The 101,342-nt window shown below is 44.0% G+C and overlaps 1 protein-coding gene across 1 annotated transcript; it reads right to left on the bottom strand.

Annotated features, from left to right (window-relative positions):
- Nucleotides 1-40,615: 40,615 nt before the first annotated feature.
- Nucleotides 40,616-98,681, bottom strand: LOC149451610 (acetylcholine receptor subunit alpha-1-B). Its single transcript, XM_089690475.1, has 9 exons — nucleotides 98,526-98,681; nucleotides 87,103-87,260; nucleotides 86,973-87,017; nucleotides 82,978-83,087; nucleotides 64,922-65,117; nucleotides 61,085-61,322; nucleotides 56,810-57,033; nucleotides 50,513-50,752; nucleotides 40,616-47,885 (listed from the first exon to the last, which is right to left on the bottom strand). Exons 1-9 carry the CDS (start codon nucleotides 98,566-98,568, stop codon nucleotides 47,754-47,756), a joined length of 1,386 nt encoding a protein of 461 aa, XP_089546601.1. The 5' UTR covers nucleotides 98,569-98,681; the 3' UTR covers nucleotides 40,616-47,753.
- Nucleotides 98,682-101,342: the final 2,661 nt, after the last annotated feature.

Genomic DNA, 101,342 nt, shown 5'->3' with positions numbered 1-101,342 from the left:
ATCCCAGTAAGCTGTTATCCCAGTGCAGCCCAGTCATCCCAGTGCAGCCCAGTCATTGCAGTGTAGTAGCCTAGTCATCCCAGTAAGCTGTTATCCCAGTGCAGCCCAGTCATCCCAGTGCATCCCAGTCATTGCAGTGCAGCCCTGTAAGCCGCCATCCCAGTGCAGCCCAGTCATCCCAGTGCAGCCAACTACAATCTAGTCATCACAGTCAGCCCAGTGATCCCAGTGCAGCCCAGTGATCCCAGTGCAGCCCAGTCACCCCAGTGATCCCAGCCAGCCCAGTGATCCCAGTGCAGCCCAGCCAGCCCATTGATCCCAGTCAGCCCAGCCAGCCCCAGCTCCATGTCCAGTAAAGGGTGAACTGTCACTCTGCATCCACTGCCGGCAATACAAACCGAACGGCTGACAAATCTCCGCCCGATGCAGATCAGTCATGAAGATGTATCTATGGATCAAACATTCCAGCCGGGAGGTGCAGAGGGAGCCCGTGGGGGAGTGCGGCGAATACCCGCACTAGCAGCGGAGCCGATCCCGGCTACTCAGACACTATGGTCCCCGCAGCTGACATGGCAGTGCGGGGGATGGAGCGGTGACAGCCGGGCTCTGCGATCAGCACATAGCCACACCCATCCAGCACAGCACACCAGGGGCCCCTGGGGGCCACAGACTGCCTGCTTTGTTGTCACTTACTGGCACTGCGGACGGTGCTGAGGACTTCTTCCAGACCGGCTCTCGGATTGTCCCGGCAGCGATGGCTTGTTTTCCAGACTGAGAACTCGGAGTTCAGCAGAAAAAAAAACCCGACTTCCCCTCAGTCCGGAAACATCGAAGTGATGCAACAGTTCCCACATGTGGCGGCTGCTGATCCAACTGCTCTGTACAGGGACCGGTCCTATATGGAGGGATACTGCACTGTACAGGGACCGGTCCCATATGGAGGGATCCTGCTCTGTACAGGGACCGGTCCCATATGGAGGGATCCTGCTCTGTACAGGTGACCGGTCCCATATGGAGGGATCCTGCTCTGTACAGGGGACCGGTCCCATATGGAGGGATCCTGCCCTGTACAGGGGACCGGTCCCATATGGAGGGATACTGCTCTGTACAGGGACTGGTCCCATATGGAGGGATCCTGCTCTGTACAGGGACCGGTCCCATATGGAGGGATCCTGCTCTGTACAGGGGACCGGTCCCATATGGAGGGATCCTGCTCTGTACAGGGGACCGGTTCCATATGGAGGGATCCTGCTCTGTACAGGGACCGGTCCCATATGGTGGGATCCTGCTCTGTTCAGGGACCGGTCCCATATGGAGGGATCCTGCTCTGTACAGGGACCGGTCCCATATGGAGGGATCCTGCTCTGTACAGGGACCGGTCCCATATGGAGGGATCCTGCTCTGTACAGGGACCGGTCCCATATGGAGGGATACTGCTTTGTACAGGGGACCTGTACAGGAGGGAGGGATACTGTATGGAGTGTGGCAGGCGCAGCACCCTTTGGTGCCTAGTGCGATGTGGCATTAGAAAAATTATGCAAATGCTGTTTCTTTGTTTGATTGGACTGACTTTACTCTGTAATTCCTCCAATGCCGCTCTATGGATGCAGTAGGTTTAAAGAGCACACGGAATACTTTAGTTAACTTCTTTAATAACTTCAATCTTCTTCATATAACACTGCTTAAAATGGCTTGTTTCTTTCATATTACAATGGTTTGATTCGATAGCTTATCTCGATAGGTTCAATAGATTCAATAAATTTGTTCTGTATATTTCGATAGATTGATAAATTCACTTGGATTTATAAATTCGTTATATTCGATAAATTCGTAAGTTCGTAAATTTGTAAGTTCGATAAGTTCGTAAGTTCGATAAGTTCGATAAGTTTGATAAATTCAATAAGTTCGGTGGAACTACAAGTAAACACACACAATAGTTTTAACATACAGATCTACCTGCACTGCTAAACAACAGAGGAACACACAAGTGCATTAAATACCTATTTGGCCTGCTCTGCTTCCATAAAGCGTTTCTGATTGGAACTCTGTCTGTTTCCTCCTCTGTCTGGTGAGCAAGTGTCTCTAGAAAATCCTAGCAGGGAGTTTTACACAGGCACAAATGTGAAACTGGCTGGGATTGGTTAAGGCTCTGTACAGTGTGAGGCTGTCTGTGATTGGTTCAGCTCTATACTAACTCTTAAAGGCATATTTTCTTTTTCTGCTTCTGCTAACACAATGAATATATAAATGTCATATAACAATCAAAGACATAAATTACAGCAATGATTTTGCTTTTGGCTTTAACATATGTACATATACACTGTACTGAGGTTATTGGCAGGTTTGGTATACACATATATGTGAACCATATTAGCAACCTAGGACTGGTCTTAGCTGGCCAGCTACACTCCCACCAAAATTACCTATAATTCTATGTTCTCAGTAATAGGATTCGAACATGAATTTGAGGAATTTTCCATCAGTTTCTCAACTCTCAAGTGTCTTTGTTACTCTCAAGCAGAACAACTAACTTTTGTATTGGACGTTCCAACTTGAGTGGAGTTGTGAGACGTTTTCCCTTTTTGTCGAGTTTTGAGTCTCCCATTTGTAACAAAACTCTTCTTACTAGTCCTTCTTTCTCCTTTCGAGCTTCTAGGACTTTGGCCAATTTCCATTGACTTCTAGGTAAGTCGTCTTCCTTTACTAACACTATGTCATCAACATGAACATTTCTTCTAGGCGTTTGCCATTTACTTCTTAGTATGAGATGAGCTAAGTACTCCTTGCTCCATCTATTCCAAAACTGCTCTGATAGATATTGAACTCTTCGCCATCTTTTCCTTGCGTATAAATCCTCTTTGGTGAAGTTGCTAGGAGGTGGCTGTATGTAATCAGACTTAAGGTGAAGTAGATGGTTGGGCATTAGAGGTTCCAAACTTGTTGGGTCGTTGATGTTGTTGACTGTAAGTGGACGACTGTTAACAATAGACATTACTTCATAGAATAGTGTCCTAAGTGAAGCATCATCTAATCTTCCGGTGTTCTTTTTCAAAACTGAACTTAGTACGTTTCTTACAGTTCTGATTTGCCTCTCCCAGACTCCGCCTGTATGGCTTGCATGTGGAGCATTCATGTGAAAATCACACTGTTTCTCTAACAAGTACTCAGTAACTTTTTCTTTATCAATCTCTTTTAGAGCCTTATTCAATTCATTCTTTGCTCCAACAAAATTAGATCCTTGGTCAGATCTAAGTTCTCTGACAGTACCTCTAATGGCTATGAAACATCTTAAGGCGTTGATAAAGGCGTCGGTTGACATATCTTCCAACATTTCCAGGTGAATTGCTCTGGAGCTTAGACACGAAAATATCAGTCCATATCTCTTGTACTCTTTGCGGTTTTGTTTGGTGATAAATGGGCCGAAGCAATCCATTCCGCTATAAAGAAATGGTGGTGATGGGTTTACACGATCAGCTGGTAGATCAGCCATTCTTTGTTCTTCTGTAGGTCTACGTGCCTTTCTACATATTACACATTTGCTTATGTACTTCGCTATAACTTTGCTTCCTTTCACTATCCAGTAACCACCTTCTCTCAAACAGCTTTGAGTAAAGCTTCTTCCTTGATGCAAGGATTTGTTGTGGTAGTGATTGATAATCAATCTTGTGAAGGTAGAATTTTTGGGTAGAATTGCTGGATGCTTAACTCTGTTAGGTAGCGACGCATTTTCCAGCCTCCCTCCCACCTTCAGTATACCATCCTGCAGAATAAGATTAAGCTTGTACAATGGGTGGTTGTTTGGAAGTCTCTTAGGTTCTTGACTAAGTCTCTTCAATTCTTCACTGTAGAACCTTTGATGAATGAGTCTTATAACCGTTTCTTCAGCTTTCACTCTTTCCTCTACATTCAAAGATTCTTTCCTTTTTATTCCTTTTGCTAAGCGTTGAATTCGAGCTACTATGTTTATGACTGTATTTCACTTTGAACATCTGGCTAGTCGTTCAAGTATGTCATCTTGACACTTGGCAGCAGTGCTCAATGTTTGAACTACCTTTACTTCTGGATCACCCATAGACAGTTCTGTATAACCTTCACTGGGTATGATTTCCCTTTCCCAAAGGAACTCTGGACCGGTGAACCAATTTGAATTCTTCAATTCTGTTACACTTAGGCCTCTTGACGCATGATCTGCCGGGTTTTGCTTTGTGTCAACATAGTGCCAATGTTCTGGATTCATTGCTTTTCGAATTTTTTGAACTCTGTTAGCGACAAAGGTGTGGAATCTTCGAGCTTCATTGTTTATGTAACCTAGGACAACTTGTGAATCTGTCCAAAAATGCTCTTCATCTATTTTCAGTTCCAATTCTTCTCTCAGAAACTGACTTACTGATGCTGAAACGACGGCTGCCGTTAGTTCGAGTCTTGGTATTGTCTGAATATTGTTGGGTGCTACTCTGGCCTTTCCCATAACTAGGGCACAGTGTATCTTTTCTTCTCCTATTACTCTAATGTAGGAGCACTGACCATAACCATGACTACAGGCATCTGAAAAGTGATGAAGTTCTATTTTCTTGTACTTTCCGAAATCAGGAGGTACAAAACATCTGGGTATCCGAATTTCTTTCAAATTTTGCAAGTCTCTTATCCAACTCTCCCACCTTGGCCTCAAGCCTGCAGGTATGGGTTCGTCCCATCCCAACTTCTGTCTGCATAATTCTTGCAGTATTTCTTTTGCTCTGAGAATTACTGGTGCCAAGAATCCCAATGGATCATATATTGAGGCTACTGTGGAAAGAATGATACGTCTAGTTGGAACTTTCTCTTCCATGGATATTTCAAAGAAAAAATTGTCGTTTTCTACATTCCATCCCAATCCGAGTACATTCTGAACTGGAAGAGGATCATAATTAAGATTCACATTCTTTATTGTTGATGCACGTTCGGAGTCACTGATGGATTCTAGTACCTCTCTGTTGTTTGAGATGAATTTGTGAAGACGCAGGTTTCCCTTTGCGCATAACTCTTGGCTCTCTCTCACCAATTGAATTGCCGATTCTGAGGATTCTAGGCTTATAAGACCATCATCTACATAAAAGTTTTTCTTCAAAAAATTTGCTGCTGATGGACAATCCTTTTCATTCTGATTGGCCAGATACTTCATACCATAATTAGCACAACCTGGGGATGATGCTGCTCCAAACAAGTGTACTTTCATCCTGTATTCTGCTGGCTCTGTATCTGTATCTCCGTCTTCCCACCATAGGAACCTCAGGAAGTCTCTATCTTCTTCCTTCACATGAAATTGGTGGAACATCTTTTCAATGTCGCACATGACTGCTATGGGATACTTTCTGAATTTACAGAGTACCCCAGGTACAGTGTTTGTAAGATCTGGTCCCTTTAGTAGATGATCGTTCAATGCAACATCATTGTACCTTGCTGAGCAATCAAAAACTACTCTGATCTTATCCGGTTTCTTTGGGTGATAGACACCTTGATGTGGGATGTACCACACTTCTCCATTTTTAGGCTGACCATCAACTTTCTCTGCATACCCTTCTTTGAGGATTTCTTTCATGAAATTCAAATAATCGTCTTTCAGTTTGGGATCTCTTCCCATCCTTTTCTTTAAGCTTTTCAATCTTGTCAGGGCAAGATCTCTGTTATTTGGCAGATGAGGTCGTTCTCTAAAAGGTAGGGGCATTTCAAGATGACCTTGTTGATATTGCTGAATATTATCTTCTAGAACTTGTACAAACTTTATGTCCTCTTGGGATATATTTTTTTCATTAGAACTTACGTCTGAAAAGTCGGATTCTAGGATTTTGAGTACTTTCGCTGGACTTACAGTTGGTAACTCTTGGACAGATATTCTATGACAAAATCCTGTCAACTGTCCTGAATCTGCAATCTGTCGTTTTCCTCGAACAACACCCCATCCTAGATCAGTTTGGACTGCGTAGGGTTCACCCTTTCCTCCTGCGATTATCTTTCGTGGCACCAAGGCCTCAGGACAGTCGTAGCCTATCAACAGTCCAACACCAAATTCCTTCAGCGGGGACATTTCATGAGATATGACAGATAGGTGTTCCCATTTGTTGGCTGTTTCACAGGTAGGTATGCGATCTCGATCCAGAGGTATGTCGTCTTTTGTATAAGCTGGAGGTAGATCTAATATGCAGTTTGAGTGGAGTCCTCTAACTCTCAGTCCTTTGACTCTTTGACTGTTCACCAATGTGTCTCTTCCCGTCATTGTGGTGAGTTTGAGTTTCACTGGTTCTGTAGCCACTTGTAATTTCTTGCAGATTTCTTGATCAATGAAGGTGACGTCACTCTGGGCATCCAGTAGCGCATACGCGTATACCTTCTTGTTCTTCCTTTTAGGATTTGAAATACACACTGGTACAACCATTGACGTGCCATTGATTTCTCTTTCTCTCACTCTGCAAGAGAATACTGTTGCTTTACTTTCTTCCTCAGTGTCCTTGGGCATTAAGGATTTCTCTTTCTTTGGACGTTCTTCATGTAGTGGTGTAGGATGACGTCCTTTACAAACGCTGCAAGTGGCCTTTTTCTTACATTCTTTAGTAATATGGCCTTTTCTTAAACATCCAAAACACAGCTGATTATCAAACACAAACTTCTTCTTTTCGTCTGGACACCTTTCCTTCAATCGTTGGCACTTATGTATGGAGTGATTCTCTTCACAGAACATACACTTGAAGGTAGTCTGAAGACTTGTCGGTACAAACTCTATACTGATCCCAGTAATGACGTTGAACTTGCTCTCATGGGCATCTGAACCTTTATTAGCTGTGTTGGTTGCAAAGCTAGTTGCTCTTGAGCGTCTTATCTCTCTTGTAGGCCTTTCTTCTAAGGGTTTTAAGACATAAGATGCTGTTACTGGATTACACGCTATTCGTGCTTCCTTATTGACAAATTCAGAGAACTCTTTGAAACTTGGGAAGTTTTTGCCTTGATCTAACTGTTTAGTCACATAGCGATTCCATCCAGAGGCCACTTGTTCTGGTAGCTTGGCTAGCATCCTCTGGTTTTCTAGATAGTCGTTCAATACTTCTAGTCCTTGAACATGTGGGATAGCGTTGCTGCATGCTTGCAGGAAGTCGCCATACTCTTGGAGCTTGAAGTGTTCTTTAGGACCTATTTTAGGCCAGTTTATCAACTTCTCTCTGAAAGCTCTTTGTACTAAGAAGGGATGACCATATCTTGCATTTAATTTTTCCCAAGCTTGCTTGTAGGCTTCTTCATCTTTGCTATAGAAGTTACCTTCAAGAACCCTTTTTGCTTCTCCGCCAGTATACCGCTGGAGGTAGAATAACTTGTCCACTGGACGGGAGCAATGATGTTCAATGATCATTTCAAAACTTGCCTTCCATTCTATAAACTTCAGTACGTCTCCGGAGAATATAGTAGGTTCCAGAACAGGAAGTCTAGTGAGAAATATTCTCTGAGGTTTCGCCGGGTCAACAGTTGTAACATCCTCGTGACCACTGCCATGACATAAGGGAGTTGAATTATCTGGTTCTCTTTTTCCACTTTGTTCTGAATCAGGTGAGTCTCTCTTCATTTCTCTCTGAGCAGGGATGGAAGGACTATGACTTATTTCTTCACTAGATGCTGGAGATTTCCTTCCATTTTCCTGGGCGTATGAAAGAACGTAGGAGTCAGCTTCTCCAGTTAGTACTGATTTGGATCTATGACTACCCTGATTCGTATCCTCTTCGTGCACTCTGAGTCTGGCTTCTATAATCTTAATTTCCTTCTGCCTTTCCAGACTTTTAATTTCAGCTTCCATTTTATGGTGCTGAGCCTCCATTTCAGCCTCCATTTTATGGCGCTGAGCCTCCATTTTATGGTGCTGAGCTTCCATTTCGGCTTCCATTTTATGGCGCTGAGCCTCCATTTTATGGTGCTGAGCTTCCATTTCCTGGCGCTGAGCCTCAATGGCAGATTCCATCTCAACTTCTGCTTTTTTGGCAGCAAGTTGTTCAGCTAATTCCTTTCTTTTGGCTGACGTACTTGAGAAGTCTGTTATGTGGCTGGCGCTTCTGCTAGTGATGGAAGTCAGACTTGAGATTGTGGTTCCTCCTAAGGACCTAGCATAGTCTTTCATGAAGAGCTCATTCATTCCCTTTCGTGCCTTGACTTCATCATAGTTTTCTGCAGATGATAGTTCTCTCATAAGCTTCACTAAATCCCTAGTGACTGCGGTACATGTATCCATGTTTCTTACAATATCCTGGGAGGATGTCAAGAACGACCGCAAGTTGACATATGCTGTCATAAGCTCTGACTCAGAATCTTCTACTGTCTCTATTATTTCACTCAAATTCTCCTTTATGCTGTCTTGTTTTAGCTTTCTGCGAATGTCTTTGATGTATGCTTTCCACCTCTCATATATTCGGGCAAACTTTTTTCCTTTCAGTACTGCTTCTTGCTCCAAATTTACTAGCACCTTTTGGGTCGGTTTTCTGTCCCGTGATGAACGTCTTAGTTCACCTGTTTCAGCTATATTTGTTTGGGGCGAGACTACCGTTTCATTGCACCTTTCAGATTCAGACAGGTTCTCTTGATCTTCACCTTCTACCATATCTTTCATTGCATCCGCTAACAGTGGGGTGGCAATGCTAGGCTCAGCCATTTCTGAATACTATAACAATTAATATGAAAATAAGGACCTGTCACTTTAAATGCAATACTAACAAATGCAAGAATAAATGACTTTCACTTTACATGTAATAGCACCAAAACACAGGCAATAAATTACTTTCACTTTAAATACTTCAGAGTCATATACTATAACTCTCTCTTTTATTAAAAGTCTGTATTCTCTTGAGCACAAAAATGTCTCTTGCAGAAACCTATGTGCATAAGTGAGTAATAAAGGAAAGCTCTGACCTTAATTGAAGAACAGGATACCGTGATCTGAAGGTTGCAGAAACAAATGTCAGTCTCAAAGGAGACTTTTCTTTTCTTGATGCGGTGACTTGCGATGCTCTGCGGTGACTTTGCGATGTTCTGTGATGACTTGCGCTGCTCTGTGGTGACTTTGCGATGCTCTGCGTGAACTCTCTGGATGCAACACGTGGTCTCTTGATGGATAGCGGTGCGGGCACTCTAGCTGTGGACTCTGGCCCCACCCCCATGCATCTCTTTCTCTCTCTAGGGGTGCAGGAGGTTTGGCACTCTTTCTCTGACTGTCTTGCCTTTGCCGTAATACCACTTTAAGAGTCGGTTGAAGTCTGACTAATGCGCACGTGCTATGGCCTGTACTGTTGTTCCGCTGAGGTGTCTCCGCGTGGTGGTATATGCTGGCGCTCTATTTCTCTAGTGTACTCTTTACTGTGCAAGTTGAGGAGCGCTGTTGCTTGACCTCTGAGGGTAATAGTTCCACTGTGGCAGGCGCAGCACCCTTTGGTGCCTAGTGCGATGTGGCATTAGAAAAATTATGCAAATGCTGTTTCTTTGTTTGATTGGACTGACTTTACTCTGTAATTCCTCCAATGCCGCTCTATGGATGCAGTAGGTTTAAAGAGCACACGGAATACTTTAGTTAACTTTTTTAATAACTTCAATCTTCTTCATATAACACTGCTTACAATGGCTTGTTTCTTCCATATTACAATGGTTTGATTCGATAGCTTATCTCGATAGGTTCAATAGATTCAATAAATTTGTTCTGTATATTTCGATAGATTGATAAATTCACTTGGATTTATAAATTCGTTATATTCGATAAGTTCGTAAGTTCGTAAATTTGTAAGTTCGATAAGTTCGTAAGTTCGATAAGTTTGATAAATTCAATAAGTTCGGTGGAACTACAAGTAAACACACACAACAGTTTTAACATACAGATCTACCTGCACTGCTAAACAACAGAGGAACACACAAGTGCATTAAATACCTATTTGGCCTGCTCTGCTTCCATAAAGCGTTTCTGATTGGAACTCTGTCTGTTTCCTCCTCTGTCTGGTGAGCATGTGTCTCTAGAAAATCCTAGCAGGGAGTTTTACACAGGCACAAATGTGAAACTGGCTGGGATTGGTTAAGGCTCTGTACAGTGTGAGGCTGTCTGTGATTGGTTCAGCTCTATACTAACTCTTAAAGGCATATTTTCTTTTTCTGCTTCTGCTAACACAATGAATATATAAATGTCATATAACAATCAAAGACATAAATTACAGCAATGATTTTGCTTTTGGCTTTAACATATGTACATATACACTGTACTGAGGGTATTGGCAGGTTTGGTATACACATATATGTGAACCATATTAGCAACCTAGGACTGGTCTTAGCTGGCCAGCTACATGGAGGGATACTGCTCTGTACAGGGGACGGTCCCATATGGAGGGATACTGCTCTGTACAAGGACCGGTCCTATATGGAGGGATCCTGCTCTGTACAGGGACCGGTCTCATATGGAGGGATCCTACTCTGTACAGGGGACCGGTCCCATATGGAGGGATACTGCTCTGTACAGGGACCGGTCTCATATGGAGGGATCCTACTCTGTACAGGGGACCGGTCCCATATGGAGGGATACTGCTCTGTACAGGGGACCGGTCCCATATGGAGGGATACTGCTATGTACAGGGGACCGGTCCCATATGGAGGGATACTGCTATGTACAGGGGACTGGTCCCATATGGAGGGATCCTGCTCTGTACAGGGGAGCGGTCCCATATGGAGGGATACTGTTCTGTACAGGTGACCAGTCCCATATGGAGGGATCCTGATCTGTACGGGGGACCGGTCCCATATGGAGGGATCCTGCTCTGTACAGGGGACCGATCCCATATGGAGGGATCCTGCTCTGTACAGGGGAGCGGTCCTATATGGAGGCATACTGTTCTGTACAGGTGACCGGTCCCATATGGAGGGATCCTGCTCTGTACAGGGGACCGGTCCCAAATGGAGGGATCCTGCTCTGTACAGGGGACCGGTCCCATATGGAGGGATCCTGCTCTGTACAGGGGGCCGGTCCCATATGGAGGGATCCTGCTCTGTACAGGGGATCTGTGCAGGAGGGAGGGATACTGTATGGAAGACAAAAATAAAAATGCAATTGGCGCAAGAGAATTTGTAGTGGATATAACGTTCACTCAGTAAATCTTAAACAAAATAATCCAGTAAACAGAAATTAAGATATATTTACTGTATGGAGGGATGCTGCTCTGTACAGGGGACTGGTCCCATATGGAGGGATACTGCTCTGTACAGGGGACCGGTCCCATATGGAGGGATCCTGCTCTGTACAGAGGACCGGTCCCATATGGAGGGATCCTGCTCTGTACAGGGGACCGGTCTCATATGGAGGGATATTGCTTTTGTACAGGGGACTGGTCCCATATGGAGGGATCCTGCTCTGTACAGGGGACTGGTCCCATATGGAGGGATCCTGCTCTGTACAGGGGACCGGTCTCATATGGAGAGATATTGCTTTTGTACAGCGGACCGGTCCCATATGGAGGGATCCTGCTCTGTACAGGGGACTGGTCCCATATGGAGGGATCCTGCTCTGTACAGGGGACTGGTCCCATATGGAGGGATCCTGCTCTGTACAGGTGACCGGTCCCATATGGAGGGATCCTGCTCTGTACAGGGGACCGGTCCCATATGGAGGGATACTGCTCTGTACAGGGGACTGGTCTAATATGGAGGAATACTGCTTTGTACAGGGGACCGGTCTAATATAGAGGGATACTGCTCTGTACAGGGGACCGGTCCCATATGGAGGGATCCTGCTATTTACAGGGGACCTGTCCCATATGGAGGGATCCTGCTCTGTACAGGGGACCGGTCCCATATGGAGGGATCCTTCTCTGTACAGGGGACCTGTACAGGAGGGAGGGATACTGTATGGAGGGATGCTGCTCTGTACAGGGGACCGGTCCCATATGGAGGGATACTGCGCTGTACAGGGGACCGGTCCCATATGGGGGGATACTGCTCTGTACAGGGGACCGGTCTCATATGGAGGGATCCTGCTTTTGTACAGGGGATTGGTCCCATATGGAGGGATCCTGCTCTGTACAGGGGACTGGTCCCATATGGAGGGATCCTGCTCTGTACAGGGGACTGGTCCCATATGGAGGGATCCTGCTCTGTACAGGTGACCGGTCCCATATGGAGGGATCCTGCTCTGTACAGGGGACTGGTCTAATATGGGGGAATACTGCTTTGTACAGGGGACCGGTCTAATATAGAGGGATACTGCTCTGTACAGGGGACCGGTCCCATATGGAGGGATACTACTATGTACAGGGTACCAGTCTTATATAGAGGAATACTGCTCTTTACAGGGGACCGATCTGATATAGAGGAATACTGCTCTGTACTGGGGACCAATCTTATATAGAGGAATACTGCTCTACACAATGTACCAGTTTTATATAGAGGAATACTGCTCTGTACAATGTTATATATTTATACAGAAGAATACTGCCCCTGCTCTGTGCAATGTATTATATTTATACAGGAGAATACTGCCCCTTCTCTGTACAATGTATTATATTTATACAGGAGAATACTGCCCCTGCTTTGTGCAATGTATTATATTTATACAGAAGAATACTGCCCCTTCTCTGTACAATGTATTATATTTATACAGGAGAATACTGCCCCTGCTCTGTGCAATGTATTATATTTATACAGAAGAATAGTGCCCCTACTCTGTGCAATGTATTATATTTATACAGAAGAATACTGCCTCTTCTCTGTGCAATGTATTATATTTATACAGAAGAATAGTGCCCCTACTCTGTGCAATGTATTATATTTATACAGAAGAATACTGCCTCTTCTCTGTGCAATGTATTATATTTATACAGAAGAATAGTGCCTCTGCTCTGTGCAATGTATTATATTTATACAGAAGAATACTGCCCCTACTCTGTGCAATGTATTATATTTATGCAGAAGAATACTGCCTCTGCTCTGTGAAATGTATTATATTTATACAGAAGAATACTGCCTCTGCTCTGTGAAATGTATTATATTTATACAGAAGAATACTGCCTCTGCTCTGTGCAATGTATTATATTAATACAGAAGAATACTGCCCCTTCTCTGTGCAATGTATTATATTTATACAGAAGAATAGTGCCTCTGCTCTGTGCAATGTATTATATTTATACAGAAGAATAGTGCCTCTGCTCTGTACAATGTATTATATTTATACAGAAGAATACTGCCTCTGCTCTGTGAAATGTATTATTATATTTATACAAAATACTGCCTCTGTTCTATACAATGTATTACATTTATACAGAAGAAAATTGCTACTGCGCTGTACAGTGTATGATTATTATTATTATTATTATTATTATTATTAATAAACACTGCCAGGAGAACTCAGATGGGCCTGATAAGCAGGAGGGAATACACACGTGGACATGTGTACAGTCTGTTTCCTAATAGCTAAAGGATTTGTTTTATAATTATAACTCTTGAAGCGCAGGCGCAGTCACATTGCAAGGGAAAAGTTTCAAGTTTCCAGGAGTAGGGCTTTAAGTTGATCATACACACACAGATTTTTTTGTTCAGCTGAAACATCTAACAGATTCCTCAGTCCTTGCTAAATGGCTATTGCATTCTGACAACGGGTGCTGCCAGCTATCAAAACACCTGAACATTGCCTGCATTTGACACATGCACCATTTGGCTGACAATTTTCAACCGGGTTCCTTCAATTTTTTCAGATGAGGCGTTTCAGTTGGGACAGTTGGGACAAGGCCGACAAAGCCACCCACATGGTGAATTTTGGTTGGTTCATCAGAAATTGGCCAAACTTTGCTCTGTGTATGACCAGCTTTGGGACACCCTTTGGTTGATGTCAGACAGGTAATTCTACCGCTAGAGACAAATCGCCAGTGGTAGGTTTTCAAAAAGCTGCCTGTCTGGCACTATGTAATGTTCCTCGGTAACCAGATACAGTAAGATGTGTTCCTGCTGACCCACTACTGAATATCAACGGCTAGTGATGGGAGCCAGCTGCCTCAGCTAAAGATGGATATATTCTATAGGGACAAACAGTCTCTTAGCGATCCTGTCACTGGCAATTTCAACAGACCACTAGTGGCAGAGTCGCCTGTCTAACATCAGCCTTTCTCAACCTTTTTGAAATGGAGGAACTCTGGAAAAAACTTCCAGGTTTGGGCGGAACACCTGCTAATAATTATTATATTTACAGCTTAGGGTGCATTGGAGTGAACAATAAAATGAGATATAAGAATGAATAAAAGAATAAGGAATATCTCAATAGCTCAATATAACAAACTTGTTTTCAGTAATAATATTGAAATGATAAATACTTAAATTAGTAATGTTCAGAAAAGAATCAAAGACAGCGAGAATTGTGTTTCCTCGCAATGATGGACCCTGGAAAAATGCCCCCCTCACCCTGGTGACTGTGATAGTGAAGAGTCCCCTTACATTGGTAGTCAGTGGAGTGCACCTTTATATTGGTGGGCATTGAAGAACCCCACTTATAATGGTAGTCAATAAAATGCCCCCTTAGATTGGTGATCAGTTAAGAGCCTTCTTGCATTGGTGGTCAGCGAAGGGCCCCCTTACATTGTCAGTGAAGTGCCCCCTTACATTGGTGGTCAGTGAAGTGCCCCCTTACATTGGGGGTCAGTAAAATTCCCCCTTACATTGGGGGTCAGTAAAGTTCCCTCTTACATTGATGGTCAGTAAAATGCCCCCTTATATTGGTGATCAGTAACGATCCCCCTTACATTGGTGGTCAGTGAAGTGCCCCCTTAAATTGATGGTCAGTGAAGTGGCCCCTTACATTGGTTGCCAGTGAAGTGCCCCTTACATTGGTTTTCAGTGAAGTGTCCCCTTACATTGGTGGTCAGTGAAGTGCCCCCTTACATTGAGGGTCAGTAAAGTGCCCCCTTACATTGATTGTCAGTAAAATGCCCCCTTATATTGGTGATCAGTGAAGATCTCCCTTACATTGGTGGTCAGTGAAGTGCCCCCTTAAATTGATGGTCAGTAAAGTACCCCTTTACATTCGTTGCCAGTGAAGTGCCCCCTACATTGGTGGTAAGTGAAGTGTCCCCTTACATTCGTGGTCAGTAAAGTGCCCCCTGACATTCATGGTCAGTGAAGAGCCCCATTACATTGGTGGTCAGTAAAGTGCCCCCTTAAATTCATGGTCAGTGAAGTGCCCCCTTACCTTGGTGGTCAGTAAAGTGTCCCCTTACATTCATGGTCAGTGAAGAACTCCATTACATTGGTGGTCAGTGGAGTGCCCCCTTATATTGGTGGTCAGTGAAGTGCTCCTTATGTTAGCGGTCAGTGAAGTGCTACTTATATTGATGGGCAGTGAAGTTCCCCCTACATTGGTAGTCAGTGTAGTGCCCTCTTGTATAAGTCATAATATTGGAGGTAAGGAAGGACCATGTTACATTCATGGTCATTGGCAAACAAGGCACTCTTATACTGGTGTGCGTTGAGAGCAGGCACCCCTTGAATTGGTGGTCATGTTACAGAGTTGTTGTGCATTGCTTTAGGACAGTCCATTCATAATGAATAGGCTGCCAATGTACTGCAACACACATGACCCTATTTAGGGCACATAGCGCACAAGAATGCACATTTTCTTTAGCACATCAAATGCACAGATTTATTTATTTATTACAGGTACTTATATAGCACCATCAATTTACACAGCATTTTACATATATAAAATATATATGGTACATTCACATAAATCCCTAACCCTCAAGGGGTGTACAATCTAAGGTCCCTAACTCACATTCATACATACACATACTAGGGCCAATTTAGACAGGATCCAATTAACCTACCAGCGAGTCTTTGAAGTGTTGGAGGAAACCGGAGTACCCGGAGGAAACCCACGCAGGCACAGGGAAAACATGCAAACTCCAGGTAAGCGGTGTCGTAACTGAGGTTAAACCCAATGACCCTAGTGCTGCCAGGCAGAAATGCAAACCATTTAGTCATTATGCTGTCAGATGTGAACCATCTGTGCATTACAGTTTAATGCATTGATAAAAACGCAGCAGGTCTGTTAAAACCTTTAGCTGTGGTGCATGGCAGCCTATTCAAAATGTGTGTTCTTAAGGTTATGCCCAAGTCTTAATGAGCCCTTAAAGCCTGCTTCTAGGTTCTGTGCTCCCCACCAGAAGACCTCTCCTCCCCTTGAGCAGTTACTACCCCCCCCTCACCAGAGGACCTCCTCCTCCCCTTGAGCAGTTACTAACCCCCCCACCAGAGGACCTCCTCCTCCCCTTGAGCAGTTACTAACCCCCCCCCCCCCTCACCAGAGGACCTCCTCCTCCCCTTGCGCAGTTACTAACCCCCCCTCTCACCAGAGGACCTCCTCCTCCCCTTGAGCAGTTACTAACCCCCCCCTCTCACCAGAGGACCTCCTCCTCCCCTTGAGCAGTTACTAACCCCCCCCCCCCCCCCAGCCTTCCCAGAGGTAAGAGGAAGAAGAGGCTAATAACCTCCTATCCTCCGCATTACTCTTGCAATTGCTTGTCTGTGGAAAGTGCTTTGAGTCAAGACAAGCTGATGTTATGAACCAGCCATCTCCTTCCTAGCTGTTGTCAGATCGGCTGTGGCAGGTGGTTAAGGGGGCAGGTCAGATCTCATAACTAGACTTAGAAAGCACTTAGCATGGGATAAAGTACTACAAGTCAAAAACTACAAGACAAAACCCTAAGAAAAAAAAGAATGACAGGCCATCTTTAAAGTAAGTATTACAATTTATTCATCAACTGCTAGGCTAAACAATCATTGACCCTTTGCAGTAGGAGGTGGGGAAGGGGGTGCAAACTGCAAGAGCATTTCTTATCCCAGAATTCAGCTTAAATGAAATATTTACTCTTTTATTAAAATAAAAAAGTGTCTGACATAAATGACAGTAATATTTCCCAAATGCAACTGTGGTAAAATGAAAAATGTTACAACAAAAGCTACACCACATGTTATTGGATCCAAAGTCTGCTACCATTCTAGCCTGCGGTATGCTCTGAAATGTAAGAACTAAAGTTCTAATTAATATTCTGGTACTAAGAGCAATGACTATAACCAACCACAGATCAGTCCTTATTCTTCAGTAAACAGCCAAGCTTGTTTGGTTGCTTGCTGTGTGATACAAAACTATTATATCCACTTCGGCTCCAGAAGATTTTACCCCCTTCATGACAAGGGCATTTTTTTTCTACTGCACTGTGCTACTTTAACTGGCAATTGCGCAGTCATGCAACAATGTACCCACATTTGTTGCACACAAATAGAGCTTTCTTTTTGTGGTATTTGAACACCAATGGGTGTTTTATTTTTTATTATATAAAGGAAATAAAAAACCAAATATTTAAGAAAATATAAATATTTTCTATTTTCTGAAATAAAAAATATCCGATAAAAAAAAATCAAACAATCAAATTTCTTTATAAATGTAGGCCAAAATTCTGCTACATGTCTTTGGTAGAAAAAATACCCAATAAGTGCATATTAATTGGTTTGTGCGAAAGGCATAGCATCTACAAAAAATTCTATATATATATATATATATATACACTAGAATTTTTTTTTATACTAGTAATGGCAGTGACAAGTGACTTCTAGTGGGAGTATGATAGTGCGGCAGGCAATCTGACACTAACTCACGCTGAGTGGAAACTGTCTAAATCAGTGTTTTTCAACCTTTTTTGTGCAAAGGCACACTTTTTTCATGAAAAAAATCACGAGGCACACCACCATTAGAAAATGTTAAAAAAATTTACCTCTGTGCCTATATTGACTATATATAAAGTAATTCTCTTGAATAGGAATCAAACACAAAGAAATTATTTTATAATTACTTTATTATGAAATAATAAAGTATTTTATAATTGGACCCGGGGGCCGGACCAAGAGTAGATGAATGATGTGTATGTGTCATCCATAGTAAGTATAGTAATATTCCCCCATAGTAAGCATAGTAATTAATCCCCCATATAGTAATTCATCCCCCATAGTAATTAATCCCCCATATAGTAATTCATCCCCCATAGTAATTCATCCTCCATATAGTAATTCATCCCCCATAGTAATTCATCCCCCATAGTAATTAATCCCCCATATAGTAATTCATCCCCCATAGTAATTCATCCCCCATAGTAATTAATCCCCCATATAGTAATTCATCCCCCATAGTAATTAATCCCCCATATAGTAATTCATCCCCCATATAGTAATTCATCCCCCATAGTAATTCATCCCCCATATAGTAATTCATCCCCCATAGTGTAATTCATCCCCCATAGTGTAATTCATCCCCCATAGTAATTCATCCCCCATAGTAATTCATCCCCCATATAGTAATTCATCCCCCATATAGTAATTCATCCTCCATATAGTAATTCATCCCCCATAGTAATTCATCCCCCATATAGTAATTCATCCCCCATAGCAATTCATCCCCCGTATAGTATTTCATCCCTCGTATAGTATTTCATCCCCCGTATAGTATTTCATCCCCCGTATAGTATTTCATCCCCCATATAGTATTTCATCCCCCATATAGTATTTCATCCCTCATATAGTATTTCATCCCCCATATAGTAATTCATCCCTCATATAGTATTTCATCCCTCATATAGTATTTCATCCCCCCATATAGTATTTCATCCCTCATATAGTATTTCATCCCCCCATATAGTATTTCATCCCTCATATAGTATTTCATCCCTCATATAGTAATTCATCCCTCATATAGTATTTCATCCCCCCATATAGTAATTCATCCCTCATATAGTATTTCATCCCCCCATATAGTATTTCATCCCCCCATATAGTATTTCATCCCTCATATAGTAATTCATCCCTCATATAGTATTTCATCCCCCCATATAGTATTTCATCCCCCCATATAGTATTTCATCCCCCCATATAGTATTTCATCCCTCATATAGTAATTCATCCCTCATATAGTATTTCATCCCTCATATAGTATTTCATCCCTCATATAGTATTTCATCCCCCATATAGTATTTCATCCCCCCATATAGTATTTCATCCCCTCATATAGTATTTCATCCCTCATATAGTATTTCATCCCCCCATATAGTATTTCATCCCTCATACAGTAATTCATCCCTCATATAGTAATTCATCCCCCATATAGTATTTCATCCCTCATATAGTATTTCATCCCCCCATATAGTATTTCATCCCTCATATAGTAATTCATCCCCCCATATAGTATTTCATCCCCCCATATAGTATTTCATCCCCCCATATAGTATTTCATCCCTCATATAGTAATTCATCCCTGATATAGTAATTCATCCCCCATATAGTATTTCATCCCCCCATATAGTATTTCATCCCTCATAAAGTAATTCATCCCTCATATAGTATTTCATCCCCCACAGTACTATTCCCCCCCCCCCCTTCTAGTAAGCCAAGTCCCCCGTGTCAATTCACTTACCTTTTGCGTTCCTCTCGCTGTCTTCCCGCGCCGTTCGGGTCTTCAGGGCGGACTGTGAGAGGAGCCTAGCTCCCCTCCCCTCACGTTCGGCACGCTGCCCCGCCTACACACATCCTGACAGCCACATCCGCAAGCCGGATTAAAAGGTCCGCGCGGACTTTTGGGGCTGCCAACCGAGAGGAGGCAGGGGAGCGGCCGACCGAGAGGAGGGAGGGGAGCAGGCGCCCGGCACACAGAAGAGCCGCATTAGACTGGGTAAAGAGCCGCATGTGGCTCGCGAGCCGCGGCTTGCCGACCACTGAATCATTAGATTCTAATGATTGGTCTATTTGTGAGCCGAAGCCACATGTTACAGATGAAATTGGAATTTTTCCCACGGCACACCAGACAATATCTCACGGCACACTAGTGTGCCGCGGCACAGTGGTTGAAAAACGCTGGTCTAAATGACACTGACATCTCCAGTGACACTATTACAGTGATCAGTAATAATACTATACACTGTCACTGTACTAATGACACTGACTGGGCAGGAGTTAACATTCAGGGGTATCAAAAGGTAAACTATGTGCCTAACGTGTGGAATATATGCTGCTTTTACTACTAGACATGACTGTTTCTCTCCTTTGCAGGAAGAAATAAAACAGCCTCATCTCTGCTTTCTGTTCAGAGTTGTCAGCAAACACAGGGCTCTGAACTGTCATTCGCTAAGATGATCAGCAGGTCCCAGCCATAAATCATTGGCTGGGAATTGCCGATCGGTTTATGCTGTAGCGAATGACAGCACAGAAGGGGTGGCAGGTGAACGCCCCCTACCTGGAAATGCAAAGTCGTAGAATAGGAAGGGGGGAGAAAGGAAGTTTACAAAAGCAGAAATTTAGCTTAAAGTGTTACTAAACCCAGGACCCTGCATTCACTATATCTGGCCTCCCACAGTACACAGAACATGGAAATGCAATTATATTAGTAAATATAAACTAGTAAACCTTTTCTCATCAGCAGTTAGAGCAGTCTTGTGGCTTCTATCAGTGTACAGCTGAGCATATGTTAAAGCTGTAGGAGAAGTTTTCTTTCTGCTCTAGGGGGAAACAAAACCCCTGACCTCTGTCTGGGTAGTGCTGATTGGCCCTGTGCTGATAACATCCACTCTCCCAAGAAAAAAAAAACCTCTCTAGAAATACAGTACACACTAAACTGAGCATGTGTAGAAGGGCTATGAGTTCAGTCTGTCTTATCAGCGTGGACATTTGAACAAGAGGAGGGGCAGAGAAGTCAGGATCAAACAGCCTTTTTACACAATGCGGAGGATTAACCCCGTATGTTCCACAGTGAGTACAACAAGCATGCTTTACTGAATATACAGACTGATTTTACTGCTGTGGGTTTAGTAACACTTTAAATGCTATTTTAAATGTTTTCTGTGTTTACTGCACATTAGTGTGCAGCATTTGTATTTCTGAGGAATAGACAAAATTCAGACAACAACACGAGGATTCTATTCTAACGATTACTATGGTCAGAGATGGTGTTATGGAGTGTGCAGAAGTACTCATGTTATTAAGGCCCACCTTTTGCATTTACTTTCTCAATCAACAAAGTCTCCATGTCTGCACGTACAAATATTTCCCTGGGTCTGTAAGCAGAGGCTATAACTGAACAACATAAAGATAACAGGAAACCAAAGTGCACAGAAAAAAGGAAATGGTTTACAGCTACTGTGAGAAATAAAAATAGAAAAGTGATATTAGCATGAGCCATTTCACCAACACACAGCCATTGACACGTATCAACAGCCAGGATCATGTAATATTCAGAGTGAGGAGCTGCTGAATACACTAATTCCATTCATATTACACATGAAACACACGCACCTGATTCAGGTAATCCTTACTTATAATTTGCTGCTTTGGCTGCTACAGATTCTAAGCCCTGGTTCACACTGGTTCACATTTGCAGCGTTTTCAGTGCGAATTACGCATCGCATCAAAATCGCACCCCATTCATGCGAACCTCTGTGGGTGTGTATGTTAACAACACCCCGAAATCGGTCCGCAAAACGTGGCGATGTATAGAATCGAATCGCATTGGTGTGAATACCTATGCGATCCGATTCTAATGTGGACCAAAAATGTGTCCTGCACATTTTTGGTGCGGGTGCGGTGCGAATAGAGCCATACAAAATGCATGGCTCCAATCGCACCGCATACAAATCGCATGTGATTTGCAAAGGAATGCGGTAAGGTTCCTGTGCGAATCACATGGGATTTACCGCACTGCACTGATGTGAACGCAGGATAAAATAATTATGGACAATCTGCAGATAAACAAAATGGCGGTACTTAAGACTCAGCTCTGAGTTGGCACAAAGGGAGATGCCAGTGCTCTAAGTTGGGCATGTGTACTGGGAAGCTGTCAATAATGTGACAGATTATCCACAGACTTAATGTAATAAGAGGATGGGCGCTGCTCAGACCAGTCCCGGGAATCCGGTGTATATTAGATGACCTCAGCCGCTGCTCCGGCAACGTCCTCTTAGAGGGCATGACCAGAGTGGCGGCTGAGACCATCTCATATACACTGGACTCCCAGGACTGGTCTTAGAAGTGTCCATCCTCTTATTACATTAAGTTTCTGGAATAACTTGTGGATGCTGCTCCCACTTCCTCTTCCTTTTTTTGCTTCCTGCACCATGCGTTTTTCTACAGCTTCTTCCACAGGGTTAATGGTTACTAGGATGCAAGCAGCCACTGGCTTCCTAGCAATCGATTCCCTGGCCCCATGCAGCTGCCAGCTGGTAGACTTTTTTTCTTTACTTTCAGCTGTCGGTAGGGTTGCCACCTCATCCCTTTAAAATCAAACACATATTAATTACTCAGGTTCTGTGGCTGATTAAGGTGGTCATTAAATTCACTTAGTGCCTTATCTGCATTAAATTTGCCACAGTACCAGTGTAATTAATATGTGTTCGGTTTTAAAGGGATGAGGTGGCAACCCTAGCTATCAGATGGGGAATCTCTCAATCGGCAGCTGAATCCACATTCAGCTGCTGATTGGGAGATTCCAGCTGAAAGTAAACAAAGAAAAAAATCTACCAGCTGGCAGCTGCATGGGGCCAGGGAATTGGTTGCTAGGAAGCCGATAGATGCTTGCATCCTAGCAACCATTAATCCTGTGGGGGAAGTTGCAAAAAAGCGCACTGCGCTTGTGATGACTGCTGATGCCCGCCTTTCTTTTCCTGATTGGTCAGCAATGTGAGGAGGCGTGGCCAGCTGAGGGGTGACCAGCCCGCCTTTGCCTCATCAGTTGCAGGGAGCATATGTGAGGCTGAGGAAGATGCAGCAGGAGCCGTGTTTGTGGGAACCTGACAACGAGAGGACTCAGGCCTGCAGACACTGAGGAGGAGTCAGGACACAGCAGCAGAGAGGGGACTCAGGCCTGCAGAACCTCAGGAGGAATCAGTACACAGCAGCATAGAGGGTTCTCAGGCCTGCAGAATCTCAGGAGGAGTCAGGACACAGCAGCAGAGAGGGGACTCAGGCCTGCAGACACTCAGGAGGAGTCAGGACACAGCAGCAGAGAGGGGACTCAGGCCTGCAGACACTCAGGAGGAGTCAGGACACAGCAGCAGAGAGGGGACTCAGACCTGCAGAACCTCAAGAGGAGTCAGGACACAGCAGCAGAGCGGGGACTCAGGCTTGCAGAACCTCAGGAGGAATCAGGACACAGCAGCAGAGAGGGGACTCAGGCCTGCAGACACTCAGGAGGAGTCAGGACACAGCAGCAGAGAGGGGACTCAGACCTGCAGAACCTCAAGAGGAGTCAGGACACAGCAGCAGAGCGGGGACTCAGGCTTGCAGAACCTCAGGAGGAATCAGGACACAGCAGCAGAGAGGGGACTCAGGCCTGCAGAACCTCAGGAGGAGTCAGGACACAGCAGCAGAGAGGGTACTCAAGCCTGCAGACACTGAGGAGGAGTCAGGACACAGCAGCAGAGAGGGGACTCAGGCCTGCAGAACCTCAGGAGGAGTCAGGACACAGCAGCAGAGAGGGGACTCAGGTCTGCAGAACCTCAAGAGGAGTCAGGACACAGCAGCAGAGAGGGTACTCAGGCCTGCAGACACTGAGGAGGAGTCAGGACACAGCAGCAGAGAGGGGACTCAGGCCTGCAGAACCTCAGGAGGAGTCAGGACACAGCAGCAGAGAGGGGACTCAGGCCTGCAGACACTCAGGAGGAGTCAGGACACAGCAGCAGAGAGGGGACTCAGGCCTGCAGAACCTCAGGAGGAGTCAGGACACAGCAGCAGAGAGGGGACTCAGGCCTGCAGAACCTCAGGAGGAGTCAGGACACAGCAGCAGAGAGGGGACTCAGACCTGCAGACACTCAGGAGGAGTCAGGACACAGCAGCAGAGAGGGGACTCAGACCTGCAGAACCTCAAGAGGAGTCAGGACACAGCAGCAGAGCGGGGACTCAGGCCTGCAGACACTCAGGAGGAGTCAGGACACAGCAGCAGAGAGGGGACTCAGACCTGCAGACACTCAGGAGGAGTCAGGACACAGCAGCAGAGAGGGGACTCAGACCTGCAGAACCTCAAGAGGAGTCAGGACACAGCAGCAGAGCGGGGACTCAGGCTTGCAGAACCTCAGGAGGAATCAGGACACAGCAGCAGAGAGGGGACTCAGGCCTGCAGAACCTCAGGAGGAGTCAGGACACAGCAGCAGAGAGGGTACTCAAGCCTGCAGACACTGAGGAGGAGTCAGGACACAGCAGCAGAGAGGGGACTCAGGCCTGCAGAACCTCAGGAGGAGTCAGGACACAGCAGCAGAGAGGGGACTCAGGCCTGCAGAACCTCAAGAGGAGTCAGGACACAGCAGCAGAGAGGGTACTCAGGCCTGCAGACACTGAGGAGGAGTCAGGACACAGCAGCAGAGAGGGGACTCAGGCCTGCAGAACCTCAGGAGGAGTCAGGACACAGCAGCAGAGAGGGGACTCAGGCCTGCAGACACTCAGGAGGAGTCAGGACACAGCAGCAGAGAGGGGACTCAGGCCTGCAGAACCTCAGGAGGAGTCAGGACACAGCAGCAGAGAGGGGACTCAGGCCTGCAGAACCTCAGGAGGAGTCAGGACACAGCAGCAGAGAGGGGACTCAGGCCTGCAGAACCTCAGGAGGAGTCAGGACACAGCAGCATTATTATTATTATTATTAGACAGTATTTATAAAGCGCCAATAGTTCGCTCAGCGCTGTACATTACAAAGGGGGACAGAACATGTGACAGAACAATACCAATACAATGCAAAACATGAGGGGATCGAGGGCCCTGCTCTTTCGAGCTTACAATCTAGGAGGGAGGGGATGGTGGTACAGGAGGAAATAGCTGTGGGGGATGGAGTGGTAGGAAGAGTGGAGGAGGTCGGTCAAGTTAGCAGGGGGTGGGGTAGGCTTCCCTGAAGAGATGGGTTTTCAGGGTGCACCTAAAGGAGAGGAGAGTAGGTGATAGTCTGATGGGTTGGGGCAGGGAGTTCCAGAGGATGGGTGACACCCTGGAGAAGTCCTGGAGGCGGGCATGGGAGGAGGAGACCAGGGAACTAGAGAGAAGGAGGTCTTGTGAGGAGCGGAGTGTGCGTGCTGGGCGGTACTTGGATATTAGGTCAGTGATGTAGTTCGGGGCAGTATGGTGGACAGCTTTGTACGTCAGTGTTAGGATTTTGAATTTGATCCGTTGCGCAATCGGAAGCCAGTGGAGGGATTGGCAGAGGGGGGTGGCGGAAACGGAGCGGTTGGAAAGGTGGATGAGTCTGGCAGCCGTATTCAGGATGGACTGAAGCGGGGATACCCAGCAGCGAGGCAGGCCAGTGAGGAGGGAGTTGCAGTAGTCGAGTCGTGGTATGATGAGGGAGTGGATGAGCTGTTTAGTGGTTTCTCGGGTTAGGAACGTGCGGATTTTGGCGATGTTGCGGAGGTGGAGTCTGCACAAGTTTGTTAAAAATTGGACTTGGGGCTGGAAGGATAGGTTGGAGTCCAGAATGACACCAAGTACTCTGGCCTGCGGGGCGGGTTTGATGGTGGCGTTGTTGGATGTGATGGAGAAGTCAATGGGGGGTACTCAGGTCTGCAGAACCTCAGGAGGAGTCAGGACACACAGGTCAGCAGAGGATCATTTGACAGAGGTGGTGCAGCACCTGCCAGGGCAGCTAGCCTGAGCAGACGAGTCGGACAGCCACCCGACCACCAGCGTGGACTAAAGTAAGTTAATTTGCAGAGCTGTTAAAAATTATTGGGGGAGTGTGCTGAGAGCTGTCTGTGCTGAGCTTGTAGCCAGGATGGATCAGGAATGTTGTGGAAGGGGAGAGGGAAGTGCCACTTATCACAACAACATTGTTTACAGCACAGCCCTGTCTGCTGGGGGTAGTGCTGGGGACCACTGGGGGCTAAAAATGTCCGCTTTCATACAGGGTGTGGGGTGAGTGTGTGTATGTGGTGTGTGTGTGGGGTGGGGGTGTTTGTGTGGGTTGTTTGTGTGTGGTGTGAGTGTGGGGGGATGTGTGTGTGTGGTGTGAGTGTGGGGGGATGTGTGTGTGTGGAGTGTGTTTATGGTGTGTGTGGGGTGGGCGTGTGTATGGCGTGTGTGTTATGTATGTGTGGGGTGCATGTGTAGGGTGGGTGTGTTTGTGTGTGGGGTGGGGTGTGTGTGTGGGGGGGGGTATGCAGGATTGTGTGTGTGTGTGTGTGTGTGTGGGGGGGGGGGGGTCCAGTATGGTGGAGCATCTGTAATATTTATGGTGGAGCATCTATGATATTTATGGTGGAGCATCTATGATATTTATGGTGGAGCATGCTGTAATATTTATGGTGGAGCATGGTGTGATTTGTATGGTGGAGCATCTGTGATATTTATGGTGGAGCACGCTGTAATATTTATGGTGGAGCATACTGTGATATTTATGGTGGAGCATGCTGTGATATTTATGGTGGAGCATGCTGTGATTTGTATGGTGTAGCATCTATGATATTTATGGTGGAGCATGCTGTGATATTTATGGTGGAGCATGCTGTGATTTGTATGGTGTAGCATCTATGATATTTATGGTGGAGCATGCTGTAATATTTATGGTGGAGCATGCTGTAATATTTATGGTGGAGCACGCTGTAATATTTATGGTGGAGCACGCTGTAATATTTATGGTGGAGCATGCTGTAATATTTATGGTGGAGCATACTGTGATATTTATGGTGGAGCATACTGTGATATTTATGGTGGAGCACGCTGTAATATTTATGGTGGAGCATGCTGTAATATTTATGGTGGAGCATGCTGTAATATTTATGGTGGAGCATACTGTGATATTTATGGTGGAGCACGCTGTAATATTTATGGTGGAGCATGCTGTGATTTGTATGGTGGAGCATACTGTGATATTTATGGTGGAGCACGCTGTAATATTTATGGTGGAGCATGCTGTGATTTGTATGGTGGAGCATCTGTGATATTTATGGTGGAGCATCTGTAATATTTATGTTGGAGCATGCTGTGATATTTATGGTGGAGCACGCTGTAATATTTATGGTGGAGCATGCTGTAATATTTATGGTGGAGCATGCTGTAATATTTATGGTGGAGCATACTGTGATATTTATGGTGGAGCACGCTGTAATATTTATGGTGGAGCATGCTGTGATTTGTATGGTGGAGCATACTGTGATATTTATGGTGGAGCACGCTGTAATATTTATGGTGGAGCATGCTGTGATTTGTATGGTGGAGCATCTGTGATATTTATGGTGGAGCATCTGTAATATTTATGTTGGAGCATGCTGTGATTTGTATGGTGGAGCACGCTGTAATATTTATGGTGGAGCACGCTGTAATATTTATGGTGGAGCATGGTGTGATTTGTATGGTGGAGCATCTGTGATATTTATGGTGGAGCACGCTGTAATATTTATGGTGGATCATGCTGTGATTTGTATGGTGGAGCACGCTGTAATATTTATGGTGGAGCATGCTGTAATATTTATGGTGGAGCATGGTGTGATTTGTATGGTGGAGCATCTGTGATATTTATGGTGGAGCATCTGTAATATTTATGGAGCATACTGTACTCTCACCATCCCTTGTGCCATGTCTGCAGTCTCTGACCATCTCCTGTACTACTCCTGCAGTCTCTGACCCTCCCCTATACTAATAACAGTAACCTCTAGCAACCAATCACTGAGTGTGGACCAGTTCTTTATGTGTATATTAATAAAGTTTTTTTTTTTTTAGATAAGTCTATGTGTGTGTTTATTTGCTTTTTGGGCTGTTGGATTGGAGAGCAAAATTGTATGGGGGAGCCCAAGAAAAGCTCAGACTCTATTTAACTACACCCCCTTTAAGCCACACCCAACATTTAGATTAATTTAAGCCACACCCACTTTTTTGAGCGCCACACACCACCATATTTTTACCTGAAAGCTAAACCCACAATTGATGCCCCACCCCTAATTTACATATCACTCCGCCTACACTGAATTTCTGGACATACAATAAAAAAAGTGTCCCTAAATTTTTTTGGAAATGTTGGCAACTATGCTAGCAATGGCAGGGCCCATTAACAGTAATGAATACTGGTAATTCAATGAAGTTAAACAGATAGGCTGTGATACTGCTCAAAGCAAGATCTCCTGATATTGACGTGTAAAGGTGTCTGCATGCAGTGTCTCTAGAGCAGTGATGGCGAACCCGTGGCACGCGTGCCACAGCCGGCACGCCGAGCCTTATCTGTGGGCACGCCAGGAGAATCCAGCGGCGCGCTGTCTTCCCGGCTGTAGTGTGCGTGACAGCCGGGTCCCAAGTGCGCATGCACAAGAAGCAGTGCTCTTTGTGAATGGTAAGGCGGTACCTGGGACACATGACAGATCCCAGAAGCCGCCGGACCAATCACAAAGCGCAGCGCTTCTCGCGCATGCGCACTGGGCATCCGGCTGTCCGACCACACTACAGAAGCCGGGAAGACAACGCGCGGCTGGATAAAGGAACAGGTAAGATAAAAAAAAAAACTCTGCGGAAGTAAGAGCGGGTACCTGTCAAATTCAGGTACCCGCTCCCCCTCCCTCCCCAAAGGTCAGCAGTCATCCCTGTGCTGTCCGCAGTCTCTGGTCATCCCTGTGCTGTCCGCAGTCTCTGGTCATCCCTGTGCTGTCCGCAGTCTCTGGTCATCCCTGTGCTGTCCGCAGTCTCTGGTCATCCCTGTGCTGTCCGCAGTCTCTGGTCATCCCTGTGCTGTCCGCAGTCTCTGGTCATCCCTGTGCTGTCCGCAGTCTCTGGTCATCCCTGTGCTGTCCGCAGTCTCTGGTCATCTCCTGTGCTGTCCGCAGTCTCTGGTCATCTCCTGTGCTGTCCGCAGTCTCTGGTCATCTCCTGTGCTGTCCGCAGTCTCTGGTCATCTCCTGTGCTGTCCGCAGTCTTTGGTCATCTCCTGTACTGTGTCCGCAGTCTCTGGTCATCTCCTGTACTGTGTCCGCAGTCTCTGGTCATCCCTGCACTGTGTCCGCAGTCTCTGGTCATCTCCTGTGCTGTCCGCAGTCTCTGGTCATCCCTGTACTGTGTCCGCAGTCTCTGGTCATCTCCTGTACTGTGTCCGCAGTCTCTGGTCATCCCTGCACTGTGTCCGCAGTCTCTGGTCATCCCTGCACTGTGTCCTCAGTCTCTGGTCATCCCTGCACTGTGTCCGCAGTCTCTGGTCATCCCTGTACTGTCCGCAGTCACTGGTCATCCCTGTACTATGTCCGCAGTCTCTGGTCATCCCTGTACTGTCCGCAGTCTCTGGTCATCTCCTGTACTTTCCGCAGTCTCTGGTCATCTCCTGTACTGTGTCCGCAGTCTCTGGTCATCTCCTGTACTGTGTCCGCAGTCTCTGGTCATCCCTGTACTGTCCGCAGTCTCTGGTCATCCCTGTACTGTGTCCGCAGTCTCTGGTCATCCCTGTACTGTGTCCGCAGTCTCTGGTCATCCCTGTACTGTGTCCGCAGTCTCTGGTCATCCCTGTACTGTGTCCGCAGTCTCTGGTCATCCCTGTACTTTCCGCAGTCTCTGGTCATCCCTGTACTGTCCGCAGTCTCTGGTCATCTCCTGTACTGTCCGCAGTCTCTGGTCATCTCCTGTACTGTTCGCAGTCTCTGGTCATCTCCTGTACTGTGTCCGCAGTCTCTGGTCATCTCCTGTACTGTGTCCGCAGTCTCTGGTCATCTCCTGTACTGTGTCCGCAGTCTCTGGTCATCTCCTGTACTGTGTCCGCAGTCTCTGGTCATCTCCTGTACTGTCCGCAGTCTCTGGTCATCTCCTGTACTTTCCGCAGTCTCTGGTCATCCCTGTACTGTGTCCGCAGTCTCTGGTCATCCCTGTACTGTCCGCAGTCTCTGGTCATCTCCTGTACTGTCCGCAGTCTCTGGTCATCTCCTGTACTGTCCGCAGTCTCTGGTCATCTCCTGTACTGTGTCCGCAGTCTCTGGTCATCTCCTGTACTGTGTCCGCAGTCTCTGGTCATCTCCTGTACTGTGTCCACAGTCTCTGGTCATCTCCTGTACTGTTCGCAGTCTCTGGTCATCTCCTGTACTGTGTCCGCAGTCTCTGGTCATCTCCTGTACTGTGTCCGCAGTCTCTGGTCATCTCCTGTACTGTGTCCGCAGTCTCTGGTCATCTCCTGTACTGTGTCCGCAGTCTCTGGTCATCTCCTGTACTGTCCGCAGTCTCTGGTCATCTCCTGTACTTTCCGCAGTCTCTGGTCATCCCTGTACTGTCCGCAGTCACTGGTCATCCCTGTACTGTGTCCGCAGTCTCTGGTCATCTCCTGTACTGTGTCCGCAGTCTCTGGTCATCCCTGTACTGTCCGCAGTCTCTGGTCATCTCCTGTACTTTCCGCAGTCTCTGGTCATCCCTGTACTGTCCGCAGTCTCTGGTCATCCCTGTACTGTGTCCGCAGTCTCTGGTCATCTCCTGTACTGTGTCCGCAGTCTCTGGTCATCCCTGTACTGTCCGCAGTCTCTGGTCATCCCTGTACTGTGTCCGCAGTCTCTGGTCATCCCTGTACTGTCCGCAGTCTCTGGTCATCTCCTGTACTGTCCGCAGTCTCTGGTCATCTCCTGTACTGTGTCCGCAGTCTCTGGTCATCTCCTGTACTGTGTCCGCAGTCTCTGGTCATCTTCTGTACTGTTCGCAGTCTCTGGTCATCTCCTGTACTGTGTCCGCAGTCTCTGGTCATCTCCTGTACTGTGTCCGCAGTCTCTGGTCATCTCCTGTACTGTCCGCAGTCTCTGGTCATCTCCTGTACTGTGTCCGCAGTCTCTGGTCATCCCTGTACTGTGTCCGCAGTCTCTGGTCATCCCTGTACTGTGTCCGCAGTCTCTGGTCATCTCCTGTACTGTGTCCGCAGTCTCTGGTCATCCCTGTACTGTGTCCGCAGTCTCTGGTCATCCCTGTACTGTGTCCGCAGTCTCTGGTCATCCCTGTACTGTCCGCAGTCTCTGGTCATCCCTGTACTGTGTCCGCAGTCTCTGGTCATCCCCTGTACTGTGTCCGCAGTCTCTGGTCATCCCTGTACTGTGTCCGCAGTCTCTGGTCATCCCTGTACTGTCCGCAGTCTCTGGTCATCCCTGTACTGTCCGCTGTCTCTGGTCATCCCTGTACTGTCCGCAGTCTCTGGTCATCCCTGTACTGTTAATTAGTTTGCACTACTGTACGAGTTGTTTTTTCTAAACCAAAAGCTCGATATTCAGGTTTCATTGCAGTGTTGGCACTTTGAAAGAAATAAGTTGGTTTTGGGTTGCAGTTTGGGCACTCGGGCTCAAAAAGGTTCGCCATCACTGCTCTAGAGTGATGACAGTCCCGATGCAGAGAAGCTGATGTGATCCCGGAGTGGCGTCACCACAGTTATTCTGGCTTTATATATTAGTTTCATCAGTAACACAATATTAAACTTAAACATCAATTATGATTCAGTTCTTTTAAGTATTTAGAGGCTTTAGGGTGGGATATCCAATTTAGCCACTTATCTTTAAATTTGGATACAGTATAGTTCTTATGTGCTAACATTAATTCAAAAGGAGTTTGGGTATTTAGTCTAATAACAACAGTAGATAAATTGGGGGCATCATTACTTTTCCAGAGATTAGTTTCCATGAGTCTTGCAGCTATGATAATAATATGGGTTATAACTGTTCTATATTAACCACTTGCCCTCCAGAGGATTTACCCCCCTTCCTGACCAGGCCATTTTTTGAGTTAAGGCACTGCATTACTTTAACTGACAATTGCGTAGTCATGCAACGCTGCACCCAAATTAAATTTACGTCCCTTTTTTCCTTTGAATAGAGCTTTATTTCGGTGGTATTTGATCATCTGTGCGTTTTTTATATTTTGCGCTATAAAAAAAAAGACCGATAATTTTGAGAAAAAAAACAATATTTTTGACTTTTTGCTATTAAACATGTCCAGTAAAAAAATGTAAATATTCAAATTTCGGCATAAATTTAGGCTAAAATGTATTCTGCTACATGTCTTTGCTATAAGAAATCCCAATACGTGTAAATTAATTGATTTACGTGAAAGTCATAGCATTTACAAATGGTGGTATATATACTGGGCTTTTTTATTTATATTTCTTTCATTTTTACTAGTAATGGCGGTGATCAGAGACTTATTCAAAGGGTTAACTGTGTGCCGTTTTACAATGTGTGCTGTGTTTGTGCTTCACTGTAAGCACACTGCTTTGATTGGCTGTGCTGTGTACAGCCATGCGAAGCAGTGTGCTGAAGCTAACAGAGAGGAGAACTGTTTTGTTTACTAACAGTTCTCCCCACCGTTGGAGATACTCGGCAATCACTGGGCGCCGGCGAGTAATCACCGGCTGGGACCTGGTGATTGACATCCGTGGCTATGAATGGTGGTGCGGGTAGGGCATGTGCATGTGCGTCTCCTACCCTGAGATGCAAAGTCACATGTATATATGTGATTTTGCGCACAGCTGCCACCCTGTGGCAATATTTCTGCTATGGGGCAGAGCTAAAGTGGAGGATGTATGTGTATGGGTGTCTGTAAAAATGCACAAAGTTTTTGGAAATCAATATCCACTTTTATAGCCAATCTTACTGGCATATTGTCTCGAATTTAGGTAAGGTAATTTAATCCCTAAATATGTTATAGAACTATTATCCCAATTAAAGTTAAATTCTTTCTTCAAGTTATTAACAATATCCTTGCATTTTTTTTTTATCTATAGTGTCTTATACGTTTTATTGCTGCCTGTGTTTCTACTGAGGAGGTTCTCCCTTGCAGTTGGACTGCACCCACAGTACAAGGGTTCAGGGCTACTGTTAGAAACCACTGGGCCAAATACAAGGAACCTAACAGGACCCCCTTCAAAAAAATCCACAGATTACTAGGCTTCAGGTGTGAATGAACACAGTGAGTGATCAGTACTGATTATTCATTGTATTCATTCAGGAAAGGAAGGGGCTGATAAATGTGACACTGTGGGGGCCCAAGCCAGCAGGGGGAGCCCATACCATCAGGAGAGCTAGGCATCTGGGTGAATTAGATGTGCACAGGGAGGAAGATGGGTGCAGTGGGCGAGGGAGCAATTACTGAAACCAATCCCATGTATGGCCCTCTCTGCAACAGCTGAAAGCCATTGGGAGGGAGAGGAGAACCCATCTTTCAGCTGCTGCAGAGACAGTCATACAAGGGATCGGTTCCAATAAATGCAACCCCCCCCGCTGTGCCGGTCACCCCCCATGCCCACATGTCATTCACCCAGCTGCCTGGGTTCCCTGCTGGCCTAGGCCCCGTACTGGAGGACTGGTGGTACCCCCTTATACACTACTCTGAGAGGCCTAACTGCTGGTTTCGGTGTATGGGAGTATAAAGCATTTTACTTACCCGATCCCCCCACTCCCCCATGATCCAGCAGTGGACTGTCCCTTGGCGTCATCACGTCCAATACAGGGCTATGGAGCCTGCATTGGTTTTGATGATGTCAAGTCTTTAGACTGCTGGAGAGTGTGGGAGAAGACACAACACAGAGGAGGAAAGGATATAAACAAAGTAAGTCTTCCTTTCTACACCCCCTAGACCTGAACAAGCAGTATGGTTTTGCAGTGAAGGTACTGCCCCACTGCAAGAATGAATTTTCAAGTTTCCCAGGGTTGGGCTTTAGCTTCCTGTTGGGACAGGAAGTGGTGGAATATTTCCAGAGGGACACAGACTGCACCAAAACCCCCCCCCCCACTTATTTTTCCGTAAAACTGGAAAGGGTTAGAACCTCTATCATTTTATTATGACTGCCTGTGTCTTTCTGTCCCAGTGACAACTACTCCCCTCATTTCATGACTGGCTGTCACAAGATAAGAATGTATGGTGAAATCTGTCTAATGGGTCAAGAACAGCATTAACTCTTGCCAGAAGGATGAACTCTTCCCTACTTTATCTAACACAAATAAAACCATTTGGGCTGTAGTTGAGCTTTAAAGGGAACCTGTTACCACCCCATGCCTACTAAGATATTCACATCAGTCCCTAACCCTCAAGGGGCATACAATCTAAGGTCTCTAACTTACATTCATACACATACTAGGGCCAATTTAGACTGAATCTAATTAACCTACCAGCATGTCTTTGGAGTGTGGGAGGAAACTGGAGTACCTGGAGGAAACAAAGACAAGCACAAAGAGAACATGCAAACTCCAGGCAGGTGGTGCCATGGTTGGAATTTGAACTGCTGACCCTAGTACTGCTAGGCAGAAGTGCTAACCATTTAGCCACTGACCTGCCCGAGTTGTTATGTCTATGCACTTACAATGAAATAGTTTAGCTTTTCCAATACTTCTGATAAAAGTTTGCTAAAACCGTGTCCAATATTCTGCTATTGTTTTGACACTCCCTGGAGGTGTCAGAGGCTTGCTGATCCAGCTTGGTGCTGTAGCTGCGTCTCCCCGGTCCTAATGTCACCTGTTCTGGCAGCAGCTGGAGAAGCCTTGCAAGATATGCAAACACAATCTTCATGCAGATCACACAAGGATTCTTCAGCTACTGCCAGGAGCACAGGTGGCATCAGGGCTGGGAAGAAGGAGCAGAAGTACCAGGCTAAAATAACTCTCTCCCTAACACTTCCCAAAAGTGTTGGCAGAACTGCAAAAAAATCACATTTTTTGCATGTAATTTTAGCAGAATTAGTTCACACTAGCTTTGTTAGCAGGTGTTAGACAGGTGTTTGGGAAGCATTTTTAATGCTCCTCAAACGCCTATGAAAATTCTACACAGGGCAGCACACAGTGCTGTTCACACTGAAACATTAGCATAGCATCAGGGCAAAATTGACGCCTTATGTCAAGTCAGGAGGAGTTGGAGCCTCCCATTCAAGTCTATGGTGCCACTCCACAAACGCCTGGCAGGCATTTGCGGGGCGTTTGCAGAGCGTTAATACCTTTAAACTTCATTATAGGCATTTGTGGTTTGATTTTAACGGTTGGCAAACGCCTATCAAACGCCTCAAAAATGCACATAGGGCATTTGGGGAGCATTTGGGGAGCGTTTGAGGAGCATAAAAAATGCTTCCCAAACGCCTGTCAAACACTATAGGGGGTAAGAAATTAGTCAAGTGTGAACGAGCCCTTATTTAAAAGAGAGGTGGCTACAGCTTTTCCATTGAACATTCAGATAATATTTACAATTTGGAGGTGTTAGGATGGTGACATGTTCTCTTTAATACCCCTTGCATTTGAATGGGTATTTAAAGTAAATAAAAAGCTTCTCCTTACTCAGTATTCTAGGTGAACATCCCGTCTAGTAATTTATCCCCAGTGTGAAATCCCACCAATGTGTCTGGGTGTTTCACATATTATTTATTCTTGTTTTCTTATATAAGCTTTCAGCACAAAATATTCATTCATATGTTACTTTTATTAAATCTGTGGATGGACAAAGCTAGCATAGAAATGATGTGGAAAGAAAAAAAAACTGTTTACTGAAGACAGATCAGGAAATTATCTAAAGATGAAAGGTGGAAGAAGGGGAGTTTTTGCAGAAGAAAGCACTTCCATATGTTGTAATACCCGCTCACGGTCACAGTTTGTGACGTACCAAAACCTCTTCTGCTTATGTATGCCTCTCCACATTTCCTTATTTTTGCTTTTATTTCTATTGAAGGATCTTTCTCATTGCTTTTCAATTGAAATGTCGAGGAAACCAATTTTGTTGACTTAAAAATAAATACACGTTTTTCACTGTCTTGGCATCACAACTGTATAGGAAGTAGCAGTCTTCTAGCTCCCTGATGACCAAATTGCTGCCTAAGGGCTGCATGTGGCCCTTTGGTACTATTTCTGTGGCTCTTGGACTACAGTAGTCATTAGTGGGAGTGGAAAAGTTGATTTGTAAAGGGTAATAACAGTGATTTCTAGCAGCCTACACTCCTTTTTGCAGCATGCCCCCCAGTATGTCTGAATTCTCTGACAGTCCATTGAAATACTTTATATCAGGCCCTCTGGTGATGTCAGGGGCAGCAGCTGATGCCCCCTACTCCTCGTACATTGACAACTAATCTAGTCAAATATATTTACTGTGAGGAACAGACGTATTTGAACACCCTGCGATTTTGCAAGTTCTCCCACTTAGAAATCATGGAGGGGTCTGACATTCACATTGTAGGTGCATTCCCACTCTGAGAGACATTGTATGATTTTTAAACAATTTATTTGTCTTGCACTGCTGAACATAAGTATTTGAACACCTGAGAAAATCAGTGTTAATATTTGGTACAGAAGCCTTTGTTTGCAATTACAGAGGTCAGATGTTTCCTGTAGTTCTTGACCAGGTTTGCACACACTGCAACAGGGATTTTGGCCCACTCCTCCACACAGATCTCCTCTAGATCTGTCAGGTTTCGGGGCTGTCGCTGAGCAACACGGAATTTCAGCTCCCTCCAAAGATGTTCTATTGGATTTAGGTCAGGAGACTGGCTAGGCCACTCCAGAACCTTGATATGCTTTTTATGGAGCCACTCCGTGGTTATCCTGGCTGTGTGCTTCGGGTCGTCGTCATCTTGGAAGACCCAGCCACGACCCATCTTCAATGCTCTGACTGAAGGAAGGAGGTTGTTGCTCAAAATCTCACAATAAATGGCCCCATTCATCCTCTCCTTAATACAGTGCAGTCGTCCTGTCCCCTTCGCAGAAAAGCACCCCCAAAGCATGATGTTACCACCCCCATGCTTCACAGTAGGGATGGTGTTCTTGGGATGCAACTCATCCTTCTTTTTCCCCCAACACGACAAGTGAAGTTTAGACCAAAAAGTTCTACTTTGGTCTCATCTGACCACATGACTTTCTCCCATGCCTCCTCTGGATTATCCAGATGGTCATTGGCAAACTTCAGACGGGCCTGGACATGTGATGACTTGAGCAGGGGAACCTTCCGTGCAATGCATGATTTGAAACCATGATGGTGTAGTGTTCTACCGACAGTGACCTTTGAAACTGTGGTCCCAGCTCTCTTCATGTCATTGACCAGCTCCTCCCTTGTAGTTCTGGGCTGATTCCTCATCTTTCTTATCATCAGTGATACCCCACGAGGTGAGATCTTGCATGGAGCCCCAGTCCGAGGGAAACTGACAGTCGTCTTTAGCCTCTTCCATTTTCTAACAATTGCTCCAACAGTTGATCTATTTTCACCAAGCTGCTTGACAATTGCCCTGTAGCCTTTTCCAGCCTTGTGGAGGTCCACAATTTTGTCTCTGGTGTCTTTTGACAGCTCTGTGGTCTTGCCCATGGTAGTAGTTGGCGTCTGACTGACTGTGGGATGGACAGGTGTCTTTAAAGAGCTCAGACAGGTGCTACTAAGTTAGATTAATGAGTGGAGTAAAGGTGGACTTTTTAAAGGCACAGTAACAGGTCTTTGAGAGCCAGAATTCTTGCTGTTTCTTAGGTGTTCAAATACTTATGTTCAGCAGTGCAAGACAAATAAATTCTTTAAAAATCATACAATGTGATTTCCTGAATTTTGTTTTTTTAATTCTGTCTCTCAGAGTGGGAATGCACCTACAATGTGAATTTCAGACCCCTCCATGATTTCTAAGTGGGAGAACTTGCAAAATCGCAGGGTGTTCAAATACTTCTGTTCCTCACTGTATGAGTGGACTTCATATGCCTTGTGTTTCGGTGAACTGTACTGGCAAAGACTAAAATTCCCCAGCATGCATTGTCAACTCCTGATTTATGCATTTAAAGGAATTTTTTTAGGCTTCTTTCACATGAGCAGCTGGGAAAGGAAGGGGGGATAAAAATAGATGGCTGAGCTGAGGTTTTACAGCCCTTGACCACAATGAACTCAGAGAGGGCTGTTCACATGCTGTGGCCATGGCAAATGTAACATGGCATGTCAAGTTGACAGGCAGCACTTGTCCTTCAAGTTTATAGGGCCGTGCCACAAAGGTGTGGCTCACGATTGTGGGACATTAATTTACCCTTTGTTGAAAAAAATAAAAAAAATAGCTGAAACATCCCCTGAATGCCTAATAGTGACTGCTTTGCTGTACAGCGGATCACTTTTCTGAGAATGAACTAATGTGAACCTAATGTAGAGCCAGCTGGATTCCCCTGAATCTCCTGCGCAGCACAATCTCAGACTACGATTTTTTACCCTCTCTGCTTGAGTAACAGTGCAGGAAGAGAGAACAATGAACAACCCCTATTGATTGCTGCTACTGCCTACTCTTAACAATGGGGCAGGAGAACTTCCTATTGACTGAGGGCTAGAGTGAGCTGGGAATGGTCACTGCACAGGGAGTTTGTTCTCCTCCCACCTCCTAACAGGACACAGTACATAAGTATCAGCACGGAGAGCTGATAGTCCTTTGATAACTGTGTATGGGGCTTGGGGGCTGAAGTGTTTTTACTGTGTACTGACCAAAAGGAGGATTGGGTAGTCTGCTGTGAGCTATATGGAACCACGTGCTATAGTGAGAGGGACTGCTGTACTGAGAGCTGTTGTACAATAAGCTGTAGAAAAATGGACTGCTGACTTAGGACTTTGCTTCTGAGCCATCTGGCTGCTGTGCTACATCTAGGGTGAATCTGCTGATGAACCCCAAAAGGCTATGTACTGCTGTTCCTGTGTTATGGTTCCAGAGTTCACATTGTTCCAGGATCCAATTGTTCTAGTGTCCAGTTGTTCCGGTGTTTGGATGTTCCAATGTTTGGTTTTTCCAATGTCTAGAGTGTTCCAGTTTTCCTACCATTTCATTGGAACTACTGTGAGATGACCATGTGGACCCTGAGAGAGGACCTCCAACACACATGGGCTGTGCTTTAGTCCTGCTTGTAAGAGAGTTCCAGGGCCAGATGTTGACCAAGAGAACTTCACCCTAGTTTCAGTTTGGTAAGAGGCCTACTGGCCACCATAGTGGCATTCATTGCTACTGTTTATGAATATGAAGAGCTTTGCCATTAGGGGATTATGTCAATTTCCTATGCCATGGATTACAAATCTCCCATTTGGGGAAAGAGTGCTCCACTGCTAGTAAGGGCCCCAGTGCTGGCAGTGTTGCATTTAGTGTCATCTTGGCCAGTGATTTAAGTAGGGCCTGGTATTACTAAATAGGCATTTCTTCCACAAAAGGCTGACTTTTTTTGTGTTGCCACCTGTAATTGCCAGTAATAGTATTCTCTATATTTCGTTCACATTGTTTGTACTGTTGTCTAACCTTTGCCTTTCTTAGAGATTTGCCTTCAATAAAGCCCATTGAAATTGTGCAGTTGTGTTGATGTCTCTCAGATCCTGGTTAAGGTGGGTCATCACTAGTGTAGGGCAGGAGGGACCCAGAGCTGCTCCTCTGGGGTTGGCATTGCATTAAAAAAAATGGAGGCTGCCACTACTGATTTCTTAGTTTGCAAATGATAGCTTCCTGGCTGTTTGGTTGACTTGCATAAACCTGTGCCAAAATGAGCATGCTTACTCCAGATTTTTTTACAGCTCTTAATAGAAAGATGCAGCATAATTGGGAGTATTTTAAATGTGGCCATGTGCATGCAGCCTTATATAGCCAGGAGTGCTTGAAAAGATAAATTTTTATTTTAAGTTTGTTTTTTAAGATTGAATTAAAAGCAAACAACATTGTTATAGTCCAGCCTCATCACTGTGACTTTTCAGGACTATTTTTCTGCATCTAATGAGGTGAAAAATATATATAATGGCTTGGAATGTTAATAAAGAATTCATATGCTGAGTGCTATGGTTACAAGCATAACCTGCATACACTGTCATTAAAAAAAAAATGTATGATGTATGTCTAATTTCATACGATGTAACTAATGTGCAACCGGACACGGCTGTCTATAAATAACATGCTGAGAAGTGCAGAATGTATATTGTTTGTCATAGTACAATAATGTGTCATGCACTCCTTGGCAAGGCTAAAATATGACTCATGTAAACTGATTCTATCCCATGAAATCTAACCAAAATCCAGGACTTTCACATTTATTTTACGATTACATATATTTGCAATGATAAAAGGTACAGTACTGCAGAATAGTTTTCATTTAATTTTCAATCTTGTTAGGGATGAGCAAACTTGAATGTGCTAATTTCATTGAAAATGTGTTGATTTGGGCAAAATTTAGCAAAATTTGTTCATGACAATGGGGACAGCAACATTAAAGTGATTTTGCGCTGTATTTAAAGGTACAATGGTTAATAAATGGCTCCTGAGGTTTATAGAAATACCCTTTAACTATCTATGATCTGTTCTTGTGCCAGAAAAGGCCCCTCATTAGCCTTTTTTATTAATTTTTGTGGGCTAAAGAAAAAAATACAGACAACAAAAAGAAAAGAAAAAAACAAACTAAAACAAATAAATATCAAATACATTTGCCTGGAAAAAAACAGGCATTCAGAAAGTGACAGTATTGTCTTCTAAATGTCTGCAAACTGTCTCTAAAAGTGATCCACCACAGATTATATTTCAGAGGGGCAGTAGGGACTGACACCCGTGTGAATAAGGCCTAATAAATAGGAGTAGATACCAGGAGATGACATTAATGTGTCTTGTACATTAATTGTATCAAGTATAGTTTATATTTACCAACAGATAATATCTGAGATCCAAGTATGTATTCATCCACGTTTTAATAATAAAAATGTGTAAAACAAACATTCAGCTACATTTTTTACACAATCTAATGGAACAAAGAACTTTTCTTGTTTGAAGTAAAGCTGTCTTACACCTGTGCAAATCAAACCAGGCATCTGATAGAACAATGTATAAGTGGAGGTTATATTCAGTGCATGTCAGAATGATCAGTAGATCCCGAGATATAGGTAGCTGAAATCACATGCATGCCATTAGACATCAATATTGGCCCCATCCCCTCTACTGCCTTCCAAATCTCTCCATTGATCAGTGAGGCTATACATCAAACTAAAAGTCCAATAGGGAGGCTTGGGATATGAGTGGAACCAAGTTCTATTCAGGTGTGTGGGAGAGGGAGTGGGGGGTTTGTCACAGTCACAGTGTGTGTGTGTCTAAAATATAATAAATAAAAAGGTGCAGCGCTACAAAAACACAATAATAATGTTCATGAGTATGCCAATAAAGTGACAGTCTGTGCAGCTCTAAGTGCAAATAAGCTGTAGAATCCGCAAATAGTGCTCCAAATCATGTGGTAAAATTACGCACTCACCAGATGCATAAAGTAAATACACATTAAATGACACTGTAGAGATCCCCTTTAGGAATTGGATAAGATCGTAATCCGGGCTAATCCTCCTACCAGGTGTGGTGGTGCTTTTCAGGAGCCCACGGGTAGGTACAGGATCCAACTGGCCAGAGATCCCTTTAAGGGATGGACGGGTGTAGAAGCCTGCTTTAAGGGACTCCCTTCTCTGGATGCTTAAGGTTGGCTGGATCAGGAAGGGCTCTACCAGAAGCTCTTTATTTCTGTTCAGCCAGTTTCAGGATTTAGTCACCTCTGCCAAGCAGCGCACCCAAATCTTCGACCTCCAATACAACAGTCACACTGATTAGTCAACAGTACAACCACACCCAGCAGATCAGCCAGCAGAGGAAGCAGATGGATGCTGAAGAGGTCTTCTTCTCCTGCTAGTAGGCTGCTTCTCTGTATGGGAGTCAGAGTTACTTAACAAGCCATAGAAGTCTATGGTAACCATATAAGACTTTAGGACCCATAGTGGCCTTCACCCCCTCCCTCAGGATTCTGTTATTTTTGTCTCATGGTAAATAAAGCTAAAAATGGGTGGAACATGTGACATGTTCCAAAGGTGAACTTATCCTTTAACTCCATAATGTCAAAATGAATACAGACTGAGACTTTTTGTCCCTTGGAAACCTGTGTACTCCCCAAAATGTCAGACTGAAGGTGACATACAGAACAATTTACTGTCTTTTCTGCTCCCTTATCTTCTAACTTCCCTTTAACTCTGCTAATAAGCAAACAAAGAAGCCCTTGTGGCAGAACCACCCCCCCGTATTGTATTATATCTCGGAAACTCTGCAAATATTGTCTGTAAGCAGAGCTTTTAATAACTAAAAGGAACTATATTTAAAAAAAAAATCATGAAAAATAATTCAAATTAAAGCAAAAGTCATATACAGTAATATGACAAACTCAACTAAATATGTATGTTACCTTGTTTTGGGTAGCAGCAACCCCATGGAGGAATGAACACTTTTTTAAGGCAATGAAAGGGCTTGTGTCATTATAATGTGCAATGGAGACAGTATATGAAGCTTCAAGCTAGCCATACACTACCAGATTTTTCAACATTCATAGGAAAATTCTAAGTATTTTCAATGACTTGCCGAATGTCATTCCAAAGTATTTAAAAATTTTGCTTGCTTTTAAGCACTTCAGTGCCGGGCACTTTAACCCCCTTCCTGCCTAGGCCAATTTTGCAGCACTGTCGCACTTTGAATTACAATTGTGCAGTCATGCAACACTGTACCCATATGAAATTTGTATCATTTTTTGAGACATAGAGCTTTCTTTTCGTGGTATTTAATCACCACTGTGTTTTCTATTTTTTGATAAACAAATGAAAAAAAGATTGAACATTTTTAAAAAATAAAAACATTTTCTTAGTTTCCATTATAAAATTTTGCACATAAGTAATTTTTCTTCTGCACTAATGTGCGCTGATAAGGCTACACTAGTAAACACTGATAACACGCGCTGATGGGAACCGATTGGCTGCACTGATGAGCACTGATGAGGCTGCACTGATGAAGTGGCATTGATGAGGTTGCTCTGATGAGCCAGAACTGATAGGCACTGATAAGCTGCACTGATTGGCAATGATGGGGGCTGCACTGATAATCAGGGCACTGATTATCAGCGTAAACAATGTACTGACATTCTTGCCAGTTATCAGCTCTCCTTTCCTCACACAGACACAGCATGTGAAGAAAGAACTGCCGATAACCGGCAAGTCGGTTTATATGTGATCAGCTGTGATTGGACACAGCTGATCACATGGTAAAGGACCGCTGTGATTGTCCCTTTGGCCCAATCTGTGACAGAACATGCCTGATGCGTACCCCAGGAGCGCACAGGTGGCAGGGTTCTGTGAGGATGTCCATGGACGCCCTCCCAGAAATGGATGACTGCGCTGTAGCTGTCTTACGGCTATAGAGCTGTCACCAAGTAGTAGTATTCGATATTGGAATGAATGTATTTTCCTAAACAAAAAACACATACCGTGTTAGAAAATTCGTTTATCTGAGAAAATATGAAAATAAGGTGGATTTGAGTTCAACCTTAGTTGACCCCACTAATAATTATAAAATCGAACAAATGTTCTTAAAACAAAATATTTTGAACAAAAGTCTACTAGTGTATGGCCAGCTTTACTATCTGTGTCTTCTGCTTTATTGTGTGTTCTTTCTATTATGATCACAATTTACAAAACTGTTTACCTTACATTATCAATGTAAATGCTGCATATATTTTCTTCCACTATCATTATTCCTGAGCAATGCAATGTTTTAACTTTTAACACTGCTTTCCATAAATGTCAATTCACAAAAAGTTATCAAATAGGTTATCACTCCTTCAATAACAATATCTGACCTTTGATAATCAAGAGAGCCTGTGAGTTGTCTATTGAGGAGAGCATTTGAGATGGTAATAAAGTACAGATTTATGAAATAAAATACTGATACATAACAAATAGAGGCTTTTAATATTTAAATATCAGTTTCACGTGGAAAAATAGATTTCAAACCTACATGATATTTGCCTTTAGAATTAAATTTTCTCTAAGAAAATTAAAGTGTGTGTCAAGCCCAACACTTTTTTCTAGTTTTGGATAGAGTTTCTTATGGTTTTTTAGTGCTATTTGGCAGATTTACTTTTACTTCCTGTCCTGCTGACAGTGGTGTCACTAAGCAGGAAGTGAGAAGAAATCTGCAATAGGGACACACACAAAAATAAAATCCAGATGGGGTTCTAGCCTTACCCAACTCTACTAGAGAACGCAAAAAATTAATTACGATACTTATTGTAATTATCTCTTCCTGACTTGACCTGACCTGCTCTCCATGGCATCACACATAGGTTGACCCTGCCTCCCGCTAATCCCTCCAAGATGTTTATCTATAATATTGAGTTCCACCTTAGTAGGGGTATTCTATAACTAGATAGTCCTACTCAGTGTGGATTCGTGTGATGCCATGGAGGTCAAGAAAGGAAAATTATGGTAAGTATTGGTACTCAGTTTTCTGTTTTTCTGATATCTCCATGGCATCACACATGGCAATTAACTACCAAGACTGGGTGGGATACAATAACTTTGAATCTTCCTTAAGAGCAACAATATTTATTGTCCAAATTCAAAAGTACTCAGTGTGGCAAAATCTACACAGTAGTGGGACAGAAATGTGTTTGGCGATGCCCACGTATTGACTGACACCATTCAAGGATTTGCTGCATGTCCAGTCACCTCTTCTTGCATCAGAAAAGAGTTCTCCCTATTAGTCCAACTGATGACCTTGGTGATCCACGCCGATAGTTTTCTCAGGGAAGCCTCTTTACCATTGTTTCTCCCTCTAGGAATCACAAACAGTTGTTCTGACTTTCGTAACTCCACAGTAGCTTTCAGGACTTTGTCTACATTAAGGGGATAAATCGAGCTGCCCTGTGGCATAGTGAAAGTAGGTAATACTGAATAATGTGGAACTTGGATGCTACTTTGAGTAGAATGTCCAAGCTCTGAATGTGGACAACTCTGTTGGGCAAAAACTGAAAAATTGCTCAGCATGCTGTAATCTCTGATACAGAGGTAATTGCAGCCAGAAAGTCTGCCTTCAACACAAGATTTTCAATGCTTCAGGACTCTGAAGGCATGAATAGCGGGCTTGCATCTGAACAGCCATCTCTCCTGAGCACACTCTTCATAAAAGCCAGGCCATCATTTTCAACCAAGTTGGGCATTGGTGGATTACGCTGCCTTGAGACAGAACGTTGTGCCTCTGGGGCAGGAAAACTGATCCTGAATGCTGACCTGGCACAGGTGGGAGAGCCACAGTCATCTGGTCCAGAATGGTAGGAATACCATCGCTGTCCACAATTCCTGGCTAGCCTGTTCAGAAACATGTACAGCAGGAGGAAAGGAAAATGTTTTGCAAGCTTGTCAAAAAGCGGTAAGGCATTGATTGCTACTGCCTGAGAGCTAAGAAATCTTGAGATTGACTTTTTCAACTTAATATTCTGGGGAGATGCCTTTCTGCACCATTTGTGCCCCAATTTCTTCATCATTTAGAACACTTGAGGCAGCAAATATCATTTGTCATTGTCCAAGGCATGGGGAGAGAGTGTATTGCCCCCCATGTTCTCTGGCCTTGATACATATACCGCCAAGATCTGGATTATATTGGACTGTGGCCACTTGATTATCTAAGTCAAAGTGCTCAAGTCCTGCTGTGATTTCCTCCATGCTTCCTGACATACTGTATGCTGTTCTGTTGTCCACATATAAGGAGACGACTTGACCCTTGATCACTTGAGCAAAAGTCTAAAGGGCGGAGCCTGATGCCCTGAGTTCCAGTGTATTTGACATTGTCTAAGAAGCCCCAGTGACCCTGAGTCATCAATCCTTGGTAGGTGTGTGATGTACATTGCAGGTTAAATATAATGGCAATTTGTAATGCTAATTTTGTCAGTCCACCACTACATGCTATTCTTCATGGGCTGAGTAATTAAGATCTGTTGTTCCAGGAAAACAATTCCAAACAATGTTACAGAAACCCCTGTTATAGGGGTTTGATGGGGCCAATTTTTTTATATGTATCATATCAGTCAGTGTTCTCATGAACTTGAGGCACTGTGTCACAGAAAGAGTATTAGCTAAGAGGGCCTCCTTCACCCATTGTTTGGCTACCAGTATCTTTTCTCTCCGGTGAGAAATGGATGTGCTGACTGTACTGAAAGTAAGAGTCTAAGTGAGCTCTAGGTGACTTTTTTACTATCCACCTGCAACTGGTCAATGTAGATAAGACTTCTTCTCTAAAGAAGCCACTGTTCTCTGCTGTGTGCTAGGAGGACTACATTGTCAAGGTAGTGGTGGATTCTGATACATTTCTCCCTAAAGAATAATATAATTGTCAGAAAACTTTGAAATAGTCCAGGGGGACATGGAGAGGCCAAATGGGAGATATATAAAATGATGGCGGACATCTCCAACTGCAAAGCAGAGATACAACTAAATAATTTTTTTAATAGAGAAATAAACATACATATCCTTTAAGCTGATAGACGGTGTCAGATCTTTGGAATAGACTGAATGTGAGATGGTTTGCACTGACTTCATCTTGATCGATATCTGGAGATGTCTTTAATGAGTCTCCCGAAGCTTACTAGCCTTCAGTTCCTGGTTTTCTTCCATACCAAGAAGATTGCAGAATACACCCCATTGAACAGAAGTACACTATTAAACCTATGTCCAGGTTGCCTGAAATCCTAGGTCTAGACCTCAAACCAGACCTAACTCAACCACCAACATAGCTTCAAGTAGTTCTTCCAAAGTGCACGTGTCCATCCTCCAGAGACACTTGGGCAGATCAGCTCACTGAGCCACTAGGAAGCCTTCCTCCACATGCGTGGACATTCGTGCATGTGCTGAATGAACGCTGTTATAAAATGTGACCTACAGCAATTCAGCGCCTATGCACCTAAGGCTGTAATGCATATTGTGCATTCTGCAAATCCTCATATATGACCAGAAGCAGAAACCAGGAGACCTCTTGGACAGAGAACTGTAGGGTAACAATATACAGGCTCAGTTAGGAGTAACTAGCACTGGCACAGTATACATAGCATATACCCAAACTAACACCGTAGGAGACAGTAAATGGATCAGCAACATATAAAACAAGGGTGGGTGATGCTATAGAGATATCACAAAATAATTTTTTTTCTGTCTGTCTTGCTGTTGCAGAGTTCCCCTCACTCCATAACTGGCAAAAATTTGTCAGCAGGACATGAAGTGCCGGGAAAACTCTGTAACTGAGCCCCAAATATTACTAAAGTTCTACTCATTCTTCATGCTATCCAAACTTAACAACAGTTTTGGCTGGACATACACTTTAATTTCCTACATAATGTTATTACAGTAAACATAAATCCAATGTATATGAATGCATGCTGCACTTTGCCATTTCACTTTGCATGGCCTCATGAAATAGGCCCAAAAGTCAGTTTTGGTAGAACTGTTGCGGAGATGATCTGATGCACTCACAGTATGATGTGTTGGTAACTATTTAGGAATATTAGGATTTCCTTAGACATTTTTGCACTAATTGTTTAAATGTTCCCATATCTTTTACATGCAAAACAAAATGGAAGAATTTAAAAAAATAGGACCGGAGGGGGTCTATGTTTTCACATTGCCATGTGGTGGTCTAAACCAGGAAAAAATGATGCACGCCAATGCTGTTAGTAAACATGGTACAATGGTGGGGTGGATAAGGGCACAACATCTGCCAGAGAGTCAGATCTTATTGAATTTTTCCCTTTGCAAGAAAAATAAGTAGAACTTGAATTCTAAAAAATAATTTGAATGTTAAAAAGAGTTCTGCTTTTCTACCAGACTGGAAATCTTTTTTAAGAACATTACCAATATTATGTATTTGAATGGCATATGTTCAATAATACTTTGTACAGAATGACTGATTACAGGCATAATATTCCTCCTCTTGGCCTTTTCTTTTGAATGTCATGAAATCCAAGCAATATTCATTCCTGAGAATTTAGCTCAATAAGGCGTCCTGCAAACACAGCAAGTGTTCCGATGACACAAACTATCATGAAGCCTGCCAAGAGGACATGATCGAGCACCATTGCAACAAACTTCCATTCTTCTGATGCCTGCAGAGAGCACATGGGTTATATTGAAATTGAAGTAAACAGCACACTGGGAATCACACATGGGCTGATTCTACATGAACTCTACCAGACCTATTGCCTTCAAATTAATGGTGGTTTAGTGGTTAAAGCCCAGCTCTGGGCAAAGAACCCCCTCCATCTCTTTCCTACCCCAGAAGCCTTAGAAAAATCAATAAAAACATCAGCTGGTGGTGGGCAGCTACTAAACGCTGCATAGAGCTGCCACTTTTTGTATAGTTTTGGTGAAGAAGTATAACCTTTGTTGGGTCTTTGTTGATGTATGTACCTTCATTAGGGATATTCACCATTGCTATTTTTTCTGTTGATCATTGTCACCAGGAATGAAAGTTAGATAAAATATAATGTCTTGAGCTGTCACTAGAACAGGAATAGAGGGAAATATTTAAGTGCGGTTCAGGTGGTCTATGAGGGGATTTATCTCTGGGGAGATTTAGTTTTACTTCCTGTTGTGTATACAAAATATCCCAGAAGGGACACAGATGGAAAAATTCCTGATTGATTTAAAAAAACCCAAAAACTTTGACTTTAGATGTACTTTAATTACCGCAATACAGAGTCACTGTAAACTTGTCCTAATGTTACTTACTACTAGTGGCTTTCTGTTCAATATCAGTACTCTCTCCTGCAAGACTACCACAAATCTAATGCTCCAAAATTTTTTTTGGCTAACACTCTTATACATTCAGTCCTCATACAGTGAAGGAAATAAGTATTTGATCCCCTGCTGACTTTGAATGTTTGCCCACTCAAAAAGAAATGATCAGTCTAAAAATCGAATGATAGGTTTATTGCAACACTGAGACAGAATAGCAACAAAAAATTCAAAAGAAATGCATGTCTAACACATTATGCACTGATTTGCATGTTCATGAGGGAAATAAGTATTTGATCCCCTTCACAAAACATGACTTAGTATTTGGTGGCAAATCCCTTGTTGGCAATCACAGATGTCAGATGTTTCCTGTAGCTGGCCACCAAGTTTGTACACATCTCAGGAGGGATTTTGGCCCACTTCTCTTGGCAGATCCTTTCCAAGTTATTAAGGTTTGGTGGCTGATGTTTGGCAACTCGAACTTTCAGCTCCTTTCACAGATTTTCGGATTAAGGTCTGGAGACTGGCTAGGCCACTCCAGGACCTTAATATGCTTCTTCTTGAGCCACTCATTTGTTGCCTTGGCCACGTGTTTTTGGTCGTTGTCATGCTGGAACACCCATCTACGACCAATTTTCAATGCCCTGGCTGAGGGAAGAAGCTTCTCACTCAAGATTTGACGGTACATTGCCTCGACCATCGTCCCTTTAATGCGGTGCAGTTGTCCTGTCCCCTTAGCAGAAAAAAGACCCCAAAGCACAATGTTTCCACTACCATGTTTGACAGCTGGGATGGTGTTCTTGGGGTTATAGGCAGCATTCCTCCTCTTCCAAACACGGTGAGCTGAGTTGATGCCAAAGAGCTTGATTTTGGTCTCATCTGAATACAACACTTTCAACCAGTCCTCCTCTGCATTATTCAGATGTTCAGTGGCAATCTTCAGATGGGCCTGGACATGTGCTTTCTTGAGCAGAGGGACCTTGTGGGCACTGCAGGATTTCAATCCTTGTTTGACAGTTGGGATGGTGTTCTTGGGGTCATAGGCAGCATTCCTCCTCTTCCAAATGCGGCGAGTTGAGTTGATGCCAAAGAGCTCCATTTTGGTTTCATCTGACTACAACACTTTTAACCAGTCCTCCTCTGCATCATTCAGATGTTCAGTGGCAAACTTCAGACGGGCCTGGACATGTGCTTTCTTGAGCAGAGGGACTTTGCGGGCACTGCAGGATTTCAATCCTCGTCTGCGTAGTGTGTTACCAATTGTTTTCTTGGTGACTGTGGTCCCAGCTGCCTGGAGATCATTGACAAGATCCTCATGTGTAGTTCTGGGATGAATTCTCACTGTTCTCATGACCATTGACACTCCATGAGGTGAGATCTTGCATGGTGCACCAGATGTAGGGAGACTGACATTTGTTTTGTGTTTCTTCCATTTGCGAATGATTGAACCAACTGTTGTCTCCTTCTCACCAAGCTGCTTGGCAATAGTTTTGTAGTTTTGTGTAGGTCTACAATCTTGTCCCTGACATCCTTGGACAGCTCTTTGGTCTTTACCATGGTGGAGAGTTTGGAATCTGATTGTTTGATTGCTCCTCTGGACAGGTGTCTTTTATACAGGTAACAACATGAGATTAGCAGCACTCCCTTTAAGAGACTGCTTCTAATCTCAACTTGTTACCTGTATGAAAGACACCTGGTAGCCAGAAATCCTGCTGAATGATAGGGGATCAAATATTTATTTCCCTCATGAACATGCAAATCTGTGCATAATTTGTTAGACATGCATTTCTTTTGAATTTTTGTTGCTATTCTGTCTCTCAGTGTTACAATACTCCTACCATTCGATTTTTAGACTGATCAGTTCTTTGTGAGTGGGCAAACATTCAAAATCAGCATTGGACTTTTTTTTTAAGATTAAGCTGTTTGGTTAGAGATCAGTATACCCCATCTTTATTGTATTTAGCCATAGATAGATGACAAAATCTGTGATAAATACCTTATTGGATTCCTGGTCAGATTTCATGGTTTCTGCTATGTACTTGACTCCTTCAATAGCACTCTTGACTTCAGGGTTCTTCAAGATTGGTGACTGGTAAGTCACAGCAGCTGGACCCAGTTTTCCCGAAATTTCTGATATGTCAATGTCTTCGGCAAAAATCTTTGGGCCCTGCTTTTCTTGGGAAGGTCTTTTCATGGTAGAGAAGAACATCATATTTGGGATTGTATCAATAAATACCTGAAAAAATGGGGACATAAATTTGTTTTGCTTTAAGTGTCCTTAGCCTTATTTATGACAGAAGAATTGTCTCAGACAATGCGGATCCCACACAGAACCTACATGCATTTTGATCCCTCCAGCATAGCATGGAAATAGGAAAAACTAAGACTAGGTTCATATATTTGCTGGGCTGGTTTCAGTGCGATTTTTCAAAGGAGTCGGGTGTGGTTTTGTTCACCGGTTCAGGTGCGAATCAGGTGTAAATTTTATAGTGTATGACACTTGAAATTGCACCTGAACTGGACTGAAAATCATACTGGACTCTATTTATAAATGCTCTATGGCTGGTCTGCACATATGAGAACTGAATATGAACCAAGATATACAGCGCTTACATAAAAAGTGCAAAACAATAAAGTGTCCACATGAGCACTTTATTTGTTTTCTGCTTTTTATGTAAGTGCTGTATATCTTGGTTTATTTTTATTTTTACACATTATTGTGTATATCACAGCAGCTATTGTGTAACGGGGGGGGGGGGGGGGGGGGCAATAGAGCGCAGGTGTTTTGGTTAAACATATATGAACTGGCTTCATAGAAAGCCGGTTTGGTTCACATGTCACGCAAATCGGGCGAAGTTCAAAATGCATCCAATTCGCCTATATGTGAACAGGGGCTTACTGTCTGCAATGTTCATCTGCTAGCTTCAGTAAATAGTTTTAGTAAATAGATAGGAAGGTATATTAAGTTTACTCGTGTCAACCTTTTTTTTGGCTTTACTTCAGTTGCTTCCTGGTTTCTGGCCTAGGCTAAAATGATGTTATACATCCCAGGAGTCTTCACGGGCATTGTTTTTCTTTCATCTGTAGGAGAGGAGGGGCTTTCTCATCTAAGCACACCCTCCTGCCTTCATGCCTGAGCTAAGGGCAGAGGGGATTCCAAGAAGTAAATGCTACATGAACCACCTGTCCTTACTAAAGATAGCCATGGTTAAAAATGCTAGGGGGGTGTTTTTCAAAGTGATTTCTCAACAGAATAAAGCATGGCGACACGGATGGATGGTTGCATTTGCTTTGAATATTAAAAGTGAATTAAATAGCATTTTCAGTTTGTAGTGTTCCGATACAGTTTAGTTCCACTTTAAAGCATAAGTCTATCCCAATGGTTTTGATTAGAGTATGGAAGGATTAGAATTTCTGCCTGATTTTTATGGCTATTTGGGGCTCACTCACTGTCCCAGTAACACAAGTTTTACCAGACAGGAAATAAAGGGAAAATTTGCCCACCTGAGGATTTACTCCCCTTCCTGACCAGGCCATTTTTTGCGCTACGGCGCTGTATTGCTTTAACTGACAATTGCGCGGTCATGCAATGCTGCACCCAAATGAAATTTTACATTCTTTTTTCCCCACAAATAGAGCTTTCTTTTGGTGGTATTTTATCGCCTCTGCATGTTTTATTTTTATTGTGCTATAAACAAAAAAATTGACAATTTTGAGAAAAAAACAATATTTTTGACTTTTTGCTATTAAATATGTCCACTGAAAAAAATATTATCTATCTAAATCTAATTTCGTCATAAATGTAGGCCAAAATGTATTCTGCTACATGTCTTTGCTATAAAAAAAATACCAATATGTGTAAATTACTTGGTTTACATGAAAGTTATAGTGTTTACAAATGGCAGTAGGCAGTATATATAATGGAATTGAAAAAAAAATTTTTTTGTACGAGAAATGGCGGTGATCAGTGACTTATGGCGGGACTACGGGACTGCGTCGGGCATTCTGACATTGGGGGGAACTGACTTGGTGTCACTGACATCCCCTGTGATACCAATGCAGTGATCAGTGCTAATAAAAAGCACTGACACTGTACTGATGGCACAGGGCAGGAAGGGGTTAACATCTGGGGCGATCAAAGGGTTAACTGTGTGCTGTTTCACTATGGGGGCTGTGTGCGTGCTTCACTGTAAGCACACTGCTTTGTATGGCTCTGCTATGCAGAGTCATACAAAGCAGTGTGCAGGAACTGACAGGGGGGAGATCTGTGTTGTTTATACACAAGTCTCTCCCCCTCTAGGAGAAACCTGGCGATCACCAGGTGCCAGCGAGTAATCACCGGCTGGGACCTGGTGATTGATATCCAAGGCCGTGAATGGTGGCGAGAGTAGGGCGCGCGTGCCCCCTATCCGGAACTGCAAAATCACATATATATACGTGATTTTGCACACCCGTACCACCCTGTAGCAGTATTTCTGCTATAGGGCGTTGTGGAAGCGGTTAAAGGAGTACGAAATATCCCTGTTGCAGAATTTCCCTCGCTTCCTGTCTGGTAAACTGTTGTCACCAGATTAGTAAGTGATGGGCGATCTGTCTGTATGTGGCTTAACAAAGTCCCAGATGGCAGTACAAACTCAAAAAGGGTTGCTTATTCAGTCATAAAAAAGTTTTTGGCTGGACATTTACTTACTTACATTTATTGTGTAAATTCAAGAGGCATATGTATTCTTACTTAAATGTTGCTGTTCTTTGTCTATTTCCTCCAGATCTGTGCAGTAATCCAATGTGAAAGGCTTTGTACTGTACTGGAACTTCCTTTAATAAAGACCAGTTACTGCTGCTCTCTCTCCTTGTGCAGACTGACTGGTCTTGTCTCCACCCCCTCCTGTAGCTTCTGTTGGAAGCCTGCAGTGGGTGGGACTGGTGGGCCCCTCCCACAGCTCTTTTCTTCGCACAAACTATGTACAGTACAGTGATGATGTACTACTACTTTTATATGGTAATATCTGGGTTTGCAAGGGCTTTTGGTTCACATATAATAGATTTATATCCTTTGTGGCTATTAAGGTATATATTCAGGTGGAATTACAGTATTTGTAGCTGGAGTTTAGCTTTAAGTGCAATAAGCCTCTCTGCTGAAGTCATCCCAGCACAAAATGGATTCTGATTGAAACATGAAGCTTCTACTTCTACTTCTACTCCTTTAACTCACGGCAACTTCATGTTTGCAGGTAAACCAGTTGAATAATAATTTTATTTGGTTATATTTTATACTTTATATTTTTGGGGTTGATAAAAGGGTTTACAAACATGTGTTCTACTGTGTACATACACTACTTTATGTTTCAGATGTAAAAACGTTTTTGGAGGGACTGTCCCTTTGTGGCAAAATCTTTATTTCAGTCTTTCCACTTCAATTGTCGCTTTCTTTTGGTTAGACATAAAGGCCAAAGTAAATAACTTTGCTATTTAAAGCTGAACTCCAGACAAATAGTGTGCAGTTCTTTAAAAAAATTCTTACAATTAAGTAAATTTACTTACAACTACAATAAGTAACTCAGTCTGTCTTGATATCAGGCCCATGTCATCCTTGGCAAACAGCCAGAGAGGGGGGCATAGCTCTAGGAGCAAAGTAGGCTCTGCCGTTTACATATGTGCTGGCAGTAAAAGAGAGCACAGTTATGACTTAGGCCCCTTTCACATGGGGCCAGCTCCACCAATTGGATCCGCCTGCTCAATGGGGGATCTGTCAGCTGATCCCCACTAAGCAGGAGGATGACAGGTCTGTGTCTGCTTCGCTTGTGCAGAGCAGACATTGACACAGCCACTGTTCTCTATGGGGCAGTCAGATGTAAACGGATCTCCTGTCCATTTACATCTGATTGTCGTCTGATCCGCTAGAATCAGGGGTGTGAAACTGAGGGCCCTTCAGCTGTTGCGGAACAACAAATCCCATCATGCCTCTGACTGTGGGAATCATGCTTGTACTGTCAGCCTTGCAATGCCTCATGGAACATGTAGTTCCGCAACAGCTGGCAGTTTGACACCCCTGTGCTAAATGGATGGAGAACAGCTCCCCATCCATCTGTTTTTAGCGGATCGGATGCAGGCGGGTGTAAACGGACATATGAGAATGAGAATAATGGCTGGTCCGATGGGGTCTGCCTGAAAAACAGACGGACTTGATCAGTCCACCCATGTGAAAGGGGCCTTAGAAGTTTGTTGCTGCTCCTGCATTGTCCAATCACCAGCCAGCAGGTGACCCCACTGTATTCTTTAAGCCTAAGGTCTTCTTCACATGGCCAATTAGAGCCATGCACCACCAAATTCAGGTACTTACACTGCTTGCATTAAAAAAAATAAATGTAATGATTAAGGAATTACATTAAATTGTTTCTTTGACATTTGCCTGAAATTGAGCTTTAGCCCAGGTTCATTCTAGAATTGTCTTTGAAATCTAGTGAAGTTACATGATTTCAAAGTCGGATGTCAGTGCGACTTCAGGTGCGACTTGGAAGACATTTGTGCGACTTCATGCACAGATGTCTATACAAGTAGCACATGAAATCGCTAAAAGTAGTGCATGAATTACTTTGAAAATAGATTAGAACAGTTCTATTGCCGATCATAGGGTGCGACTTGTCATGCAGTTTGACACTGTCAAATCTCATTACAAGTCGCATTGGTGTAAACAGATGCCTTAAAGTGGTTGTAAATCTCAGACATTAATATGACCAAAACATATCCCTCTATAGTGTGTGTTTGTTTCAAGCCAGAGCACTAAGTGCAGCACAGTGGCTAAATGGTTAGCACTTCCGCCTGGCAGTACTAGGGTCATTGGTTTGAATCCCAACCATGGCACTACCTGCCTGGAGTTTGCATGTTCTCCCTGTGCCTGCATAGGTTTCCTCTGGGCAGGGCTGTGGATAAGGGGGTACCACCAGTCCACCTGCATGGGGCCCAGGCCAGCAGGGGGGCCCAGGCAGCTGGGTGAATCAGATAAGGGAAGAGAAGGTGATCAGAACAGTGGGGGAATAATTACTGGAACCAGTCCCCTGTGTGGCTCTCTCTGCAGCATCTGAAAGCTGGATTCTTCTCCCTCCCACTGGTTTTCAACTGCAGCAGAGAGAGCCATACAGGGGATCCCTGTGCACATCTGATTCACCCAGCTGCCTGGGCCCCCACAGTGCCGCCTCCCCACTGGCAGCTGCAAGCACACAATAGGATCCTTCATGACAGAGAGTGGGGGAAAGGTCCAGTAAATATGTCACATTACCAGCCCCTTCCTTTCCTAAATTAACACAATAAATAATCGGTACTGATCACTCACTGTGTTCATTCATAATTGAAGCATAGTAAACTGTGTGTTTTTTTTTTTTTAAAGGGCCCCTGTCAGGTTGGCTGTCTGGGGCACCATGGTTTCTAACAGCGGCTCTGCCTCCGGGTACTCCAGTTTCTTTCCATACTCCAAAGACATGCAGGTAGGTTGTATTCTGTCTAAATTGGCTCTAGTATGTGTATGTATGAATGTGAGTTATGGACCTTAGATTTTATGCCCCTTGAGTGTTAGGGACTGATGTGAATGTACAATATCTATGTGTAAAGCACTGTGTAAATTGACAGTACTATATAAGTACCTGAAATTAATTTTAATAAAATTCCGTCAGCTGCCCCATTCCTCAATTCCGATGAGTTTTCCTGACACCAAAAAAATTATGACACCAAAAGAAAAATGGCGAGGGGGGGGGGCAGAGTCTGTGATTGACAGCCTCAACTCTGTTCCAGTGTGCTGTGTGAAGGGGGGGGAAGTGTCTCCCTCTCAGAACTCTCCTCACTGATATAACTGCAGTTCTACTCCCTGTTTTTCAGAGCGGAGATATGCTGTGTAAACTCTGCATTTTGAACGGATGTAGGGGAAAGATGGCTGCAGATAAACAGGTACAACTTATGTAGGAGGATTTGTTTCATCTCTGTATATAACCTGAGGCCAGTCACTTCACTGGGCATGTGTGAGGGTTTACAGCCACTTTAAGGTTGGCCATGCAGTATACATTGCGGTTGTACCATCTCTGTACAATTTAATTTAGAGTTACTAAAACTGTGTAATATTAGGACAAACCTAAGCAATCTATACGATTAGTATCTAATAAGGCAGACCCTTGCACTATATAGTTAATGGTAAATCTAAAAAAGATTGTACAATCAGATAGTATAGTGTGTGGTCTGCTTGAAAAAGATCAACCAAGCGTGTGGGCATAAAACAAATGCATTGTTTTGTACAGTCCTAGCTTACCTTCCTGACCCAGGGAGGCATGATGTGAGTACTCGGAGAGCGGTGATGAGTGTTGATGACAATGACAGTAATAATAATTGATGTTATGACCAGCACCATGGTGAATAACATATATTTTCCAATCAGGGGGACAGCACTCGAGGTTGATGGGATCAGTTCCACAATGACCAGAAGAAACACAGTCAGGGACAGCAGGACAGAGATACTTAGGGTCATTTTCTCACCTGCAGATCATAAAAGGAGATTGATAATCATCATTTAAATTGTGAAATTTATTTTCCAAACAATATGTGGGGGCTTATGTAGATCCTCATATTACATCATATTGAAAAATTTGAAGTTGATTGTACAAAGATTTAACAGTCATATTGAAATGTGTATGATGACCTCTCTTAGATTGTAAGCTCCAAGGAGCAGGGCCCTCCTATCCCTCTTGTATTGAACTGTATTGTTGCTGTATTGTCTCCCGTTATATTGTAAAGTGCTGAGAAAACTGTTGGTGCTATATAAATCCTGTATAATAATAATAATAATAATAATAATAAAAAACTAGGGAAGAAATAAAGAAAATAAGGAGATAAGGAAAGAATTTAACATTTTTTTGCGAAAAGTGTGTAGTAAGATTCCATGTTTAAAGCATAAGTGCTTGTTCACAATGCTGCCCAACACAGCCCAATGCTGCTGGCGTGAACAGCCCCCATTTCAGACAGTTGTTTTCTTAGGCTACTTTCACACTGAGGAGCTTTTGAAGCGTTTTTGCATTAAAAAAAAAGCACCTGAACAGGTCAAGAAAAATGCTTTCCTATGTATGTGAATGTATATCTATGTATGGTTTCACATTGAAGCGTTGTGCTTACGGTGCGGTGTAAAAACTGCTTACAGCATCTTTGAGGCATGTTTGGGGAGTAAAAAAAAAAAACACCCCAAAAACACCAATTCCCATTGAAATCAAAACGCCTCTGAAAAACACCTCTGAGAAGCATTTTTGGTGCAGTCACTTATCCTTTACAAAATGCTCATAAAGCATGGCAAAAGCACGGTAAAAATGCCTATGCGTTTTTGCTGTGGTTTTGCGGCGGATCAGTGTGAAAGTAGCCATTATCTTGGATAGAGTGGGGAAAAGTCAAAATTTGTGTCCTGTTTAATCTCTGCCTGTGACTCTATATGAGAGATTTTCCCTCTTTCCCTACCTGTGACACCTGTAGGACAGAAGAAAAGCATGGATACCAATTAAAACACTGTTGGAAATGATAACCGTTCCTTGCTCCACTAAGAAAATGTGTTTTTGTCTTTGTCCCTGTTGGAGAGGTTTCAGGTTACTTTTTGTCCTTATCAGAAATGAAGGGAAATTTCCCTGATAGAGAAACAGCAGTAGAAAATTGACAGAGGTTCTGTACTGCATTGGGCGGCTATTCCAGTGCGGTGTAACACAGCAGCTGGTGTGAATAGACCCTCACCCTTCCTTAATCCAATCCAAAAAAAAAACTTTTACTAGAGTTGGGATTTAATTTCCCAGAGAATGAAGCCTAACCAGTAACTACTGGCGACAATTCCTCCGTTTGCCCCTGCCAGGATATTCAGTTACAGTCAGCCCTTGGTTCTAGAATTTCAAATATATGCAAAAACATATAACCAAATCTTAAAAAGCATTTAAAGTGCTTGTAAAAACTGTATGTATGAAGGTAAAAAACCTGTGTGCATCAGCCCCCTTAACTTACCTGAGCCCTATTGCGATCTAGCGATGTGCACAAGAGCCTCAGCTCTCTGGGGACTCTCCCTCCTCATTGACTGAGACAGCAGCAGGAGCCATTGGCTCCCACTACTGTCAATCACAGCCAGTAAGCCAATGAGGAGAGGGAGGGGACAGGGCCAAGCTGCAGCTCTGTGTCTGAATGGACATGCAGAGCAGTGCCTTAGAAGTGAACCTGCTTGGGTGCCCCATAGCAAGCTACATGGTCTGGGAGAACTCCCCAGGAGATAGGAGCCAGGAGCGCCAGTGGGGGACCCGAGAAGAGGAGTTTTTGGGAGCATTTTCCAAGCAGAAAAAAACGCTGAATGCTCCTAAATGCTACTAAAATACTCCTAACAGCTTTTTCCAAGCTTTTTTTTTATTCATGTGCTGTAAAAACGCAAATGTAGCACTGACACTCCTAAACGCTTCCAAGCACTGCTACAAGCCATCACAAAAAACACTATTATCAGCGTTCTTCATCCAGTGTTTTTTCTACCGTTTTTTTTAGCCTATAAAAAATGCTAGTGTGCATGGAGCCTAGAGCATCAGTTTTAATTTACTTTGTATTTTTTTAAACAGGAACTTCTCCCCCATGTCAATTTTTCCCCTCTTACCCCTGTAGCTGAGTTTTGCACAAAGAAACATACCTACATGTCCAGCAACCCGCAGTGTTCTATAGGAATCCAGCGCTCTGCTGATCAACACCCAGTTCCATGCTGTCATCTTCTTTGGTCATCATCAGGGGACTGCATGTCTCTTCCAGATTCTTGAAGCTGACCCCATGATGACACACGTATACCATGTCATCAGGGGAGTGGCTGCAAAATGCAGCAAGAGACAGCCAGACTGCCTGGTGATGGTGCTGTGTGCAGTAGAGTACCCTGTGGCCTCCTGGGTTGCATGATGTCAATATCCCAGAAGGCTGCAAGCAATGATTATGTGATTCTTACTTAGGCAAGAAACTAAGAAGTGCAAATAATAATTATGTAAAGGGAAGAGGGGAGGAGGGGAAGAAGGAAAACTGAGTGTAGAGAATGAAGGTCAACTTAAAGGTCCCATAGTCATGAGCAGGGGCGGATTGACCATTTGGAAACTCGGGCAATGCCTGAGGGCCCGGGGTCAGTAGGGGGACCCATGAGATGCCCCTGGTACCTTTTTCATAGGCTTTTTTGAGTTTGAGCAAGGACACAGGGGCCCCATGATCCCCTATTGCCTGGGGGCCCCATGAGTTGTCAGTCCGCCCCTTGTTACTACTCATGCTCAGGGCAGAATAGTGTCCCTAAACATGAAATAATATTGTCAATCCTAAGAAGTTGCTCTGTCCTTGTATAATGAAAATACCCAATTTTTATATAAATGTATATTTTCTTTATTGAGAGTCTAGTTACCCAGGCATGCACGTATATTGTCCAGTATTTAAAATTTAAAAAAAGTAAGTATACACACGTATTATCATACTTTTTCTAGCCAATATTAGGTTGTAATGTAAATTGAACTGCAAAGCTAATTCTATTATCCTTTATCCTTAATTCTATTATTCTTTATCCCTTTACATACCAGAGTTAGATTTACATTTCTCATGTATGTTACAGCCTAACTCAAGCAATAAAAAAAAAAATGAAAGAGTCAGCAAGAGTAAAGATTTATTTCATTTTTTTCTTTTTGTGACCCAATGCCAGGTATTACAGCATGTAGGCATCATCTGGACTAAACAGCAAAGTCAGCAATAAACCGTAACACTGTCATGCTGTTTTTTCAGATGCTATGCCTGGGGGACAAGGGTCACACTGGGCCAGAGATTCAGGCAGCTCTCTAGGGCTGGACCAGCTCACTCAACCAACTCCAGGCAAGGTCATGTATGAAAATTGCACCAGTCTTCTAGCCACTCTTTTTCAAGGAAAGTTCACACATGTTCTCAACCTATGTGGTGCAGTGGTTCCTGAATGTCTTGTGTTAGACCAGAAGAGCCACTTTAGACATTTCTCATGTATGCTATAGCAGGGGCGGACTGACCATTTGGAAATTTGGGCACTGCCCGAGGGCCCAGGGTCAGTAGGGGGACCCATGAGATGCCCCTGGTACCTTTTTCATAGTCTTTTTTGAGTTTGAGCAAGGACACAGGGGCCCCATGATCCCCTATTGCCAGGGGGCCCCATGAGTTGTAAGTCCGCCCCTGGTCATAAATTGAAGATTACATAATTTAGCATTTTTTTACCAAATCAGATGATAATCTTATGTCTTGGGGTGCATGCAGGCTGCAAACACTGACAATAGTTGGTTTTGAAATTTAAAAAATGAACAGGTTAGAAAGTCAGCCCTTCTTCTATCCCCACTTTTTATCCCCACTTTTTTCTTTCTCATTTTCCATAAACAGGCCCTTTTGGCTGAGTGCATGTTTATAGATTGCTATGCATGCTGTTAAGCCTGCATGTTCATCTGTCCCCTAAAATCTGAAGCCTTATGGGTAAAAAATGTTTAGAGGCTCATGCAACTGAAATATGAAACTCATATGATAAACATATTCTAATAATAATCTAACATACCTGAATCAGTGGGAAGGTAGAACACCAAACCAGTCAGAAATGAGAAGAGCAGACAAGGAATGATGACATTGACAATAAAGTAAAGAGACAGCCTCTGCAGGACAAAGTGATAAGTTATATCCAGGTATGGAACATCTGGGCAGCAAGTATAAAAAACCCAGTGCTTCCAGCAGCGATAATCCTTCATGAGCCACTCCCCACTCTCCATGAAATTACTGAGGTCTGGACGGTCATTTTCCTGAAATATATAGTATTAGAATAAGTGGTCACACTTATAACACCCCCAGATGCAGTGCACATTATTGTTGGCCTTATATAGGGGTCAGTTTATCTACATTAAAAGAAACCTGGACAAGCAACAATTTCCCAAAACTTTAGAGAGATGCTTTATAGAAGTGGTCTCAGGAAAGATATTAGAAAGATGGACCCACAACATGGCTAAAGAACCAAAAACAAAGGGGTATAATGTTTTATACTGTAAGAACAAGAAGCACTACCAGCAGTTATTCATTTCACCAAACAATTTTCATACTTAAAAATAAATATGAAACACCAACATAGGGCTGGCCTAGTCAGTTTTCTTATTTGAGATATATTGAATTTTTGTAAATGTAATCCTAGTACCTCAGAGTGAACAAAGAAGAAAATAAAACCTAAAATTAAAAGTAAGATGGTTTCTAATTAAAAAAAGGGTTGGCTGACTGGTTAGCACTGTTGCTACAAGGGGAATGAGGTTGAATTACTAAAGAATTATAGACTGTTCACTTAGCTTAGTGAATAAGCTGAAGTTGTGCTCACTCTATTCACCCAATCACATGCAAGCAAAACCATGTATTTTTAAATCTCCTTTAATAAGATTAGGTATCAGAGTGAACACAGCTTCACCTTATTTACTCAGGTGAACATCTTCAAACTGTACATGCACTTTCCACAGCAGGGGCGGACTGACTATTTGGAAACTCGGGCACTGCCCGAGGGCCCGGAGTCAGTAGAGGGCCCCATGAGATGCCCCTGGTACCTTTTTCATAGGCTTTTTTGAGTTTGGGCAAGGACACAGGGGCCCCATGATTCCCTATTGCCCGGGGGCCCCATGAGTTGTCAGTCCGCCCCTGTTCCACAGTTAACATTCACTTTACTATTGTTTCTGTAGGCATCTTGGAAATATGTACAGTTTAGGTAGCCAACAGCTGGCCCAGGATTTTGGTCCTTGCTGGCCCACCTGTGCTATAAAAAAGGGGACAGCTAAGGTCCAGGAGCCGAAGTGGGAGTAGGATATAAATTATAATATATATCATCAAATGTAGTACGGCATCTGTTATATAAATAGTAAAGTATTATAGCATCGCAGTATTATAGTAGATCCTTTGCTATTTATATAACAGATGCCATACTACATTTGAAAAACAGAGTACACATATTATCATCCAAATTTTTTATGGTCATTCATGCACACCATATATTATATGATATATAGTATATAATATATTTTATCGCTTCCATCCATCCAGATAGGTATATTTGCACTTTGATGTATTTTGATGTTGTATATACTGTATATATTTTTGTCTTGTTGCATTCATTATGTCAGTATCTTTCACTGTAAAAGCCGGCAGGCCAGCCCACACACACAGTGAGAACACCTGAACTGAACGATCCCACACAGTGACAGATCCAACACAACACACCACCACCGACACTGACACAGATCAGCACAGATCTTTAGGACGGCCCATATGTAACCACTGAGGATTCATTAGTGAGCATATATAAGAGAGGGACAGACAGAGGTAGTTGGCTCTGAGGAAGAAGCTAGCCCTCGAAACGCGTCAGCCTTTTGGATATCCAGAATTCTCATCACAGACAAATATGCAGTGCAAATTGGGCAAAGCTGTTCCTTCATGATGTGCCTTTTATTTATTGACTATTGTGAGTAGAATACCTATTTTTTAACATTCAATAAACATACTTTTAAGGTGATGCACTAGGCCGGTGCGCCCTCTGTTTGTTTTTCTCTATTCAGTATATTTGGACTGGTTCTTTGAGGGCAGCAAGGCATGCATATCCCAAGAATTTCGTTACGTGGTCCCAATGACATTGAGTCTATCCCCAAGTGCAGGAGTATCTCAGTTTTCCACTTCTACACTACTGTATTAACCATTATGAGCCTGGTCTGAAGTTACTCAGAGGGGTGCATGTTGGTTCTGGCATTTTCCAAAGAACCCGGGTCTGTAAAGCACTACGGGGTATGAAGCAACACTACTACAAAAGGGTTAACTTGGCAAGACAAGAAGAGGAATGTAGTTGTTATGGGTAACCAAGTGAAGGAACAAGCTACAAGCAACCAGTCATTACGTATGGTACCTGGTGACGGGTTCTCTGATAGTGAGGGGTCGATGTTCTGGCTCCCTCCCCAATGGTCGGAATCCAATAGCAACTAGATCTGAACCTGCGTTGCAGAGATTCATGGCCTGGTCATGAGGGACGGGAAGTAAATAATTAAGTGAGAGCACGCATGAGGTTCATGCTAGGTGCTCGGTGGGACCCCATTCTGTTAATGGGAGTGAGGTAATAGAGGTACGCTGGACTGGTGGAGAAGGCACAGGCTCAGCACATCCACCCTAATGCAAACATACAAGTTACAGTGTGTAGTGACATAGGACAAGTTGCTTTTCAGAGGAACTCTGCACTTTATTACTGTACACAGTGATGGCTCATCTCTAAGTCGGGAAACTGCCTTAATGTTAGATTTTTCACATGACCGCAGTTTTCGCCTGGTCTCGGGCATTGATGAACATGCTGCACGCAAGAGGTATCCCCATGTGCACTGGTGCAGATAACCCTGCCCACAGTCTCATGCAGAGGGAAAAAAAAGTATGTTCTTGTTTGAATGGTAAGATCATGCACAGGTCTGTCAGATCATGCTGTCACTGACAGCTGAAGGTCTCTACTAACGATTGGAGACCAATCAGAGTGGTTCTGAATCATGTCATGAACATGGCACCCATTCATAGTGATCACTTGCAGGCTGAAGGTTTATTCACAAAATGAACATCCTGAGCCGACAGATGCTGCTGCAGCCTGAATGGTACTGTGCTTCTGTTTACTACTGTAAATGTTAGATACAATTACGGTATTGTAAAATGAATAAATTAAAAATGAAAAAATCAACTGTTTGTTCATTTGTTAACCTATAACAAAAGCATTGCTATTTATTAAAACAGTGTACCATAGAAAAGTCTTATATGTCCTGAAATAACAATGTAAAACTGATTTAGGGAGGCACATTAGTCACAGATTTATTGCCTTGTTAACTGACACATACTGACATGCATACTAAATTTAGTCAGGACATTTAGGATTCAATGACCTCTGGTCATAAAATGGTTTCTCCCTCCATCACTTAAAAGAATTCTTATTATACTATATTTTTCTTGCAGTATCCTAGCTGATCCAATGGCTACCCTATCCTCACCCCTGGTTGGCACCTACGGATAATGATGTATCAGTGATGTGCTGTTCAGGAATATTGTGAGTCCAAGCTGGTCAGAGAAGGCGGTTTGAATGATGCTGGGTACCATTCAATCTGGAAGATCAGGGGCATCCCAGAGAATTTTCTGGCATAAAATACTCACTGCTGGTGACAGTAATATACAATGGGCTGAACATTTTACATTTTTTACATTTTTTTTTAAAGTAGAGTTGGGCTTGACATATATTTCTGTGTAGACAAATTTTTTTTTTGTGGAAACTTCCACTAGAACTGTCAATAGTGAAGTTCCACTATAACATCTCAAATGACAGAATCTATTTAATATTTATAACAAATACACTTCTTACCGGGTTTATTACCACCAAATTGCCATCATAGGTCCATGTACCAAGCTTCATGCTGCAGTTCTGTTGGTCGAATGGAAAATATGTGACTATAATCTCACAGTAGCTTTTGAAAATAGCTGGAGGCATCCATGTAATTTTTCCTGTGTAATCCACAAGGACCTTGGTATCCTTGACAATAGCAAAGTCACCATCAGCACTATAAGGAGACAATATCATGGGTTACAAATGGGATTGCAAAGGCTGAGGAGATCTGTTAAAAGTTCCTTAGTCCCTTATCTTTATATATTATACAAAGGGAATAGGGGTTGATTTACTAAAACTGAAGAGTGCAAAATCTGGTGCAACTGCACATGCTAGCCAATCAGTTTTTAACTTCAGCTTGTTCAATTAAACTTTGACAGAAAAGAACTGGAATCTGATTGGTTTCTGTACAGAGCTGCACCAGATATTGCACTCTCCAGTTTTAGTAAGTCAACCTCATAGAATTAATGAGAACAAATATGTATGCTATGCTCACATGTAGTGTTAATACTCTGACCAATATTGAACATGATCTTTAGATGTATTCTGTCTTACTTATGATTTATGATCATATCAAATACACTTTAAGCGTGCCCCCAAATTTATCTACATAAGAGCGAGTGCAGTCAGAATCATTGGTTAGGAGCTGCTGTGAGACAGTCAGTTACAGGACAAGCAACGTATGTGCAGTTGAAACTAGCAATGAAACTAAACTCTAAGGGTCCTTTCACATTGGCATTCCATTTTTTTTCTTTAGTTCAGTCATATTTTTTCTAAGAAAAAATGGATGAGTTTACATCCGTTTTTTCATCTGTTTACATCCGTTTTTTTCATCTGTTATTTCATCTGCTTTTCATCCAGTTACATCCTTTTTCATCCATTTACATTGTTTTACATCCGTTTTCATCCATTCAGATCCGTTTACATCCATTTTCACCCATTTACATCCGTTTTCATCCGTTTACATCAGTTTTTGGTCCGTTTACATCCATTTACATTCGTTGACATCCGTTTTTCGTTTGCTCCATTTTTGTTTGCGGAATAAAAATAGGAATTTCTTCCGTTAAAAAAAACGGATGTTAATGGATGCAGACATTAACGGATGTAAAAAGATGTTCATCCATTTACATCCGCAAGTCCATAGAAATACATAGGAGTCCGTTTTTCATCCGTAAACGGACAGATAAAAAACGGACATACAGAACGCCCGTGTGAAAGGGGCCTTATTAGATTTGGATAGAGTAATGAGGGGTTAGAACCACTATTTTTTTTGCTTATAACCCAAAATACTTTTGCTCTACAGTTCAAATAAAAAAATAACAACAAATGTGCAACAGTTTCCGCCCTCCCAATCATATCTTGTTGCTGGGTTTTGTTATTTTGGCTTTGTTTATAACAAAAAAAAAATACAAAAGTGCAATTTAAAAATAAACAAATAACAAAAAGACACATTTGACATGGGTCTTTGTACTAGGTTCCCCTGTTTGGCAGATTACCATGTGTAAGGGCCATGGTTAGGCCCCCCTTCATTGTGTTTTATCTTTTTCTAGATTCTGTTGTATTTTCATGCTGCCTGCAAATGTATTATTGGTTCTGGTCATGTATGTTTGTTTTACCATGGTCTTCTTGTCACAGCTAGCATTCAGCCCTTCTGTAGACTGAAATGGCAGGTGGCTGGTAGAGGTGGAGGAACTGGAGTAAGGAAGCCCAAGTAAGCCCTGAGCCTAACTCAGACGGCTGGGGGCTGAATTGGCGCCTGTTATGGAAGAAAAATGGAGATATGCCACTCAGCACTGCTAAAAGGGATTTGCTGTTGGATATGTTTTTACTGGTTGATTGTTCATCATTTACAGATATCAAGCTGTGGCCGATACCTAAATAATAAAGTATCAACCCAGTCGAAAGTATCTTTGTTGTCAGTGTAATTATTCTCGGGTCAGTCTCAGGGAGGGGAGAAATAAACGGTGTATCAGTCAACAGTGAAGCACTTGGATGGCATCTTTGTTTACAGCACTGAGCACTTTATTTATTCTGTAGGAGCACTGATCTTGGACTAAATAACTGAGATACACTGACACAACTAATAGATGGTTTTAAACTGAATTCATTTATTTTTACATTTTGTTAATTATTTATATATAAAGAGGTGGAGATTGGGAAATCTTACCTGTAATGTAGAATTGAGAACAGTTATATTTATGAATGCTGGACAATATTTGTTTTTTTTATTTTTCATTATTTATTGGTACTGATACATGTTTACAGCAGCACTGCACTTTTATAGATTCTATTTTTTGTTGTCTGTGTCCCCCATTTGGGAGATTTGCTCTCACAATTTGTCCTGATCAGCAATGTTGATAGGAATGAAAGTGAGGGTAAATTCAAAAGGTTCAGTGGCCACCAGAATAGGAATAATGGGGAAATCTTGAAAAGGGTCCACATATTCCCATAACAGCTGTGTAAGGCTAGGTTCACAACTATGCAGGTTGCATTTGAGCTGTTTCTGCATTGCGTTTTTGAACTTGCGTTTTTGCCTCATTTTTTATGCATTTTGCGTTTTTTTTTTCATTTTTCTTTAAGTTTTCTTGTTACTAGGCAGATTTAAAACACATAAAAAATGTGGCAAAAATGCATAACAAACACAGCAAAAATGCAATACATGATTTTCTGCAGCATTTCTATTGAAGTGTCTAGAAACAAAAATGCAACTTTTTGCCTTCAAAAAAGTCCCTGACCCTTTCCAAAAAACACTCCGGGTGGAAACGCACAGGTGTGAACATGTCCCATAGGAAATCATGTTAAATGGACTGCACTTCATTTCTGCAAAATGCAAAACGCTGCTCAAAACACTTAGGTGTGAACCTAGGCTAATTGGGGATATCTCTCACAATGGAAAGGTGTCCTCTCACTTCTTAATTAAAGTGGAGCTCCCCCCAAAAGGGAAAGTTCCACTTTAGGGACTGGTCCCTCACTCCCTGTTAAGTATTGGCACCTTTGGGGAGCAGGTACCAGAAATTGGAACCCACTCCCACTTCCGCTTCGATTGCATAGGCAATCGGAAGCGAAAGTTGTTATGTCCCCTCCCTCCCTATAGTCTTCTGGGACATGTGAATGCGACCATTCACAAAGTGCAGCGCTACCCGTGCATGCGCAGTGAACACCCGGCTGTGAAGCTGCAAGATGTCACAGTTGGGTGCCAACACTAAAGATGCCGATGCCGGGAACACAGGGCGGCCAGTGAAACAGGCTGGGGGGAACACCGCGGGATCAAGGGACAGGTAAGTGTCCGTTTTTTAAAAGTCAGCAGCTAAGTTTTATCTTTTTCAATTCTCACTGGAACTCCGCTTATCTACAGGAGAGCAAGTGAAGGGAAACCTTTCTAATGAGGATCAGGTGGAAACCCATTCCCCCCTTTACTCAAAAACATTTTTGGCTTTAGACATAATTTAAGTTAATGATTTAACCACTTCCGCACTGCCCTATAGCAGAAATACTGCATAGCAGAGCCATTACAGTGAAACAGCACACAGCACACAATTAACCCTTTGATTGCCCCACATGTTAACCCTTCTTTCCCAGTGCCAGTAGTACAGTGTTAGTGCTTTTTATTAGCACTGATCACTGTATTGGTGTCACTCGGGATCTTAGTGACACCAAGTCAGTTCCCCCAGTGTCAGAATGCCTGTTGCTGTCCCACTAGAAGCCACTGATCGCCACCATTACTAGTAGAAAAAGAAATGCAATATATATACACCGCCATTTGTAGACGCTGTAACTTTCACATAAACCAATTAATTTACAGGAATTGGGATTTTTTTTAGCAAAGACATGTAGCAGAATATATTTTGGCCTAAATTTATGACGAAATTTGATTTTTTAATTTTTTTTACTGGACATGTTTAATAGCACAAAAGTCAAAAATATAGTTTTGTTATCAAAATTGTAGCTTTTTTTGTTTATAGCGCAAAAAATAAAAAATGCAGAGGTGATCAAATACCACTGAAAGAATGCTGTATTTGTGGGAAAAAAGGACGTAAATTTAATTTGGGTGCAGCATTGCATGACCACGCAATTGTCAGTTAAAGTAACACAGCACCGTATTGCAAAAAATCACCTGGTCAGGAAGGGGGGTAAATCCTCTGGAGGGCAAGTGGTTAAAGTATTATTGCTTTCTCATTAAGTATAATGGGGACATTTGTCTATCCAGTCGCATGGCAAAGCTATGCTAAATAGGAGCACTGAGATGCACTATGACACAGACATATTACAATGTTACAGATTGAGTCATAAATTCCTCCTTTGGCTGCTGACTGCCTGACCCTGATCATTACCTAATCATGTGTCTAAATAAAGTAAAAACCTACTCATCTTCTGCAATTATTATTATACAGGATTTATATGGCGCCAACAGTTTGCTCAGCGCTTTACAATATAACGGGAGACAATACAGCAACAATACAGTCCATACAAGAGGGATAGGAGGGCCCTGCTCCTCGGAGCTTACAATCTAGGAATTAATTGTTTCTCAGAATTCTGCAAACTGCTGCACTTAGCTACCCAGGAATACAGACACACTGATCTGTTAAACTGTCATGGAGACTTTACTGGTGGAGATGCAACCAGATTATGACTAATTGGGGGTTATTTATAAAACTGGAGTGTGCAAATTGTGGTGCAGCTCTGCAAATAAACCAATCAGCTTCAAAGTTTTATTACAAGAGCTTAATTGAACACGCTGAAGTTAGAAACTGATTGGCTACCATGCACAGCTGTACCAGATTCTGGGTGCACCAGTTTTAGGTAATTTCCCTCATTGGGGGGTTATTTACTACAACTGGAGAGTGCAAAATCAGGTGCAGCTCTACAAAGAAGCCAATCAGCTTCCAGGTTTTATTACCAAAGCTTAACTGAACAAGCTGAAGATAGAAGTTGATTGGCTACCATTCACAGCTGCACCAGATTCTGAGTGAGCCAGTTTTAGTAAATCTCCCCCATTGTGGCTATAATTTTCTTGATAATGTCCCCCTATGCATTTGTCCTTGTCCTTGCAGGCTTTGAAAAATTGCTTATATGATGAGTTGCTTTGCTGAATATAGCTCCTGCTTCCAGGTGCTACTAGGACAGCATTTAAGTAAGGACATAACCAGCATTAAAAACCTGGCAGAAGTTCTAACTAGAGATGAGCGAATTATTCAAAAATTCGGTTCGGCTTATTCGCCGAATTCGCCGATTAAATTTGCTTCGTGCCGAATATATTCGCTGCGAATTTAACTTATAAAAAGGGTGTTTCTAGGCTTCAGAGAGCCTTTATATTAGTGCAGAACACTGTACCTTTAATTTAAATGCCCTTGGAGTCTGCTGGGGAAGAGAAATAATACTGTCAGTCAGTATGACATGCAGATGAGTGCCGTCGATCTTAGAATCACCGCACACTTCACTCATTTGGGCAGTCACGGGGCCAAAACCAGAGTGTGGAGCCACAGTGTGGCGGTGGAGGCAGCAGCAATGGGAGGCCATACAGCACCCTATGACAAAATGGAACCCACCAGCAGTGTGAGGAGACCTGAAAGTGGCACATGGCAGAGTGTGGCGATGGAGACAGCAGCAATGGGAGGCCGTACAGGGACCCATGACACACTCTGGACCTGGCAGCAGCATGAGGAGGCGGTACAGGGGCCCATGACAGATTACGGGCCTGGCAGCAGCATGAGGAGTCGGTACGGGGGCCCATGGCAGATTACGGGCCTGGCAGCAGCATGAGGAGGCGGTACAGGGGCCCATGGCAGAGTGGCGGAGCGAAAGCAGCTAAAATTGAAGGCCATACAGAGGCCTATGTTAAAAAGTCCCCCCAGCAGCAGCGTGGGGAGACGACTATCAAGAGTCCAATGGCAGAGTGGCGGAGCAGAAGCAGCTTCAATTGAAGGCCATACACAGGCCTAGGTTAAAAAGCGGAAGCCGTCAGCAGCGTGAGCAGACGACAGAGACACATGGCGCAGGGTGGCGGTGGATGCAGCAGTATTCGGAAGCCAAACACAGGCCTCGGTTAAAAAGCGGAAGCCGTCAGCAGCGTGAGCAGATGACAGAGGCACATGGCGCAGGGTGGCGGTGGAGGCAGCAGCAATGGAAGGCCATACAGCACCCTATCACAAAATGGAACCCACCAACAGTGTAAGGAAACCTGAAAGTGGCACATGGCGCAGGGTGGCGGTGGAGGCAGCAGTATTCGGAAGACATACACAGGACTAGTTTAAAAAGCGGAAGCCGTCAGCAGCGTGAGCAGACGACAGAGGCACATGGCGCAGGGTGGCGGTGGAGGCAGCAGTATTCGGAAGCCATACACAGGCCTAGGTTAAAAAGCGGAAGCCGTCAGCAGCGTGAGCAGACGACAGAGACACATGGCGCAGGGTGGCGGTGGATGCAGCAGTATTCGGAAGCCAAACACAGGCCTCGGTTAAAAAGCGGAAGCCGTCAGCAGCGTGAGCAGACGACAGAGGCACATGGCGCAGGGTGGCGGTGGAGGCAGCAGCAATGGAAGGCCATACAGCACCCTATCACAAAATGGAACCCACCAACAGTGTAAGGAGACCTGAAAGTGGCACATGGCGCAGGGTGGCGGTGGAGGCAGCAGTATTCGGAAGACATACACAGGACTAGTTTAAAAAGCGGAAGCCGTCAGCAGCGTGAGCAGACGACAGAGGCACATGGCGCAGGGTGGCGGTGGAGGCAGCAGTATTCGGAAGCCATACACAGGCCTAGGTTAAAAAGCGGAAGCCGTCAGCAGCGTGAGCAGACGACAGAGGCGCATGGCGCAGGGTGGCGGTGGAGGCAGCAGCAATGGAAGGCCATACAGCACCCTATCACAAAATGGAACCCACCAACAGTGTAAGGAGACCTGAAAGTGGCACATGGCACAGGGTGGCGGTGGAGGCAGCAGTATTCGGAAGCCATACACAGGCCTAGGTTAAAAAGCGGAAGCCGTCAGCAGCGTGAGCAGACGACAGAGGCACATGGCGCAGGGTGGCGGTGGAGGCAGCAGTATTCGGAAGCCATACACAGGCCTAGGTTTAAAACTGGAACCCAGCAGCGTGAGCAGACGACAAAGACGCACATGGCAGAGGATGGATCTGGCAGCAGTATGAGAAGGCGGTACAGGGGCCCGTGGCACAGTGTGGTGATGGGGGCTACAGCAACTGGATGCCAGAAAGTGGCCGATAGGGCTATATACTGCATGGAATTATAAAGTTGTAAAGACAGCGGCCTATAAGGCTATACACACTATAACAATCATGACTTGATTGACCATTGGCCTATAAGGCTATACACAGCATGAATATCATGACTTATTCTGAGAGTGGTTTGGAAGGCTATATACAAAAAGTAATTCATGAGCTGTCCGGACAGCGGACAATAAGTACATATATACAAATCAATTCATCAGCTGTCCAGCCAGCGGCCTCAAAGGCGACACATATAGAAAGCAATTCATGAGCTGTTCAGACAGCGGCCTCTAAGGCGACAGATATACAAAGCAAGTCCCGAGGTGTTCAGGGAGCGGCCTGAACGGCTAGGTTATTAGGTCAGTTGTGTCAGGAACTGGTGGTTTGAAATCCAGACTAATCCACGCCTGATTCACTTTCACAAACGTGAGTCTCTCCACACTTTGGGTGGACAGTCGTGTCCTCCGCGGAGTTACAATACCTCCTGCCGCACTAAACACGCGCTCCAATGCCACGCTACTGGCCGGGCATGACTGCCTTTCAAGGGCAAATTCAGCTAGTTGGGGCCAAAGGTCAAGTTTCGTTGCCCAGTAGTCAAGGGGATTGTCTACCTCGGTTGGCAGGGTGCTGTCCAAGTAGGCCCAAGCCTGTTGTTTGAGGTCCTGCTCCAGGTCCACCTGATGCTGCTGCTGCTGCGGCTGGTTAGTAGTTTCCTCACTGCGCTGGTGAAGAAAGCTACTCATCATCGACTGCAGACTGAGGCAGCCGCTGCTGGTGGAGCTGCCACTGCTCCTACCACCCCACCCCTCCCCTGCTGCCATGGCAGCGGAACGCGAGCGCACAGGGCCCACAGTGTCTGAGGATGGACGTTGGCGCAGAAAGGCAGAGACCAACTGACTACATAGGTGGTTTTTATAGTACTTTATTTTGGCCTCCCTCTCAGCAGGTGTGAAAAAGGCCACCATTTTTGAACGGTAGCGAGGGTCCAACAAGGTGGACAGCCAAAAGTCATCCCTCTGTCTGATGGTTATTGTTCGGCTGTCGCTACGCAAGCAACCGAGCATGCTATGGGCCATTTGTGCCAAGGAATGCGAGGGACTCCCTGCCTCCATCTCCACAGCATACTGCCACGGTGCGTCTGGGTCCTCTGTCTCCTCCTCCTCCTCTACCAGATGCTCCTGCTCCTCCACTCCTGTCCGCTGAGTGGAAAAACCACCCATTTCACTCAATAATTCCTGAGCACCAATGTCCTCCTCTACCTCCTCCTCTTCTTCCTGTCCTGCCCCCACAGGGGTCATGTGGCGTTGAGATCTGTGCGCCACGTCTACCGCACCCTGACCAGCCATTGTTAACAGCATTTGTTCCAGGACGTGCAACGGAGGAATGACATCGTTCATCCCATAGTCCTGCCGACTCACGAATAGCGTGGCCTCCTCAAAGGGCCTGAGCAAGCGGCAGGTGTCACGCATGAGCTGCCAATGGCTGACATCTAAGTTACACAGGGGAGTACCTTTATCCGCTTGTAACATCAGGAAATCGGTGATGGCCTTTCGCTGTTCGTAAAGGCGGTCTAACATATGTAGGGTTGAATTCCACCTTGTTGCAACGTCGCAGATCAGGCGATGCTGTGGAATTCCGTTCTGCCGCTGCAGCTCAAGGAGGGTGTGCTTTGCGGTGTAGGAATGGCTGAAATGCATGCAAAGTTTACGTGACATTTTAAGGATGTCTTGCAGTGGGATGGTGGATTTTAGGAACCGCTTGACAACCAGATTGAACACGTGAGCTATGCATGGCGCATGGCACAACCTTCCTTGACGCAGAGCAGACACCATGTTCTTTCCGTTGTCGGTCAACATGGTTCCGATTTTCAGTTTGCGCGGAGACAGCCATCTGTCGATTTTTCTGTTCATTACACTCAGAAGTTCCTCCCCTGTGTGACTACGTTCGCCAAGGCATACCAGGTGCAGCACAGCGTGACACCGTTGCGCCCTGCACATGTGATATGCCGGTCGGGTAATGGGACTTGGCACGGGGGTGGCGGCTGAGGACACAGCGGAAGAAGAGGTGGTAGAGGCGGACATCTTTGCTGGACCAAGGACGTGCAAACGTGGAGGCAAAAGCGGCGTGACCTGTCCAAGTTGCTGGTGCGGCTGTGCCGGCACCACGTTCACCCAGTGGGCCGTAAATGACATGTACTGTCCCTGACCGTAGTTACAGCTCCACACGTCGGCGCTGCCGTGCACTTTGGCAGAGACCGACATGCTCAAAGACTGGCCCACCATCTCTTCTACATGTGAATGCAGGGCTGGCACTGCCTTTTTGGCGAAGAAATGCCGGCTTGGCACTCTCCACCGCGGCTCGGCACAAGCCATCATTTCTCGGAAAGGTGCTGAGTCCACCACTTGGAAAGGGAGGGACTGCAGCACCAGCAACTTGGACAGGAGGACGTTCAGCTTCTGCACCGTCGGGTGCGTGCTCGCAAACTGTTGTCTCTTGGAAACGGATTCCAAGAAAGACTGCTGACGGAATCCGTGAAGAGGAGTAGCAGGAGAAGGAGCATCTGAACGAGCGGAAGATGCCAACGAGCGACAACTCCCCTCAGCAGAGGTGTTGGAGCCTTGACTGGCTGATAGAGGGCGATTGACGTCGGGTGACGGAGCAAGTAACGGAGCGGGGGCTGGGGCAGGCAGAACCGCCGTATCTTTATCACGGTTTTCCCAGGCCACCGAATGGCGACGCTGCATATGCTGACGCAACGCTGTAGTTCCAACATTGGCCCCCTGGCCACGCTTGACTTTCTGGCCACATAGTCGACATACGGCTACGTTTACTTCCTCGGGCGGCTTGACGAAAAATTGCCACACCGCCGAGTAGGAAACTTTGCCCCCGCTACTCCTCACTGGCTGACTGCTACTTCCTCCGTGTACACCGGCACCACTACTGGCCGTGGTGGTAGGCTGCAGTGGAGCTGGTGCTCTACTCCGTGGCCGTTTGGCTCCACTGACACTGCTGCGACCCTGCTGTCTCCTGGGCAACCCACCGACTGTTTTGCTCGCTGGCAAGCTGGCACCCTCTTCTCCTGATGATGCAGAAGCAATAGCCTGATGACGATGAGGCTGCCAAGTGCGATCAGCCTCATCATCATCAATTAGGGTCTCCGCGTCACTACTAGCCCCCTCGGCTGCGTGTGGGTCAGGAGACAGACCTGTCTCTAGACCGGCTACCGAGCCACTCTCCTCGCCAGTACTTCTTCGCCTGGCTGCTGAAGAGGCGGATGTCTCCCCCCGTTCCTGACCGCCCTCTGTTAGCTCTTCCTCACTGTACAGTGGGGCTGAGCCCACAGCATGCGATACTTCGCTTGGTGAGGGAACACCAAAGGACAGGGGCAGGTCGAGGACACGTGATTTCAGTGGGCTTGCTCCCGGGCCATGCCAACTAACGGTTGTGTCTGACGTACCCACCGACCGTTGGCTGTAGGTGTCAGAGGTGACCTGGGAAGAGGAAGACGACCGAGTCAACCAATCGATGACGGCAGGGTTGTCGGTGGAGACACGACCGCTGGATGACAACGGGAGCACTGGCCTCTGGCTGCGACTAGTGCTGCCTCGACCCCTTCCTCTGCTGCCACGTCTGCTCGCTCCTGAAACATTGCCTCCTCTGCCACTCCTCTGCGTGTTGTCTGACATACTCTTTAATTCAATAAGCACCCCAAAAATAAAACCAGATTTAACTCTTTGAACGTACAATAGTGGTTGTGAAGCAGAAAGTCAGTTTATTTAGCACAATCGGTCAATTGCAGCTTGCCGTTGGCTGGAAACTGTACGTTTATGTCACTGGAATGCACTAATCACCCAAAAAATATTACCGCCACCCGGCGTGTATATGGATTTAACTCTTTGAACGTACAATAGTGGTTGTGAAGCAGAAAGTCAGTTTATTTAGCACAATCGGTCAATTGCAGCTTGCCGTTGGCTGGAAACTGTACGTTTATGTCACTGGAATGCACTAATCACCCCAAAAATATTACCGCCACCCGGCGTGTAAATGGATCTAACTCTTTGAACGTACAATAGTGGTTGTGAAGCAGAAAGTCAGTTTATTTAGCACAATCGGTTAATTGCAGCTTGCCGTTGGCTGGAAACTGTACGTTTAGGTCACTGGAATGCACTAATCACCCAAAAAATATTACCGCCACCCGGCGTGTATATGGATTTAACTCTTTGAACGTACAATAGTGGTTGTGAAGCAGAAAGTCAGTTTATTTAGCACAATCGGTCAATTGCAGCTTGCCGTTGGCTGTAAACTGTACGTTTATGTCACTGGAATGCACTAATCACCCAAAAAATATTACCGCCACCCGGCGTGTATATGGATTTAACTCTTTGAACGTATAATAGTGGTTGTGAAGCAGAAAGTCAGTTTATTTAGCACAATCGGTCAATTGAAGCTTGCCGTTGGCTGGAAACTGTACGTTTATGTCACTGGAATGCACTAATCCCCCCAAAAATATTACCGCCACCCGGCATGTAAATGGATCTAAGTCTTTGAACGTACAATAGTGGTTGTGAAGCAGAAAGTCAGTTTATTTAGCACAATCGGTCAATTGCAGCTTGCCGTTGGCTGGAAACTGTACGTTTAGGTCACTGGAATGCACTAATCCCCCCAAAAATATTACCGCCACCCGGCGTGTAAATGGATCTAACTCTTTGAACGTACAATAGTGGTTGTGAAGCAGAAAGTCAGTTTATTTAGCACAATCGGTCAATTGCAGCTTGCCGGTGGCTGGAAACTGTACGTTTAGGTCACTGGAATGCACTAATCACCCAAAAAATATTACCGCCACCCGGCGTGTATATGGATTTAACTCTTTGAACGTACAATAGTGGTTGTGAAGCAGAAAGTCAGTTTATTTAGCACAATCGGTCAATTGCAGCTTGCCGTTGGCTGTAAACTGTACGTTTATGTCACTGGAATGCACTAATCACCCAAAAAATATTACCGCCACCCGGCGTGTATATGGATTTAACTCTTTGAACGTACAATAGTGGTTGTGAAGCAGAAAGTCAGTTTATTTAGCACAATCGGTCAATTGCAGCTTGCCGTTGGCTGGAAACTGTACGTTTATGTCACTGGAATGCACTAATCACCCAAAAAATATTACCGCCACCCGGCATGTAAATGGATCTAACTCTTTGAACGTACAATAGTGGTTGTGAAGCAGAAAGTCAGTTTATTTAGCACAATCGGTCAATTGCAGCTTGCCGTTGGCTGGAAACTGTACGTTTATGTCACTGGAATGCACTAATCACCCAAAAAATATTACCGCCACCCAGCGTGTAAATGGATCTAACTCTTTGAACGTACAATAGTGGTTGTGAAGCAGAAAGTCAGTTTATTGTACACAATCGGTCAATTGCAGCTTGCCGTTGGCTGGAAACTGTACGTTTGTGTCACTGGAATGCACTAATCACCCAAAAAATATTACCGCCAGCCGGCGTGTAAATGGATTTAACTCTTTGAACGTACAATAGTGGTTGTGAAGCAGAAAGTCAGTTTATTTTGCACAATCGGCAAACTGCAGCACCAACTGTGCACGACAGCCACCAAAAAAAAAAGGGTGTATGTCACTTTAAATTTTCGATTCTTTGATAGCTGTGGCCCTGAGTAACGATTCTGTGTCCCTGAGTAACGATTCTGTGTCCCTGAGTAACGATTCTGTGTCCCTGAGCAACGATTCTGTGTCCCTGAGTAACGATTCTGTGTCCCTGAGTAACGATTCTGTGTCCCTGAGCAACGATTCTGTGTCCCTGAGTAACAATTCTGTGTCCCTGAGCAACAATTCTGTGTCCCTGAGTAACGATTCTGTGTCCCTGAGTAACAATTCTGTGTCCCTGAGTAACGATTCTGTGTCCCTGAGTAACGATTCTGTGTCCCTGAGTAACGATTCTGTGTCCCTGAGTAACGATTCTGTGGCCCTATAGTCTCTGTGGCCCTAACTCTGTCCCTTAATACAGACAGGTCTGTCTCTCTTGAATGACCGGAGGCTAATGGAGAATTCTAAGATGGCCGCGATTTATAGCTCCACCATTACACAGTGCTGGCTGGCTGCTGATTGGCTAATGCGATCACATGTCATGATTCATGACTCATGAATGCATTATGGGTCAGCGCGCCTTGTCTGCGCGCCTTCCCAGAGATCCCCACCCCATCTTCTCTGTCCATTTTCTCCTGTCGCCACACATGTCGTCGCCATTTTTGGGAAAATTCGATTCGTGCATCCGAAGTTTGCTAATCTTCGGATTCGTCGCGAATCGAAATTTTCCAAATCTTCGGAACGAATTCCACTTCGTCATGTTCGATTCGCTCATCTCTAGTTCTAACCATTAACTCCTCTGTTCTAAACTAAAATAAAGTATTGGCTTGTGACCTAAACATTTTAACAAAAACACAGCCAGGATATTAGCATTTTCAGAAGAATGCTAGTTATATTGTAGCACTAAGACAAGAGGAGCCGAGTGCAGAGCAGGGAGAAGTGCTGGGCTATTATTAGGAGGAAAAGTAGTGCTCAGAGTAATCTGCAATTGGCTTATCTGAGTGCCCACCCTTGGGCATTGTGTGGTGGTGATGTAGGGTCCCAAAGACATGGGATCATCATTGAGTGTGTACCACCCTCTAGTAGTGCTAGAGAGGTACATTTAGCAGAAGTAACTAAAATGAGCATGTCTGTGGGGGTCGTGCTTAGGTCAGGCTGGAGGGCTCTACAGGTAAGGTCTCTATTGCCTCCCCCTGGTTCTGGAGGTCCATGGAAACTTCTAGAAACTAGTGGGCGAAGGAGTGGAGACCAATATCTGCATATTCATGGGAGTCTAACCAATCCCAGGCAGGAGGCCTGGCAGTGTGGTGAGATCTGCCCTTAAATATCAGAGAGCCTAGCCAGCAGGGGAGTCTAGTGATCAGGTGGAAGATGGAGTGTTGAGGATCATGAGGCCTGGGAGGGGGCCCCAGGGAAGGGGAAACTCTGCCTCTAGGCTGGAGCTGAGTGCCTCTACACCCCCAGGGCCTAGAAGGGGGACAGCTGCCAGATGCAATTTCCAGTATGCTTTCACAGGGACAGCGTCACAGCTAACTTAATCCCTTGCTCTGGAACACTTTTTCAAAGGAGCCAGGTGGGCTGGTATTTTCTCATTAAGTATTGTGATTTTGTGAGAGTTCACGCAAAGGGACCTAGTGCTCCGTAACATTAATACAGATCCTTAAAGGGAATGATACCACTCCAGCTGGAGTAATTTCCAGGATCCATTTTTTGTCCTTAAATGCAGGAATTTTGTTTTCAAACTGTTCTTTCTAGTCAAGTTGGGCATCCCATAACCTTCGCATCCCTATTCAAGTTGATTTCCCCTAAATAAAACAAAAACAAGCCCATGGACTGGATTCATGTCTATATTTGTATGCAGAAATTGCATGTTGCCTGGCTGTGCAGAAAATAAGAGAACCCAAAATTCAAGGGGTAATGCTACAAGTGCATATGATGTGTGCCCCTGCTTTCTCCACCTTGGACATCTTGTTTCAGACAGGAGCTGGCCTAAGTCTATCACAATATAATTAAATAAAAAAAAAAAAATCCAGACTGCACTATTCTAAAAGCTCAAGTGTAGAAATTTTTATTTAATTTTTATTTAGTATTAGGCCTTACAGATGTAGCACCATCCTAGATAGGTGCTAGGTTTAGATAGATAGATAGATTTAGTTTGTTTTTTTATAGGTAAATTTAGTTGACACACTGTAGTCAGTGTGGTTATAATTGTTGCTAGGTAAACGTATAACTTGCACACTGTAATCAGCCAGCCTGATAGCACCCTCTGCATCTAGAAAGCTTGAGAAGCTTCTGGATAAAAAGTGTGAAGCTATGCAGGTGGCAGCATGAATATTATTATTATTATTATTATTATTATTATTAATAATAATAAACAGTATTTATAAAGCGCCAACAGTTCGCTCAGAGCTGTACATTACAGTGGGAGACAGAACATCCGACATTACAATAACACTACAATGCAATACACAAGGGGTTCGAGGGCCCTGCTCCTTGGAGCTTACAATCTAGGAGGGAGGGGATGGTGGTACAGGAGGAAATAGCTGTGGGGGATGGAGTGGTAGGAAGAGTGGAGGAGGTTGGGAATTAGCAGGGGGTGGGGTAGGCTTCGCTGAAGAGGTGGGTTTTCAGGATGCGCCTAAAGGAGAGGAGAGTAGGTGATAGTCTGATGGATTGGGGTAGGGAGTTCCAGAGTATGGGTGATGCCCTGGAGAAGTCCTGGAGGCCGGCATGGGAGGAGAAGACTAGGGAACTAGAGAGAAGGAGGTCTTGTGAGGAGCGGAGTGTGCGTGCTGGGTGGTACTTGGATATTAGGTCGGTGATGTAGTTTGGGGCACTATGATGGACAGCTTTGCACGTCAGTGTTAGGATTTTGAATTTGATCCGTTGGGCAATCGGAAGCCAGTGGAGGGACTGGCAGAGGGGGGGGGGGGTGGCAGAAACGGAGCGGTTGGTAAGGTGGATGAGTCTGGCTGTTGTGTTCAGGATCGACTGGAGTGGGGATAGCCTGTGGTGAGGCAGGCCAGTGAGGAGGGAGTTGCAGTAATCGAGTCGTGATATGATGAGGGAGTGGATGAGCTGTTTAGTGGTTTCTGGGGTTAGGAACGTGAGGATTTTGGCGATGTTGCGGAGATGGAGTCTGCATGAGTTTGTTAGTGATTGGACTTGGGGCTGGAAGGATAGATTGGAGTCAAGAATGACACCAAGTATTCTGGCCTGCGGGGCGGGCCTGATAGTGGCATTGTTGGACGTGATGGAGAAGTCAGTGGGGGGTGGTGTGCAGGCTGGGGGGAAGACTAGGAGCTCAGTTTTGGAGAGGTTCAGTTTAAGGAAGTGGAGCAACAGTCTGATATGTCATTCAGTAGGTTTGTGATTCGGGCGGAGACTGAGTGGGTGAGGCGAGGGGTCGAGAGATAGATTTGCGTGTCATCGGCATAGAGGTGGTAGTTGAAGCCGTGAGAGTGTATGAGTTGGCCAAGGGAGGAGGTGCAGATGGAGAAGAGAAGGGGCCCAAGGACAAAGCCTTGAGGGACCCCAACAGAGAGGGGGAGTGAGGGGGAGGTGGTAGCGTTATAGATAACGCTGAAGGAGCGTTGTGATAGGTAGGATGAGAACCAGGAGAGAGCGGAATCTCTGAGGCCAATATTGATACATTCTCAGCCTATCCCAGAGAGACTGGCTCTGAGGGCATGCTGGGTAACTGTATATATTCAGTGAGCACACTGGGTTTTGGGTCTTTCCTGTATAGGATTGTTCCAGCCTGGGAGAGGGTACGTTGCCCTGCCAGGCAACTGCTGCTCATGTAGGCAACCTGAGGGCCTGAATGACCAGGGTTATACTAAAGATGACTGAGAGGCTGTCTACTACTGGTCTGGTATCTCAGAGGAAGACGTCAATCTCTTCTTGGGCCTTGTGAGTACAGACATCTCTAAAGGATCTTAAAGACTGTGTGCTACTTAACCCCCTCTGGTGCTAGGGAGTCAGCTGTGGGTCTGGTAAAGGGTCACCAGCGTTTTCTGAAGAGCTTTGTCTATTTAATCTTCTACCTAAAAGAAGTCTTGCTCTAGCGAGTGCTGTATTTTGGTTTCGAGCTGCCCTAGGCAAAAGTAAATGTTGGTGCCCCCCATCCAGATTGAGGCCAGTGATAGCACAGTGATGGGTGGGGGGGAAAGGGAGAGAGAGAGGGAGAGGGAGAGAGAAAGAGAGAGGGAGAGAGAAAGAGAGAGGGAGAGAGAGACAAAGAGAAAAAGAGAGAGGGAGAGAGAGTTGTTCCAGCACTCTCCGGCACAGCTCACAGAATGACATCCACCACCTGCACAGCTCACAGAATGACGTCCGCAGGGCACTGCCAAAGCCATGATCAGGACCAGGGGGGGCAGTCTGACACCATCCAGCAGCCTGCAGCCTCTCGTGGATCCCAGTAGAGACTGCTGCAAACATAGTGGCTCCTGTGTGAGGAGGTGTCTCCAGAGATGACTCATCTCCTATACACCATCCTCAGGAGCTCCTGCAGTGCCTCACCTACTTCTCCTTCCTCTGTCACCTGCCACATGTGTCCATTTTGCCTGGGGACATCGCTGCCCCCCCTGAAAAATGCCACTAAATGCAAATGCCTTGTATGCCTTGTGGTAAATACGCCCCTGGCTCTAGCTAATACTACTACTGCTGCCTTAAAGCTGAAGGCTTCTGTTTGCTTCAAGTACAGACTTCGTCACAACTTGTTTGAACAAATATCTAAAGTCCTCAACTGTACATGTCTTGGAGTATCCCATCTCATTCCCCATGCCTATCCAAGTTCTCTGAAAATAAAAACAACAAAAACAACACCCTAGACTGGTCATTGAAGAAACGTCTGAGAGAGTCTATGTGCCTGGCTGCGGGGCAAAGCTTTGGGCGAGGACCTGGACAGTATTGTTGAGGCTTCTGGCAGAGTAGCTCTACTAAATCTATTACTACTTCCTTACAGACAAAAAGAGAATACAAGTAAATAATAAAAATAATCCAGACTGCACTATTATAAAACCTCAAGAGTGAATATTTATATTTAATGGCAGCATCACATATTTCCCAAATTGGAATTGGATCTAGTCATATGGGGTAGTTAAGACCCTATTGCCTGGGTTTGTATGATGGGTAAAGGGTTTGCATTACTTTGCTGATCAAAGAATTTCACATAGTGGTCACTGAACTACAATAATATAACAGAGCTTACTTATTTCACGTACTTGTTGTACAGAACAAAATCTGGGCGCCAAATATCACTTGAAGGTATCCGAATTTTCTGTACTCCTCCATAATCTGCTGGATTCCATTTTAGGTTGACATCCACCCATTGCTGAGCAATTAAAAACACAAAATAAATACAATTGTAACAATAATGAACTACTTCCATTCACCTTATTATTTGGGTTAAAAAAATAAGCTAAGCATTAAACGTTTATGCCATCCCAATAAACTATATTCCAGTTATTGCTATAATGACAAGCTCCCAATATAATTGCAATTATGGTTCCTAATTGATCTAAAAGCACCAGCACTGCAGGGTACAAATCTGTCATTAATGAATGTCTAGACAATTCAAATTAAAAGAATTTAAATAATTGGGAGAATATTTTTACTTTGCATCAGATGGCACATTGTGAAACAACTATTTGTGCCCACAAAACCCTGAGGATCCATTTATACTTTGCAGTGTATTATCGCATATTATGTCCCATGTTAACATGCATTATGTTAAAGTGACACTAAACATTATCCTTATTCTCCAAAAAGAATCCATACACATCCACTGCTTAATGACTCTGTAATCTATATTTAATTAAATCATTTCTTACTGTGTTTTTCTACCTCCTTGTAACATTCTTTGTGAGTTACCAAACCTCTCCTTTTCCTCTTCACTTCTATTTGTTTGGACTGAGCAGTGCATGTTAGTTGTGGTCATGTGCACTGCTCTTTGCATACTAGATATCCATCGGTCACTAGTCCATTTCACAAGTGAGCAAGAGAGGGTGACTATATTCCTACATACAGTGGGACCATGGAAAATTAATGTAGTCACCTTCTAACAGGAAGCGGGATCACAGCAGCAAAAAAAAAAAAGGAAAAAAAAGGGGGATTTGGAGGTGGCTGTGAATAATACAAGGGTCCTTTTTGCATCACTTTAAAGTGTTACTAAACCCACAGCAGTAAAATCAGTCTGTATTAGCAGTAAAGCATGCTTGTTATACTCACTGTGGAATCTAAGGGGTTAATCCTCTGCATTGTGTAAAAAGGCTGTTCGATCCTTTCTTCTCTGCCCCTCCTCGTGTTGAAATGACCACTTGATACAGACTGAACTCATGGTCATATGCAGGGGTGTATTTACCACAAGGCAAACAAGGCATTTGCCTAGGGCAGCATTTTTTTTAGGGAGGCAAGCACCCCCCCAGGAAGAAGGGACATATACGGCACGGGGACCAGGTAGAATCCAAAAGAGGCTGCGGGCTGCTTGATGTTGTATGCAGAGCCCGACTCTCATTCTCGGGGATGTCCAGATCTGTGGAGGTGAGTGTCTTTCTCCCTGTTGCCGGGAAGGGGGGGAAGGGGGGTGTTGGTGGAAGGCTCTCTTGGGTGGGGGTTTAGAGGGTGTTGGTCAGTGTCAGGCTATCACCGCTGGGGGGGGGGGTCTGATTTTTGCATTGCCTAGGGCAGCAAAAAACCTAAAGACACCACTGGTCATATGCACATGTTCGGTTTGGTGTGTATTGCTAGAGAGGTTTTTTTATTCTTGGGAGAGTGCATGAGATCAGCACAGGGCCAATCAGCACTGTCCAGACAGAGGGTCAGAGGTTTCACATCATCCTAGAGCAGAAAGAAAGCTCCTCCTTCAAGCTTTAACATGTGCTCTGCTGAAGTCACAAAACTCTAACTGCTGATGAGAAAATATATTTAGCAGTTTATATTTACTACAATAATTGCATTTCCATGTTCTGTGTACTGTGGGAGACCAGATATAGTGAATGCAGGGTCCCGGGTTTAGTAACACTTTAAGAAAGCTCATTGAAAATGAACAGACTGCCAAAGTACCCCAATGTAGAAATTCTTAATTTTAATAGGAGGTTGATTCAAAGATTTATCTGATAACTAATATGGGGTCAAAAAGAAATTTCTTTCACCCTCTTACAGGAAATTGGACTATGTTTGTATTTTTTTTGGCTTTCCCTGAATCAAACATATAAAACTCATGTTCACAAGCACACAAAGGGGTTGATTTGCTAAAGACGAATAATGTAGACTGTGCACTTTGCAAGTGTAGTTGCTCCAGAGCTTAGTAAATAAGGTAAAGCTTCACTTTTCAAAGAATACCCACTGATATGCAAGAAAAAAAAGTGATTGGATGATGGAAGTCAGCAGAGCTTCATCTCAGCCTAGGAGCAACTGCACTTGCAAAATACACAGTCTATTTACCTTTAGTAAATCAACCCCAAATTTGATGAACCTGTGTCTTTTTCAACCTTGTCTATGTAATGTACCGAAAATCAGACATGACCCTTTTTTTAAACACAGAACAATAACTACCATGTCCTACAGTATGTGCATTAAGGTGGCACACAGAAAATGCATTACCGCTATGCAGATGTGTAAATGGACCCTAAGAAAGGTGTTACCGAGAAAATTTAGGTGCAGGCAAAGGTAAAGGCCAGACATCGTAAAGCAGAGTTCCAGCTGAATGAAAAGAAAAGTCAGCAGCTACAAAAACTAGCTGCTGACTTAAAATACAGCCACTTACCTGTCCCTCATTCCAGCGGTGTCCTCACCACCACTGGTTTCACTGTCCGTCTCCCTGGTGCCGGCATCTTCAGAGTGGGCTCCCGGCTGTGACAGCTTGTGGCTTCACCGCTGGGTGCCCACTGCGCATGCGTGACAGGTGCTGTGCTTTGTGAATGGCCGTAGTCTTCTGGGACCTGTCACGTGTCCCAGAAGACTACGGGGAGGGAGGACAACTTCCGCTTGCGATCGCCTAGGCCAGTGGTGGGCAACCTTTTTTTTCAACTGAGCCAAATCTCGCCAAAACCACGAATGAAATTTATTTTGAGAGCCACATTTTTAAAACTGAAAATACATCCCCCATATAGTAATTCATCCCCCATAGTAATTCATCCCCCATATAGTAATTCATCCCCCATAGTAATTCATCCCCCATATAGTAATTCATCCCCCATAGTAATTAATCCCCCATATAGTAATTCATCCCCCATATAGTAATTCATCCCCCATAGTAATTCATCCCCCATATTAATTCATCCCCCATATAGTAATTCATCCCCCATAGTAATTCATCCCCCATAGTAATTCATCCCCCATAGTAATTCATCCCCCATTTAGTAATTCATCCCCCATAGTAATTCATCCCCCATAGTAATTCATCCCCCATAGTAATTCATCCCCCATATAGTAATTCATCCCCCATAGTAATTCATCCCCCATAGTAATTCATCCCCCATATAGTAATTCATCCCCCATAGTAATTCATCCCCCATATAGTAATTCATCCCCCCTATAGTAATTCATCCCCCCTATAGTAATTCATTCCCCATATTGTGTCAATTCACTTACCTTTGCTCCGCGCGTTCCTCTCGCCGTGTTCCCGCGCCGTTCCGGTCTTCAGGGCGGACTGTGAGAGGAGAGGAGTTCGTCACGCTGCCCCGCCTACATCCTGGCTGCCCCGCCTACATCCTGACAGCCAATGTTTGCCACGCTCCGCGGGCCGGATTAAAAGGTCCGCCGGGCCGTAGTTTGCCCATTGCTGGGCTAGCTGCAGAGTCCTGACTTTTGGGGCAGCCGCCCGAGAGGAGGGAGGGGAGCGGGCGCCCGGCACACAGAAGAGCCGCATTAAAGTTTGTAAAGAGCCGCATGTGGCTCGCGAGCCGCGGCTTGCCTACCACTGGCCTAGGCGATCGTAGCGGAAGTGGGAGCGGATACCTGTCAAATTCGGGTACCTGCTCTCAAAAGGTGCCAATCCTTAATGGGGAGCGGGGGACAAAGCATTAAATTAAAGCAAAACTTCCCCTTTTGGGTGGAACTCTGCTTTAAGTAACATGAAATATGTCCAGATAGAAGACTCCAGAGACAACTGAATTGTGTTTCATTCAATTTTGACTATTAAGCGGAGTGCTGTGTCTCTGGTTCTTCTGTATATTATCTTTCTCACACAAAACTGAAAAGTACTTGGTCAATGTACCTGTTTCAGGCGAATATTTGTTGATACAATTTGATTCACTTCATCCTTTAAAATAAATCAGAGACGTTTGTTAGGCTATTTCCATTAAGGAGATTACAGTTTGATTAATAAATTGGATCTGTTTCCATACCACATTAATAAGCTGAATGAGCTGCAGTCCGAGCGTCACCACAACTTTGTCGCTGAAATTTTCGACTGGACGAACAACTTTGTTGTAGTTCTTAAACAGCGCATCAATCAAGCGGGCTTCATGTTTATAGGAATGTTCATAGGAATGGGCCAATCCAGCTGCAGAGAGTTAAAGAAGATATAAGAAATCTAATAATGTTATCACTGCTATTATTAATTGGTTCTACAGACAAAAGTGTTTTTTTTTTTTTTTTTTACCTTTAAGCATTCTTTACTCCCCTCCCCCAGCCCTCCCTTAAACTTACCTGAGCCCCATCGATCCAGCGATGTGCATGAGAGTAGCGGCTCTTCTGGGTCTCTCTATCCTCATTGGCTCACACAGCAGCGGGAGCCATTGGCCCCTGCTGCTGTTAATCAAAGCCAGCTAGCCAATGAGGAGAGAGCTGGGGGTGGGGCCGAGCCACGCTCTGTGTGTGAATAGACAATGTCCATTCACAGGAATGCGGCTCGGGAGCAAGTCTGATCATGTGCCCCCATAGCAAGAGGATTGCTATTGGGGGCACTCTGCAGGAAGGAGCAAGGACTGCCAGCAGGGGACCAAAAGAGAAGAGGATCAGGGCTACTCTGTGCAAAACCATTACACAGAGCAGGTAAATATAACGTTTTGTTTTTTTTAATTAATACCCTGGACTATGATATGGGACCTTTACTTAGTCCCTTCCTGATGTCATTAATACTATGTATATTTCCCATGCTGGGGTTTAAAGACTGTATATATTATATATTGTTACCTTACTTGTTACTTTTCTTATTTGAAACACAATAAAAACTATTGAAATAGAAAAAAATTAATACCTTTAGAATCACTTTAATAAGAGGTTTGTATTTACATTCAATTAATGTCTGAGTGTATTTCTATATCTACTACCATTTACATTTGTCTGTTTGCGATTTGTTGAATGAAAATGCATGTCAAATAGAAATCCCATTTTGTCCAATGTGGCTGGTTCACATCTACAGCATGTGATGCAGTTTACTATTAACCTTCTGTCTGCCATGCAACACGCATGCAGTGGCAAAGAGGGTGGGCTCTTCCGTATGAGTCTATGGGGGGCATAGGTTTCTGTGCGCTCACTGCATGCTCCCAGCACATAGACCAAGCTGTGAAAGGGAAGTGGGGTCAGCTTCCGATCATGTGACCACTGTGACAGCCATCCACAGTGGTAACATGATTAGGCAGACCTCCCACCCCCCCCGGAATAATAGCGCAGTCAAAGGGATGGCGGGGGGGGGAGGGGCAGGTGGGAAGTTGTTTGCATAGGCAGTTGTTAAAAGCAGATGGTTGAGCTGTGGTTTTACCACCCCCCTACTGCCCACTTAAACTAGGGCATGCAGCCACTTAGGGCTGTACACAGGCCACTGCAAAATTTAACAGCATGATCCTTTTGGCAGGTGGTTTTGGCCATGGAATGCAACGGATTCAAGAGAGTGGGGTCGTGCCAGACACACCCTGCAGCTGAGTGAAATGCGCAAGCTTGTGGTGTGGTGTGTCGATATTTTGAGTGATAAAGGAGGCAGTGAATGGAGTGACATATCAGCTCATTACTGCATGTCAAACACCCTCTGAAAAAGTGATCCACAGCTGATCGCTTTTCAGAAGGGTAGAAGTATAGCCACACATTTAAACGAGCCCTAAAGGTCACCAAACACTATACAATCTGATTGTACAATATTCTTCAGATCTACCATCACATAGGTAATGCAAAGTCCTGTGACCTTACTGAGATTTTGACACTGTCCTCTATTTTGCAGAGCATATTAGAAATGACGGAAAAGCTCTCATTTTAGAAATTACATAAACAACCCCCTTTTTTCTTTTCCTCCAGCTTTTGTAACATAGCAGACCTAATACAGAATCCACAGCTCAGCTTTAGAACTAGGAGAATTTATTATGTGAGCGCCACCTGGTGAGCATATACAGCATTACAAAAGCTGTACTAACCAAGGTCATTACAGGGTCATTGCTGGAATATTAATCATTGCATGTAATCTTTTTTTTCCTCCAGATTCTACCGTCTTCCCAGCATTGATGATTTTTAGGTCTTAAAGGCCAACTAAAGACTTTTTTAAAGTTGTTATTTAATCACTCCTAAAACTATTACTTTTCGAAAATGAGTAGCACAGTGGCTAAACGGTTAGCACTTCTACCTTGCAGTACTCAGGTCGTAGGTTCAAATCCCAACCATGGCACCACCTGCCTGGAGTTTGCATGTTCTCCCTGTGCCTGTGTGGGGTTACTTCGGTTTTCTCCCACACTCCAAAGACATGCTGGTAGGTTCATTGGCTCCTGTCTAAATTGCCTCTAGTATGTGTATATATGAATGTGAGTTAGGGACCTTAGATTGTACACCCCTTGAGGGTTAGGGACTGATGTGAATGTACAATATATATGTAAAGCGCTGTGTAAATTGATGGTGCTATAGAAGTACCTGAAATAAATAAAATAAAGCTGCTAATCCTGGTGTGTTAGCCTTCTCACTGAAACCTTGGATAGAGCAATATGGAAGGAGAGGGGGGCTGTCACTAATCTGACTGATGCAACTGAGCACTGTAAACAACAGGGGGTAGGGAGAAACTGAAAAAGTTCACTTCTGTCCAGATTATAGACATTTAGAGATTCTTAAACAGTTGAGTGAAAACAAGCCACCCCGACCTCTCTAGCTACTTGTTATGTAAATTAATTAATATCTTAGGATCCTTAAAGTGTTACTAAACCCAGGACCCTGCATTCACTATATCTTGTATCCCACAGTACACACAACATGGAAATGCAATTACTTTAGTAAATATAAATTTCTAAATACCTTTTCCCATCAGCAGTTAGAGCAGTCTCATGACTTCTATCAGTGTCCATCAGAGCACTAGTTATAGTTTGTAGGAGGAGTTTTAATTCTCCGGTAGGAGGATGCAGGACCCCTGACCTCTGTCTGGACTGCGCTGATTGGCCCTGTGCTGATCATGTGCACTCTCCCAAGAAAAAAAACCTCTAGCCATACACACCAAACTGAGCATGTGCAGCTTGCCCCAAAGCCTCTGTTCTATCAGGAGATAAGAGGGGGGCACTGGAAGAAGGGGAGGATCAGAGAAGACAGGATCAAACATCCATTTTACACAATGCAGCGGATTAACCCTTAGGTTCCACAGTGAGCATAACAAGCATGCTTTACTGCTAATACAGACTGATTTTGTGGGTTTAGTAACACTTTAAAGAATAACTAAATGCAGTTTTTTAAAATCTTGGATAAAGTGCAGAGGGTTTAGAACACCTATCATGTTTTTCTTGCTGTCTTTACACCGTAAGGGAGACTCACCCTCTCTATTTGTCCTGTTTATCAATTTCACAGAAAGTGAAAGAAAATCTTAAATTTTGGGTTATCCCCAGAACAGTTATAGAGGGGAAATCTTCCAATGGGAACACTAGTTCTGGTGGCCCTGGTGACAACCAGGGATTCCCTCACATTGGATGGATTTCCTCCTACTTCCTGTTTTGGCTATGGGACAGGAAGTAAAGGGAAATCTCTGCAGTGAAACAAAGATGGCGAAAAACCTGGCAGGGGTAATAATCGCCCCTTGCTCTAGGCAAAATGAATAAAAACAAAGTTTTTTCTTTAGTTTAGGGACTCTTTCGCACTAGCTCTGGAGTGCAGTGCCCTCTGAAGTGTGATCTGCATTCAGATCATTTTTCAGAGGAGATTTGACAGGTGGTGAGGAGGCATTATAATGCCTCTTTACCAACTGATTTAACCCTATAATGCTGCTCTACTGTGCCCAATTGTGTGCATTGCACACGGTTGCAGTGTGACCTTATTAAACTCAATGGTCGTGTTTGACAGTAATGCCTGTCAAACTAGGTACCGTGAATTAAAAATGTCCCGGCTGCAGAGCAAAGTATCGCAGCAGCGGCATGTGTACAGCCCAGTCTGGCTGTATTAGAACAGTATGGGTGGGCAGCTCAGCCACCCGCTTTTACTGCCCCTGAAAGTCAGGTTTCAGTCAGTTTCTAATAGCTTAGAAGAACCTAGAAATACCTGTGATGTGTTTACAATAGAGGGTTAGCAGGCTGTCAAGGTGCAATAGAAAATAAATGGGATTTCCGTGCCTCTGTTATGGTTTTTGAAGATACATTTTTCCATACCTTTACTGTTTGTTCAGAATATCTGAATACTTTAGTGTGCATATTCTGAGCACAAGTTCACTGTAAGCGGCACTTTCTGGCTGGATAGTTACGTATACAGTGGGGAAAATAATTATTTGATCCCCTGCAGATTTTGTAAGTTTTCCCATTACAAAGAAATGAAGGGTCTATAGTTTTTATCATAGGTGTATTTTAAACGATAGAGACAGAATATCAACTAAAAATTCAGAGAAAACATGATACAAATGTTATAAATTGAGTTGCAATTTAGTGAGTAAAAAAAGTATTTGATCCCCAAACAAAACATGAACTTGGTGGAGAAACCCTTGTTGGCAAGCACAGAGGTAAGACGTTTCTTGTAGTTGGTTACCAGGTTTGCACACATCTCAGGAGGGATTTTGGTCCACTCTGCTTTACATATCTTCTCTAAATCCTTAAGATTTCTTAGTAACTCGAAGTTTCAGCTATCTCCATAAATTTTCTATAGAATTAAGAACTGGAGACTGGCTAGGCCACTGCATGACCTTAATGTGCTTCTTGAGCCACTCCTTTGTTGCCTTGTTTTGGGTCATTGTTATGCTGGAAGGCCCATCCATGACCCATCTTCTGTGTTCTGGCTGAGGGAAGAAGGTTCTCATCCAAGATTTTACAATGCATGACCCCGTCCATTGACCCCCGCAATACGGCAAAGTCGGCCTGTACCTTTAGCAGAGAAATAGCCCAAAAGCATAATGCTTCCACCTCCATGCTTGACTGTAGGGATGGTGTTCTTAGGGTCATAGTCAGCATTTTTCTTCCTAAAAACATGGCAACTTGAGTTAATGGCAATGAGCTCAATTTTGGTCCCATCTGACCACAGCACTTTCTCCCAATCCTTCTATGAATTATTTAGGTGTTCATTGGCAAATTTCAGACAGGCCTGTCCATCGTGAGGAGGAGGACCTTGCGGGCGCTGCAGGATTTCAATTCATGGCGTCTTATTGTGTTACCAATGATCGTTTTAGTGACTGCAGTCCCAACTGCCTTGAGACCATTCACAAGCTCTTCCTATGTAGTTTTGGGCTGATCCCTCACTTTTCTCATGATCATCCTTACCATATGAGGCAAAATCTTGCATGGACTCCAGACTGAGGGCAATTGATGGTTACTTGTATTTTATCCATTTGCGAATAATCGTTTCAACAGTTGTCTCCTTCTTGCTGATGATCATGTAGCCCATTCCAGCCTTGTGCAGGTTTACAATCTTGTCCCTGATGTGCTTTTATAGGCCTTTGGTCTTGCTCATGGTGGTGAGGTTTGAATGGAAGAAAGATTCTGTGGAAATTCTTTTATACATATGCTGAGTTGTCATTAGGAGCACCTTCTTAAATTGACATGACTAATCTGTGTACCACATCAGCACACAGCCAGTCTGTGGGAGTCAGAATTATTGTTGAGTGGTAGGGGATCAAATACTTATTTTACTCACTGTATATCATAGTCATATGAAATATTTCAGATTCACCTGACTAAAAAATATGTTTTTAAAAATTTAATTCCTGGCTGTAGTTAAAGTGGAACTATACTGCCAGACCAAATGCAAAACTTTTGGCCCCCTGAAGTTTTTTTGCCATAATGTGCATGTGTGCGCAGCATACATGCACATTATTGCAGACTTACCCAGTAAAGCGATCCCCTCCAGCGCTGCAATGTCAGTACTCCCCTCCATCAATAACACTTCTATCTTCTCCTGGCCTGCTTTTGGGTTCGCAGTCTTCAGCCTCTTGATTGGTTGTGCCCGGTTAGAGTTACTCTTGCGCATGCATGCCGCCATTACTTTGTCCCTGCACAGTATGGTGTACACTGAACTGCTCATGCAAGACTCATTGCACACTCACACTTCACCCACATTTCATTCAAGATACTATTGTATGAATCTTGGGTAAAAACATAAGAAATAAACCCCAATATATAAACATTTTTTTATAGATTGCAGTTTTGTCACATTCATATTCATTCACTTTTTACACCTCAATTTATTATTCTTGTTAGGTTATACTGCAGGGGTGTGGAAAATGTTTTAAAAAAACTACTTGTCCAAGGAACTTAATTGGGACTCCAATCTACTTGTCCCTCCTGACAATATACTTGTCCTGATAAAAAAAAAATATATATAGATTTTAATCAAAATTGTATTTAAATAAGATTTTAACATTGCTCTGTTTATCTTCTACTCACCTACCTGTGTCCAGCACCACACCCAGGGACTAGCAGGGAGGGGATAGACCTTGCAGTGTGATGAGCACCGATTGGGTACTCACCAGGAAAGGGGAGTGTCAAGCTCTCTTAACCTCCTTGGCGGTATGATTCTTTCCGATTTTTTGTGCTGAAAGCGGTACCATTTTTTTGCATGGAAATATGTAGTTTTTTATTGTAGGCTGTAATTTTTAGGAATAACTCACTGAAATCTGTCCGAACAAGAGTCTATTAAACATTCCGGATATGATAAAATTTGAAACACGAAATCAGAAATTATAATTTAATAAATAATCATAAAAAATAATAATATAATAATAATAAATTTAATTCAATAATACAATCAAACCAAAAACACTGAAATTTGAAATACAGAGGCAAATTCGCACATCGCTGAGCAAAGTCGCAAAATCGTTTTCAGTGTCTGATGACGAATTTCCCCACGAATCATTATCACTCAATTCTGCAAGTGGTTCTGATTTACTATTGCTGTTCTAAAACCGCTTTTGACGTAAAGGGATGCTTTTTGGACGCCATGGACGTTTCTAAGTTTCCAGGCAGAAAGAACAGTCAAAATGCAGGCAGGGTACAGGACAAAGCAGTAGGGACAAAATGTATGTGAAATGCATTGAAATAGCAATGACAGCAAAAATGACATTTTTAAAAAAATTCTAATTTCCCGCCGGTTCCGGCATCCGTACGTCCCGACGTCACAGGGACCGGAACACAGAAGCCGAATGCCGGCATTGGCCGGAGGAGATGGCCGGGGACGCTGGAGGGGACACATCGCGGGAGCGAAGGACAAGGTAAGTGCTGCAGGGACCCCCAGAGCAGCGCCGCATGGTAAGCCCGAGTGTAGCTCGGGGTTACCGCTTTTGGTATAGAAATTTTACCTGGAGCTACACTCGGGAATACCGCTAAGGAGGTAAAAGTGGTAGTAAAGTAATTTTTTTCTCTTGTACCTACAGGTAAGGCTATAATAAGGCTTACTTGTAGGTACCATAAATATCTCCAAAACGTGCACCGTTTAGGAGATATTTACTTTAGCAGCACTGGTGATGTCACCGACACATGCACACTGCACTTTCAATGGACAGCATGCCATCCATTGAGAGAGTCATGCCACGGTTGAGGCTCCTGTGCGCATGCGCAGGAGTGATGTCATCACGGCTCGGCCAATCAAACGGAAGACCGGGTGAAGATGGAAGCTCCAGGGAGCCGAGACAGAGCTCTGGTGTAGGGCTTAGTTTTCAGGTAAGTCTTTCATAACATGCTAGTATGTGATACATATTAGCACATTATGCTCCTATCTGGCAGGAAGAAGTTTTTTTGTTGTATTTTTTGTGATTTACTACCGCTGTAATGCTCAGCAGAAGCACATCTGCTGAGCGGGTAAATTATGCGGCTTCTTCAATTTCTTTGTTACCCTCACACATGGAAGCACTTGGGTGAGCTCAGGTGTCCGCTCTGTGAGGCTCTATTCTCACCTAGGTGTTTTGGGATTGCAGCAGAAATGCTGTAATCCTGCCGTGATCTCAAAATGCACAATTGCAAAACGCAAGTTCAGATGCCATTATTTTCAATGGCACCTAGAACGCGGCGCATTTTTGCCACGATTGTCGTTCGATTTATTGCATGCAATCGCACAAATCACATCTCATGAAGTTTGTCACCCAAAAGAAACCCCTGCTCCTTTTTGGGTGCTAAGCTTCACATGATGTGATTTGCCATGCAACAATCGCTGCAAAACTGCACCGTGTTTTAGGTGCCATTGAAAATAATGGCACTTGAACCTGCGTTTTTCGATGGTAGTGCGTTTTGAGATCGCTGGCAGAATCACAGCGATTCTACCGTGATCACAAAATGCCCAGGTGTGAATGGAACCCTAGTCCTGATTCACACTGATGCATGTTTTATGCGATCCAAAAGGCATAGATTGCTGAAAATACATTGCTTTGTATGAAGGGCATTCATATCTATGCAGTGCAATTTTGATCCGGTTGAAAAAAAGGGTCCTGTGTGAGTCTGGAGCGATGCGCTTGAAACTCGCACAGCATAGAATATAGTGGCATTCTGAGATAACTGCTCACATAGGATGCGATTCATAGCCGGTTTTGCATAGAAGTGGCTAGAAAACAGATATGCATAGAAGTGGTTATAAGACAGATTTTTCATCTGAATTACACTTGAATCACCTTTGACAATCGCAATGAAAACTGACATGAAAATCGCACCGCATAAAGTGAACCCTGCTGCTTGCCCGCAACAGGGCTAAACGTAAAAAAAAAAACACCTGGCCGGCGCCTGGAACTGCATTTCCTGGGCATCGGGTGATTTGATTTGCGCATCCCTGTATACTATAGAGATGTAGGAATAATGTATTCATATTAAAATCTGATCCGTAATTGTTCAGGGTGGCTCAATTTTGAGATTGATCAGCATAAAAAGGACCCTTTTGCAAAGTAGACTTCATATGTATATCTGGAAAGGAGGAAAGGGAAGTGTAGCTGTAGGATGAAAACAGCTAAAGGGAAATTGATGGACACACTAAATTTAGCATTACATCTAAAAATATATAAGGACACCATCTGACTTTGTAATGATTTAGCTTAGAGGAGGAAATATAAAGAAGAGGATTAGTTATTTTGCACAGGGACGTAATATTTTATTGATGTTTATATGCAGGATCTCGTTGGCTGCAAGATCCTGAATAAAAAACACAAGTTATGTTCCAGAAAGACGTCAAGTATACATGTGGAAAATTCTTCTCCATTCTCTTCTAGCTGCAGGTGTTGCAATTTATATTCATAAGCATGTATAAACTTGTGCATAAGCGTGTAAAAATATCTGCACTCAAATATACATTTTTTCCAGCTTTAAACTCATTACTGTATTAAGGATCTTCATGGCTACAAACATGGTGTTTTGGGTTTTTTTACCTGTGTGCAAGAGGCTTAAAAGTAGTATCAAACCCAAAAGCAAACATTTATTATACTGCAGCTTACATTTTTTAGATGCGATGGCTGCATTCGTTTTTTTAGGCTTTTTTTCTTTCTATTTTCACCTGGTGATCCAGCCAGTAAGTCTGTTGTTTACAGGTCTGAGACAGACCATTTACCACTGACAAGGGTGCTTACAATGATCAGTTTGATTTATTTATGTAAAAACCTTAACTGCTCAGTTTGATTTATTTATGTAAAAACCTTAACTGCTGTAGCTGCTTATAAAGTGTTAGCTGGAATTTGATTTCAGTTTTTTAATGTATCTAAATGTACTAGTATAGTATATCAAACACTCCCCTCCCCCTGGATTGACAATACTGCTGTCCAAAGGTGCTCCTGTGCTCCTTTATCTAGAGTGGGGACACTCTAATACAGGAGGTGTGTTGCTGGTTGGATCACCATGTGAACACAGAGGAGAAAAGGCCTTAAAAAAGGAAACAAATGTAGCCTCCACATCTAATGATTGGTAAGCTGCAGTGTATTATATTTTTGGTTTTGGGTTTAAAGTGGTTCTAAAGACTCCAGGTGTTTTGCCCACATGTATTCTATGCATGAAGGTAAAAAATCTCTTGTGTGTAGTAGCCCCCCACCCCACTGAATACTTACCTGAACCCCACCTAATCCAGCGATGTCCACAAGAGCCTTGGTTCTCTAAGGACTCCCACTCCTGATTGGCTGAGGCAGCAGTGGGAGCCATTGGCTCCCCCTGCTGTCAATCACAGCCAGTGAGCCAATCAGGAGAGGGAGGGGGCAGGGCAGAGCCGCAGCGCTGTGTGTAATGGGGCACACACAGCTGTGGCTTGGGAGTGCACCTACTCAAGTGCCCCCATAGCAAGCTGCTTGCCATGGGGGCACCCAACAGGAAGGAGGGGCCTGGAGTGTCGGTGGGTTACCTGAGAAGAGGAGGATCTGGGCTGCTTTGTGCACAGAGCAGGTAAGTATGACATGTTTGTAATTTAAAAAAAGAACAAGACTTTAGTATCACTTTATTACTGCTTTAAGCATTTTACCTTTATATATTACAAGGACATATTTGGAGTTTACATATGGTAATTGTTTGGGCTTAGATTCACTTTAAGTCTAAAATCCTTACTTGCTGACTCTTGCATGTGAACTTTTAAATATAAAGGGGTAGATTAACTAAAACTGGAGCACTCAGAATCTGCTGCAGCTGTGCATGGTAGCCAATCAGCTTCTAACTTCAGCTCATTCAATTAAGCATTGGCAATAAAACCTGGAAGCTGATTGATTTCTCTGCAAAGTTGCACCAGATTTTGCACTCTCCGACTTTAGTAAATAACCCTCAATGTGTAACTGAATTCTAAATTAACAATGAAGTTTAAAGAGGAATTTAAATTATAGACTGCATGTTTCCCATTCCACCTCCTCCCCACTATACATCATCTAATGGACAGATTGATGGCCAACCCACCGCAGCCAATGGAGCTGTCTAGTGAATGCGTAGTTTTGCACCCCCCACCTCCCAGTCTAGTATTTAGCAAGTGTTGGGGAGGAAATGGGGGACCTTTGCAAGAATGTTTATATTTTCAGTTCCACATTTTGCTTTTCTATAATATCAGCAGGAAAATTCATATGTGATAATGTCCAAGTGACAAAAAGCACATTACAATGTGTACAGTGAGTATAGTTATCACAGGACAATTTTCTCCTGTAAACACATGCATAGCTTAACTACCTGGTAAATATAGGCTACATTTGTACGTGAAAATAATGTAAGGAAGAAGATATACATATATACATATCCATTAAAAAAAACATATTTTCATTCTAGAAAAGGTACTTTAAAGACCTGCAGTCAAATAATTAGGATATTTTGGCCAGTTGCTACAGATGATGCGATTGTTATATCTGGATATCAAATATAAAACAAGCTAGGTATAAGTAATAGTAACACAATCAACATATAAAACACATAAACTGCCTTTAGAATTACAAAAGAGAATTAAAATAGAGTTTTAGGAGTAGATGTACCTGATATGGAGAGAACAATAAGGCACGTTGTAGTCAAATCCATTTCCTTCCTTCTGTACCTACTTTCTTACTGTTTGGATTGCTGGTGGAATGATGAAATTTCACACTGTTGAACCTTGTCTGCTGTGAGGCTCTGTTCAGCTTCCGGTTGCAGGGATTGGAATGGAACCACTGGGCTATTATTGCTCTCCACCTGTTCATGGGACAGCTGAGCCTCTGGCAACTTTAGAAAAGATCCAGCAGACAGTTCTCTGACAGCTTGTTTGTGCCTAACGTTTTGGCCTCTCTGTCTGTTATAGAATGGCATTAACAAAATACACCTTAAAGCTGAACTCCGGTAAATAAAAAAAAAATGACCCTTGCAGTGGGCACCTCCACTCTCCAAGGGTTAAATACTCGTTAGGTAAAGAGGTAGAAAAATAAGGTGAATGTGATACTCTCTCTTTAGTCTGACACTCCGGGTTGTGGGCTGACCCTTGACATCCCCACATACAATGCAGGACTATTGGTTCTGCATTTTACTTGATGGTGTAAGCATGACTGCTGGCCAGCTGGAGCAAGGAATAAGGTAAGTACAGCTTATGTCACTACCCATAGACTTAACAAACCTTTAACCCTTGCAGTGGTGGTGGTGGTGATGTGTGTATATGTGTGTAGGGGGGGCAAGGGTAATTTTTTTGTAATTCTCATAGACCAGCTTTAAAGTATATGTAAACCCCAACAATGAACTTCAACCTCTTGCTCTATTTTGGTTTCTTAACCTCCCTGGCGGTATGATTATTTCAGATTTTTGGTGCTGAAAGCGGTACCATTTTTTTGCATGGAAATATGTATTTTTTTTATTGTAGGCTGTAATTTTTAGAAAAAACTCACTGAAATCTGTCCGAACAAGAGTCTAGTAAACATCCCGGGTATGATAAAATTTGAAACACAAAATCATAAATTATAATTTAATAAATAATCATAAAAATAATATAAAAATAATAAAAAATTTAATTCAATAATATAATCAAACCAAAAACACTGAAATGTGAAATAGAGCGCCAAGTTCGCACATTGCTGAGCTCAGTCGCAAAATCGTTTTCAGTTTCTGATGACGAATTTCCCCACGAATCATTATCACTCAATTCTGTAAGTGGTTCTGATTTACTATCGCTGTTCTCTAGCTGATCTAAACCGCTTTTGACCTAAAGGGACACTTTTTGGACGCCATGGACATTTCTCAGTTTCCAGGCAGAAAGAACAGACAAAATGCAGGCAGGGCGCAGGACAAAGCACTAGGGACAATATGTATGTGAAATAGGTTGAAACAGCAATGTTTTACTGTGTAAAATGAAAAAAAAAAAAATGAAATTTTTTTAAATTTTTAAATTTCTCGCCGCCGCCGGCGGCGGCGCCCGTACGTCCCGATGTCACAGGGACAGGACACAGAAGCCGGATGCCGGCATCAGCCGGAGGAGATGGCCGGGGACGCTGCAGGGGACACATCGCGGGAGCGCAGGGTAAGGTAAGTGAAGAACACATGCCGGAGCAGCGCCGCATGGTATTCCCGAGTGTAGCTCGGGGTTACCACTTTTGGTACTGAAATGTTACCCCGAGCTACACTCGGGAATACCGCCAAGGAGGTTAACCACTTGCCTACCAGGCACTTATACCCCCTTATTTACCAGGCCAATTTTCAGCTTTCAGCGCTGCCGCACTTTGATTGACAATTGCGCGGTCATGCAACATTGTACCCATATGAAATTTTGATCATTTTTTTCTCACAAATAGAGCTTTCTTTTGGTGGTATTTAATCGCCACTGGGCACTTTACTTTTTGCGCTATAAAAAAAAAATGCAAAAAATTTGAAAAAAAAAAAAAAAGTTTCTTTGTTTCTATTATAAAATTTTTCAAACAGGTATTTTTTCTCCTTCACTGATGTGCGTTGATGAGGCAGCACTGATGGGCACTGATAGGCGGCACTGATGGGCACTGATAGGCAGCACTGAAGGGCACTGATAGACAGCACTAATGAGGTGTCACGGATAGGCGGCACTAATATGCAGCACTGATAGGCGGCACTGATAGGTGACACTGATGATGGGTACTGATAGACGGCACTGACTGGCATCACTGCTGGGCACTGACTGGCGGCACTGACTGGCACAACCGCTGGGCACTGACTGGTGGCACTGACTGGCAGCACTGCTGGGCTGCACTGGTGGGTGGCACTGGTGGGCAGCACTGGTGGGTGGGCACAGGTGGGTGGCACTGGTGGGCACAGGTGGGTGGCACTTCTGGGCACAGGTGTGTGACACTGCAGAGTGGCACAGGTGGGTGCACTGCTGGGCACAGGTGGGTGATCTGCTGGGCACAGGTGGGTGGAGCTAGTGGGCGCACTGCTGGGCACAGGTGGGCAGAACTTGCGGGTGGCACTGCTGGGCACCGATCATCAGGGCACTGATCATCAGTGCCCTGATGATCAGTGCCGATCCCCGCTCTGACAACTGCCGGTTCTCGGCAGTACTTTCCTCACGATCTGACAGCGTGAGGAAAGTGCAGCCGAGAACCGGCACTTGCATTTCCCTCTGATCAGCGTGTCATTGGACACCGCTGATCACGTGGTAAAAGGCCGCTGTGATTGGCCTTTTACCACATCACGTAATCAGCTGTGTCCGTAGGACACAGCGATCACGGAGATCGCTGGGTGCGCGCCCCCTGGGGCGCGCAGGAGAGCGCGTTCTGGGGGGACGTCATATGACGTCCACTCAGAACTGGCCGGCCGCAGTGCAGCCGTCATTCGGCTATCTGCGGTCGGCAGGTAGTTAATTATGT

The sequence above is a fragment of the Staurois parvus genome, unplaced genomic scaffold, assembly GCF_062004578.1.
Source record: "Staurois parvus isolate SC_StPar_1 unplaced genomic scaffold, SC_StPar_1.0 ptg000530l, whole genome shotgun sequence".
NCBI lineage: Eukaryota > Metazoa > Chordata > Amphibia > Anura > Ranidae > Staurois > Staurois parvus.
This window is presented reverse-complemented; position numbering and strand designations above follow the sequence as displayed.

What these genes read in the sequence shown, in the direction of transcription:
- LOC149451610 (XM_089690475.1), bottom strand. Translation starts at nt 98,568, where the DNA reads ATGGATTTGACTACAACGTGCCTTATTGTTCTCTCCATATCAG. An exon ending in TATTGTTCTCTCCATATCAG is followed by an intron (nt 87,261 to 98,525) that starts GTACATCTACTC and finishes AACTCTCTGCAG; the next exon opens with CTGGATTGGCCCATTCCTAT. An exon ending in CTACCTTCCCACTGATTCAG is followed by an intron (nt 57,034 to 61,084) that starts GTATGTTAGATT and finishes TATGATCTGCAG; the next exon opens with GTGAGAAAATGACCCTAAGT.